The sequence below is a fragment of the Tiliqua scincoides genome, chromosome 3 (assembly GCF_035046505.1).
Source record: "Tiliqua scincoides isolate rTilSci1 chromosome 3, rTilSci1.hap2, whole genome shotgun sequence".
Classification (NCBI taxonomy): domain Eukaryota; kingdom Metazoa; phylum Chordata; class Lepidosauria; order Squamata; family Scincidae; genus Tiliqua; species Tiliqua scincoides.
In genome coordinates, this window is record NC_089823.1 from 139,130,904 (window position 1) to 139,253,907 (window position 123,004).

A 123,004-nucleotide genomic window follows, 5' to 3' on the forward strand; every position below is an offset into this window, starting at 1 on the left:
GTGGAGGTGACTATTGGGGGCCTAGGGATTCTGTGAATTGAATTGGGTGACCTTCTGCTGAGGCTTTGTAGTTCTGGTCTGAAGGGGTTTGAATGCCCATGTTTGAATTGTACTAGTATATGTTGATGCTTATGGAGAAGAACTGAGCTGCATTTCCCCTACAGTTTTAATCCACTTTCAATGCACTTCTATTCCCCCAGAATGCTTTCAGGTAATAGAGGTGCATTGAAAATGGACTTACGGGCACAATCCTAACCAACTTTCCAGCACCAAGGTAAGTGCAATGCAGCTCTGAGATAAGGGAACAAACATTGCCTTACCTTGAGGAGGACTCTGTGACTGCCCTCCAACTGCAGGATGCAGCACATGCCCCAGTGGCACAGCTATGCCAGTGCTGGAAAGTTGGTTAGGATTGCACCCTAAAACTTTAGTGGAGACATAGCCCTGGATAGGCTGAGATACCCACATTTATTTTGTACTTTAAGTTTGTTTTGCCATGACCCAGGCTCGCTGGAAGATTTTGCCCCCCCCACCCCCTTCTCCTCAGGCCTGGTGATAGAACCCCTGGTCAGTCACTGCTTCTGAGCCACCACTGCATAAAGGGACTCAGGTTCTAGACAAGCATAGCTTCCCTTGTGCTTTCTCACAATAATTTTTGACAGGGTCAGGAGCTCCTTTGGTGCCCAGGAGTCCTGGCAATTTTGACCCATACCAGTCCTTTGCCAATTCCTGCATACTGTAGTGCAGGAAGAAAGCTATTGTGCAGGCAGATCAACAATGTGCATCCTCAAACACCAGTGAGCAAAAATTGTTGTAAAATCCTCGAACCATTCTTTTTGTTAGTTCTTTTCTGGAAACAAACACTTTGCCAACTTCACAACAAACCAGGAGAGTGTTTCTGAAGCTCAGCAGTAGGCGTCTAAAGCTTTCAACATACAGCTAAGTGAACACCAACAAAGTATAATCCAAGCCCTGACTGAAATTGACAGGGACAGGTTGGTCTGCGCAAAATAATCGCTTTAAATAGCTGCAGCCAATCCTCAAAGTCATTTCTTTGCCCCGTCTTGAGTGGGAGGACGGCTTCCAGCAGCCTAGCCACCAGGCACGCTTCCTGTAGCTTGTTCACTTCCCTTCCTGGAAGTTTTGGAAAGGCAAGTTTTGCCCGTGGCCTGGGAATCTCACCGTTTCAGTAACAACCAAGGAATTTGCTATGAATCTTGTTGCACAATTTCTCTACTCCAGGGCTTTAAAGAACCGAACTCCCAGAGAGCGCTTCAGAGAAGAGGAAGAATACGATCCTTTCTGGCCAAGGTTGGAGAATGTTGCCATGTGACGTAGACCTAGAGTGTTCGTTTCTCCCCCTTAGGAACTATGGACCGCCCTAGGGCTCTACCCGGGCCCAGACCTTTGGCTATCACTTCCCCTGGATCCTTCCTGCCTCCTTACGGTGCAGTAGTTGGAATTTTGCTTCACCTCTTTGTTTATTTCGTTGCTGTGTTTTATAGGTAATCATCATCATCATCATGTGTTCTATCTTTTCTGCAGTAATGACAGTGAGCATGTTTATTTTCAGGGAGTGGTCAAAATTCATTCCTTCTTGAAATAAATATGCTAATATTCATGGCACTTTCTCAGAAATAAAACCTGTTGTCAAAAGGAAAAAAAAATTCTCTGTTCTAGATTAGATCAGGAATTTGTTGTAAAATGTCTTTAATTTGAGTCTTTTTACATCTCACTTTAAAAGTCTTGCTGGGAACAGACTGAAAATGGTGAATGTATATTAATATTGGTGAACTTAATATTAGAAAATGGCAGACTTCTCATGGTTTGGCTTCCATTTTACATGCATTTCTCTGAAATTATTGTTACAGACACCTTAGTTTGACTGGTGATTATGGACTGTGCTTAAACCTAATTGTATTACAGCAGTGTCCAAAGTCATCAGGGGAGATTAAGGAGCTGTTGTAGAAGCTTCAAGGCATTTCTTTGCCTCTCAGATTTTAAGTTCAAAGGTCAAATCAAGTGGTTAGGCTAATGTATGGATATCTGCGGAAACACAACCTTGAGCCCCAGCCTCCCTAATAGTGTAGATGTAGCTGGCTGCCATGTAATTGAGATGCTCTCATGTAAACCCTTCAAATTGCCTTTATATATTTGTATTGGCAACCTTCAGTCTCGAAAGACTATGGTATCGCGCTCTGAAAGGTGGTTCTGGCACAGCGTCTAGTGTGGCTGAAAAGGCCAATCCGGGAGTGACAATCCCTTCCACACCGGGAGCAAGTGCAGTCTGTCCCTGGTCTGTCTCCCTGGCTATGGGCCTTCCTTCTTTGCCTCTTAGCCTCAGACTGTTGGCAAAGTGTCTCTTCAAACTGGGAAAGGCCATGCTGCACAGCCTGCCTCCAAGCGGGCCGCTCAGAGGCCAGGGTTTCCCACTTGTTGAGGTCCATCCCTAAGGCCTTCAGATCCCTCTTGCAGATGTCCTTGTATCGCAGCTGTGGTCTACCTGTAGGGCGCTTTCCTTGCACGAGTTCTCCATAGAGGAGATCCTTTGGGATCCGGCCATCATCCATTCTCACGACATGACCAAGCCAACGCAGGCGTCTCTGTTTCAGCAGTGAATACATGCTAGGGATTCCAGCACGTTCCAGGACTGTGTTGTTTGGAACTTTGTCCTGCCAGGTGATGCCGAGGATGCGTCGGAGGCAGCGCATGTGGAAAGCGCTCAGTTTCCTCTCCTGTTGTGGGCGAAGAGTCCATGACTCGCTGCAGTACAGAAGTGTACTCAGGACGCAAGCTCTGTAGACCTGGATCTTGGTATGTTCCGTCAGCTTCTTGTTGGACCAGACTCTCTTTGTGAGTCTGGAAAACGTGGTAGCTGCTTTACCGATGCGCCTGTTTAGCTCGGCATCGAGAGAATGAGTGTCGGAGATCGTTGAGCCAAGGTACACAAAGTCATGGACAACCTCCAGTTCATGCTCAGAGATTGTAATGCAGGGAGGTGAGTCCACATCCTGAACCATGACCTGTGTTTTCTTCAGGCTGATTGTCAGTCCAAAATCTTGGCAGGCCTTGCTAAAACGATCCATGAGCTGCTGGAGATCTTTGGCAGAGTGGGTAGTGACAGCTGCATCGTCGGCAAAGAGGAAGTCACGCAGACATTTCAGCTGGACTTTGGATTTTGCTCTCAGTCTGGAGAGGTTGAAGAGCTTTCCGTCTGATCTGGTCCGGAGATAGATGCCTTCTGTTGCAGTTCCAAAGGCCTGCTTCAGCAGGACAGCGAAGAAAATCCCAAACAAGGTTGGTGCAAGAACACAGCCCTGCTTCACTCCGCTTCGGATGTCAAAAGGGTCTGATGTGGAGCCATCGAAGACAACAGTGCCCTTCATGTCCTTGTGGAAGGATCTGATGATGCTGAGGAGCCTGGGTGGACATCCAATCTTGGGGAGAATCTTGAAGAGGCCGTCTCTGCTGACCAGGTCGAAAGCCTTTGTGAGATCTATGAAGGCTATAAAGAGTGGCTGTCGTTGTTCCCTGCATTTCTCCTGCAGTTGTCTAAGGGAGAATACCATATCAGTGGTGGACCTGTTGGCTCGGAATCCACACTGCGATTCTGGATAGACGCTCTCTGCAAGTACCTGGAGCCTCTTTAGTACAACTCGGGCAAACAGCTTTCCTACAACGCTAAGGAGAGAGATGCCGCGGTAGTTGTTGCAGTCACCCCTGTCACCTTTGTTCTTGTACAGCGTGATGATGTTTGCATCCCTCATGTCTTGAGGTACTCCACCTTCTCTCCAGCAGAGACAGAGGATTTCATGCAGCTCAGTGACGATGATCTCTTTGCAGCATTTTAGGACTTCAGCAGGGATGCTGTCTTTTCCAGGTGCCTTGCCAAAGGCAAGGGAGTCCAGGGCCACGTGAAGTTCTTCTAGGGTTGGTTCACTGTCAAGCTCTTCCAGCACAGGCAGGCACTCAATGTTGTTCAGTGCTTCTTCGGTGACTACATTTTCTCTGGAATATAGCTCAGAGTAGTGCTGCACCCAGCGTTCCATCTGCTGCGCCCGATCCTGGATGACCTCGCCTGTGGCAGACTTCAGAGGGGCAATTTTCTTCTGTGTTGGACCTAGGGCCTGCTTGATACCATCATACATCCCCTTGATGTTGCCCGTGTCAGCTGCTATCTGTATCTCGGAACAGAGCTGGAGCCAGTAGTCGTTAGCACATCTCCTGGCAGTCTGTTGGACTTTGCTGCGAGCAGTTCGGAGGACCTGCAGGTTGCGCTCACTGGGACAGACCTTGTATGCTGCTTGAGCTCTCCTCTTTTCCTCAATGACTGGTGTCAACTCCTCAGAGTGGGCTTCAAACCAGTCTGCCGCCTTGTTGGTCTTCTTGCCGAATATGGACAAGGCGGTGTTGTAAACGGTATTCTGCCATGTAATTGAGATGCTCTCATGTAAACCCTTCAAATTGCCTTTATATAATGCCTTATATATAATTAGACTAGAGTAGTGGTTCCCAAACTGTGCGGTACAGTGTCCCAGGGCACCGCAGCACACTGACAGGGACGCCACAGGACCGATTCTTCGTAGCTCACCAGGCCAAGATTGTGCAAGCCAGGAAGAAGAAGCTGCGCTGCACCCCTGTGAGTGTGAAGGGCGTGGTGAGTTTGGGAACCTCTGGACTAGGGCAGGATAGCCAATTGACAGTCTCCAGGTCAGATCCAGCCTGAAGCAATTTTATCTGGCCCCTGTTTGCAGTACTACCAATTTTTAGTTAAGGTATAGTTTAAAAAAATGTTTGCCAAGTTCCACTCACTAAAAGAAGTTGTAATAAATAAGAGTTATTTACACTTTAATGTAACATCTCTCTTTGGGATTTTGCATGCCATACTTCATGATGCCTGAGTATGTGCGACGTAAGTGTGAAGCCATTACAGCTAGATGGCACCTCCATTATTATAGAGCTTGACCTCTTGTGAAGGGGGCAGTTTGTGCATCAAACTGCACTCATGGCCTCTAAACTACTGTCTGGAGAACAGAATGGTCTCCAAGCAGTAGTGCAGCTAGAGGGGGACAAAATGGTAAGAACTGCAAGGGCCACAATCTGCTGTGTTGAGGCACGGTGACCCCAGATTGTAACCCACATGTAAAGGCCACTGGAGCAACTCATAAGCATAGTGAAAAAAAGGCTGCCTGGTGTTTAGAAAGAATCATTTTGCAAGTCTGAAGCACAGAGAATAGTAAAAGCTGCTTGATTTTATTAAAGGCAAAAAGCTGACTGAGGCTGGAACTTTGGGACCTCAAAGGCTGTGTTATACACTTTGGAATTTAGTTTAGATAACAGCATTAGGTGATGGCTGGAGATGTGAGCCTTGGCAGAAGTTAAACACACCTGTGTCCCCCGGAAAAACTCTGTAACTAAACTTTTATGCTGTTAGAGCAAAAGCATACATATGGAGACCAAGTAACTTTTGATACCAAACCAAAGTATGTACCCAAAGTAAAAGGTCACAATAGTTATATAGAATTAAGACATAGAAGTCAAATTGTTTGATTTTAGTGAAACTGTTAAAGGAAGTTTAAAGGTCTTTGCTTCGCAGAGGTTTGCAGAGGGCCCCACAGTGTTTTACTAAAACCAGGAGAAGAAATGCAGAAGAGATAAGATAGGTGGCTCAAGCAAGGCCATCCTAATTAGGATGAATCTGAAGGGGATGTATGCCAAGAAATGGGTCTGAAGTTCTGCCAAAAATGAGGTCTTCACACCTGTGTTTAAGTGTTTTTGTGTTCTCTTTTAATGAGGCTAGTGAGAGGACTTGTCAATTAATTTCTAATTGGAATGATAAATGTGAGTAAGGGTCAGCACTGGATAAAATGATATTATAGCACTCCCTGCTGGTTCTTGAAAACTTTGTAATTCAATATGTTTAGTTGTTTAATTTTACCTTTTATGGGACCTGTAACCTGAAACAAGCCTATCAGGGGTCTCTAAAGTTATCTATAGCATTGTTCCATCTTGTTTAGTACTGTCAACACAGTACTGTCAACACAGACTTACAGTATCTCTCCAAGGTTTTAGACAGGACTTTTTTTCTGCCCTACCTTGAGATGCTGGAACCTCCTGAAGGTAAAGCAGGAGAAGCTTGCCTACTTAGCATCTGCTCTTGAATCCAGATCATTTATTTTGTGTTGCATTTCCCAGTCACCTGTGAGTCCCCCAAGAATTGTGCTGCTTTGTTTTCATGTAAAAAGATAAATAAAACAAGGAAGCCAGCTAGAGATGTTGGATGCTCTCACCCTCTCCACGTCGCTGGAATGGTCCAATGGAAAGGCAGAAGCCGATACGGTTGGTTCCAGCGGCGTCGCAGGAGTTGCCAGAACATGACTGTGTTCAGCCATGAACTGCCTAAGGGACTCCGGCTCCTGATTTTGCCTCGAGGTTGACTCCTGAAGCCTTTTCCAGAACTGGATGTAGCCACAAGGCAGTGGAGGTTTGAGGTCAGAGTTTCCTTCTCTTAGATGAGCTGCCTTCCTAGGCTGACGAGTCCCATCTACCCGGTGGCTGTTTAGTCGCCTCTTACGACAAGTACAGCCAAACTGAGGGCCTATTCTTAGCCCCCAGCCCCCAGCTCTCACCCTGGGTTGCTCTTATCCTGGGAGAGCCAGGGTGGTGTAGTGGTTTGGGATGTGGACTTAGACCTGGAAGATCCAGGTTTGAATCCCACCTCAACCAAGAAGCTTCCTGGGTGACCTTGGGCCAGTCACTTTCTCTTAGCTTCACCTACCTCACAGGGTTGTTGTGAGGACAAAAGGAGGGGAACAGCTGTGTACACTGCCCTGAGCTCCTTGGAGGAAAGGTGGTATAAAAATGTGAAAAATAAAATAAATAAATAAGTGTTATTCTACAGAAGAGCATGTACTGGCACCATCTCATTACTATCTATTTTTGTATGTTTGCACTTTATATTCCTGCTTTTCTCTTTCAAAAAAAACACCTCTTGGTTTTGGAAAGAAAATAACAGGGTCTGTCCTCTCTCTCCCTCTCTCCTACCATTGTTAAAGTAGGTTGGCTGCTCTGCATTCTACCCTGGGAGGGGAAATATTTTAGTTTCCATGATGGGTTTTTATTTAAACTTTTTTGTTACCCTTTAGAACATATCCATATGACTTTTCTGTGTTTTTCCCCCAGCTCTGCAAAGAAGCTATTCACAAAAAAGTAGGTTTTTAAATCACATTGCATGCTTTACTAATCCCACTAAAGCTGAAATGGGAAAATGTAAGCATTCAGCCAAGCCTCATAGTTATATATTTAAGACATCTGCTTGAATTTCAAATGCAAATTTTTAAAATCTGCTGCCATTTCTTTTTTTTTTACAAAAAACAATAAACCCTCATTGTGTGCAGAAAGCACAACTCAGTCCTCATTTCAGCATATGGAATTAATATACGAATGGAAATGATTAAATAAAAGTGACCTGAGCATCTGTGATAAGGCACAGAACTGCATCCAATCTATTTTTCTAATCTACAGGGATGATAAAATATCTTCCATTATTTCAGACCTTAGTTTGAACACGATCACGTGTCTCCGGGTAAGTCCTCAGACAGTCAAGTCACTGGGGCTGTTGCGTAGCTCTTTGGGCTTCTCCAAGGCAGGGACTGTAATCCAGTAGGGACTTTGCACTAGGCAGGAGTACTTGTCTACCTGGTCGTGCCCAGCCACAATAGCCCAATCCTACCTAACTCCCCTAACAAATTGGGATAGTAATATTGTTGGAAATACCTGTTGCAGGCAATGTGAATGTAATGATGTTCCCTTACTGAAATTTATAATTGTTTAGACATGATCCCTTATGGGAATAGCAGTTGTTTTAATGCAGTTTCACTTTCTTGTTGTTGTTGTTATTAGTTATGTCCAAGCAGGAGCCAGGAGAAGCCTTGCTCTGGTTATAATAAAATTTCCAAATCCTTTTATATTTATGAATTTATTGCAGGAATCCTGGCATGCGGGGAGTGCACGGCTTTAACTCTTTATTCTTGTTAGGGTCGTGATCAGGATTGTGCCCCTGCACACAGTGGCTGCTATTTGCCCCAGGAGAAAATCTCCCATTTAAGCAACTGCTTGAATTGTTCTTATTGAATTCGGTGGGGCTCAAAAGTGCTCAGATGGACTGTGTCCCTAACTTTTAGAGTGACTGTTGCACAGATTCAATTCTAAAGTGTTGCAAAATGCCCTGGGTTGTTAAATAAAATGAGAAGAAGCCATAGCACCATGTACACCTCCGTGGAAGTAACCTATTGACCTTAGTGGGACTGCTGAGTAAGCATAGTAGTTTGAGGAGTAGTGCTTACGAAGCCTAATCTGCTACTGGAATTACTTTATACAGACATCTGCTATTGTGGTTATTTTCTGCAGTGACAGAATGCTTCATTTAGGTCATAATTTGGTCTTTGGAACTGGTGAAACTAAAGTCCAACTAGATGTGAGCCTAACAGTGCAGTGTCATGGAAGATTGATTAATTTTATTTTAACAACAAGAGAGGGGTTGTGAACAATGGCAAAATAATGGGGAGGAATGGGGGGGCTTTAGTACTTTGACTCAGCTGTGGTTTTGAATCCAATAGCAACTACCACCACCCCATGCTATTTTTTTGTAGGGGGAAAAAAAAACTGTTGGCTTGCAACCAAAAGTTTTCCCACCAAAAAATACACATGGGCTTATAGTCAGGATCAAAACTGCAGTAAGGGCAAAGTACTACAGGCCAGGGGATTTAGCGTGCAACTATACTACAACCTTGTTTGATCCTAATTCCCTCTTTCTAGAAACCTTGGGAGCTGTGATATTTGAAGGTGGGCAGGGGAAGGATTCACCTCCTGCACACTGCTTCTTTGCTATATGACATGCTATGACAGGGCCCTGACTTGCCCTGAAAAGTCAAAGAGCAGTTTGGCTTTGAAGTTATAAGTCTGAGACACAACAACATGTTCTGCTTCAGGTCTAGCCTCCAAACATGAGCTTTCTGGCGCTTCCGTCTCAATGGAAGCCAAGCAACCTAATCCATACGCCTTCTATGAAACTGATAGAGCTTCTCTTGGTAGTGCTTTCTGAATGTGCTGCTCACTGCAATGGTTAGCCTCTCCACCCCTACGCCACCACGTGCACTGTTTTGCTTTGCTATACTGCACTGATTCCTTCATCTGATCCTGAGCTCAACTGCCTTTTGCAACCAAAACGGCTGTAGCTTCCTCACTGCATGTGTGCATTGTGTGTTGTGACATGCCATTGAGCACACATACGAAGAACCCAAGTGAACTAAGAGCATGGGGTGTGCGTCCCTCTCAAAGCTCAGGTGCTGTGTTCACTCAGTTGGTGTTTCACAACACAGTTCCTTCTGTCTCATTCTTTTCTCCTTAGGATTGAAAGTAACGTGCGAAAAACAGATGTCCCATCATACTGCGAGCGTCATTGCTGTAAGGATGGGCCAATAAGAAATGGCCATATTGGGCAGCGACCACTGCCCATCAATCCCGAGAGACTGAAAGACTTTGGAGAAGAAGACTATCTAAATGGAGGAGTGAATATATGGGAAATGAAGATAATTAGCCACAACGAAGAACTGCTAAGAGACTCTGCCATCCGCCCAGATAGGCTTATCCAACCGGCCTTCAATAAATTTATTAGATTTGAAGATATCAGTGCAGCAGCTTTCAAAATCCAATGTGGAGTCCAGAAAACACCCTGTATGGTATGATATTTTTTTTTGCAGTACTCAAAGCCACTCTGGGCTGTCTATTTGTTTCTCCCAGTTCAAGGTGCTGGTATTGACCTTTAAAGCCCTTCATGGTCTGGGTCCAGGTTATCTGAGGGACCAGCTTCTCCTGTACATTCTGACCCACCTGCTTTGGTCATCTGAGGGGGGTCTCCAGCAAGTGCCGCCTCTGTCCCAAGTTAGAGAGATGGCAGCATGGGGGCATCCCTTCTCTGCAGTAGTGCCACAGCTATGGAATTTCCTTTGTGGGGAATTAAAACTACCATCTCCCTCGTGGCTTTTCAGCAAGGGCTCAAAACATGTCTGGCATTTGGGTAATGGGTTGTTGTCTGCCCTCTGTAATAGTGCTGTGGCTTTGTTGCTTCTTTCTGGATCAAATAGTTTGTCCCCCCCCCCCCCACCACACAGTGGCTCTACTCTGTGCATTCCAGTGGTGGTGGTTGTGTGTGTGTGTGTTTTTTTAATGACTTACTGTTCTTATACATTGTACATTTATTTTGGAACTTTGTAAGCTGCCTTGGGCATTTGCTTAGGCATGGGAAAGGTTGGCTATACATTTTTATAATACTACTAATAATAATGTGAGGAAACTGCTGGTTTTAGTGGCGAAAAGTTTCCCCTTGCCTTGGGGCAAGCCTCTGGCTGCCTGAAACTTGCGCTGTATACAGTGCAGGCACACTAGCCTGTCTGTTCCAGCGCAAGTTAGAATTGTGCTGAAAATGCTGTGGTAGTTATTATTTACACTGAGGTAGGAAAACCTCAGTCTTCTTCAAATCAGAGCCCAACTGCAGCCTGTAAGGCAAAGGAATTACCTTCCCCTTACCTGCTGTTGTTGTAGTGTTGCAACTCATTCATAGATTTATGGATTGGGCAAAGTCTGTTTTTTTTTTTTAAGTACAGACAGAATTGTGTGTTAAAATTAATGAAAGCTTATTCCATTTTAGTACAAGATTAGGGTTGCCACCCTCCAGGAATCCATGTCAATCTCCAGGCCATTCCTGCAACAAACACAGATTTTAACAAGACCTCTCTGACTTGCTAGAATCTCAAAACACATAGACGAACAAGCCTTGCTGAGAGAGAATCAGCATGGCTTCTGTAAGGGTAAGTCTTGCCTCACGAACCTTATAGAATTCTTTGACAGGGTCAACAGGCATGTAGATGCGGGAGACCCTTCAGAAGGCGTTCGACACAGTCCCTCACCAAAGGCTACTGAAAAAACTCCACAGTCAGGGAATTAGAGGGCAGGTCCCCTCCTGGACTGAGAACTGATTGAAGACCAGGAAACAGAGAGTGGGTGTCAATGGGCAATTTTCACAATGGAGAGAGGTGAAATGCAGTGTACCCCAAGGATCTGTCCTGGGACCGGTGCTTTTCAACCACTTCATAAATGACCTGGAGACAGGGGTGAGCAGTGAGGTGGCAAAGTTTGCAGATGACACCAAACTTTTCCAAGTGGTGAAGACCAGAAGTGACTGTGAGGAGCTGCAGAAGGATCTCTCTAAACTGACAGAATGGGCAGCAAAATGGCAGATGTGTTTCAGTGTCAGTAAGTGTAAAGTCATGCACATTGGGGCAAAAAATCAAAACTTCACATATAGGCTGATGGGTTCTGAGCTGTCTGTGACAGATCAGGAGAGAGATCTTGGGGTGGTGGTGGACAGGTCGATGAAAGTGTCGACCCAATGTGCGGCGGCAGTGAAGAAGGTCAATTCTATGCTTGGGATCATTAGGAAAGGTATTGAGAACAAAATGGCTAATATTATAATGCCGTTGTACAAATCGATGGTAAGGCCACACCTGGAGTATTGTGTCCAGTTCTGGTTGCCACATCTCTAAAAAGATATAGTGGAAATGGAAAAGGTGCAAAAGAGAGCGACTGAGATGATTGCTGGGCTGGGGCACCTTCCTTATGAGGAAAGGCTACGGCGTTTGGGCCTCTTCAGCCTAGAAAAGAGGCGCCTGAGGGGGGACATGATTGAGACATATGAAATTATGCAGGGGATGGACAGAGTGGATAGAGAGATGCTCTTTATACTCTCACATAACACCAGAACAAGGGGACATCCACTAAAATTGAGTGTTGGGAGGGTTAGGACAGACAAAAGAAAATATTTCTTTACTCAGCGTGTGGTCAGCCTGTGGAACTCCTTGCCGCAGGATGTGGTGATGGCGTCTGACCTGGACACCTTTAAAAGGGGATTGGACAAATTTCTGGAGGAAAAATCCATTGCGGGTTACAAGTCATGATGCGTATGTGCAACCTCCTGATTTTAGAAATGGGCTATGTCAGAATGCCAGATGCAAGGGAGGGCACCAGGATGAGGTCTCTTGTTATCAGGCGTGCTCCCTGGGGCATTTGGTGGGCCGCTGTGAGATACAGGAAGCTGGACTAGATGGGCCTGTGGCCTGATCCAGTGGGGCTGTTCTTATGTTCTTATGACTTACTGACATTATGACACAATGTAGTGGGGGGGGGGCGGGAGGATCTCCAGAACCAGACAAGGAAATGGAGGTCTGTGATCAGATTTCCTGACCTTTAAAATGTTCGTAAAAAGCTGCTGCTGGAGGTTCAATCTGGATCAGGACCATGGTACAGGGAGAAGAGGGTTTGCTTAGGCACACCACTTCACTGTGAAAATTGCTCCCTCTCAGCTGCTATTTGTCCCCTTAGGAAAAGATTACACACATTAACACTGGAGGAAATGTATGGGTGAGGATTGCTATTCTCTTCTCCAGGAACTTGCGTCCTAAGTTTTACAGCTGAGTATCAGTGATTCCCTGGCAATGGTGTGCTTGCATAATCTTGCTGGATCAGCCACAAGAGCCTTTAGTTTTTCCACTGCAACAACTCCATCTGGAAGAGTCTTAAATTACACATGATATGAAAACCGACCCATCGAAGCAGACCAATAGCAGTCATTTTACATCCAAAAATCTGTCACAGGGGAGTACAGTCTGTCCTGGGTCGGTGACATATGGCAAGGAAAGATGAATATTTTTCTTCTGCACTATTGAAAAATCACCTGCCAAGGGCCCAATCCAGAGCCCTGTGTGCTGGCTTACTACTGGCATGCACTGTTGCAAACATGCCATAAGGCACATTTGCGAACCTTACTGTGGGTCCAGTGCTGGAGCTGGCCCAGCGTGAGCCTGTGCTGGGCCAGTTCCGGTGCTGGGTCCGCATTCTGCCGCCCAGTGGTTGCCTGGACATCTGGGTGGTGAAGAGCTGAGTGGGGGCATGGGGGGAGGTGGGGGGAGGGCAGGGAGGAGGCGTGGTGGGGGAGGGAGCAGGGCAGGAGTGGGCACCTCAGCTGTGCCTGATCCAGAGCCCCATGTTGAGCCAGAACTCGATTGCACTTGATTGCAGGCACAGAGTTGAGTAGCCCCATTGCAGGGCTACTTCCCTTACGCAGGGGAAGGGGATGAATGTCCCCTTCCCCTGAGTAGCCGCTGGTGGCTGCCCAGTGCACTTAGGATGCTGTGGCAGCTGTTTTGATGCTGCAGTGGCAGCCCAGCACACTGGGCAGCTCAGGATCAGGCTGCCTGCCTCCTCAAGCAGCTGTTTGCAGGAAACAGACACTTCTGGGGGTGTCACTTTGGGGAGTGAAGGTGATTTCCACCTTGAAAACAGCACTGGGGAAAAGTACATATTAATATAGAATGAAGCCCAGGGTTAACCCTCAGCAGCAATTCTTTTTTTATAACGTAAAAGAGTTCCTTCCAGACCACTTGCTTGTTTTTGGTCTTCTGAGAGGGCACTTATGGATGTGCTGCCATTGAGAGGGAGATAGCAGCCAGAAATAGGGCCTTCTTAGTAGTGGTGCCCTATGAAATTCTATGGAATTTCGTTAGAAGCCTTCCGGTAAGGCACTAAAGACCTTCCTATTTCAAAAAGCCTTTAGAATTCAGTAGTGTTTTTAAAGGGTACATTCACTGGTTGCAAACTGAGGCTTGTTGATTTATTTTTTATCATTAATATTTTTACGACCAATGGTTTTTATTGCTGCTGTTTGCTGCTGGTTGGCTATTAATATGATGTTTAATGTACTTTTTAATGTATATGTATTTTTATTGTGTTGTGAGCTGCCTTGGGTGCCTCTTGGTCAGAAAGGTGGGGTATAATCAAGTAAATAAATACAGATCCCTCCACACCTGCAGATTTCACATCCGCAGTTTCACTTATCCACAGTTCTCCACCTCCTGGCACTCCAGAATGCTAGAGAAGGAGCTGAGAAGAGTCAGCCGGAATGCTAGAGGAGGAGCAACTGCTTCCTGTTAGCGTTCTCTTAGAGTACAATCCTAACTTACTCAGAAGTAAGTTCTATGTTGTTCAATGGGGCTTACTCTCAGGAAAGTGTGGGTAGGATTGCAGCCTCCGTCTCCTTTTCTTCTCTAGCATTCGGTAACAAGCTGCAAAGGAAGAGACATGTGTGCTTTGTGCCACAGTAAGTATAGAATTCCCTTTATCTGCAGTTTTGGTATCTGCAAAGGGGCAGGAGCATATTCCCCACAAATGCCATGTCCATCCCCCCATATACAATTTATACAATAATATAATGTTTAATCCAAATGCAAATTGCAACTGAGCAATGTGCCCATAGAACATTTTCTGTGACTGGAGGTGGGATTCCTGGATTGTTTTCACAGGTTAATCTGTTAGGCAGTTGAATGGCTGTGGCTTTTGGATGAAACATTTCACATACTGTGTATGCGCCTCCAGAAATGATCCTAGGGCTCATCCTGTGGATGTACTGTTATGTTGGAACTTGCCTGTTCTAGGTTTCCAGCTAAACCTGTCTATACACATTTTTAATATTCCTTTTTCAATCTGTTTCATGTTGGCTGTAATGCAAGTTGTCCTGTCCTCCCATGGAGTTTGAATAATGTCCCAAGTGTTGGTTCTCAGTGTTAGAAAGCAGCAGTGAAAGTAATCATGGCTGTGAAAACACAGGCAACATCAGATTTTAGTTCTGGTCGCTGAATTCAGCTTTCTTAGAATTTCAGTTTGAAAAAAAGAGCAGGTTTCTTACCCCCACAGCTTCAAAAATAGGCTTTAAAATATATGGGCAGTACTTGACATTCTGGAAGCCAGAGGAGGATTCAGTGGAACGTCTAGCAGACTTCAATGCCCTATAAAGCTGAATGATCCCTGCATGACTAGCAGAAGCAAAATATATTGTGCAACAAAGTCAGCAACCTTAACTGAAGGTGGCCTACATGCCATGAGTTTTACTTGTACTCAATTATTTGAGACTTTTATCTAGGATTACCAGCTCTTGAAATTTAAAAAAAAAAAAAGTATGGGTAAGGTCTCTGCCTGGAATTTAGTGGGTCTGGAACGGAGTGCAAGCTCATGGCTGAAGCCACAAAAATGGTGTCTTTCTAAGGTCTGAGGCTATGTGCTCATAAACTATCTGCCACACCCATGATGTCAGAACCCCACATATCCACAAAAGTCAGACAACAACTGTGCCATCTTTAGAAAGTAAGAAACAAGATACATGCAGAGCAGAAAGTGAACAAAACCGCAAGCTACAGATGAGGTCATACAGTGTGTTACGCAATCAAGGAATTAGACATGTAGGAAGCACAAGCATACAACACTGTCTCTCATTCGGTTCATACACACAGTGTCTCACGCACAGGGCAACCAGATTCAAGGAGACTCAGAACCACACTCCTGTCTCTCACACACCAAACCTGAACAGGCCTGCGTTGCACTTTTGAGCTCCTCCACTGCCATGCCACTCTTCTGATATCTTCCTAGTGCAGGCCAGTGTGAGGCAAGCAAGCAAAACAGCAACAGGCAGCAGAGATGAGCTCCAGTGAGCAGACCAATCAGTGTGTATCTAGCCATTCTCCTTTCCTTCACCATTATGCCATCACCACTTGTCAATGTTGTGGGAGTAGATGAGAATATTGCAGCCCCACTACACTAGCTAACCAAGGTTTACAGACCAATGAATGCTTTTCACTGGTTTTGGAAGCATGCCATATTGTACACTTAGGGCGCAATCCTAACCAACTTTCAAGCATTGGCATAGCTGTGCCAGTGGGGCATGTGCTGCATTCTGCAGCTGGGGGGCAGTCATGGAGGCCTCCTCAAGGTAAGGCAACGTTTGTTCCCTTATCTAGGAGCTGCATTGCCCTTAAGTCAGTGCTGGAAAGTTGGGTTAGGACTGCGGTCTTAGCCAACTTGCAGTTGAAAATGATGGGCTGTATAGAGTGAGCATAAGGCTTTGCACAGCATGTGGGGAGAAATGGCCTGCTGTGAGATGCAGGAAGCTGGACTAGATGTGTTCTTGGCCTGATCCAACAGGGTAGTTCTTAGGTAAATAGCTACTTGTTCAAAGTCTCTCACTTGGTCACTTGAGTACGAATGATGAGTAGGTGATCAGGGCGGAAAGCTATAGCGAATTGGTAGCATTTCAGCAAATTTCTGATTCAGACAGTGACATAAACGCCTGACATAAATGTATGTGTAGGCTTGCAGGGCTGAACAGAACGAGTTACACGTGTTGCATTCTTTCCAGTATTCTAGGCTTTCGAAGCAATATGGAATGGACCTGTATCTCAAGAAAGAGTTCCTTCAGTACACAGGCTCTGTTAAGGAGCGAGGCGTGCTGTATCTTCTGCTGTCTTTACCACAGGTAGGAAAATCTGTGAAGCAAAACTTGTGCATCAGAGTGAAGTGGCTGTTGCCACATTTTGTTTATGACACTTGTATCTTGGCCTCTTTCCAAGGAGCTGTGACATTTAAACTTACCTCTGTAGGGTTAGTCTGAGAGAGGGTTTTTGTTTCCAGTATTTTGTCACCTTTCCATAAAGGTACCCAAGGTGAGGGTGAACTTCACCAAGGCCACTTAAGAAACTTGCTAGCAGGGTGGCAGTTTGAACCAGGGTTTCCATATCTAAGACATAGGTCCTAGCATATTCCGTAAAAGCCCTTCAGTTCCCTGGCATACTGGGGCCCAGCCTCCTGTTTATAGTGGGCCTGCTCCTGTGCTTTTAATGACAGACTGATTTACAGAAATTAAGCTGGTGAAGTTTTTCTTGGCATGGAGAAAAGAGTTTGGAGAAACTTCACCTGCCACATTGCTGTGAGTCAGGTTATTGGTAAGGGTGTAGAAGCAGTAAAAAAAAAAAGGTAGCAACCCTTCTCTCATTGTCAATTCCTCCTTTTTCTTGCTTCTCCCTTTTCTGATGGCCTAGGATAAAATCTGCAATAAGTTCATGAAGAGGCTGCTGCTGACCCACAGTTTCTTTAAGTGGGATCTTTTAATAGTACTGACCCGTTTGAATATATTCAAACTGGATTCTAGGGACTTAGATATAGTAATGGGAACCTGTATGCAGATGAAGAACTCTTCAATTTGCTTCAGTTCATCAGGGCATTACCTGTTTTATAGAGTACATGGTTACATAGTACACTCATGATGGTTTGTATGCAAAAATGAATGACCAGCCTCCTGTTGAGTTCTTAGTGATTCTGCATTCTGCTGTATAAATTGTACATTTATGAAGTCCTGAGCGTGTGTACAGTTATGACACATTATATTTCTAGTATGTTGGGATTACAGTATTGTCTATGGATTCTTGCAGGTATGAAGGGTTGTATAAGATTCTAACGAAGTATGAATAGATCACTTTTAATTTTTTTGTTTGTTTCACTCTAAGTATCCCTCTTCTCTCTTCTTGCTTCTTCTGGTCCATCTCAGCTGTATTGTCCTCTAATGGGATCAACATCTGGCCATCTTTAGAGCAAACCTGGCTGCTCAGGATTAGGAACTGATCCCCAGTTGTCAACCCAGAGACAAGATGTATGTGTGGAAGGAGTGTTAGCTGAAGTCATGGATGCACTAGTAATCTTTAGGGGTTGGCCTGACCCACCACACATTTCCATGTGGTCTTCCAGGAAAACTAATTGCTGACCAACATTATGTGTTTTAATCATTCCTGTTCTGCAGGATCAACAAAGAAAAGGTGTGATTGTGACCTCTGACAGTAACTTTTCCATGGCAGTAGCATATCATGCCTCGGAGCACCGAATTCCTGTGTTTGTTATCATGTCTACTAACATCTTGCCAGCCAGAGTTAAAATGTGCCGCGACTATGGTGCCATGGTCATTTCCTATGGCTCTACACCCAGAGATTCTCAGCTACATGCCAGGAGGCTGGCGCAAGAAAATGGCTACCTGTATCTTGAAGAGTAAGTGGATGCTTTACAGTTCATAGCTACAACCACCAAGTTTGAATCAGGTCCACCAATTTCACATGAGATTTGGTTTCCTTATGTTTGAGCCACAGCAGTGTGTCTGCATCAGAATTGCTCCAAAGTGGTCCATTTCTGAGTTTTTCCCTCAGTTTGGCTTTTTGACCCAGAGGGTTACATCCAAAGGCTTCCTTGTCTGATGTCAGGAGTGTTCCCCCAGAGTAAGAAGTCTTTCATTGGGAGGATTGAAGGAAAAAAACACTTGAATGCAACACATTTGGTATATTCAAAACAATGCTCCAGCTGATTTTTTTTCTTTTTCCCATATTTCTTGCTCTTATTAATCAATTTTTGCCTGGCCAACAGATGTACACATTTTGTCCCTGTTGCGTATATGCAACGTTGAGCAGAAATGGCTTAAGTTGAAGGAGTTAACTGAAAACATACACACTTAAACAAATCCTAGTATGGGACTCACAGGACAGTTGTCATTATAGCATCGTCTTTAGCCACTTTATCAATGTCCCATAGGAATGATAAGGAAAAATATAACACAAATTCATGCCCATATTATATACCTTTGGCCATTTTCTGAATTGGCTTGGCAATTATCATTGGTAACACAAGATGCTTACTTAGGCCCAAATCCTAACCAAATTTCCAGCACTGGAAATAGCAGTGCCAATGGGACATGTGCTTTATCCAGCAGTTGGGGGGCACTCACAGAGGCCTCCTCAATGTAAGGGAATGTTGGTTCCCTTACCTTGGAGCTGCATTGCCCTTATGTTGGTGCTGGAAAGTGGGTTAGGATTACGCCCTTAGGCCCATATTGTGTGCCAAACTAGGTGGAATAGTTATGAGTAGATCCATTTGACATTTTTCCCCCAAGCTTTTTACAATCACTTCACCATAAAGATCCAGTTCAGAAACTCAACTTGAGCCCTGCCATATGTAGTGGTGGGAGAATATTTGTTAAAACAAGTAACTTGATTGAACTATATTGTCCTCACCTAGTACTTAGCCATGAAAAACCTGTACAAATTTAGTGAAGCAGTACTTTTTTTTTGTATGGTCATTTTATAAGGAAACCTTGTCACTGTGTCCCTGGTGATTCTCACAAACTTCTTTTTTTTCTATCTGCTTTTTAAAAATTACCAGGAAATGGTTGCAGCATAAGGAGTGTGCACTTGCACAAAAGTAAGGAGAGACAGACGTACCTCATCTCAGACATGGGAGGTGCTCAGGCTGGCCTCACCAATGCTGCTGGCCGAACAGCAGGTGATACGAAAAGGCTAATAAGGTTCTACTTGATCCAACAGTGTGTTGGACTCAAACTTGAACAAAGGCCAAGCTGCTTTCAGACTGTTCATGTCTGTTCAGCCACTTGCTTGCTTTGTATCCAGACTGCCAGCCTTGACATCATCCCTCTACTCAGCAGAGACTAGCAGTACATATGTATTTCATAATGAAAGGAAAAATGAACTGAACAGGGTTCACCCAGATAATTTTTCCTTCATTATAAAACAAATGCACACTATTCCAAAGGAAGTATCTTTAAAGGATTCTGAAAGTCTTCTTTTTGGAACCCCACTCATCCAGTTCATAACTCCTTCAGGAGGGAACCTTACCTTACTGAGGGGACCTCCTCAGTGAAGCTGCCTTTTGGAGGGTGCTATGTTGAATACTCATATTGCTCAAGGACACAGCATCATCCCAGAGCAATGGTTGGCAACCTTCAGTCTCGAAAGACTATGGTATAAGCCTACAGCACCCAGTATTCCCAGGTGGTCTCCCATCCAGGTACTAACCAGGCCTGACCCTGCTTAGCTTCCGAGATCAGACAAGATCAGGCACGTGCAGGGTAACAGTTGCTCCAGAGCAATATGGGTTTCTAAAGGTAGCCACCATAACAAAATGATAGCCACCAGTGGGCTCTCTCTCTCTCTCTCTCTCTCTTTTCAATGGCTGCTTTTATAATCCCACACTTTTCCAGGAAAGTGCTATGTCCCAGGATAGTATGAGTACAACATGGTGCCTGATACAAAGAGACTGTTCCAAGGAGCCATCCCTACCAGGGGTGCCATCAAAATGCATGTAAAAGAAAGTGGTGAAGCAAGTGAGAACTCAATCCTATTCAATTTTCCAGTACTGGTGCAGCTGTACCAATGGGGTATGCACTGCATCTTGTGGTGGGGCAGCAGTCACAGAGGCTACCTTAAGGTATGGGAACACTTGTTCCCTAACCTTTGGGCTGCATTGTGGCTGCACCGGTGTTGGAAAATTGCATAGGATTGGGCTGTGAATGGGGTTCTGGAATGAAAATAAAAGCTGTGAATGGATCCCGGACCACTTGTTAGTAAAACTGAATGTATAGCAAGCAAAGTCCAAGCAAAGTTTTCAAAACAAAGTTGTCATCCACCCCCCCCCCCCACTAGAGACCAAAAAGAGATTGAACCATGTTTTTTTCTGTTGACATATCATCAACCTGACAGCAGGAAATAATGGAAGCTGTTTTTGGTGATGCATGAATTCTTTGGTCCATTATTTTCATGCATAAATGGGAAAAAAAACAATTGTTTCTTTGATTCCCTCTGTGGAAAATATAACACACATATTGGCCATAATGAGGGTCACAGTGTCTATTGAAATGCCTTGGGATGAGAATAGTTTTTTCCTTCTTGCCAACCCTAAAAGTAAAAGTAAAGTGAAGTATCTCGGATCTTAGCTTGGTTTATCCATTTGATGGAGTAAATGGAATACACATTGTTGAAATGCCTTTTCTTTTAGCTTCAGGATTTCATTGTCTTGTAGGATAATAAACCAAAGAGAAATGGCTTTTATAAATTGCTCTCTTCAGTTTTTCCAGCTTTGATATTGCTAGCCTAATTTTAAATCTTGTTTCTTATGTTTACTCATAATCTGTTCACTAAAATAGCTTTATGATTTCAGATTTAGGCCACCTTAAATCCTCTTCCTGGCCTTCAGGGAGGTCCTCCAAGTTAGTGGTTAAGGTATTAGATTTTGGCTCTGGATCATGGAAAGACTTACACAGTCTTAGTCTGTTCTGCATTTGTACAACAGGCTCAATCAAAGCTATAATTTCCTGGAAGTTCCTTGCCATCCTTGAACGCTGAGCTGACTTATCCCTAAAAATAATGGAATAAGTGGTAGTTTCAGAACTCAGTTGTTTCTGCTGCTCACATGGCATTTTGAGTGAGAGCAGAAAGCAGGAGAAGAGCCAAGAGCAATAGCAAAAGCTCCCTGCTGAGCCACAGCTGATGTTTCTGCTGGCCATACACACATACAGTGAACTTAGGACCCAAGCCTAACCAACTTTCCAGGGGCCCTCAGTCAAAGGTTAGAATAGCCTCCAAACAATGTAGACAGCTTTTGGGGAGGTAAAAAAAAAAGAAGCATAGCTGTATTTCACCTTCTTAAAATCATCTGTATGTGTGCCCTGCCTTCAAAACAGAGGAGGATTGTGTTCTTTAAAAATGGAATTTGTAATGGCCAAACTAGATGAGACTTTGAGCACATCATGGTCTAGTGCAGGGGTGTCAAACTCATTTCATTCAGCGGGCCGAATAGTATTTATGATGCTTACTGAGGGCCGGAAGTGATGTCATTTGGCAAGAAATGATGTCATTAAATAGGTCATAACCAGAAATAAGCACTTTTTTCTCACTTAGGAACACATTAGCTGCAAATGATGGAAGAGAAGATACACAAATCTTGATCATATTTCAAGATATAGCAGAGCCCAATTATCATGCGAGCCACCATTTCAGCAGTAACACCTCAGCACTGCTCAGCAGCTGAGAGCCTGAGGGCCAGATAAAAAGCTTCCGCGGGCCACATCCGGCCCCCGGGGCCTTATGTTTGACACCCCTGGTCTAGTTAGATGCTTGATTTTGCACTAAAGTAGCCGCTGCATGGAGTACTGATCCAAATAAAGAATATGGTGTGGAAGGGAGGATGTTGAACCTTTTGCTTCTTTGCCGTTTTCCTGTTGAAAGTTGCCCACTTGGAATAACCATTTCACCCTGAAAGTGCTGTTGCAATAAATACAGATAGCTGCTTTGGGAAATATTTTCCATAAGGAACTTGGCACAAAAGCAGGAGGTTGAATACCCCGTCTCCATGTCATGTTCTCAGTCTGGATTGGGGTCCCACACAGCTGCTATTTTAGTGCAAAAGCAAGCACCTAACTCAGAGATTATATTGGCCTGTCATCTTTAAAGAGCAACAAGACATTTTGTTAGATGTAGGGAAGGAAAATGAGATGTATGACATTGACATGATGGCAGAACTGCTCCTCAATAAAGCCTATTACCTGATCAATAGCAGTAGTACAGTGTTGTGCAGGGCACTCAGTGCCATGTAATCTCCTGTAGCTTTTGCATATAGCTTTTGTTTGAATTTTGCAAGCAAAATGTTTAAAATGCAAATATCTATCCAGAAAATATGTAAATATAGAATTTGCAACAGCTTTAACAACACTCTTGTGAAAGGGAATGTTTAATTATTTGAAAGTAGCTGATAGTCGAGTATTGATCTTTTCTTCCTACTTGCTTTTACAGAATAGACAGTGATGTCTACCTCTCAGGCTTGGGGACCATGGGACTGGAAATCTATGAACAGGTGCCAAAACTAGATGCCGTAATTTTCCCAGCAGGGACCCACTGTGGGTTGCTAGCAGGCTCAGCTGCTGTGCTGAAACATCTGAATCCCCATATATCTGTGATTGTAAGCATCTATACAACTTGGGACCATGTTTGTATGTGTTTTGGAAGCTGTAGTTAGGGTTTTTTTTTTCTTTCCATCAGAATGAAATGAATACCTTGCACAAGATAGGTAAATAGAAAGGCATTGGACTTTCACAGTCTCTAGTGTGGCTTCCAGGTTAATTACACCAACAGCCCATTCCTATGGCATGTTGCACTTTGTGACAGCCATAAATGACCTTATGCTGCCAGAATGCTACTTCTGGCAGCATAAGACCCTCTTAAGATTGGGCTGTAACTTTGCTGTATCACACCCCATGTTTATGAGAAAGAGTGTAGAGTTTTAAATGATTTGGTGATAGTGCGTGTTGGCTATGGGTAGTCAGGATGAGATCTGGGGCAGTCATCCAATGTGGGAGAGAAAAGCCAATGGAAGGGTTCCCTCCCAATAAAAATTGCACATGTGTAGGGGGGAGCTGCATTAGAGATTGAATCTGTGGCATAAGAAAGAGTATTAAAGCCCCTGCTGTGGTTTTATTCCCTTTTGCAACCTGCCCCCTACTGTTGCACTATTTACAAAACAACCCACCCAAAATAGAGGGCCACATTATGCATTCCATGTGACACCAAATTTGGCCCTAAAATGGATTTGCAAAAAGATTAGAGGAATAGATGGCTGTTGATGTCTCTTAGCTGTGATAGCTAAATGGAACTTCCATATTCAGAGGTAGTATATCACTGCCCTAGGCTGGCACAAATCCTTTGCACCAACCCAGGAGGTTTGCAAACATGCTGTAAAGCATGTTTGCGCTTCCCTTGGAGTAAGTCATGTGGGCGCATGGAGGCCAGATCCAGCATCTGCAGTGGCAGCAGGTGCGTTTGCATGGGGGTCTGGGTGGGGTGTGGGGAGGGCGGGAAGGAGGCTGGGAGGAGGTGTTTTGGTGGGGGGAGGGTGGGCAGTTTGCAGGCCTGTGGGCAAGTGGGTGGCGAGTGGGAAGTGGGGCCAGGATCTGGCAGTTATGCCAGATCCTGACCCCGTTCCTGGGTTCCAGTGCAAAGCAGCTTCAGGCTGCTTCGTTCTGCTCGGATCTGCGCCACCTCTTCAGGTGACACAGATCCGAGTAGACCCATTGGGGCCTCTGCAGCTCTCACTGGGGTAAGGGAAATTTTTTCCCCTTGCCCCAGGCCAAGTCTCAACCAGCCCCAAACTTGCGCTGGATACAGCACAGGCCCGCCGGCATGCCTGTTCCAGCACAAGTTAGGATTGCACTGAAAGTTGCTAGAGAACAAGCAATAAGAGGAAGCTGTGGCCTTCATGCCTTGTTTGTGGATACTCCAGAAGCATCTAGCTGGCCAGCAGGTGTTGGAATAGGTGGACCTTTGATCTGACCCAGCTGTGTTCCTCTTACTTATTTTTTTTAAATTCTTTCTCAGGGTGTGGAATCTGAGAGTTTCCCTGTATTGCAACAGTCACTAAAGGTTGGCCACCCTGTTGACAGGCAGATCCGCAGCAACCGTCATTTTTACAGAGGTAAGAGGCTTGAACTGCTTGCACACATGACACCTACTTTGAGGAAGAATAAAGAGTATGTCACTACGGCCACAATCCAACTTTTCAGTGCCGACATAAGGGCAATGCAACTCCAAAGTAAGGGAATAAACATTGCCTTACCTTGAGGAGGCCTCCATGACTGCCCCCCAACTGCAGGATGCAGCACATGCCCCACTGGCACAGCTATCCTCTTGTCCTAGGGCCCTCCTACTTCCCCTTGCCAGCTAACATCTCAGGTCCCTGCCTCCTGTCCTGCTTCTTCCACCCCTCTTTCCTTAGGCCTTTCTCTAGGGTCTGAGCAAGTCAGTCAATGACAGGCAGGGCTCAACTCTTTGACAATAGTTTAACCAATCACTGCCAGACACTTCACTGTCACTACAAAAATTATTTACTGTGTTACACTATACACTTTGCAAAATGGCAAAGTGTCGCATTCTTATCTTTCTATTTACAACTAGTGGGAAAAACAAATTACAGGTTGTGCCTCATTATCAGCTGGGATTCTGTTCCAGAACCCTCAGTGGATAAAAAAATCAGTGGATACCAAATCAGTGGAAAAATAGGTTTAAAGATCCACTTCCAGGTTTCTTGCTTCTCCATTACCACTCCAGAATGCATTACCACATTCAGACACTAGATGGGGTGAATAATGGAATCTAATGGAATGAAGTAATTATTTAGCAGTGCAAAGGTAGGAAATGGGATTTGGGTGATTTCTTTCCTTGTTACAAGCCATTTAAAGGTGGACCCCAGTATTATTGGTGAGTCAAATCAGTGGATACTGAGGTCCCACCTGCACTACATATTTCTGACTTTTGTATATATCTCTTTATAGATGTGAGTGGACCTTGTTTTGGCACCAATTCTTTGCAGTTGACTGGGAAATTTGTTGATAAGGTTGTAACAGTGAGGTAGGTATGAATCATTCCAGGAGAAGAATGTTCCTGTGTAGTCACTCCAAGTCACTTCTAAAACTAATTCAATTTGCTTTTATAACTTTAGTGCAACTTTAGTGCAACAAGTTTAAAGTGCAAAGTACACATGTGGTTCATCAATTACGAATAGCATACACCTCGCCTAAAGACAGAAACACTGAGGTAATGAGGAAGAACTCACTAAGGAGTCACTTTGGGGGCTATGATCATGTGGAACAATAATTCCAGAAGGGACCTGGAATATCCCCAGACAGGGCTGCCCCCTCCGGTTCCCCTTTGGTTCTGGCATATAGGGGGCAAGTTTCCTCACTGTAAATTTGGAAATAAAGCTCCAATTCGTTCCTGTCTCTTCAATGTTTATATTGGAAACCCTGGCCTTTTCAACACGTGTGAGCCATTTACTAATGATGTACTTTGACGATGTGTATTTTGTCCTTTTAACCGGAGTACTTTTTGTACCTGAGTTTTAAAAGTGAAGTGAGAATAAGTGCTTGCTATAGTGACTGTAAGTCCTTTTGCAACACTTTCGATCCTCACAGATCAGACTTATGGGGAACTTCCATGCATGCTGGTCCTTGCCAGTCAACATGAATGGCTTTCTGTTGTATGCCTTGGAGCTTCTTGAAAGAGAAAAAAATATATACTTTTTCTGGAATATGTTTTCATATGCTTCCAACTGAGGTTCAGAAGTATACCCTTGGGGTGTGCTTTTCTCACATATACCTTGAAAAAGCTGTAATAGCTAGGATCAAGCTTCATTGCACAGCAGCTGATCTGAACTGACATGCTGAGTATGGGGTGCAGAGGGGTGAAGCTTGGAGATTAATAGAGAGATGAAATGGTGGTGGAATTTATATAAATATCTCCCCAATGTGCCTGAATGTAACTGGAGATTTCTCCAGTATAAATGTGGAAGTCTTCATAAATGATGAATGGTGAAAATGCACTGCCTATCAGCATGTTTTTACTACAGTGCTGGAGTAACTTAGCATAGTTAAGCAGAATGCTAAAGGAATTTTATTTTTTCACATTTTTGCACCACCATTCCTCCAAGGAACTCAGGGTGGTGTATACAGTTCCTCCCCTCCTTTTGTTCTCACAGCAACTCTGTGAGGTAGCTTAGGCTGAGAGTGATGGACCAGTGAGTGACCTTGGACCACTCAAGAGCCTTGTGGCTGAATGGTGATTTAAACTTAGATCTTCCAAGTCTAAGTTCAACACCTGAACTGCTACGCCATCCAAATACTCTTAAGGGCCCAATCCTATCCAACTTTCCAGCCCCAATGCAGCCACGAAGTAAAGGAACAAACAGCCCTGAGGAAGAGGGACAGACAATTTGTTACTACAGACAGTTGCCCTAGAAACAGAGCCACAGAACCAGAAGAGTTTTTCAGTGATTTTCAACTACTGTGCTCCAAATTCCCGCACACCTCCAGACTATTTGTGGCACACCAATGTGCTGCAGCACAGCAGTTGAAAATCACTGCTCTGAGGAGCTCAAGGTAGCATACATGAGTCTTCCCACTGCAACATTATCCTCACAACAATCCTGTGAGATAGGTTAGGCTGAAAGGTGAAAGGTCGCCCAGTGAACTCTATGACTGAACAGGGGTCTGAACCTGAGTCCCCCTGCTCCTAGTCTGACAAGTGCTACATCACACTGGCTACCAAATCCAATTGAGAAATCAAGTAACTGTGCACATATGTATGCACCAGCCATCTGTCTGATACTATTCCTTTCCCCTTTCAGAGAAGAAGACATTCTCATTGCCATGCTGAGGATGCTGGAATACGAGCGTGCCACCGTTGATGCAGAAGGGGCCATTGGACTTGCAGCTGTGGTTGCTGGAAAGTTCCCTGAGTTAAAGGGCAAAAGGTACAGAAGAACCATGAAGCAGCTAGCAAAGGAAAAACAGAGCTGTGCTTCTTAAGACACAAAAAAGGACTATTATTCTCTCTCATTGTGTCCCAGACTATCCAGTGTTTTTGGATGGCAGGCATCCAGAACAGAAAGAGTTGTTTGCTTCCAAGCTCAGAAGCAAAGCCAATAGTTCCATGTTTTTTTCTTCTCTTGGAGTCAATAGGGCTATTCTGGCGAAAGGCAAGGGCTGATTTTGCCAGGTGCATTTCGGTTTCAGTAAAATCAAGTGCATGATGCTACATTTAAAGCATCTAGGCTGATGTCATTGGGGCTGGCTCTGCGTAGTCAAGTACGCTGTGTGCAGAAATGATTGTTTCTGCTTGGGCCAAGCACAGATGAGACCCAGATGAAGATTCAGTTCAGATCAACTTTTCAAGCTTCTTTGGAACACTGGCGTCGCTAGGGAAGTGCAGGCCGCACCGGGTGACGCGCCGGGGGGGTGACACGCCCTGGGGGGAGGATGTGCTAAAATCATGGCATTCAGAGCTAGCCCATTATGCCATATACCATTGGATGCGGAATGTCCAGCAGAGTGCAATGCAAAAAACATAATAGAAATAGCTCCTTTCGTTCAAATGTTATGGCCAAAAAACCAGAAAGAATGCAGTCCCCAAAAACACAAAAGGGAGAAGGATGTCCCTCCCTCCCTCCCAGCTGCAGTCTATTGAGCCCTATGGAAAGCGAAGCAGCCTCACGGTCGTGTTTACTCATTAGTAGGCAGACGTGCCTTGGCTGGTGGTGAGGCCAGAAAAGGGGAATGTGAGGACACCAGAAGGGTCCTGGTGTGCAACAAATGCTCCAGAAGGCAGCCTCCCCCCCCCCCACTAAAAAGGACAAAAAAGAGGCCAGACTGGTAAGGGGAAGTTTTCTATTTTGCACTTGTGGGTCTTTGTGTTGATATGCCTGAAATAGAAGAACTTTAAACTGGGCACTGGGGAGGGCTGAAGATCTCATTGATTCTTTTTTTTTTGGGGGGGGGGGTTATTGCAGGCAGGCTACAGAGTAAGCTCCATTGACCACTATGGGACTTACTTCCAAGTAGACATGCATAGGATTGGGCTCACAGGCTGCAATCCTACCCACACTTTCCTGAGAGTAAGCCCCATTGACCACAATAGGACTTACTTCAGAGTAGATTCACTTGGTGGAATAGGACTGGCTCCCCCTTATTTAATTATTTCTTTTATTTTAATTTAATTATTTATAATTATTTATTTTAATTTGCTTTCATGTTGGCAACCTTCAGTCTCGAAAGACTATGGTATCGTGCTCTGAAAGGTGGTTCTGGAACAGCGTCTAGTGTGGCTGAAAAGGCCGATTCAGGAGTGACAGTCCCTTCCACACTGGAAGCAAGTGCAGTCTGTCCCTGGTCTGTCTCCCTGGCTATGGGCCTTCCTTCTTTGCCTCTTTGCCTCAGTCTGTTGGCCAAGTGTCTCTTCAAACTGGAAGAGGCCATGCTGCACAGCCTGCCTCCAAGCGGGCCGCTCAGAGGCCAGGGTTTCCCACTTGTTGAGGTCCACTCCTAAGGCCTTCAGATCCCTCACTTCTGGCCATGACATCACTTCCAATGGGTCCTGGACAGATTGTCATTTTAAAAAGTGGGACCTGGTGCTAAATGTTTGAGAACTGCTGCAATAAGGTGTTAGTAAGTTGACACGGGGGTGTGTGTGTGTGTGTGTATGTGACTCTACAAGTTTTCAAAATCACTAAAATCAGAGTTTGGAGAAATAAGACCATCATGTTATATATCAATCAATGTGTAATTTCATGCAGAATGCAATGAAACAAACCACACTGAAATATCTGTGTTCTAACAAAAGGTACAGCCAAAAAACCAGGGGGGCGGGGTGATGGTACATCACCACGCCCACCACCTGGGGCGTTGCCCTGCCCACTACATGGGGTGACGTGCAGGCCGCACCAGGTGACACACCAGGTGACACGAATCCTAGTGACGCCACTGCTTTGGAAGGACATTTGTGCACTCTTGGGAGCCCACCTATGTCTTATAAGCCCATATAATAATAATAACTTAGCAATATTGGTGCATCCACACATGGCTCAATCCTATCCTGAGCCAGCCTGCACAGTGCAGGGCCACTGATGGAGTGTATACTGCATCCTGTGGGTTGGCTAGGGACCAGGCCAGCCAAGAAAGGTAAAGAAAATTTTTACTTACCTCCTCAGCTACTGCCTGGTCTACTATGGGACTCCTTAAAACTATGTCAGCTCTTTTGCTGGCATAGCCTTCAGGGGGCTGTTCAGGCTAAGATAGGGGCTTGAGATATGGTGGGCTCCACTGCTGCCAGTCTCTGTTCCTTTCCCAGCCTGATTCCCACCCTGATCAACCCCCACTGCCAGCAAAACCTGCAGACTGCTGTCAGCATCTTTCTGGGCCTTGCACCAGCAGCAACACTCCACAAAGTGGCAGAGACTGCCACAACGGCATACCAAGAGATAGAATTGGGCCAATAATTTTCTTTTTCCAGGAGTTGCATTTTTCAGTTTCTGAAGAATGAGTCAGGGGCTCATTCTCTTGCTCATCCTCCACTGTGATACAGGCTATTATTCCCCCCCCCCCCCCCCGCCATAATATCCTTCAGGTCAGATAAACAGTGCAGTTTCTATTTAAAAGGATCAGTGGACACGTGTCTGACATAAAACATGGTAATATTTAGAAACCATAGGGAGAACATTTTAAACTCTCAGGACAATTGACTGCTGACATTTTACAACAAAGGAGTGGCCAAGGGAGACTGCAGGGAGAAACTGTTGACCTTGAATTTATCCGGCAATTTAAAAGGTAGACCACAGCTGTGATACAAGGACATCTGCAAGAGGGATCTGAAGGCCTTAGGAGTGGACCTCAACAAGTGGGAAACTGTGGCCTCTGAGCGGCCCGCTTGGAGGCAGGCTGTGCAGCATGGCCTCTTCCAGTTCGAAGAGACACTTGGCCAACAGGCTGAGGCGAAGAGGCAAAGAAGAAAGGCCCATAGCCAGGGAGACACACCAGGGACACACTATGCTTGCTCCCAGTGTGGAAGGGATTGTCACTCCCGAATTGGCCTTTTCAGCCACACTAGACGATGTTCCAAAACCACCTTTCAGAGCGCGATACCATAGTCTCTTGAGACTGAAGGTTGCCAACAACAACAACAAATTGGCTTGAGTAAAGGTGAAGATTTATTGCCTCAGTGTATTGTTAAATAGTTTAGCCAGAGGTACTGTATTATCACCTGTTATTGCTAAGGTGAATTATCGCTGCACTTTGCTTATGCATTTCACTTCACATAAGAAAAGTCACCCCCCTGCATTTCTCATGTCCCGTGGCCATTTGGCACCTCCTGTTCAAAGTCTGACCCCCTACTCAAAGGACAACCATTGTCCCCGAGTTCATAGTTAATTCAGCAAGAACAGCTGGAATGACTGCACAATTATGACTGTACTTTACATAAAAATAGTCACTGACCATCTTTCTTCCATCTCAGAGTCCCTTGATTTCATCTTTAATAACCTTTTTTTGCTCTAACTTTTGCTACTTTTGTTCATCAGTGCCCTGTTTTTAGAAATAATGGAAAGCATTGCACCCTTATGAGGGTGTCCTAGATTGTAGCCTGTTTACCTTGTAGTGCCATCTACACGCCCTGTACCTCTGAAAAGTTATTTCCCTTCATTTGCATAGCTTCATCCTGAGATTGATTTCCAAGAGATGGAAACCAGAAACTGGCTTAGACATATAGATTGACAGACAGGAGAGCAAATGACAACTGGATTGTACAGTATGTATCCAGTAAAACTTAAGAAAAACCCGGCTGGTTCAGGCCAAAAGCCCATTTAGTCTAGCCTCCTGTTTCTCACAGTGGCCCCACTAGATGCCTAAGGGAGCACACAACAGGAGACCTGCAACCTGGTGCCCTCCATCACAAACAAAACAGCTGAGTGAATGGCAAAAAGACAAACCATCTAGTATATCTTAATAGTTTCTGAGGTAGATGTATTATGCAGGTATAAAACATGCTTGCTGAGGAATGTCATCCTGCACAGGCAAAAAAATAAGGCATTTTATTCATTTTTCCTCCTTTCAGAGTGGCTGTTGCTGTCTGCAGTGGTAATCTGGAACTGCCCCTGATGAGGCAGTGCATAGATCGTGCCCTCACCCTTGACAACAGAGTCTGCAAATTCTCCACCCATATTTCTGATTGTCCAGGAGATATATCAAAACTATTGGAAATCTTGGCTCGAGAAGAAGCAAGGTAACCTAGAATGATAATCACATGTAGCTGGAAGAGGGCAGTGCCCAGATGGCAGCCTGTTGGACTACCTGTTAGATTTCAAACAGCTGGGAAGTGTCACGTCCAAAAATGCAAGAATGGGCTTGATATTGGCTGTATTCTTCTGTTACCTTTCCTGCAAAACTCACAGTGACTTACAAAAGTAGTGAATTAACTAAAACAATGAACTAATATGATTTGCTTTTTAAAAAATCATAAAATCAAGCACTATAAAAGATTGAAAGCCAACTTAATTGATAAAAGCAGTAGAAACCATGTTAATTTTAAACCAGCTATTTGCAAAAGGTCAAAAGACAGACAAGCTGGCTCTTCAAGTTATGGATATCCAAGTTACAGTTGGCTGAAATGGCACTTTTGCGTAGGCATTATATGTCCTTTGGTGGTGCCATCTCTAAAAATTAAGGGAGTGACCTGCAGCACTAGGGTCATGGTGCAGACTTTCCCTATATGTAATGAGCACTTGATTTTCTCCTTTCCATCTGACTGGCAGATGTTGGCTTAAAGCGGGCTTATGCCAAAAGTAAGCCATTACTGTTAAGCAGACAGTGTGCAGTTGTGACAAGACCTGTTGTGATTTCATATTGAACCTCTTTGTTCCAGGGTACTGGACATCAAACAAGAACACATGTACATGACTTCTGATCTGTTCACCAGTGAGGTAAGGAAAAGCCTGCAATTTTGTTTTCGGTACAACCACTTCCATCCAAATGTAGCTGTTGCAACTGCACTTAAACATAGGAACTGGCAGGTTTTTAAAAAATTTATACTGAACAAAAATAAAGCATTAAAAAATAAAATAAAAAATAAAGAAACTGGCAGTTGCTCTCCAAGAACTGTGGCTGGGTTTTTTTAAGTGGAGTTGCCTGGGATTGAAGATCCAATTCTTATGAAAGAGGGAATGGCTGATAACAGTAGAAAATTGAATCGGATGCAATTAATGCGTAGTAGCAGCTGCTAAACTGATGCTAAAAAAACACCAGAAAATTGAGTCATCCAGTGCAATTAATGGGCAGTAGATTCAAGATGAACAGAAGAAAGAACTTCTTCACACAGCACATAATTAATTAAATTACTGTTGCAAGACCTGCAAGGGGTGACTCCACAAGGGGTGGAGGTTTTCCTGTCTGGCAGCTGAGAAATGCCCTAAGGGCAAATGATGTGATAATGATGTGATAATGATGTGATAATGCATGCCTACTAAGCCTGTAGGGCATTTATCATGGTGCTGCCTGCGACACTGACCACTCCCTGGTGTGCAGCAGAGTGAAACTGCAAACAAAGCGACTGTATCACACGAAAAAGGAAGGAAGACCTCGCATTGATACCAGCAAGACCCGGGATCAGAGAAAAGTGGAGGAATTTGCACAAGCGCTTGAGGAATCTCTTCCAGGCCCGGCCGACGCAAACGCATCCAACAGATGGGAACATTTCAAGAATACCGTTTACAACACCGCCTTGTCCATATTCGGCAAGAAGACCAACAAGGCGGCAACTGGTTTGAAGCCCACTCTGAGGAGTTGACACCAGTCATTGAGGAAAAGAGGAGAGCTCAAGCAGCATACAAGGTCTGTCCCAGTGAGCGCAACCTGCAGGTCCTCCGAACTGCTCGCAGCAAAGTCCAACAGACTGCCAGGAGATGTGCTAACGACTACTGGCTCCAGCTCTGTTCCGAGATACAGATAGCAGCTGACACGGGCAACATCAAGGGGATGTATGATGGTATCAAGCAGGCCCTAGGTCCAACACAGAAGAAAATTGCCCCTCTGAAGTCTGCCACAGGCGAGGTCATCCAGGATCGGGCGCAGCAGATGGAACGCTGGGTGCAGCACTACTCTGAGCTATATTCCAGAGAAAATGTAGTCACCGAAGAAGCACTGAACAACATTGAGTGCCTGCCTGTGCTGGAAGAGCTTGACAGTGAACCAACCCTAGAAGAACTTCACGTGGCCCTGGACTCCCTTGCCTTTGGCAAGGCACCTGGAAAAGACAGCATCCCTGCTGAAGTCCTAAAATGCTGCAAAGAGATCATCGTCACTGAGCTGCATGAAATCCTCTGTCTCTGCTGGAGAGAAGGTGGAGTACCTCAAGACATGAGGGATGCAAACATCATCACGCTGTACAAGAACAAAGGTGACAGGGGTGACTGCAACAACTACCGCGGCATCTCTCTCCTTAGCGTTGTAGGAAAGCTGTTTGCCCGAGTTGTACTAAAGAGGCTCCAGGTACTTGCAGAGAGCGTCTATCCAGAATCGCAGTGTGGATTCCGAGCCAACAGGTCCACCACTGATACGGTATTCTCCCTTAGACAACTGCAGGAGAAATGCAGGGAACAACGACAGCCACTCTTTATAGCCTTCATAGATCTCACAAAGGCTTTCGACCTGGTCAGCAGAGACGGCCTCTTCAAGATTCTCCCCAAGATTGGATGTCCACCCAGGCTCCTCAGCATCATCAGATCCTTCCACAAGGACATGAAGGGCACTGTTGTCTTCGATGGCTCCACATCAGACCCTTTTGACATCCGAAGCGGAGTGAAGCAGGGCTGTGTTCTTGCACCAACCTTGTTTGGGATTTTCTTCGCTGTCCTGCTGAAGCAGGCCTTTGGAACTGCAACAGAAGGCATCTATCTCCGGACCAGATCAGACGGAAAGCTCTTCAACCTCTCCAGACTGAGAGCAAAATCCAAAGTCCAGCTGAAATGTCTGCGTGACTTCCTCTTTGCCGACGATGCAGCTGTCACTACCCACTCTGCCAAAGATCTCCAGCAGCTCATGGATCGTTTTAGCAAGGCCTGCCAAGATTTTGGACTGACAATCAGCCTGAAGAAAACACAGGTCATGGTTCAGGATGTGGACTCACCTCCCTGCATTACAATCTCTGAGCATGAACTGGAGGTTGTCCATGACTTTGTGTACCTTGGCTCAACGATCTCCGACACTCATTCTCTCGATGCCGAGCTAAACAGGCGCATCGGTAAAGCAGCTACCACGTTTTCCAGACTCACAAAGAGAGTCTGGTCCAACAAGAAGCTGACGGAACATACCAAGATCCAGGTCTACAGAGCTTGCGTCCTGAGTACACTTCTGTACTGCAGCGAGTCATGGACTCTTCGCCCACAACAGGAGAGGAAACTGAGCGCTTTCCACATGCGCTGCCTCCGACGCATCCTCGGCATCACCTGGCAGGACAAAGTTCCAAACAACACAGTCCTGGAACGTGCTGGAATCCCTAGCATGTATTCACTGCTGAAACAGAGACGCCTGCGTTGGCTTGGTCATGTCGTGAGAATGGATGATGGCCGGATCCCAAAGGATCTCCTCTATGGAGAACTCGTGCAAGGAAAGCGCCCTACAGGTAGACCACAGCTGCGATACAAGGACATCTGCAAGAGGGATCTGAAGGCCTTAGGGATGGACCTCAACAAGTGGGAAACCCTGGCCTCTGAGCGGCCCGCTTGGAGGCAGGCTGTGCAGCATGGCCTTTCCCAGTTTGAAGAGACACTTTGCCAACAGTCTGAGGCTAAGAGGCAAAGAAGGAAGGCCCATAGCCAGGGAGACAGACCAGGGATAGACTGCACTTGCTCCCGGTGTGGAAGGGATTGTCACTCCCGGATTGGCCTTTTCAGCCACACTAGACGCTGTGCCAGAACCACCTTTCAGAGCGCGATACCATAGTCTTTCGAGACTGAAGGTTGCCAATACAATACTAAGCCTGTTGATAGGGGGGTTTTCTGGTGATATTTTGGTGCATTTTGGGGGTGATATTTTTTTCAAAAACGTATTGATTAAAATAGCAAATTGTGGTGTTATGTGTTTTTATTCCAAAGTCATATTTTAATAAATTATATTTATAAATTATAATTGCTTTTTAAATAAACTAGGTAGGTGATATAGTGTAAGCAGATGCAGCCACAGTATTATTTCTAACTAGAGAAGTAATCTGTTTTAATTTCTGGAAAATCCCTTAAGCACCAACAAGGCAGTGTTTTGTGTTTTTATGCATTTTTAACAAACACAAACCCCCCTCCCCCAAACCATCCCAACCTACTGATTTGAAGTGATTTCAATTGAATTGATCCTGCAGTAGCAGCAAAATGCTAGCAGGGGCTGGTAATCTCAAAATCACCTATGGAACCCCCTATGGAATGGGGAGGGGGAAACAGGCACTTTACAGCCTTTGGGATTGGGTTGGGAGGGAAGAAGAAAGAGGGGCAGAAGTGGGAGTGGAAGAGGACTTAAAACCTGGACTGTGTGGAGTAGCTGATGAGTTGGATTGGAAGGGAATTCAAGTATTGGAGGAAGGGGAACCTAGACACGGGCATGTGTGTGTTGCAGCACAGACCCTTGTTCCTGCCCACCACTCATTCCCCTCAAGTGTACAGGGGCCAGTAGCAGGTGGAACCAGAAAGTTATCAGAGGCCTTGAAGCGCATGCTTTTTATGTTTATATATTTAATATTTTATAGCACCCTTCCTCCAATGAACTCAGGGTGGTGTACATGGTTCCTTCTCACCTTTTGACCTCACAGCAACCCTGTGAGGTAGGTTAGGCTGAGTGATAGTGACTGGCCCAAGGTCACCCAGAAAGCTTCATGCCTAAGCAGGGATTTGAACCTGGAACTTCCAGGTTTAAGTCCAACTCTCAAATCAATACCATCCTGGCTGTCTCACCAACCTGGCTCTCTAGTTGCCATAACCTTAATAAATGTTCTTAATCTCGCGTATGAATGAAGTAATGACTAAAATACAAGTATGTGGTGGATTTTTGTACACATAAGAAAGGGGAGACAAGGAGGGAATAATTCTAGCAACTGATTAGCTGCCAAAGTTGATCTGCTGCTACCCCCACAATTCCACCTTGACCCCCTTGGTAATTAGGAAGCTAGCTCTCCACCTCTTTTGCCATGAGCATCACTTGTCACTGTCTGTGACCACTGCAGGTTCTACACTGGCTAGGCTAGGAATGAAACCTCCCCACTACCAACATTCTCCCTACCAGGCCAGCCCTGGCCAGTCTAGAAGGAAGCAGGACCTTTTTGCCAAGGACTCTGGAAGAAGCTGTGGCAGCAATGGAATGGTAGCAACTGCAGGTAGCACCCTTCCCCAGTGTCACTACTGGAAACCTTGGCAGCAATGCTGAAGAAGGAAGTACATCCTCCTCCCTCACCCTCAACTTGAAGGAGGAGGAGAGCATACAAGATGGGGTTGGGCCAGTGGCTGGACCAGTGGATGAAGGGTTCAGGGTATCCCATACCTGTTTGCTGCCTCTTCCAGCCCACCACTTAAATGGCTGTTGTAGCTGGACTAATTATTGGGCAACCCCTGACCTAACTCAGAAGTGAATCTCATTTAAAGGAGCAGGGATGTGCCAATCCACCACAGTCTCAAGTCTCTAGCCCCACTCCCTGCCCCCTTTGACTCGATTTGTGAATGAGTCTTAATGGGCAACCATGGGAACTCATCCAGAGCATTTTTGGAACTGTGACTTGAGTCAGAGTCTTTTCAGCAAACATGTCAGGCACGGCTGCACTGCAAAAATGGAGCTGTTGCCAGGTTTTGTGTCTGTCTGTCTGTTGGAGTTCTCATTTTAATCCTCCTTTCCTTCTCAGATGGGCAAGGAAGCCCACCCCTCCTGTTTAGGCTTCCCCCACTTTCTTCTCATTTCTCCTTCTGTCCCAGCCTCATGCAGCCCCGAAAATGAAACTTAAGCCTCCCTCCCTCCACCCCCACCCTCGCCTCCTGGAGCCAACCTACCCTCCTCACTCTTGCATACATACGCTGGTTTGAATGAGGCCTCTGGGATCACCTTTGGTCCTTTGGTGCACCACAGAAGCTGCAAAAAAGAATGTAACCAAGCACACGCACATACACCAAGCAGAATGGCAGGCTGAAAGACTTGAGTTTTCAAGTCTGTGACTCCACTTGTTCCCAGGAAAAATACCCGAGTCTCAAGTCACTTCCAGTTCCAAAACATACATAACTTGAGTCCAAACAAGTCCTGGAAAGCACGTGTTTGGCAATACAAGTTTGAGTCTTCCGAGTCAAGTCACCAATCACAGTATAGGAGTTACTCCTTAGTAAATGTGCACAGAATTGCATCCTTAATCATCCATGGACAAGAATATTTGGCACCAGTGGATAATTTGCTGGATATCTGCAATTTCATACATTTCTTGTTCTTTTGTGTTTGTTTTTTGTGCTTAATGCGGCACCCTGCAGTTCCAGGCAGAGCCAGATGGACCCAGAGAGCCATCTTATCTATTCCTGTAGACCTTGGAGAGCTTCTAATAGTTCTAGTTTGCCAATGCATCTTATCCAGCATCACTGTAAACACTCCATTTTGTTCCTGGTTTTGTGTAATCTGGCAGACAAGGACAGAGTTGTTGTTTTTAAGAAGTGAAATTAGTTTTGCCTCCAAGTTCTGATTTTAAAAAAGCTTTTCTGTAAATTAGTTGTCCATATGCTTTAGGGTGCAATCCTAATCCAGCACTGACATAAGGGCAATGCAGCTCCTAGGTATGGGAACAAACATTCCCTTACTTTGAGGAGGCCTCGTTGAGTGACACCCAACTGCAGGATGCAGCACATGTTCATGCCAGTGCTGGAAAGCACTGACATAAGGGGTTAGGATTGCACCCTTCGTGATATTGAATCTAATTCTATAATTCTATTCTATATTTACTCAACAGTAAGTCCTAGTAGGTTTAATAGGGCTTACTCCAGTGTAATTAGGCTTAGGGCACAATCCTAACCAGGTCTACTCAGAAGTAAGTCCTATGTTGTTCAGTGGGGCTTTTTCTCAGAAAAGTGTGGTTAGGATTGCAGCCTTAGGGTTGCAGTCCTAAACATATGAAACTGCCTTATACTGTGTTAGACCATTGACACACCTCTAGCACTGTCTACTCTGAATGGCTAGTGGATCTCAAAGCTTCAACCAGAAAGCTTTTGAAGTTCTGCTACCTAATATCCTTTTAACTGAAAGGGCTACGAGGCAAACCTTTGATAACATTGCTGCAATATCATAATGGAATTGAATTTTAGTAGCCCCATCATGGGGTATGTGTGCATGCGTGTTAGAAGTGTGTTTAGGAGCAGATGTATGTGTATGTTTGGAGTGTTGTAGTGTTGGGAGATAGACTTGGCTACTGGATTATTTAGTTTTGAAAGAGAACTAGACACATTTCTGGTGAATAGGTTTGTCAGTGGAGCCTCCAGAGACAATATAACTCAATGGGAGGATAACAAACTGTAGGAGGCCATTATGTCCTGCTTTTGAGGCTTTCTGGAAACCATTTGACTCACCAAACTATAATGCCCAGGATGGTTTGGGGGAAGTAATAACTATTAAAGTGATACAAAAAGTCCATTCTGAAGGCATATGAGGCAGCAACATTGCTGAAGCTAAGCAGATATTGACCTGGATAGGAGACAGCTTCAGAAACCCATGGATACCACCTTGAGAGCCATCACAGAAGAAAGGTAGGGAAATTATAGAAATCCACAAAATCAGGTACATGGATTAAATAGATATGTGCAGAAATTCCTGCCTATACAGCATTTAATTCACCCAGTTCAACTAAGTGCAGCTTCACAGACTGCAGAGCAGTTATCATAGTTACGGTGATGTATTTCTATGAATGTTTCCTGCCGTGAACAAGAATTGTGAAGGGCAGTTACGCATTTCAAAACATGCCTTTGAGACGAGTTTGGGAGCTGTGGCTGTGTGGGGGCCCTTGAAGCAAGTCTCTAAATGTTTAGAACGGTGTTACATTTTCCAAAGTTTCTCTGGAAAACACTGCTGTAACTATGGCAAAGAGAATTGCTGTACAACGAGTGACGGTTTGAACCGAAAAGATTCCACCTACCCAAGCACTTCTCTGGCTCCAGGCCCTTATGCAGTTATTTACATGAATGAAGGGTGAGCATTTGGGCGGGGGGGGGGGGGGGGCTTGGTGGTTTATGTTGGCTTCAAGTCTTGCTTTCTCACCAAATTCAAAAGCTCACTGTGGTTTGAACATTAAACATCCACCTCTGGAGTGCTATGTTTTCTGGTTCATGTGGGTGGGTGCTGCAGCACTGACAGGGTGATTTTGGTTCCCCCCCCCCCCTAGCATTTATTCAGGAGGCATTAAGCTGTTTGGCCAGTTCTGGACAATTTCAGTAATTCCCACAGGTCCAATTTCATTTTGTTGGCAAATTGCCATACAAGAATATTTATAGCTGAAGTTCCCAACTGATTCCAGATTTTTGGAGCTTTTATAGCTGGGAGAGATGCATATAATGCATTAAAACATACCTTTGGACATTTGCTTGGCTTGTTAGAGAACAGATGATCTTTACAGAAAAGTCCTGTGTTTCAAGAATAATGGCTATTGACCTCCCAGCTGTCATACACTTATTTTTTAACAATGGATCATTCTGTTGGAAAAAAAAATGCACAATTGAATAATACAGATTATTGAAAGCAAAAATGCTTTCAATAAACTATAACTTGGGCTTTATATGTACATATTACACAATTAAAATTCTGCTTTCAGGTAATCTAACTTCTTCACTAAGAAAAGCTGAAGAGTTTTGCGTTAATTATGTCAATTGAGCAGCTAAGCATAATTTCTCACATTTTGCTTAACATTCTACAATTCTAACTTTTTTGCATAATTAATAGCTAGAGATGGGTTTTTGGTGATAACAAAATAAAAGCACATAACACTGCTTTTTGCATTTCTCATTATTGTAAAACAAAAAACAAAAAAAACCCAAATCTGCAAAATCTGAAAAAAAACCCATTCTCTAACACAGTAATTTTCAATTTTTTTCATCTCATGGCACACTGACAAGGTGCTAAAATTGTCAAGGCAGACTATCAGTTTTTTGAAAATTGACAAGACACACTATGCTGTTGGTAGAGGCCTTACATCCCCTAATGGCCCTACTAATAAATGACCCTCCCCCAAACTCCCGTGGCACACCTGCAGACCATTCGCGGCACACCAGTGTGCCACAGCACAGTGGTTGAAAATTGCTGTTCTAACACCTCTACGTACAAGTGGCTGCATCTGCTGACTTTATACCACCTATATCACCTACCTAGTACACTTTTAAAGTGATTATAATTTATGATTATAATGTCTAAATATGTGCCCTTGGAATAAAAACACATAACGCCACTTTCTGCACTTCTAACTTTGGAAAACACTGAAATCATGGGAAAAAACTATTTTCATCCACCTCTATTAATAGCCCAGTCCTATGGGCCTGGTGTGCCACCAAAACACACATTCAGGGGGCACAGCCTGCTTTATGGCAGTTGCAGAACTATGCTTTTTGGTTTTGTTGCAAGCCTTTCATCCCTTCCATATTTCTAACATCTGTCAGACACTTTCTCTACGACTTTGACGTTCTCAGGAAGGTGAATTCTGCATCTAATTCCACATTCTGTGCATTTTACACAGTTGTAAAATACAGCTAGCCCTGATAACAGTTCCTTATCTTACAAGGCAACTGTCTGTGAGCTTTCTTCCTTCTTGAATGAGCATCATTTTCACCCCTCTTTCCTCAGTCTGGCCTTCACCTGTCGTTCCCTCAAGTTTTGTCAACCACTTCTACATCTGTCTTCCTTTCCTAAGCTAGTTGCCCCTCTTTGCACTCAGTTTTCCAGCTGTCATTCTTCCATACTGGCCAGCCCCCTGTGTCTCTAGCCCACCAAACTCACACAGCTACTGTTCCTCAGTATTGTATGCTACTGCTTCCCAGCCAAACAAACTTTTCCTTCACAAATATAATAATATAATATAATAATAATATACAGTATTTATATAACGCCTTTCTTGGTCTTTATTCAAGACTTTATTCAAGGCGGTTTACATAGGCAGGCTTATTAAATCCACGCAGGGATTTTTACAAATTGAAAGAAGGTTCTTTCTTTCAAGAACCACTACATTCAAGGTGTTACACTCTGATCTGGTTTAACATTCTGGCCTCCATCCTCCCACGCTCCGAGCAGATGGAACAGCTCAGCTGCAGCTTGCCAGCTGCTTCAAGGTCGCACGGTGCCGGTGGCCTCGAACTGGCGACCTTGTGGATGTTAATCTTCAGGCAAATGGAGGCTCTACCCTCTAGACCAGACCTCCTGCCCTGCAGACAAAAACTGCACTTTGTTGCTATATGCCCAACAACATCCTCTTGTGGATTTGTGAACATACAGTGACATCACAATAGCTCATCCAGTGTCTATGTGGAACTCAAACAGAAGCAACAAGCTTGCAACAGTTTTCATTGTATTATATATTTTGGACTCCAAACAGCCAGTTTCTTCCACTCAGTGGGTCTCCCTTACCAAGCAGTATGTAGTAGCTGTGCCAAAGTACACTCAATCTAAACCGGGAATAGGTTAAAAGAATTTGCAAACTCAGTCAAGCTGTCATGCCTGTGAAATGAAGATTTTCTTCTCATCTAGAAACGATTGTATCCACTTTCCACTTATAATTTACTTGATTGTCTAATTTTCAGCTACAGATAATGATAGCTGAAGGAGTTATGATATACTTGGTCTAATAAAAAATGGATGCATTGCAAATATTAAATTATAATACTTCCCTATAGGTATGCTGTGTTACATTTAGGGAGGGGAAGAATGTGAATACAGTTTAAGGATTAAATCTTATGGAATGAAATGTTCCAATGCTGATTTTTTTAGATGAAGGTACTGTAGTGAGATCTGAGTGCAGGCAGCCTGTGCACTCAATCCTACATTTTCAATGCATCCTCCAAAACACAAGGATCCATTCCTGCAGCAAAAACATTTTGCATTCAAATTTTCATACAAATTGGTGAGAAGCTGCAGGAGAGGATTGGTCCACTAGTGGCTGGTGGCTCAAAGGTCCTGTGCTTTTCCGTACTGCTGTCCTAGGGGGGTTGATCATGGGGGAGATAATCTTCCATGGAAGTGGTCTGCTTTCCCCTCCCTCTCATGATTTGGTTCTGACTGCATCTCCTGCAATGTCGGTGTAGCACTTGGCAAAGAGGAGAAAATGGAAAGATGTACTTGCTCAAGGTTATCTGAACCATCATTGTATATAGGGGGAGAAAGGTGGGGCATTCTTTCAGTCCCTAGCACTTGCCCTTCTCTACCACTTACTAGATACTGTTCAACTAAAGGAAGAATTGCACATCACTTGGGATGTTTCCCAAACATTGCTTGCTAGTTAACAAAAAGGGGGTTGGGTATCCAAGGGGCATTTGCAGGGGAGGAAGGGTCCCTGCTTTCCAATACTCTCCTTCCATTGCTCCCTCCACACCTTTTGCTCTCCCTAGCAAGCTAGTCTCAGAGCTGGCTAGAGGAGAAAATGTTGAAAAAATGGCCAGGAAGTGGAGCTTTGGGGGTAGTTGCACCCCAAGTCTGTCGTAATATCCAGTTCTGCTCACTTATTTGAATTATGCATGTGAGCTATGTACATCAAGATGGGTAGCACTGTCTTGACTGCCTTGAAAGCGGATCTGTAACACTGAATAATACAAATTAGTAATTAAACTCTCAGGCAGCAGAGAACACATGGGCTCCATGTGAATGGCTGCCTTTTGCCAAATGGCTGGACAGGGAGCTCGGCTCTAAATGCCCTGCATGAGATGTTGTTCAACTCTTTATAAGCAAACTTGCCAACTCTGCAGATCTCTTAATTTGCACTCCTGCTGCTTACCTTGACATTCCTTAGTGCAGGGGTAAAACAACTTTACACATGCATGCACACACGCCACAAACACATTCCAAAGTTTCAATCAACCAGCCTAGCTTTTGAATTTAAAAATAACTTCAGTGCAAGCAAAATATTTTGTCTCCTGCTGTATTAGTTTAATGTTGAGGCAGAGTTCACCAATAATAAAGAATAGAGTGTTTCTGAGCATGTGCAGAATGGTTTTCCCTCATCATCAAGGAATCAGATATTGTGCCTCAATATCATGGAGCATCATGGAACAACTCTCAGTTCAGACAGTGTATTTTCCAAGCAGTCTTGTGCCCTAGCACCTCTGTTTTTATGAATGCAGCCCTGGCCGGTTGTCGGAAATAGAAGTGGACCATCCACCAGGATCCCAAGGTCATCAGTGAGCCATGATAACAGATTTGTAACAATCCCATCAGCCACTGTACAACTTCTGTGGTATCATGATGAACCATGGCTGAGCTACCTATTTGGAATCCAAAAAGATGGGCAACAACAGCACAAACTGAAAGAAAATCCCAATTGACATTTGTGGTCATGATGATGGAATCTACAGATGAGTTGATTCAGATGCCCACGTGACAAATGTATGCCATGAGGGCTTCCTTCCTGCTTGATGGGCCCTGCATATTTGTGGTTGATCAGTTTTAGCAACCGACATAGGGTAGGTGCTGTTTGTAACTGGTCTTTCTCCAAGAAAGTTGGAGGAAGGGGGAAAAAGAGTCTGAGAAACAAGAATGTTAATGGAGGTAGTTGGAGGTTTTTTGAAGAATAGGCAAGTTGTGGTATTTTTAGGGACAACCGTTGCCATCTTAGGGCTCCTTCATTTACTGGATGGTTGACATTTGGGGAGGGGGGAGAGGGATTTTATTATTCCCTTCAGAGATTCTTTTGAGTATGAATAGTAGACCAGACTGAGCCCTAACAATTTTATTGTTACCTAAGACTTTGTGGATTGCCACCTTTGAAATATTGCCATCAATCTAAATGACTTTTTAATATTTTTTTCCAGGTCACATGTATTGCAGAGACCAGAGACAAAATGCACTGTGTTCAGCTTAAAAATGCCCTCTTAGAACGCTACCCAATGATGACATGGATGGAACGGTGATTGGCACAGCTGATTGGAAAGCATCAAGATCCTTTTTTAAAAAAACAAGACCAAAAGTTATAAGAGAGCTAAAACCTATGGTATCGATAGGTTTTTAATCTTGCAACATTGAACCATAAGAAAGTAGCTGTAGTGTTGATCTCCTTATCAAGAACAGAGAAAACACTTGTCTTTTATAATGAAAATTTTAAAAAGGATGTCTATAGATTAGCTTTTCAATTTTACTCCATCCACAATGTAAGCTTTGCATGGTGTATTTTCTGCATGACCCCCCCATTGCCTTCAAGATGATGATATTGAGGGGCTATTGAAGTCTTACAGCCAGTAAATCCTAGGCATAGACCTCTTCAGTTCCTCAAAACCATGCTATCTTCTTCTGCATGCCCAGAACTATCATAAGTAACTGGTACTCTTTCTGAAGACGTTTTAGCTTGTTCCCTGTCAACCAAGCCAAAAGTATTATCCCAGCCTTGCAAACAAGTCCTGAGCAATTACTAGCCCATATGCATTTTTTACTTCACACCTGACCCAATTTAGGGCCCAATCCTATCAACTTTGCAGCACTGATGCAGCCGCAATGCAGTTCCCTTACTTTGAGGATGCCTTCATGACTGACTCTCCACCACAGGATGTAGCTTATGCTCTGTTAGCACTGAAGTGCTGAAAATTGGATAGGACTGGACCCTCAGTCATTTGTGGCTCATTGAAATGTTTAAAAGGAACTTCTCCCTCAGAGGTCGTGCTTATTTTTTACCATCAAGTTCCGACTTAATAGTTTGTGTCCAGGGAATGCTGCAGTAGATCTCTGTCTTGCTATGTGGAAAAAATTTCCAGAGGTGTCACTGTGTTAATTTATTGTAGCAAAAAAAGTAAAGTGCCTCTGGTACCTGAAAAACTAATGAATTATTGCAGCGCATGCTTTTGTGAACTAGAGCCTTGATGGAGTGGGTGAGTGCAGGGCAACTTACTTTATCTTTTTTTTTACATTTTAAAACATTTATATCACACCTTTCTCACTACAGACAATTAAGAATCAAGTAAGGCAAAAACAGTTAATAAAATATAATTTCAAAATTATAATCAAAATTATAATTTCAAAATATAATAATCAAAGTTATACTATGGAAAGGCAGTACAAATTAAATCACAATCCACAACTGAAAGCGCACAATTGCCAGCCAGATCACCATATCTTAAAATGAAAAAGTGTGGTTTTTACACAATTGGCAAGTTTCACTTAAAAAAAAAATTAGCGGTTCAGGTGCCACAAGACCTCATGTACAAAAAGTATAACTCACAGCGCAATCCTATGCTTCCTCACTGATGTAGCCGCACCAAAAAGGCTTGCACTGCATCATTGGGGGGGGGGTCCAGTCCTACAGATCTCCTCTGGATAAACCTCCAAGACACAGCTGGGTCTATTCAGAACTATTCTCTAAATAGATCCCAATCTATTATTTGCCTAATCCTGATCTTCACAACTCATTTCTGTATCACTTATAATAATTAACAATGTTCCTCACTTACCTGCCTCACAACCTGAGTTGGTGGGTCAGTATTATTTCCATTTCACAGATAGAAAACTGAGGGTAAGAGTGAGAGACTTGCTCAAGGTCACCGGTTGAATCTATGGTTGATGTGAAATTCCAATTCATGGACCAGAGGTGGTCATGTAATCCCACTGTTTAAACATACTTTTTACAACTGTATTTCAATAAATAAAATGTCTTTTGGATAGAGCATTCAGTGATGAGAGAGTTTCACTCACCATAGATCTCATTCTTTCTTCTTTGCCATTGCACCTGTGTTTCAAAAGTTTTATGAAGCCTAACCCTCTTCCTTTATCTATGGGTAAAAAAGGAACAAAGCATTATGTAAGCTAAAACAAACAGAACAGAACCTCGTCTACAGTTATTATCTATACATGTTTTAATTAAAACCAGTCCACGGTTATGCATAATTATTCCCATTACCTTCAGTGGAATTTGAGTGGTCTGGACTGAAGTCTGAGGATAATATTGTGCAGTTTTCTTTGAGCTGCTTTGTGTGATGCTTTCCAGTCGCAGAACTGGATTTCATCACAGATTGGTGCCTGACTTCACTCTTGAAAAAGTGTGTTAGATTTTTCTTGAAAAGTCCAATGAACTCTGGCTTCCTGCTCTGGAATCTGTTGCTTTTGAACCAATAATTTATTTATTTATTTAGTTTATGGCATATGATACATGGACTTATATACCAATGATTATATATGAGCCAAGAAGAATTGAGCAGATATTCTGTGTGTGTGTGTGTGTGTGTGTGTGTGTGTGTGTGTGTGGCTCTGACATTGTGGGCCTTGCCATACTAACACCATTGCGTAAGATTGCTCTGTGCATGTGTAGCACAACAAAACGCTGGAACTACAGTGGTTTCCAGTAAGTCTGCACTAGTCTGTTCCTTTATGTCTTACCTGTAGCAATATTCAGAAGCACCTCTAGTGTTTTGGTTGCAGAATGGGCAGGGCTTTAATGCAAACCACTGTCTTTGCCACTGATGTAGGGCTAACCAGTTTGGAGAACCTGTTTCTCTGTTTGAAATTTAATTTAACCCCATCATATTTTTTTAAAGGTGCCAACCTGGTATTTTTGTGGCACTCCACAATGCCTTTCAAGACCTTTGGCCCCTGTTTTATTCCCTCCCCCATCTCTCACATGTACCTCTTGACTCCAGCAGCCACCCTGCTGTTGGAGCTGGTGAGATGTCCTTGCCAGGCTCTTCTATACTTCATGGTACCAATATTTTTTTCCTCCATCTCTTGCTTCTTCTTTGTAGATGTAGCACATCTTCTGGGAAATAACATGTTCTTTCCTACTGCGACAGCAATAAAAATGTTGCCATCTTTGAAGTGCTACTCTATAAAGTGACCTGTTGGCAAGACCACTTTTTCAGTCCTCCATCACTCAGGCTTGAGAAGCTTAGTAATAGAGCAGCTCAGTAATAAAGCAGATGTTTTGCTTCCAGAAAGGCCGGTTGGGGAAAACAGCTTGTTGATGGGACATACCCTATGCCTAATCCTGGGCATGTACCCTGTGCTGTACCCCTGTGCCTGCTCACTGCCTCCCCCAACTGACCACCTGCCTGGAGGCTGGCCACATGCTCGAGCACAAGAGGAGCATAGGGAGGGTTTACCTTCTTCTCATGAGGCACTGTCACCTCCACTAATGACCAGCAAGGAGCATGCTGGGAGTGCTCCAGAGGGAGTGCCCTCTGCCAACCTCTATAGCAGGGGTGTCAAACATAAGGCCCAGGGGCCGGATGTGGCCCCCGGAAACTTTTTATCCGGCCCTCGGATTCTCAGCTGCGGAGCAGTGTTGAGGTGTTACCACTGAAACAGCAGCCCACATGAAAATTGGGCTTTCCCATATCTTGAAATATGATCAAGATTTGCCTATTTTCTCTTCTGTCATTTGCAGTTCATGAACTTCTATGTGAGAGTAAGGTGCTGATTTCTGGCCATCAGCTGCTTAATGATGTCACTTTCTGCTTAAAGACATCACTTTCGGCCCTCAACAGGCACCCTGAATGCTAACTTCGGCCCTCTGTACGAAACGAGTTTGACACCCCTGCTCTAGAGTCGAACAGCAAAGATGGCAGACCATTGTTGGAAGGAAGCTCTTCTCATGTTCCTTTTACATTTTGAGTGTGTAAGGATGGGTTGTCAGGCAGGTGAATGGACTGCCCCCTGATATGACTATGTGGGAGTGCGTGGTGTCTGTGCACATCTGCAATATGGTAGCAAGGTAGCAGATCAGGGGCAAGAGAATTGGAAGGTGGGTTCAGGCAGCAGTTCAGCATGCCCCATCCCCAGGTTCAATCCCTGCTATTTCCAGTTAAGGAATCTTTGCAGCAAGTGTTGGGCAAGTTCTTACCAGAGTCCATGGAGAGCCACTGCAGGTCAGAGTAGACAGTATTAGATTAGAAGGACCAAAATGCATTTGTGGGATTCAAGATTGAGCTTCATTTCATGATTCTTATCAAAATTGCAAACCCTACTTTCTCTGACTGTATCTCACCATACCGCATACAGTATATTTAGGGCAATAAGAAGTATAAATGGAGGCACTTCTCCAGGAAGAGAGGAAGTAGGGCTTAAGCAAACGCAATTAAGAAGTATCACATTGCGATTAAGAGGGCTCACATGAACCTGCTTGCCCTCAAAGATGCTCATTAATACGGCTCAACGTGATATAGTGAGATAACACCTTTGCAGAAAAGTTTAACTGGAAAGAACAAAGAGCCCATTTTTGGAGGCTCTCCAATTGGATATAAGAACATAACATAAGAACATAAGAACAGCCCCACTGGATCAGGCCATAGGCCCATCTAGTCCAGCTTCCTGTATCTCACAGCGGCCCACCAAATGCCCCAGGGAGCACACCAGATAACAAGAGACCTCATCCTGGTGCTCTCCCCTACATCTGGCATTCTGACTTAACCCATTCCTAAAATCAGGAGGTTGCGCATACACATCATGGCTTGTACCCCATAATGGATTTTTCCTCCAGAAACTCGTCCAATCCCCTTTTAAAGGCGTCTAGGCTAGACGCCAGCACCACATCCTGTGGCAAGGAGTTCCACAGACCGACCACGCGCTGAGTAAAGAAATATTTTCTTTTGTCTGTCCTAACCCGCCCAACACTCAATTTTAGTAGATGTCCCCTGGTTCTGGTATTATGTGAGAGTGTAAAGAGCATCTCCCTATCCACTCTGTCCATCCCCTGCATAATTTTGTATGTCTCAATCATGTCCCCCCTCAAGCGTCTCTTCTCTAGGCTGAAGAGGCCCAAACGCCGTAGCCTTTCCTCATAAGGAAGGTGCCCCAGCCCCGTAATCATCTTAGTCGCTCTCTTTTGCACCTTTTCCATTTCCACTATGTCTTTTTTGAGATGCGGCGACCAGAACTGGACACAATACTCCAGGTGTGGCCTTACCATAGATTTGTACAACGGCATTATAATACTAACCGTTTTGTTCTCAATACCCTTCCTAATGATCCCAAGCATAGAATTGGCCTTCTTCACTGCCACCGCACATTGGGTCGACACTTTCATCGACCTGTCCACCACCACCCCAAGATCTCTCTCCTGATCTGTCACAGACAGCTCAGAACCCATCAGCCTATATCTAAAGTTTTGATTTTTTGCCCCAATGTGCATGACTTTACACTTACTGACATTGAAGCGCATCTGCCATTTTGCTGCCCATTCTGCCAGTCTGGAGAGATCCTTCTGGAGCTCCTCACAATCACTTCTGGTCTTTACCACTCGGAAAAGTTTGGTGTCGTCTGCAAACTTAGCCACTTCACTGCTCAACCCTGTCTCCAGGTCATTTATGAAGAGGTTGAAAAGCACTGGTCCCAGGACAGATCCTTGGGGCACACCGCTTTTCACCTCTCTCCATTGTGAAAATTGCCCATTGACACCCACTCTCTGCTTCCTGGCCTCCAACCAGTTCTCAATCCAGGAGAGGACCTGTCCTCTAATTCCCTGACTGTGGAGTTTTTTCAGTAGCCTTTGGTGAGGGACCGTGTCAAACGCCTTCTGAAAGTCCAGATATATAATGTCCACGGGTTCTCCCGCATCCACATGCCTGTTGACCTTTTCAAAGAATTCTATAAGGTTCGTGAGGCAAGACTTACCCTTACAGAAGCCATGCTGACTCTCCCTCAGCAAGGCCTGTTCGTCTATGTGTTTTGAGATCCTATCTTTGATGAGGCATTCCACCATCTTACCCGGTATAGATGTTAGGCTGACCGGCCTATAGTTTCCCGGGTCCCCCCTCTTTCCCTTTTTAAAAATAGGCGTGACATTTGCTATCCTCCAATCTTCTGGTACCGTGGCCGTTTTGAGGGACAAGTTGCATACCTTAGTCAAGAGACCTGCAACTTCATTCTTCAATTCCTTAATAACCCTTGGGTGTATGCCATCAGGGCCCGGTGACTTATTGATCTTTAATTTATCAATGAGGTCTGAAACATCTTCTCTTTTAACCTCTATCTGACTTAACTCCTCGGTCTCCTCGGTCAGGATATACATTTGGATCAGGTGCAAGGATATTTCAGCGGGAGTGGCTTCAGCTGAGATTACCCCATTGATTAAAGTTGAGCAAGCTCATTCTGATGGAAGGTTCTAGTCCTGCATTTGGGTGCTCACCATAATAACTTAAATAAAACAACCCCCCACTACACATAAGTTGTTCAAGACTCAGATTCAAGGCTCAAATATGATTTGAATGGAATCCCATTGGCTTTAATAGAAGGCTCAGATTTTCCAAAGTGTATCTGACTTGGCATGGAGCAATTGCATTGTGAAATTTATTGCCACACTCTTGAAGCCTGCCTTTTCTCATTCCTTTCCTGAGGTAACCAAGATGGCAATGCCCACATGATAGTGCTGGTCTCCATGATAATGCTTGTTTTGCCCTGAGGTTAAAAATTAATCAATTTCTCTGTGAAAACAAGTCTTCCTTAAACAAAGTGTTGCAGTTTGAGAGGAGTTTTGATTCAGGACCTTGCCACACTTCTCAGTAGTACATATTTGGCTTATATGTTTGACAAGCAGTTGTAAGCTTTGCTTAATTGTTGGGACTGCAAATGAAGGGTATACCTTGATTGGAGAGTGACTGCAATCAGGGAAGAAAGAAAAAGTGGTAGATGACCTAAAACTCAAGTGGTCACATACAAATTAAGAAACAAAAGCTCTTTTAGGCTTCCTCCAGTATTTCCTGAGAGATGAACCCCTCTCCATAAAAGAGAATCTACATTGAGGTTCTCTTAATGTGCAAATGTAGATTTTATTGATTCACAAGCCTATGCTTGTTTACTCAATAGCAAGCCCCATTTAATCATTGCAGCTGACTCCCAGGTAAGTGTATTTAGGATTGCAGAGTAAGGGCCATCCTATCCAATTTTCCAGTGCTGGTGCAGTTGTGCAAGTGGGGTGTGTGTTGCATCTTGTAGTGGAGGGGTAGTCACTGGGGCCTCCTCAAGGTATGGGAACATGTATTCCCTTACTGCATTATGCTTACACCGGAGCAGGAAAGTTGGATAGGACTGGGCCCTAAGTGCTTTAAATTTCAGATGATAAATAAGGAAACATCCTTTAAGTCTACTTATATCATTTGATTTCTAGAAATCAAATGCTGTCCTGAGGTGAAATAAAAATGACAAAAAAGATAAATAAAAAATAAAACCCAGTCATCAGTAAAAGCCATGTCTAATATAAGATGTCAGGTGGGACTCAATCAAGTCAGGAACAGATGTGTTCTTAGGGAACATTTCATGGCAGATGATGGGGGGGCGAGGAATCTGCTTGGGCAAATCATTCCATGTTGCACAAGCACTGAAAAGGCCCCATCTTGATTCCTGCCAGCTGATTTTGCAGCAGTGGTGGGGCGACTGGAGGTCCTGAGAGGTTGGCCTTTGAGCTAGGGTAGGTTTGTATTAGACTCCACCACCACAAAATTGCAGGCTATGGGTTTATAGTCTTTCTTTGGACAATGGTTTGAAGGTTGGTCTTCATCCATGTTCTGCTTCAGTGCAATTCAATGAAGAGACACAGAATAAGGTCTTAAAATAATTGCACTTTATTTTCAAAAAAAAGTGATAAATGGCAATTTTGGGGAACTGGGGGCGTGCCCTCTGGCCATACACACCTTCATGCTGTCACGCTTGCTGGCGAAACCTACACATTTGGCTTCTGTAAGTAAGGGACCAGTACAAAGACAGCTGTACACACATAGGGTTCCTTCATTAGCTGACTGGCCAGGATTGCAACTGGTATGGAGGAGGCCTATCACACATGCCCAATGTGCTACTGTTGAGGAGTGTGGCCAGGAAGGCTGTCAACATTAGAAGTATGGCTGGGAGCATGTTCCGTCTCCTCCCCATGCATTCACTGCACACCCCAATGGCTGTAATGCTTGTTCACTCTAATAATATATCTATGCAAACCCTCAAATACTTTGAAGCTATATTAGTAAAACAAAGTAGTGTACATCTAATTAATCTGATGCAGCAGAGTGTGTGTGTGTATACCAAGAGCCTTGCCTTATGGAGCTTTTATTAATTTGTGTTTTATTTCTAAACAACCACTGGTGGAAGAAAATGGCTTTTGTTACCACATAGGTATGCCTTTTATTTAGGTAACAATCAGTAAACCTTTAATTAAGATCCTGGCATCAAACCACGAAAGGGATGTTAACCATAATTTTTCCTTAGTAAAATCCTTTTGTCTGTTAGGCATACAAATATGAACATATGGAAGAAAGAACAATCAGGATAAAAAAAAAAGGAAACTTTATAAAATGGTCCACAGAGGAGATGAACTGCAATCTCATGTGCACTGCTGCTTCTCATAGGAACAGAATCAAAATATGTCCATATATTTATAGCTGGGGTTAGTTCCTAGTGGTTTCAGCAGGGATGAAAAAAACAAACCCAGGCACCCCTTGGGACAAAGACTTGAAACTGGCACACTGGTCACTGAAGAAAACAGCTCATTTTCACCCCTCCCATGTTTGGTGATGTACAGATGCATGTGTGTTTGTTTTTAAAGGCACCACAGATACTTTGATACAGTTTGATACAGATAAAAGGACAACATTTTAAGAATTTGTCAGCTGTTGCATGGAAGGTGGGTTCATGACATCACAGCCAATAGTCATAGGAGGATTTTCCCCATTCATTCTCCAGGATGCTGCAAACTTGCACAATTGTTAAATGTTATTTTTTAAAGAAGTTGCCTCAGCTGGGAAATACCCAGTAGGTATACATAGCTGCATCATTGTTTCAGACAGCAAGTCTTGCAGCGGTATGATAAGAGAGCATGCAATGCAAGTTCTTTTTGGCTTGGCTTGGCTATTTTTGAGGCAAGGAAGGTTACAATCCTATCCACACTTACCTGGGAGTAAGCCCCATTGACTATGATGGGGCTTACTTCTGAGTAGACATGCATAGGATTGGACTCTCAGTGTTTTCCCCTCAGTGACTGAGGGGAGGTCTCATTATGACAAGTTTGAGACACTTTGGGAATGAGCCATTTAGTGCTATGGTTATCAGGGGGACCTGTAGCAAAATGTGGCATCTCTTTCAGTTGTACTGCCCAGTGCACCCAATTACTTTCCCCGCTCCCCCACCCCACGCTGTGGTTTTAGCTGACACCTCAACATTCCATGGCGGTGGTGGTGAAAGGGGGCACGGAGCTAACTTGGTTCACATCAGGATGCTTTTTTCTTCTCACATTTTTAAATTTTTCTGCTATCCTAAGTTCCTTGAACTTAAGGAACAAGTCTTAAAGACTTGCAAAGCTAGCACTCCCTCTACTGACTCTTTTGTTCCAAGGCTCTCAACAAGGCGACTTGCTTTTAAAGGAAGTGTCAGAATTAATGTCCTTCAGATCTACGGGCCTAGGTTTACACCTTGCTGCATAGGAGTTTGCAGGGCTTGTTCCTTGCTGATGTACAGTATGTTCAAAGGGAATGTTCAAAGGGAATACTGTGTAATCAAACTATAAGAGGGAATCAGCATAAGTCCTGTAACCAACCACAGAAGACCTGTAAACTTACTTATAGTGCTTTACTGCATTTTTCTTTGGCAAGCCTGCAACTTTGTAAGCAGCATTCCATTTAACAGAACCAACTGGAAACTTTCTGGATGTTATTCATTAAAAAGATGTCTACAGCACCCTCCCCTGCTGTAATTGGGTGCTGCCTAGCTAATGCATTCAGTGACTGTGTTGCTCCTGTGCTAATCCACAATACGATTCTTTCCATAGCCATTTCTTTCCTCTTACTCTTACCTTTGGCTTAATACCAGACTGGGATCCAAAGAGGCCCAGGCAAAGGGAAGTGTCCTGGCACATGATCAAATACCATTCTAGAAGAGCTCCCACCTTTCTGGAATGATGATTTGGCAGGAGGTCCACTGCTGGAAGGGGGAAGCTGAAAAGTGGTCTTGGATTGTGACCTTAATGATCCCATGTTTGTACATGATTAATGTACATGATTGTGCAAGGGGCGAGCCAACCTCAGTGGCAGGCTCCTTTGATGTATCTGGTCATGTGCAAGTTGGAGGGGGGGGTAAATATAACCCATGCTAGGAAGCTGCACTATTTCCCTCTTGAACACATTCTCCTAATTAACAGTCCCATCTTCATTCTTCCCATACCTGCCGTCTTATGCTGAATTTTAGATTGTAAACCTGGTTTTATGTTTATTACTTGGTAAAGCACCATACAGGCTGATGGCTCTCTAGAAACTAGAAAAAAAGGTAATTAAGGAAGAGCACCAGTAAGGGCAACACAATCCTTGTGCCCCAGATTTTATGTGCTTCAAATTCACCTTGCCTTGTGGCATGTTCAGGCTCCCTCTTGCTCGCCTTTCTTTATGTGAGGCTAACCTGAGGGAAGGGACCGTGTCTTTATTTTCAGCATCTAGCTTGCAGGGTGCTCTAAGAAACAAAAACAAAACTGCATACAGACCTACTTCTTGTGGTCCACTTGCACTGAGACAGAGACTACACCATAAGCTCCTACACACGATGTGTTTGTTCTAAATCAGAGCCATTGGTCAGATTTCCATCTGGGCAGGAAACTCTTTTCAATTGTATGTACCCACACATGAAAGGTCAAGAGCATTATTTCTGACTTTCCTAATGTACTTCTAGCATGCGACAATACATTTCCAGTGACTAACTCACCGTATGTGGTAACATTGGGAAAGGTGTAACATCAACGCTAGCTTATAAAAGTTGCATTTCCTATCCTGTTGAGCAAGTGCCTCAAGTCCTTCTGCTCCTTTTGCTCCACAAACTGCCAATCCCACATACAAACACACACTCATGCCCCAAGGCTGTGTCCTTGGTAACCTGAAAGTGCATTTCCTCACCATGCTTCATGAAATGTTGCTAATTCAAAGGGCATTGGGGGGGGGGGGAAGAGAGGCCAATGCTATGGCATGCACAAGCAGTGATTGGCAGACCAACTCTTTTACCATACCAAGGTGAAAAATTTTAAAAGAATTTGTGGTAGTAGAAATCTAGGTCACCTTAGGAATCCCTAAAAGAACACCACACTTTATACAGCCATTTAATAATTAGTGCACCAGCCTTCCTGCCCCCAAAACTATTTTTAAAAGATTACTTTCATTCAATGAGAGATTCATTCATACCTGGCAATGAGAGGTCCCAGAAAGCATTACAATAATCATGCAGCCTAGTTTTCAATATCATTTTTATTAGAACCCCACTGGATAGAAAGCCCAACACCTACTGTTTGCTTTACAGCATTAACAATACAGCACAGAGAGAAGCAAACGTTATCTTTAAATAGCTAGGGAATACAAGAGCAAATGAGTTGCGCTGATGAGATGGGTATAAAGGGGAAAGAACCAGACAAAATGCATTGCTTTCACAAGTTAAGACAAAATGGTTCAAATAAGATGCTGAGGTATGTTGTGTTTCTAAGAGCAGCCTGAAAATAAATCCAAATGCCTCTCATGAGAGGCAAACAGTTTTCAGTAATGCCACATATAGTATGATGGTAGAATGATACAGAGATACAACTATCCTACCTTTCTTAAAGTTAAAGTATCAGATTATTCAAAGATTTCATGTTATGCAAGACCAAGTCATGGTGACTGGGGACAACTGTGCAGAATATAAGTTGCATCTGATCATCCACAGATTTGGCTCAACATGGGTCCCTCAAGCCCCGCAGAGCTCTGATCAGGACAACCTATCCTATCTGGACAGCATTCTGAGGGCTGGGGAGGCCGTGCGCGGCCTCCGTGACCCTCAGAATGACTTCTAAGGCCTCAGAAGTAATTCTGAGGGTCACAGAGGCCGTGCACGGTATCCCCAGTCCTCAAAATGCCCTCTGCTCCAGTCTTGTTCAGAGGGTTAAAGGTGCCAAACCTGCGGATTTCAGTATCCATGGGGGGTCCGGAAACAGATCCAGTGTGGATACCAAGGCACCACTTGTAGTAGCAATGAGAGGGAGAGAGAACTGCTGACAAAGTACTATTATTACTTTCTACAGGTTCAGCAAATCTGCTAGATCTAAACCTTCACCATAGACTATCACTGGAAATTCTGAAGGGATGAAGACAGCCTAGTGAAAGCTTTATCAGAGAAAAAGCAGGGAATGTCTCCAACTCCATCGTTTTACATATGGCTTGATGTAACTTTGGAAGAGATCTCCCCCCCCCATCTTCCCAACAGAGTTTAGGGTACATAATTTGAGATTTCATCTGCCTACAATGCATGCTGGAACTTTCCTGTTAGACTTTGTTGACATTGTATTTGCCAATAGGTCTTCATAGCTTAGCCTTTGAACTGCAAGAAAAGACCTGGCTGTTCTGAAGATTTGTCAGTCGTGTGTACAAGGTTATCATTTTACAATGACAAACTAAAGTGATCTGCAACATACATAGGCTTGGGTTGTTCCCACGGAATGTTCAAACTAGAAGGGCAGAATCTGCTGATGGACCCAGAACTATTATAAATCAAGGCTGGAAAAAATATTGAGACAGACGGCAAGATATTAAGGAATCAATCCTAGCCACTCTTACTTTGGAGAAAGTCTTACTGAACACAGTAAAACTTACTTTTGAGTAAAGCTGGAAAGGATTGGGCTATAAGATGTATTTCACAGTTAAAAGAAAGAGAACCCCAGATGATGCTGGAAGCCTAGAAGACTAGACTCTTTAAACAAAAACTAAACACAGGTGGAACAGGACTAATCAAGCACAAACAGGCTGATTAATCTGCAATCCTTAACCAGCAATGGAGGGGGGCTTGCTATTGGGCCTGTTCAATGTTAGAATTTACATACATACAAATCTATTAGATTATATCCACCATGTGGAAGTAAACCAAGCCAGGGGGACAGGTGTAAGTTGGCCTCCGGAACAGTCTCACTGCTTCACAACATTTATCATTCCAAGTAGCTCAGTTTATGAATGGGGCTAGTCATTCAAACCATTAGAAGTGAGGGGTATGGCTCCTGCTATACCCAAAAAGCAACTTCAAATTACTCATTCCATTACTGAACCCATTTTAAGTTCCCAGAGTGAACTTTTGTGCTCTTTTATGCTTCACCTCAGTAAACACACCCTATGCCATTGTCTTTATAGGCAGCTACATTTCTTCTCAACTACTCAGAACAGGATTTGTTACCCTGCTTTATCCCCCACCCTCAATGTTCAAGAAGAATTTCATAAGCTAATTGCCTCTTTTCCTCTTAGTTGCAATACTAGCCATCTCTTTTCCAATTAAGAAAGAATGTTACACAATTTGAGATATGTAAATATTTAGGAATTCATCCACCCTCAGGCTGGAAACAAGAAGAAGCTGGGCTAAGCTTTTTCTTCTGGTTGAATCCTTTATCTTCTCTTTTGTGGGTCATACGCCAACAGGAGGCCAAAGGAACCAAACCCAAAGAAAATGGTTTGGATAAACCACTTAAGCTTAGTTACAGTGTCGGTGATGCCTTTGACCCTGCAATGAGAAAAACCAAGCAATTAAATCAGAAATTTTGGTCTTATAATGCAAGTTTAGGTTTAAATACATGTATGGTGCCTTGAACTCTGGGAGAAAGGGAAGGATTTGAAATAAATAAGGCTTTAAGCCACACCTCCTCTGTCTGTGTATACATACACCCAGGCCTATCCACATCTATGGAATTCTTGACTTTTAAAGACTGCTGTGTTAATTTGGTTGACTCGTTTTTTTAATAGATAAGGTGAATAGATGCCAGCTGTCAAGAATGCACACACTAATTTTCATTATGTACATTGTTCAATCAGCATTTATGACCAACAAATAATCATGCTGGATATTGTAAGTGTTAAACTGATAGTGAATAGACAAATCTCTAAGAAAAGAATATGCATACAGACCAAAAAGGTATTAATAACTTGATGATCTCCGTATGTACTGTATGCCCCATGTTTCAGCCAAAACTAGCTACCAAAGCAGCTTACAATTCAAATCCATCAAAAGACACAATAAAAATTGTATGTCATGGAAAGGAGTATCGATGCTTGCAGTTCACCATTCCGTGTGTGTGTTTCCTTGCACTTTGTGTAGTTCTTCCCATAGTGTGCTTGGCTAGATTAATGCATTTTTAACTAAACACTCAATCTTCCAAAAAAGAGCCAAACACTCAATCTTCCAAAAAAGAGCAGAGTGATGCATAACTCTGTTTTTTCTACATGAAAAGAAGTGTCTTCTACATGAAAGACACTTCACTAAATAAAGCAGCATCCGTAGCAGCCTGGAGGACTACTGAGCAGCTAGTGCCAAGTTACTGGGGATTATAGGGATGGGATGTTTTATATTTTAGTTCACCACTCTCCTACCCAATGTTCTGGTGACTGCTAGCTTGCTCAGCTAAATGGTGTGCCTAAGAGCTCCTTTCCCAGAAGTGCATCTCAATGATAGTAGAAACCAGGTAGCACAGATGACTTTCCTCAGAAGAGAGGAATACGGATTCTCCAAGTCATGCTTTGGACTCCAAGGACAAGTTATCTACATTTTAGCTGTAGATGTGTTTGGAGTATATGTTGCCTATACCAATTTTTTAGAATGGCAAGTCCAGTGACAGATTCCAAGTCATTGGAGGACAATGACAATTACTTAATTTAGTCCTAGTTCTCACGCAGCAGATGAGAAACTTCTGTATCACTTCAGATTACAGGATGGCACATTCCCCATGTAGAAACAGAAAACATTCCTACGTACAGAATGCCAGCATGTCAGCCTAGGCACAGGTTTGCCACCTTGCCTGCTATCTGTAAACATTAGCAAGTGGGACAGGGTAATAGGAAGACAAAAAAAATTAGCTCACTCGAATAACTTGAAACTGATGAATGCTTCAGCCACATGGATCAGCCAACACCCAACATACCTGCAAAGGAAGAAAAACACTAGTTTCACTTGGGCTCAGTCAGACAATTTTAGTTTAGGTTCAGCCTAGAATATTCTCGTGCTGGAGGGATAAAAACCAGACAACTTGATTCCAACCTGCGACAATGTCTACAATTGTGAAGCACAAGCCCCCAGGAGCTTCTTTTGTACAAGCTCCACTGGGGGAAAAAAAAACAAAACCAAAACAGAATGGGGCCATTGAAATGAACCCAATATGCTTGTGTGGTTCCTGTTTACTTCACATACATGCACCTCAACCCAAAGGCATCCCTGCCGAGAACAGCACCTGATCTGCACTTACCTGCTGCAACTCAGCATTCTTGAAGTTTGGGGGTCACTACATCACCCCCAACCTTCCAGGCTTTCACACTGGTTGAAATGCAAAAGTCCATCTTTGGCCCACCTCCCTTCAGCAGGTTGCTTCGGCCCCATCCACTTTGTGCAAAAAACCATCAGCAGCGAGAACGCGAGGCTGCTTGACCACCCCCCCCCCAAATTGCCAAACGGGGGCTTCTTAGGAAGTGTTCCGTCATACCCTCCAGGACACTGCCAGGGGGTAGCCAACCCCTCTTTGTGACACCACTGCCTCTACTGTTCATTAAGCAGGAAAAAAATCACTCTGAATAAGGAAATATCAATGGCTTCTAAATTCAACTTACCCTATTTTTAAAAGAGTGTTGTGGTTGTCGATCATGTATTTCATAAAGGTGCCAAATGGTCCCAGGTAGGTATGGGGAAATGAATGAGGTGCGAAGACTGCCCACTGAGAGAGAGAAAGAGAGATTTCATTAGACATCACTACATAATTCATTTTTCAAGTATAGTTACTCCACCACCAACTATAGAAGCAAGTTTAGGGAACACAAAACAAAATAGCTTTTGTTTCTGGATTTCTCATATTCAGAAACTATCAGGGCAATCCTATGCATGCTTAATTAGAAGTCCCTCAGTGTTCAATGCATGCTTATTATTAAGTAAGCATGCACAGGTCTGTACCCTGTATGTGTATCAACAGAGAAGGCAAGGAGGGAAGGTTGTGATCTACCCAATGTGCCACCATTCTGGTAAATGACATCAATTCTAGTCATATTCAAGAAGTAGAATGCAGAATAAGGTAAAACTCAGATATTATTAGCTACTGGAAATCCTGAATTCTCATCACAGTCAAACAGCATTCAAAGAGCATTTGTAGACCTCACAACTGGAAAATACAAAGACATATTGGCAGTTTATATTAAATCTAGGAAAATGTGATTGTTCCAGTAGTTAGTGACTAGGAACATCACTCAAGACAGATTCTAGTCTTTCTTGCTAGTCACCAAATTCTCATCCCCCTCCTCAAATGCACCCACTGAGTCCAGCTTCCCAAGCTCTCTCTTGCTACTCAGGAACAAAAAATTAGAACAAAACCACAATACAATTCTGCAGATTAAGGCATGTACCACTTAGGTGCATTTTTGTAATCATTGCAGCTGCAACCTATATACACTTTCTTATATATACACTATACGCTAAGTGTAATATACAACCTACATACACTTTCTTATATATACACACTATATAAGTCCCATTAAAGAATTGAAGAGAAGCTTTTGCACCTCTACAGAACAGATTTTATATTTTTATTCACTTTTTGTTGCTGAGAGATTTCTAAAGTTTTGTAGGTGTGTGATAGTTTTACTTGGGATTTATGTTATCTGGTCTTGATAAGACATTTCATGGCTTTAAATGAAAAGGAGGGTATAAGCTTAGAAAACAAATGAAGCTTTGTCCCATAGAACTCAGTGGAAGCTATTTAGAATCAAGCCTACATTTAAACGTATATCTTCATCTTAGGATTTGCATCTTTGGCTCACAAGAACATGGAGCAATTTTAGGTACAGACTTCTCTTTATCTGTGAATTTGCTTATCTGTAAGGGGCAAAATTGCTACCTACCTGTTATCCATGCCTCTGTTCTTGTTAGCTGCTATGCAGAGACCTTCTGGAGGCTGCAGGGAACTTGAGAATGGTGCCTGGGACCAGCATGGATTCCTTTAAACTGGCCAGCAGAAGCTTCTGCCAGTCATTTTAAAGGGGTCTGTGCTGGTTGTGGGTGCCATTCTGAAAGTCCCTACAGCATTCAGAGGTATTTTGGCATTTCTTGTTGCACTTGGCTGACTTCCTAAAGGTCTCTGGTAGATTCTTCTGATGGCAGGAAAGGTACTTCTTCCCTTCCAGGGTATCCCTTGAACCTAACCCAATTGATCCTATAGGATCAAAGGTTCATTATCTGTGAATTTGCTATCTGCTATGGTTTCCAGGAACCTAACCTAGCAGATAATGAGAACTGACTGCAGCAGTTTTTGTTGGTGCACAAGGGGAGATTCTTATGAATGCAATACCTTCTCTCTGTCCAGTCTTCCTTTCAAATAAGTAACACACAAAATAGCACCTCAATTCTTTAGCTCTTTCCTCATTTGCAAAAACTCCCCAAATCCTGTAGGAGTCCATTCCCAGATATGCTGCCACCTCCAACTGGCAGAGAGCGTGACCTTGTTCTTCAGGAAAAAGTATGTTCCCAACCCTGTGGAACGTTATTTCTCAACCCTGCTATGTGAGATACTGTAATTGGCATATGCTGTGAAATCAAATGTTTACAATCGGACTATTAGCTGCAACGCCCCCCTATTAAACTTGAATAATCGCTCATTCATCACTGCATCTGCTTTGCAAATGAAACACAACTTCTTCAGTAGCACAGGTGGAACCTTCCATTGTTTCCTCCACTGTCAGCATTCAGGAATGTATGTGTTGTTGGCATCCTTCAGTCTCGGAAGACTGTGGTGTCACGCTCTGAATGGTGGTTCTGGAACAGAGTGTCCTCTCCAGTGCACGAAGCCTGGGTAAAGTAGGTATGGAGGATAGGCTGTTACCCATGCAGCAAATCCCCCCTCTCCATGTCGCTGAAATGGTCCAATGGAAAGGCAGAGGCCAATACGGTTGGTTCCAGTGGCGTCGCAGGAGTTGCCAGAACGTGACTGTGTTCAGCCATGAACTGCCTCAGGGACTCTGGCTCCGGATTTTGCCTCAAGGTTGACTCCTGAAGCCTTTTCCATAACTGGATGTAGCCACAAGGCAGTGGAGGTTTGGGATCAGAGTTTTCCTTCTCTCAGATGAGCTGCCTTCCCAGGCTGACGAGTCCCATCTACCCGGTGGCTATTTAGTCGCCTCTTACGACAAGTACAGCCAAACTGAGGGCCTATTCTTATCCCCAGCCCCCAGGAATTCAGGAATGTAAATGCCTCAGGATCAACAAGGATCTGTTGTTGTCACTTTGTGAAGTGCCAAGCACAATGATGTGCAGTCTAAATAACAGCAATTATTTCTTCAGGACACCCAGTGGATCCCATATATGGTGATATTTCAGTCCAAGCTGCCCTCTTGAGCACTTTAGCCACTGGATCAAAATGGTTCCTGTGGTGCCATATATGGACACAGGCCCCACCTACTGAGCACAACAGACATACAATGTTCATCCATCTTAGCCAAGCTTCAACCTGCATTTCTAGATGTGCTCTACTGCTTGTGTCACAAGCGCACATAGGGGAAAATGAATTGTGTGTGCAGGGACCAACTGCTTGTGGCACAACTCAATGGCACACCATGAGAGGCATTTGTTCCACAAAAGGAAGGCAAGTTTAAAGGTGGGTCAATAGACATTGTGGAGATAGTAATAAAATAACTGGGAAAGGACCTCAAAAATGCAAAGCAATGAACTCAACAGTCATTCACACAACTGAGCCCTAAATGTTAGAGGTTTCTAGACAGAAGTGAAGAGAGAATCCTTATAAATAAAGGTGCAAGTGATGGGGTGAAAGGAGGAGAACCAGAAGAAAATCAGAAGGTTACCCAGAGGAAATAAGGATTGAAGAATCAGCAGTAACAGGACAGAAGGGAAAGAAGAGAAAGACCAAAGGAAAGAAAATGGAGAAGCAGGTAAACACCAAGATTCCAGGCACATTGCAAGACTGTGGCCAAGTCCTGGCTGCCTGTAGCCCTGGTTCAAGCTTCAGAAAAGGAGCGAGCTCCTCAGTTGGTCATGAAAGTACTTCACCTTCTCACAGTGTGAGGGCAAGTCTCTCCCACTAGACAAACTCTCTTGATTGGCACTGTAGGTGCTCAAATAAATGCCCCTTCGAACACAACCCAGAAGTTTGAGCAGTTGGTGTGACGGTTCAGTGAGTGCATCTGAAAGGAAGGTCTGGGGCTGATCTCTAGCTTTCTGCTTAACCAAAGAGTCCTAGACTGCAATCCTAACCAACTTTCCAGCACTGACATAAGAGCAATGCAACTCCAAGGCAAGGGAACAAACATTGCCTTACCTTGAGGAGGCCTCCAACATTGCCTTACCTTGAGGAGGCCTCCATGACTGTCCCCCCCCCCCAACTGCAGGATGCAGCACATGACCCAGTGGCACAGCTATGCCAGTGCTGGAAAGTTGGTTAAGATTGCGCCCCTAGGCTCCCACACATTTGACACTCACACCAAAGGAAAAAAGACAGCATACCAAGTATGCTGTCATGAGATCATAGTAGTGAACACAAGACACAGTAGATGGGGAGGGCTGTGGGCCAATGATCAGGTTGCGAAACGTCTTTCCTTATCTGCTGAGAGAAGCTGGTTATGTGGCGCCAGAGTGCCAGGATCTCATGGTTTCAGGGCAGGGAGAAAGGCAGAAAAGGGTTCAAAAAGTGAACTCAGGAGGATTAAGCCATAATTTTGACAAAGGAAGAAAACAGGTCAAGGGAGCCAAGACTGCTTTCCCAGGGATTCTCAACAGGCAACTCCACAAGTGCTGGAGCTGCAGTTTGTGGTGGCACTTAAGAAAAGGGGGTACAATGGCTGGAAAATGAAGAAACTGGTCTCCTGCCTATTCTGGGTACCAACTGCCATGACAGTTCTTCGGCAGCAGAGGGAATGGTGGTGCTTGATACAGCACCAGTGGTCTCCCTGAACAATTCACAAGCAGCAGACAAACAATGTCATGACTGAAAAACATGCTCATCCATGATTAATCATTATTATTCATGCCATGGTATCATCACCGCACGATCTGAGTAAGCAGATGAATGATTTTTGCTTATAATTGTATTTCGCGCCAAAGGATAAGGCAATATGGAGAGAATGGTATGGTGACCGCAGAGAGGAATGAACAGTTATACAACTAAGAAGAACCAAAGCTTCGCAGAAAAAAGTGTACTTTAGCAGACATGACCTGAAGAGCAATGGCTACAAAACAATTTTATTAAATGGGTTATAATTGGGGTATTTGACAGAAAATAGACAGGGAGGGGGCATTGAAAGTAATGCCTGATTTGAGGAGGGGGTGAATAGGCAGAGTGCCATCATCAACTTGGGATTCTTCCAAAATTTCAAGCATCTATGCCACAACCCAGTAACCCCCTCCCTATGCCAACACCAGGGAGAAGTGGAAAATTATGTTTCAGGGTCATGATGTTAAAAGGTTATAAAAGAATCAAACATCATTGCATCCGAGAAGAATCATGTGACCGCTACTTGCCTCGTTTATCTCCTTCATCTAAGGGCACAATCCTAACAACTTTCAAGCACTGGCATAGCTGTGCCAGTGGGGCATGTGCTACATCCTGCAGTTGGGGGGCAATCATGGAGGCCTCCTCAAGGTAAGGCAATGTTTGTTCCCTTACCTCAGAGTTGCATTGCCCTTATGTCAGTGCTGGAAAGTTGGTTAGGATTGTGGTCTACTAATTGCCCTGGCAAGATAACTGCGTATACATGCAAGCATGAACACTGAGCTGCAAGAGTGATTATTCCTGGAGTGTATAGTGTTCAATGCGACATCTATGACTTTCTTCTTATTTAGAAGTAAAGCGCTTGAGCATGCATTTAAGTCTGACACTTCATATTCTCCTAAGTTTCCACTACTTAGATCTGTGGTCTGATCACCCACAACTCTATAAAGATGAGTCTGTAAGCCTCGAGACTGGGAGGCTGGACTGAAAGGTGAACATTTTTGAATGGCATCTGTAGAACACCACACTGGACAATGGACATAATTAAGATCTCAGTCAAAGTCTGTGAAGTAAGACTGACAGATTGAGATGCATCAACTGATCCATAGGAATCTTAGGATAAAGCATCAAAATGTAACTAGGAGAATTTGTCATTAAGCCCTCCCCCAAAATCACCACTTTTCTTTTAATAGAAACAAGACAACATGGAGGACTCCAAGACCCAGTCTTTTATAACCCAAATCCCCAAAGGGAAACAGAGATTATAGTAGCATGAACCCATCAAAAACCTTTCTACTGTGTCATGATGGCCCTTGATGGCACCTCTGCTGTTCAGAGGGTGCGGTGGAAGGTTCACAGATTGCTCAGATGCCTGCTCCTTAATTATCATACAACTCTTGTTTACAGTAAAGTTGAAGGTACCTCTTGTGTGTCATTAAGAACTTTGTTTACTCCCACAGTCAGGAAGCCCCCTGGATGCAGCTTGTTTTACAGGTTTCAATCTCCTGGCCAAGCAAGGTGTGGCTGGCCATGGATTTTCCCAAAAAGAAAGGCCCTCTAAACCAGCTAGCAAGGGGGGGAGGGGGAGATTTGCTTTGAAGAACCAGTTTGGCCTTTTTCCTAAGGTCAGTGGGATGTGATGCTTCCTCACCATCAATCCAAGCAAAATTCTAGGAGACTGGCCTGGGTCATGCTCATCTGTAATGCACCAGGCATCACATATACGTATATATGTGCCAAGCAATAATTCAAGGAAAAATATGCCAGGCAACATCTGTTTTTAGCAACAATTAGTATCCAGCAAGCTAGCTGAAGGCCTCTCCTGCCCAGTCAGAAAATTTCCTACCCTAGCCAGAACAAGAAAATTGCAAGTGTCACATAACATGCTACCAAGCATACCTCACTAGCTACAGTGTAAAATGGCAGGCTATGTATGTGCAAGGCAGCATTTGTGTATACAAACAAGTATACACAAATGTTATTGCTGTTATTCAGAAGTTCCACTGTGTTCAAATGGGCTTACTCTCAAGATTAGGATTCTTTTAACTGATTTAACGTTTAACTGATTCAAAGATACACCTCCTAGGGTCAGGGGAGATGGAAGCCTTAAGACAGTAGTTTTCAATCACTGTGCCGTGGCACACTGGTGTGCCGCAAATGGTCTGCAGGGGGAGTTTGGGGGTGTGCTGTGGGAGTTTGGGGGAAGGTCATCTATTAGTAGGGCCATTGGGGGATGTGAGCCCCCTGCTGACAGTACAGTGGGCCTTGTCAAAACAATGATGGTGTACCTTGACCATTTTAGTACCTTGTCAGTGTGCCATGAGATGAACAGGGCTGAAAATCACTGCCTTAAGTTGTCAACTGCAGCCATTTATGGAGCACACAAGCCAGCCAAAGTTCAGGACTTCCTATACTTCATTCATTTGAGTAGGACAGTGTGGCACAAGCCAAGATCTCACTCACTGAAGCCAATGGCCTTCAAAGGAATGGAATGTTGGTGGGATTCTACTCAAGCAGCGTCATGGGGTGTTTTACTTTTAAGCCCCCCCCCCCCCGTAAAGCAGCGGTGGTGGCTTACCAGAAACAAGTACCTGTCCCTAGTGGACCAGGAACCACTGACACCTGCTTGCTGCGTCCCACCCCCATTCAACCACCTCTCCAGGGAGCCCGGCTCCCTCCCCTCTTGCTACTCACTGTGTAGAACGCCAAACCAGTCGCGATCGCCACCATCCAGTGCAGTTTGGTGCGTCGGAAATACTTGCTGGGGTCCTCGGAGCCAGCAGTAGCCACAGTAGCAGGCATATTGGCAAGGAGGCGTTCGCTTGAAAGCACCTGAGAGTCAAACACGAGCGTCCGCTACGACTGTGACCACAGCTTCACCCAGCAGGTACAAAACCCTTTCCATCATTATGGCTCCACCCCCTCCCTTCTGACCTGCCCCACCACGAGGCGTTCCAGGGGCACCAACTCAGCAGGAAGACGTTGCTTCATCACTAGCCGGGCGCGGATTGGGCGCGCAGGGGAGGGGCGTGGTCACAGTCATTGTGACGTCACAATGGTCTGGCTGCATCAGACTCAGGAATCTACGCCCCGGGCAGGGGCAGATTCCTGAGTGGTGGGAGAAATTGTTGCTGGAGCGTCTTACGAGCGCCCCATTAGGGTTCCGCGGCTGCAATACTAAAGGATCTTGCGTAGCACGTTCAAAACGAGCGGATCCCTTTCAGCAGAAAACTTCTTTCCGTTGACTACACGGCGTGTCATCAGGGACAAGGGTTGTGTTTTTTTTTAGTCGCCAAGAGTTAATTAACATCACACTGCTAGGTAGTGATTAGCACTAATTGGGAACTGTCACCATGCTTATTTTGCATCGTTTAAAACGTATTACAAAACCAGTCTGCTGGCATGCCTTTTTGGGGGGACGGGACGTGACGCTGTTGGTTTTGTCTTGCAATTAATGTTCTCTTTATGCCTCTATATGTTCACGTGTGCATTCTGTATGTCCACCAATGCAACTCGTTGTGCATCTAAAGAAGGTTACTTGGGACTAAGCCCCATTGACTATAATGAGACTTCTGAGCAAACATGCATAGGGGTGGGCTGGAAGTAGTCCATGAAAGCTTGTGGTACAATCTATTTGTCTCAAAAAGGTCACCAAAACTCTTTTAGGGTGCAGTCCTAACCCGTTATGTCAGTGCTTTCCAGCACCAACATAAGGACAATACAGCTCAGAGGTAAGGGAACAAACATTCCCTTACTAAGTGGGTGAGTGACACTCAGATGCAGGATGCAGCACGTGTCCTGTTGGGACATGCAGCACATGTTTTATTGGGACTGCTTTGCCAGTGCTGGAAAGCACTGGCATAAGCAGTTAGGATTGCGCCCTTAATCTATATGCACTTATAATGCACTTGAGTCTGGTCCAACAAGAAGCTGACGGAACATACCAAGATCCAGGTCTACAGAGCTTGCGTCCTGAGTACACTTCTGTACTGCAGCGAGTCATAGACTCTTCGCTCACAACAGGAGAGGAAACTGAGCGCTTTCCACATGCGCTGCCTCCGACGCATCCTCGGCATCACCTGGCAGGACAAAGTTCCAAACAACACAGTCCTGGAACGTGCTGGAATCCCTAGCATGTATTCACTGCTGAAACAGAGACGCCTGCGTTGGCTTGGTCATGTCGTGAGAATGGATGATGGCCGGATCCCAAAGGATCTCCTCTATGGAGAACTCGTGCAAGGAAAGCGCCCTACAGGTAGACCACAGCTGCGATACAAGGACATCTGCAAGAGGGATCTGAAGGCCTTAGGGATGGACCTCAACAAGTGGGAAACCCTGGCCTCTGAGCGGCCCGCTTGGAGGCAGGCTGTGCAGCATGGCCTTTCCCAGTTTGAAGAGACACTTTGCCAACAGTCTGAGGCTAAGAGGCAAAGAAGGAAGGCCCATAGCCAGGGAGACAGACCAGGGACAGACTGCACTTGCTCCCGGTGTGGAAGGGATTGTCACTCCCGGATTGGCCTTTTCAGCCACACTAGACGCTGTGCCAGAACCACCTTTCAGAGCGCGATACCATAGTCTTTCGAGACTGAAGGTTGCCAATACGGTATAATGCACTGGATCCCTGAGTCACAGGCATCCAACTTATGGACATTCCAGGTTATGGACAACCACATCACTGCTTTTGTGCAGGTGCAACCCATTGTTCCCTTTAAGATGTGTGCCTATATGTTACTATTAAAGACATGTAGCAATAATATATCATAAATTTAAATTAGAATTGAAAAACAGTGACATCCACAATAATTGAAATGAATTCAGTTATTCAATTGAAGTGAATGAGGGCCCACTGCTAACCAATTTTCCAGTGCCAGTGCAGTGGTGCCAATGGGGCATGCACTGCATCTTGTGGTGTGGCAGCAGTCACAGAGGCCTCCTTAAGGTAGGGGAACATTTGTTCCCTTACTCTGGGGCTGCATTGCAGTTGCACTGGTGCTGAAAAATTGGATAGGATTGGGCCCTGAGTCTCTTCAATGAAATGAAGAGACACCACCTCTTGCTTTACCAAAATAATTTTGAAATGGACATCAGCTCCCCAAATATACTCTTAATTTATCCCTCTTTTCATACCCCAGTTTTTAATCTCTTTTCCTGCCAATTATACAAGCCATGTCTGGATTAACAGTGTGCTTTGATCTTTGAATGCTCTTTAAAATCAGTATTTATTTTGTTAAGACTATGTATATGTCACTTTTCAACCAAAAAGTGCTTTACATAGGTTTACATAAATAAATGGGATAGCATATGAGCCCTGATAATCCAGTCCCTGTCCCTTTTGGGTAAGGAATCTCCCATGGGTAAATATTCAAGAACATTAACATTAACATTAACAGTATTTATATACCGCTTTCCAACTAAAAGTTCACAAAGCGGTTTACAGAGAAAAATCAAATAACTAAATGGCTCCCTGTCCCAAAAGGGCTCACAATCTAAAAAAGAATAAGGTAATATGTCCAGTAATCCTATCCTTTTGCCTGCATAGTATGCAGCTGTGCCCAAACCGGCTGCACTGTATGCTATGGTGGTGGTGGGGTGATCTGGAGGCTTGGGAGGGGAAAGGGAAAATAATTTCTCTTCTGTAAGCTCCTCTGCCACCAATGGGTCTCCTTGGACCTGCACAAGCTCTTTAGCTGGTGCAAGTGCAAGGAGACAATGGGGACATGTTGGCTTGCTCCAGAGGAGATAGCATCCAGTACAAGTAATCTGTACTGGGTGCTGCTCCTCCCTCCTCTAACATGCCCCTTGCCCTCCCCTGTTCCGTTCTGATCTGCCTACCCCCCTGTCCCATTCCATCTACCCCACCAACTTATCAGCGTCAGAGGGGCTCCTCTTTGCCACCGCCGCACATAGGGTCCTCCCTGCCATCTACAGCAGCAGCAACCTCAAAGTACATGGCTCCCCATGTGTCTGGAAGACATTTTACGAACTGTAAAGCATGTTCCACTGCTGGAACACATGGTTAGGATTGGGTTGTAAAATACACAAAATGAGCAATTAATACAAAGTGTATGTCAGTCATTTGCAGTGCAATTCTAGGCATGTATATTTAGAAATAAGTCCCAGTGACTATAAAGGGACTTACTCTCAGGTAAGCGCATATATCAATACCTTCAGTAGTATATGGGATGCATTTCTGGCAAGTTGAATTCTGTGCAAAAACAGTACTATGGGACACTGGCAATCCTGTCCCTGTGCCACCTGGAGCCAGGACCACAGGGTGCCGCCGCCCCCCCCACCAAGTGCCACCCCTACCTTCCAGAAAACCTTTAAACCCCAATTCCAGTTTTTGGGTGAAAACCAAGTCTTTAAGGCCTTCCGGACACCTCAGAGGGCTGGGGAGGCCATGCATGGCTCTCTGAAGGTCCCTAGATAGGGTGGGTGGGTGGTGGCATCAGAGAAGAGAGGAAGGTGACGCCTTAGGGCATTTGCCCCCTTGCCTCCCCTAGGAACACCACTGCTATGGGATGCAAGTAATACTGATTGTCCCAGAATGCACTGCTCCTAATGGATAGAATGATTTTCAACCACATTAGGACAAAGAGTACTGTAAGGAATGACTGACAGGAAGTTGCATTAACAGAAATGTGACTGTGTGGGATTGCAACCTTGATTTCACTTTCCTAATTGCTGAGACATCTCAATAAAATGTGGACAATTTTATATTGTATTAGTTTCAAACTTACATCAGGTGTTGTCTGGTCTTGTCAGGTTAAATGTACATCATCCGGGAAGTTGACATCCAGAATCTCGGTTGAAAAGGGTGTGAAGCAGGGGTGCATTTTGGCACCTTTCCTTTTTACTCTTTTTTTAAGTGATATGTCCTCCTTCCTTCTTCAAGCTGATGGGCACTGTCCCAAGCTAGGCTCAACCTATATTCCCATTTTATTATATGTGGACGATGCTGTGTTGATTTCTCAAAGAACAAATTGGCCTCAAAAGACTGTTAAAAAGAAGTTCTGCCTATCTTTCAAAAAATAAATTGGAGTTAAAATACTCAGAAAACTATGATATTAGTGTTCTCAAAATCCTGGAACCCGTTTACCTGGAATATAAATGGTGATAAAATCAAACAGGTCAAGAGCTTTAAATATCTAGGGGTACACTTCCAACACAATTTATCTTGGTTTCAACAGGAAGGGTAATTGCTTCATTCCTGCTGCAGTTAAGCTCTTCAATGCCAAGTCAGTTGTGCAATTACTATATGGCATTCCAATTTGGATGAGGGCAGCAAACCATGAGCTGGAGCGAGTCCAGGCAAAATTTCTTAGGGCAATTCTGGGGTTACCTAGGTGTGACCTTTATGCCACCACATGTTTGGAAACAGGAGAAAAGCTCTTGTCAACCAGAGCCTGGCTTTTGTCCATCCGATACTGGTTGCACATTCATTACAATTCACCTCCAGGCAGGTGTGCTATATTTGATGCTAGGAGAGCTCGTTCTTCATGGTCCAACTATATAAGGAAGAAAATTGAGACAATAGGGATCTCACTAGACCATCTGAACATGTGCTCATATTCTGAGGCCTATCAGAGCATCACAGTCAGACTGTTGGATATTGAATTTCAAAATCTTAGTGAGCAAGCAACAAAGGTTTGCTCGCCCTTATATTATTCCATCCCATACCAGTTTGGGAAAATGGCAATTTATCTTTTTTCACTGACAGACCCCAGAGAACATCGTGCCATAACCCTGGCAAGGTTCAACATTATTCCCTCAAGGGTGACAGCTGGGAGATATAGTAAGATTCCCTATCAAGACCATCTTTGCCCTTATAACATGGCATTGATCGAATCTCTTCCACATATATTTTTCTACTGTCCTCGGCATAATAGTGCCCGTTCCACCTATCTAATGCCCATCCTGGTTTATAGAGTGGGTCTTCCAGATATGGTAAAAATTAAGCTATTATTAAATGATTGCTCACCCTCAGAGTTGAAAATGGTTTGAAAATTCTTGATGGCGGTGATAAGCCATAATGACTGAATGATGTCTTCAGTCCCATAACTGAGAGGGTGGTAGTTTATTTGTAGCTGATGGTGGCAAGTAGACCCATGAGAGGCTATCCAGTATATTCTATATGTTAGGCCAGTATATTCTACATGGGACAAATATACCTGATTTATTTAGAAGTTATGTATCCTTATATATCATAGGCTTATACTCACTACTGTTGTTTTCTTTGTTGTGTGGTTGTGTTTTTTATGTATGCCAATAAAGGTCTTATCTATCAAGTATTGTCTGCTTGACTGTATTTAGCTCTGTTAATTAAGGTGAATAATTTCATCAAATGTCTTATTGCAGGTCTCTCTGATCTCAAGAGATTTTGTGCTAGCACCTGTTAGAAGTTCAGAGTGATTTGGAACTGAGCGAGGTAGCTTTGAAATCTCTTGGAATAGTATGTCTTCTGATGGAGTCTTCAAAATTGCACGAGCATCTGGCCTCAACGTTCTTGTTCATAGATTCCATACTTGCAAACAGTCCCATTTTCCTAAGATAGTAAAGAATACTTGCAATCCTTTAAGCCTAGCTAGAATTTCGTCTTTTTCTATAATATCCCCCAGGCTGTATATGCCAAGTCACATCTGTATTTCCAAATGAACTCTCAGTTTAATGGACCTTGGTTTAAGATACTTCAGAAACAAGAGATGTTTTCTGCTTCTTTAAAACCTAGTTACAGGAAGTCTTTGCTTACTGTTGTGGATAGGTTCATGGAAACTGCAACTTTAAGTGAAACAATGTATAATGCATCCACAAGCGCTCCCCCCCCCATAGATCTCATGTGGACTCCCTGCATGGTCTGCATGGCTTGGGAGGGCTCTCTCTTGTTCCTGGGCCTCAGGACTTGTTGGTGGGCTCTGTTTGCTGCCTCCTGTCATCTCTCGGGCACGCATGTGGCTGGTGACTGTGTCCCTGGTTGCCTCGTCAATACCAAAGAAAGCTGTGACTCATGTACAACTCACTGATTTCTACAGGACTTAAAACATAACTATCATCATCTGGACTGGGACCCACGTGAACATTGATTACAAGCAAGTATGTTTATTCAGAGGTAGGTCTTGGAGAGCTCAGTAATAATCATTGCCATACTTCTCATAGAAGAATGATGTTAAGCTTCTGCCTGCCCCCCAGGCAAGTTCGTGGCTGGATATAAACATTGAAATAAATGTGAGGTTCGCCCCCCACCATCAATGTTAAAATGAACCGACATTGAAGGAAACAATGTTAAGTGAGCACTTTCTGTATAAATATTTCATGCATGAGCATCTCTAGTGACATCAGATTTAATGGACGTGGCATTGACAGAAACTCCTTCCCTCTATTAGGGTGTTAAATCAAGGGTTCACTGTAATTACCTTTATTAATAACCCAGTATAACAATAACCCAGTATTAACAATTGGGCAACTCAAGTTGTCATGGGATATCTTTATAAGTAACTGCCTGCTTTGATTCTTTGCCACTTCTGATGATAGAGATATGACATGGAGCTTCTTCCAAAAACTTGATGTCACCCTGAATAAACCTTTAAGTGCTAACAATGGTTACTCTAAGCATATCCAGTTTGGTAGATTGGAATGTTCTCATTTTGTCAACATCAAGACAGATTATCTATGATAATCTCATAAACGAGACAGCCCCATTACATTTCTCATTGTAACAGCTGTAACTTGTAACTGCGACAGCAGTAACTTGGTGTATGCAAGGTATAAAGACGTTAAAAACTGTCTAAATATTTTATTCAAGTTTTTAGCCATTGAGGGTGGGGGTATAATAGGCATGCCCCAACAGGATCTGCCACCTGATGCCTCCACTGACCTACCACTGCCTGGGTCCACACACCCCCCCCCCCCCAGAAACTGCAGGAAGAAGAATCAAACTGCTACCAACCCACTTTGTTCCTTCCTGCACAATCCTTTCCAACAAAACAGGAAGTGTGGGTTGTGCTGGGAGCTCCTAGCATGTCCTGCACTTTCTGTTTGATTTAAAGGGATTGCAAGGAAGAAGCAAGGTGGGTGGAGAGAGAGAAGTAGATTGGTGCTGCTTAGATAACTTTTTCTGGCACAGGCAACAGCAATCTGATTCCCTACCTACTAACCTCACTCCTTCTTGTGATCCCTTTAAGTTAAATTATAGCCTGCCGCAGATGAAGCTGCATCAACCCACTTCCGTACCCACTGGCCTGAATCCCTGAATGCTGTCCGACAGCTCGAGGTGGTTATTTTAATGAAAGGTTAAACAAAGATGGAAAAAGATGACTACCCTGTCTCCTACCTGTATGTAATTCAAAGAATGTTGGACAAAACCAATTAGTGATCACACGAGATGCTGATTCTTCATAAGGAATGCTGATCTAATTAAGACAATTGTTTGGCAGTCTGAATGACAATCTCTTATTTTCCATTCTCACAGAAATATCAAAGTAACATAGGAGAAATATGGCCCGGGGGTGTCATACCCATTACTTGATCTGAATAGATAAAATGCCTGTTCGATATCTGAATTATACTGTATTTAGGATCTTTTGACTGTATTTTTTAATATTGTATATGTTTTTAAAACTTTGTAACATAAAAACATTTTTAAAAATTTAGTGTGCTAATTATTTCAAGAGTATATGGAAGGTAAAACTATTGTAGATAGTTGTCTATTCACTGATCTCACAGATAAGTTGTGGGCACGTTTGGAGCCAAAAATCATGAAATTTGCTAAGATCCATGGGTAAGTCTGGGAGAGGTTATTCCAGCAGGGCTGTGCCACTGGAAGTTGCTTGTAGCAGGCAACAACAATGCAGATTGACAGATGTGCCTCCTCAGAAATGCTCTGCCCTCTCTGTGGGAGGGAGGTGTACTGGTTCTGAAGAAGTGGAATGAGGTGTGACAACCTTTTGCATTGCTTACTTCCTGGTTTTCTCCTGCCCTTCCTTCCTCCATCCCAGTACTCCTTGCTGAGAGTGGACACATAGGTTTGACTGTACCCTTTGGCTACCCCCTCATCCACGCTCAGCTCGGTTCATGCTGTCTCTGGATGCCCACCTGCCTCTTTTCCCAGCACGAGTTCAGAATCCCTTGGGAACATTCCATTCCATTCCTCCCTTCAGTCTACCAGGGTGATGTTCTTGCAGCATGTTTGATGCTGATGCTGCTGCCAGCAGCGTCCACCTCCTGGGTCAACCTTCCACCATCCAGCACGATATTCTTAGGAAAAGCAGCAAAGCCTGCAGAGATATTCCCTGATTAGTGCCACAGCAGCAGCTAAATAAGAGTCCAAGATCCCACGTCACTCTCCGGAGCAGAGAACAGGCTCCCACTCAGAGGCAGGTTGGCCTTCATTGACCCATGGATAAGTCAACTGGGGTTCTTAAGGTAAATATCAAGACTAAAATTTCTCAACTAATAGATGACTCTCTACTGTATTAAAAGCCTTTCCAGCATTTAATGGTAGCATGCTTAATGGAGGAAAATATTTTTATACTGTTGCAGTCAACTCTAATAACATCCTTTCTTGTCCGGACTTAGATCTGTTTTTAACAAAGCTCAACAAAGCTGGTCTTTAGGGAAAGGATGAGGTAACAGTTATTCATGTCTGATAGTCAGGACCTTCCCAAACATGCTTTTGAGGGTATGCACATGCACTGTTTAAATCTCTTCTTTATCCCATTTGTTTCAGCTGACAAGAAAAGATCTACAGCAGTGTTTCCCAAACTGTGGGTCAGTTTGGGTCATGAACCAACTTGTGGTGGCTTATGAAACCGTGGCAAGAGGCAATCTTCATACCCCCATATTAAAACATCACATTTTCCAATTTTCTCTTGTAATTAGAATGCTGTAGATGATATGTGAACCCAGTTTCAGTCTCTTACCTCACCTGGAAGTCCCTAACTGTACATCTTGCTCTCCAGTTCAGTCTTCTGGGTACCCTAGAATGACTGTAAAGGTTTGGGGGAACAGTTCTTGAACTCCATCTCTAGGGAGGGTCTAGCAAATGTTTAAATACATATACGATATGTAACATGTCTAACAACCTTGGGAGCACAGGACCCCAATTATTATTAATTAATAATTAATAAAAATATTTCTAGATCTCTTTTTTGGGGTCTAGTGCATGGGTCTCCAAACCATGGCCCAGGGGCCAGATGTGGCCCACGACAAGCCTCTATTTGGGTGCGGCAAGCCTCTGTACCCCTGCAAGCCTCTGGCCTGCTCAACCGAATGTGAGCAGAGCTATGCTCCAGTTGTGTCTGGACGATGTTCTGAGGGCCGGGGAGGACATGCACCTCCCCTCAGAATGCCTTCTAAAGGCCTAAAAACACCACTTTCTGGTTTTCCTGAAAAACCAGAAGTGATTTTTTGGGCCATCTGAAGGCCTTAGGCTTTCTAATGTGTTTATTTAATTTTATATTTTAAATGTATTTATTTTTCCGGCCCTTGACACCATGCCAGATATTTTATGTGGCCCTCTGGCCTAAAAGTTTTGAAATCTCTGGTCTAGTGGGTCACAGCAGATTGTCATTTTAAAAAGTGGGTCCTGTGCTAAAAGATTTGAGAAGCACTGGTCTTTAGCATTGATTCCCAATCTTTAGAAGCCTGCAGACCACTGAAGCATACATTGAAATTGTCGTGGATCACATGCAATCCCCGCCACGCACAAAAATACAATTAAGTTTGGTAACCCATGGGGGAGTGCTTGGCGAGATACTGGAAATGTCAACTGCGGGGAGTCCATTCTCTGCCCTATCTTGAGGCTCATGGGGAAGCATCTCAAAGAGTGAGTGCTTCTCCACAGACTACCAGAAAGGGTGGAGAATGGACCCTCCCACAGCTGGCACTTCAGCAAGTGCTGGACCACCAGAGAGCATGGAGAATGGACTACCTACTGCCACATCCAATACTTCAGTGGTCCGTGGGGGAGTGCTAACTTGGCAAGGCACTGGAAGTGATCAAAGGTGACATCTTTTTTTCCCCTGAAACCTCACGGACCACTTCTCAGGGTCTCATGGACCACCTGTGGTTGGGAACCACAAGTTGGGACCACAGGTTGGAAACCACTGGTCTATAGAAATGTTAGAGCCCAATCCTATTCTCCCCCTCCCCACGCTGCTGCACCAAAAAGGCGCATACTGTAACCAGCAGGGTATTGGACCAGGAGGCTTCAGAGGGGAAAGGGGATTTACCCCTCTGAAAGCTTCCCATTCCTCCCACTCTTACAGAGGTTCTCCTCACAAGTCTGATGAGAGAAAGGGGGTGGGGAGCCTGCCAAAAGGGAGGATAGGATCCAGTACATGCCATAGCTGCTGGATCCACCCCCTCCCTGCATTCACTGTGCCTTACCTGCTCTGGTGGGAGCAATAAGGTTCAGAGTCATCTGGGTAGTGCTGCTGCACTCCCAAAATGACCATTTTGCAAATGGAACTCTGTTCCGCTGTCACAAAGCACTACTGCTGGCAACCCAGTCCTGCATAGGGTTGGGCTGTTATTGTATCATTGGGGTTATTGACGCTCCCCCCTCCCCTGGCAAGACTATAAACATGTAGCATCTACAGGCAGAAATTCAAAAATTGTAGCTTCCCCTAGCATAGCAATGTAGGGAAAGAAGGAGATAGCATCACTTGTTAAAGTCCTAGCTGCTTTGCCAATATTAATTGCATGAGAACCTTGCAGAGAAAACAATATTAGTCACCAAAGTCTGTGGGTAGGAGAGAGCCACCCATTCTGTTGAGGAACAGGGAAGACATCTCAGGAAATGCTTGCCTGAGGTAGGAACACTATGTATCCACTGCTAATCAAATTAAAGTCATGATTCTATTATGTAATCATGAGTTCTCATCAAGTAGCTTCACGATATGTCTCCAAGATTTAGGCACTATTTGCTAGTCACTGCTTTCTGATGAAAAATCATCATTGATATTTTTATTCCTGATTTTCGCACAGACAGATCTGTGTTATCAACTGGTTGTTTTATCCAGACATTGTGTCCTTCCCAAGGACCCGGAATACCTGACTTTTATCGTATTTTGATGTTATCTGGATCCTTTTCAATCTGGTTTCAGGCCAGGCTTTGGGATGAAACCGTCTTGGTCACCTTGGTGAATGACTTATGCTGGGGACTGGCTAGAGGGAGTACGTCCCTGTTGGTCCTGCTGGACCTCTCGGCAGCTTTGGATACCATTGACCATGGTGTCCTTCAGGGCCAATTGGTGAGTTTTGCGGTGGTTCCGCACCTATTTGGAGGATAGGTCCCAGATGGTGCACCCTTGAGGTGCAGGGTGCCATAGGGTTCAATACTGTCCCCCATGCTATTTAACATCTACATGAAACCACTGGGAGGTCATCCGGGGATTTGGATATGCAGATGACACCCAGCTCTATCTCTCCTTTCCTCCAGAGTCCAGGGTGGCAGTTGGGGTCTTGGAGCACTGTCTGGACTTGGTGGGGATTTGGATGAGGGCTAACAAGCTGAAATTAAATCCAGAAAAGACAGAGGTTCTTCTGGTTTGAAAAACCTCAATGCAGGTGCTGGAGTACTGGCCTGCACTGATTGGGATTGCACTCCCCCTGAAGGAGCAGGTCCACAGTTTGGAGGTTCGCCTGGACTCACAGCTGCTCCTGAATTTCCAGATGGTGGCTGTGGCCAGGGAGGCCTTTGCTCAGTTGAGGCTTGTGCGCCAGCTGCGGCTGTACTTGGATTGTGCAGATCTGGCCATGGTGATCCATGCCACAGATTATTGTAACGCGCTCTTGAAACTTTCTGGCGAGGCCTGAAGACATTTCTTTTTAGACAAGCCTTCTGAGTTATTGGCCTTTTAAACATATTTTTAATCATCTGGTTTATAAGCTTAGGGCTTTCATAGAATTGCTGTGGTTGTCCTTTTTATTCTTTTAATATTGGAGTGCTGTTTTAAAGATATTTTGGGAAGTGTTTTTAACTAGTTTTAATTGTGTGTATGTGTGTGTATGTTTTTGTATTCTTTTATTTATGATATAAGCTGCCTTGGGTCCCTTTGGGGTGGAAGGCGGAATATAAATGCAGTTAAATAAATAAATAAATATTGTCACAAAATGTAAGCTGTTCCCAGTAAAGCTGCTTTACTGTAAAGGTGAAAACTTTACTTTTCAGAGCGCGATACCATAGTCTTTCGAGACTGAAGGTCGCCAACATGAGATGCCAACATGAGATGCCAACATGAGACTGAAGGTTGCCAACTGTTCCCAGTAAAGCTGCTTTACTGTAAAGGTGAAAACTTTACTTTTCAGAGCACGATACCATAGTCTTTCGAGACTGAAGGTTGCCAACATGGTTGATGGTAATTTCTATGGCCCCTATGCTATTAAGGGGCTCTTCAAGATGTTTTGGAATTGCACAGAGGGCACCAGTCGCCACTGGGATTACTTTGGACTTCTGCCACAATCTTTCAATTTCAATTTGTATTTTGTTATTTTTTCCAGTTCTTTTTCTTCTACTCTATGTCACTTGGTATTACTATGGGCGCAATCCTATCCTGTGCTGGAACAGGCAAGGCAAGAGGCGTGCACTGTATACAGCATGGGGTAGGGGCCCAAAGTGGCTCAGCCAGAGGTAAGGGGAAACTTTCCCCCTTAGCTCCAGGTAAGGCACCCTGGCCCCTATGGGTCTCCTCAGACTTGCACCACCTCCTGAGGTGGCACAAGTCCGAGGAGAGTGGAGCAGCTTCAAGCTGCTCCAAACTCCCCAGCAATGGGTGTTGGAAACCAGCGTAACTGCCAGGTCCCAGTACGCCTCCTGCTCCCACCGACCCACCCCTGGGACCACCCATCACCCTCCCCCCACCTCCTCCCCACCCACCCCAGAGCCTTGCATCAGCCCAGCTAGGCTGATGCAATGCTCAGTGCCTCCGTCGGTGCGGAGGCTTGTGTCAGCCCTTGGGCCAGCCTTGTGACTCCTGAGGAGGCGCAAACATGCCTTAGGACATGCTTGCGACTCTCCTGGGCCAGCACAAGGGACTTGTGTTGGCTCAAGGGCACCTCTGGATTATACCCTTTATTGGTTATTTTGGTTTTCTCAGCTACGGTTATATCTGATATTTTGTGTATTAAATGTTTATCTGTTTGTAATCAGAAATCCCATAATATTTTTGCACTGTCATTCTTTACAACTTTTTTTTTCAATTTGGTGGCCCCACCATTTTTGGGGCTGTAGGAAGCTTGTATTTTTTACAGTTCCAGTGTATAATTGTTGCTACCTTGTTCGTAGTCCATTTGGGACACATTTAGCCTGGCTTCTCAGCAGAGACCTGTCTAGTATGGGTGGCCATGTCCAGCTTCTGCCTCACTGAAGCACACAAGCCCCATTACCACTACAAGGTAGTGTCCCATGAGATGATGTTGATTAAGAATAAGAAAACTTATATACTGTTTTTCAATAAGAGTCGTTCACAGAGCAGTTTACATAGTAAAATAAATCAATAAATGGTCAAAGAGATACCACCAACCTCTGGAAAATTATACTGCTGTGAAAAGGGACAGTTTCTCTCCCCTTGTTTAATATATGAAGACAGCACTTTAAAAGGTGCCTCTTTACCCATTTAGCAGGGTTGTACATTTTTCCCATGCTGTTGAGGATATTGAGATGGATTAAGGCTTTAAAAAAATGTGCTCAGATTCCTCCCTTGCTACTGTTGTCTCTCCCTTTCCTCTCTTCCTCCCTTCCATCCCTTGTCTTTCCAAGTGTTGAAATTTAATTGTGATCTTTTGAGGTGAGGTGGCAGGAAATGTGTCTTCCTGCTTCCATGTGAGCTAATATAACATGTTGCATTTACAAGGAACTCTGTGGGTGGCTACCACCCAGCCAGGATATAATCTCATGCTCTGTGGACACAATCTAAGACACAGGCCATTGAAATCAACTTAGTTGGGAACCATAGATTTTAGTTCAATGACTGTACAGGGATAGTGCTACATACATATACCCTTGTTGTAAGGATTCCATCAAGAGAAGGTCTGCAAAGCCCTTTTCACACTCAGAAAGCGCTATACAAATATAGTAGTATGGCAATTTATCAAACAAGTGGATGAAGGGATTCCATTAATGCTGAAAGTTGGTTAAATTGAAACACCCCTTCCCTGATTTGTTCATTAAACTTCCACCTTAGACAACTCCTTCAATACTACTGATCCCCTCTCCCCTAGCACAAGAATCTCCCCCTAAAATGAGAATCTGTCAGGAACCACTGGAAGTGATGTCGTGACTGGAAGTGACATCATCAAGCAGGAAAGTTTTTAACAATCCTAGGCTGCAATCCTGCCCACACTTATCCAGGAGTAAGTCCCATTGACTATCATTGTTAAAAGAATATACATAGTAGCTTGTTAAAAGTACAGGTCTGTAACATTGCAAGAAATACCATGGTAGCATCAAATCTAATATATTAAAAATAAAATATTGCAATGATTGGGGACCCACCTGAAATGGAGAAACACTGCCCTAGAGCATCATGGTGGAGCGTGTAGTGGCAGCTGCAAGGAAGCTCTCTAAAGGTGCAATCCTAACCCCTTATGTCAGTGCTTTCCAGCACTGGCATAGTGGTGCCAATGGGACATATGCTTCATCCTGCAGTTGGGCGTCACTCACTGAGGCCTCCTCAAAGTAAGGGAATGTTTGTTCCCTTACCTCAGAGCTGCATTGCCCTTAATTTTTTTAATTTTTATTTTTCAAAAACAACTATAAACAAATACACATAACACGTAACACATAACACAAAAAACATAACACACTTCACTACACAAAAAAACAAAGGGTGCAGGAAATCATATATCATTATCATATATCACTAAAACTAATAAATCATTACATATCTTGATCAATTCCTCTTCTAAATTTACCTCTTAATATCATTTTTCATTCATCATACATGTATCATATCATATCAAAGGTAATATTATTATTATTATTATTATTATTATTATTATTATTATTATTAACAGTATTTATATACCGCTTTTCAACTAAAAGTTCACAAAGCGGTTTACAGAGAAAAATCAAATAACTAAATGGTTCCCTGTCCCAAAAGGGCTCACAATCTAAAAAGATGCAAATGAATACCAGCAGATAGCCACTAGAACAGACAGTGCTGGGGTGAGGTGGGTCAGTTACTCTCCCCCCTGCTAAAAAAAGGAGCACCCACTTGAAAAAGTGCCTCTTACCCAATTAGCAGGGGTAATATATATATAATACAATCATCTAAATGCCCTATCATATATTTCTAAAACGTCATTTTCAACCAAGAATAAAAGGATTTATTCCCTTGCTCAATTTATGTCGGTTTTTGTTGTTAATCTGTTACTTTAGGAACATAAAATATGATATGGCCAAATATGCCAATTTGGCTTGGCATAAAATTATCACAACTAGCATATTAAAAATATAGTGTATAACAATAATGATGTTCCAGAAGAATATATTGCTCTTGCAAGAGCTTGATCAATTTTTTCCTTATCTTCAGGTGTCATCTTGTCTTAATAGATAGAATTTTCTTTTTCCTGGTTCTTTTAGCTGAGCAGCCAAATAGAATGACAGAGACTTATACTGTTCTTAGTCCATCTTTATTGCTCCAGCAGATATACCATAAAGGACAGAAACAAGACCGTCAGGACATAGGACCAGCCCCCAAAATAACCTCCCCTTTGCACACAAATTTATAGTAATGTGTAAACAAGTCTAATGAAACCCTCTGATACAAGCTTTGGCTCTCATCCTGGGACTTTTCACAATTCTCAGATCAGGAGTTCACTTCGCCCTGAATGTCTTGATATGTTTCCGATATCTGTTCTTCCAACCAAGAGTCCCTGGCCCCCAGCCAGGGGGCCTGTAGGCAGGCTTTAAGCTAGAGCTGCAAGCCTCTGCCTGCAGCCATGACACTAGGCCCTCAGATGTCAATTTGCAGAGTAATATTCATTTCTGACTGCTTAGGATAACTCACTGAATATATGATTTAATAAAAGATTATAAAACAGGTAAACCACTAAAATCTCCCACAGTCTACAAGTGAAGTGATTGAATAATTTTTGGATGCAGCTGTCTTCAGTATCTGTTTACTTGAAGATGCTGCTGATGGGACAACACTTTGTGTTGCTGCTGTTACAAATGGAGTAGAAAGAGGACTTCTTGAACAAGAACGCTGAGAAAAACTATGTTCATTTTCATCACTGTGGTCCACTTAGATCCATGAAGGATTTTTTAAATATCTACAGGACACTTGTTACATACAAGAACGTGTTTTGTCATCCTGGTAGCATTTGGAAATGCATATTTTGCAAATCACATTTTTCTTCTCAGAAGAACTTGTAATGTGAAAATGCCTCCATATGCTAGATGTTGGTCTCACCATTTTCCTGAGAGGAGTAGGAAAGAAAAATAATTTAATGGCTAGTTTGCAAGAAGACACTAATCTATGGTTGTGGGTAGGGGAAGTAAAGAACCAGATTAGTAGTAATTAAATCATTATTTACACAAAGGTTATAAAGATAAAATAATGCCGCTAAATGATTCGGTTTTCTGGAATCAGATAAATGTAAACTCTTACCTTTTTAAATTAAGTATATAATTTCAGGTCCTTTTTGTTGCTCTGCATTTTCTTCCAATGCTTTGAGGCCTAGTGAAGAGGATAGAACAGAACCAAACATACCCACCCACATGCGAAAACAAAACTGAAACCTTTTTCTTTTCTTGTGACAATAGCAGCACCTCCTAAAGGAAGAAATGGATCTTGTTCTTGCATTGGAGAGTTCAGTTTGTAACTTGCTTGTCCTCAGTGCACAGAAATTAGAAAAATCTGATACCATACATATTTTTTAGACATGATTTGGAAAATATTTGAACACCTTGACAAAATATTTTATTCATCATGTTAAAATAAAACATTCCATAATCAATTTTTTTTCTTTTTTCAATTTTTTGGAAAAAAAAAAAGTCTTCAGGAAAAAAACCTGTATTTTTCTGAATTTTTCCAGTTTTTTCCAGGCCTTCGCATCTCTACTCCTCACACAATTCTACACTTGTGTCTAAAGGCCCCCAAAAGGTGACATCAGCTCTGGACAGAATAAAGAGCAGCTTTAATTGAAGCCTGCCTGTGCAAGCCCTAGTGACATCACTGCTCTACACTATCCCTTTTGGAAAAAAGTATTCCCAGCTTGGGAAAAACATAGGCAGGAAAAAGAGAAGGGAAAATCTGACATGGCGCAAAACTGTAGCCCTATCCAAGGCAATCAATGCAGTCAAAGCCCCCACATGTTCTGAACACTGAATAACTTTAGCAGGAAGTGAGCATAATGCAAATATCCAAAGCAGGCAACCTGTGGCTAACATGCACTAGGGGGCAGTGTTTCCTAAGAACGTTTTGCATCGCATTGGAAAACCAGAAGAAAACCTGCATCTTTTTCTAAAGAACAAGGCGGAGACATAAGTTTAATGACAGGCATCTGTAGTTCCACTGTGAAGTGGAGTCTCCCCTTTGAATCTTAAAAATACAGTACTACCATTTTGCCATTTACTTTTAGTACCAATGTCTACTTTTTGCATACAGACTATTTATAGGAAAGTCTCTACATTAGAAGCCATCACTGTCCCTAAACAAACTGTGATCCTAAGAGGATTCTTGTTATAAACGAGAGTCACCAGTCTGGATCTGTTTGCATTATTTATTTATTTTCACATTTTTGTACCACCCTTCCCTCTAAGGATCAAAGGGTAGTGTACATAGTTCCTCTCCTCCTTTTGTCATCACAACAATCCTGTGAGGTAGGTTAGACTGAGAGATAGTGACTGGTCAAAGGTCACCCGAAAAGCTTTGTGGCTTAACAGGATTTGAACCTTGATCTTCCAAGTCTAACTTTACAAAGCTACACCATCCTGGCTCATTATACATGCAACCCAGAATGATGCTGTCCTGGGTCTTCTTATCTCTGCACTACAAAAATACCCCCAAACCCTCACCATTATCAAACCCAGAAGTGTAAGACCTCTGCTTTTATTTACTGAGATAGCACGAATGGAGGTGCACTTCTAGGTCTGATGACAACACACAAAGAGCAGGGCAAGGGGAATATCTACTTCTCTAGTAAGTGGGAAGTAGTTCATTACAGCTTGTGTCAGTGGCAGGTTGAAGGGAGGCAGTGGTGGCAGTAGTAATCTCAGTGTGAAAGGCAGCCCAAATCCATTGCCCCCTCAAACCCCTCCCAATCTCTCACACACCCTTGCAAGTTGCCACTGATACTGGAGGGTTGGAGGGTTGGAGGACCTACTCGAACAACACAAAATGTGACACAGGACTACAGCAGAAAGGCATTTGCAGAATTGGGATGCATGCATGCACAGAAGTGCATGCACTTGTGCACAGGAACTTCTGGATCACAGCAAAAGTGATACACAAGAGAAAAAACCCAATATGTGCTGATGGCAATTAAACTGGAGATGACATTCCCAAAAAGCTATCTTTGGGGCCATTGTGGAAAGCACACTTAAGACTCTGACACAGGGCAGAACTAGATAGAAAATCTGAGGGTTAGTGTAGTTAAGCAGCAATCACATAGGAGGGCTCATATTTGAGCCTTGACCCTGTAGGAAGCCACAATGCTGGGACAGATGTTTGCCTTTGTGTTGTTTTCCCAATTAAAGTCATGCTTTCCTATGAATCAGGGCAGGGTGAGGAGATGCAATGGAGGACAGAGTGCCTCTACGTTTAGCTATTGTATAGAAGAGGGAATTTTGGCAGGTGCTGCTTTTCAAACCCTTCCATGTTGAGTTACACCTACCAACATTCTCTCTTCTCTACAAAGGTTAAAGGTTTAGGCACTCTGGGCCCAATCCTATCCAACTTTCCAGTGCCAGTGCAACTGCAACGCAGGCCAGAGGTAAGGGTACAAGTATTCCCATATCTTGAGGAGGCCTCTGTGACTAACCCCCCAACACAGGACGCAGTGCATGCCCCACTGGCATGGCTGCACCAGCACTGGAAAACTGATAGGATTGGGCCCTCTGTCCTCTACTGCATCTGCTTATTTGGGATCAGGGAAACTACAAAGTACCACAGTCCTGAACATGAACATCTTTAACTTGGAGTAAGCTCTGTTTAACTCAATGGGGATTATTTTTGAGTAGACATTTATAGTCTTGTACTGCTCTTTAACTGCTGTGGGGTATGATTATAAAACACTCCTGGAAAGGGTCTAGCAGAACTGCTGGTCCAGGGTCTGTATTAAGACATGTCTTTCAAAAGTCAGGTTTTAGTTGGCTGGGAAGCAGGGACATGTTTCAACTTGCCTGAAAGTGCCAGGAAGATCACCCCCTTTCTTGTCAACTTTTGGATCTCTTAAGCTAGTGCTGACTTTTAGCTAGTGCTGACTTTAGTCCTAAGGACCTGTTAAATGTCTGTGAATGTTAAATGTCTACAGGAAACCTCTCATTTTCTAATTGTGCAAGCTATTGAAAAAAGTTAACAAAAGCAACCATATCACCTGTCTGTTGAGGCAGTGCTTTTTAGAAACCTGCCCTCTTTTCTAGGAGCTGAGAATAATCTTGCAACACAAAGGTTTTCTTTCAATAGTCTGGCACCATTGCATTTCTGACAATTCCAGGAGCACAGACAAAAAGTGAGATAACTACTGTATTGTCTTTGACCAAGGCAAAGGTCATTATTTCCTTTTTTTTTTTTTTTTGCAAAAGTTGGTATACCTTTTGAAAGGGTATTTATTTTCTTCAAAAGATCAGTTTTACATATTACAGCTGCAGTTCAGCCCTCACTGAATTCAAATACCTTGGCTGTTTTATAGCAGCAGACATTTCTTGTCCATCCTTTGTTGGGTAGGATAGATAGTTCAATATTGGGGGGGGGGCAGCACTACACATTTGGTCCCTGTTGCGTATATGCAACATTGGGCAGAAATTGCTTAAAGTGAAATATGGTTAATGGCACTTTGCTTTTTTAGGACAAGTGAAGCAGATACATCTGTAGGTCCCAGTAGCTTTCTCCTGTGCCAGTAATTGGGGTCATTTTTATAAAATGTTCTATCAGTGTATTTAACTTCAACATAACTAGAAAAAGTATAGTTTACCAAATTTAGTTTATTTTATATATTCCCCCACTCCTTCCCATCACTGTTGCGGGCACCCGAGGTGGTTTACATAAAATCAATTAAAAAGTAATAGAACAGCAAAAAGTCAGAAGCAGAAACACAAAAGCCATAAAAGCATCAGCGGTAGATAAAAATATAAAATATAGGAACATAAAAATGTAGCAGCATAGAATAAAAAGCAACAATAAATGATAAAATTAAAAAACCATCAAAGGTGGCAATAAAAGTAGACATAGCATTAAAACCAAATACATGGTACAAAAAGCCCCTACATAACACAGGTAGGTTTTTGTAGGGTACAAAAACCCTACGTAAACACTAATCAAAATAAAAATAAAAAGCCCCCATTGGAATGCTCCATTCAATTCAAATTGCTGGTGATGTAAATCTCATCATGTGGACTTCAAATATGTCTGGTGTGACGATCCTATTATAAACATTTGGGAGGAATTCCGATATATTACAAAAATTGGAGTATATCAGCTATCTTGGTCCAAGAACGTCGTTGATGGTAGATTTAATGGCAGTTTTAATTGTTGAATCAGCATGGTTTGCTTCAAAATTAGATTGATGGCCTATGTCAGAAAAAGAGAGTATGGCTTTAAAAAGTATATTTTTCATTCAATGTTGGCAGCAATCCTATACACATTTAATTGGGAGTAGGTTCAGTTAAACTCAGTGGGACGTATTTCTGAGTAGACATGCACAGGATCAGTAGGATAGGATCATAAGCCCTGCTTGCCCATGAGAGCAATTCCCAACATTGCCATGGTGGCCTAAAGGCAGGCCTGTGTTGCTGCCCTCAGGCCCAGAAGCTGGTCCTGAAAGGCCAGGATGTTGTCCATCTGGGCCAGCATGCCCTGCCGCTCCAGGGTCTCCATGGCAGCTTGGACCCAGAAAGTCTGGTGGGCAGCCCAGGCATGCCCCTCCAGAAGGATGAGGTGGTCTAGTACACCCTCGTGCGGTCTCAGGGCCATCTGGACCTCCCCTCTCAGTCTCCACACCCTACACATCCTAGCCAACATGCAGGGGCTCAGCACCAAACCCCTACAGCCAGTCTCAAGCTGTCTCCAGCAGCCAACAGCCCCAGGGATGCCAGCCAGGTGGACAGGCGACCAGCCTCACTGGGATGCCAGACAGACAGGCAGCCAGACCTGGGATGCCTGTGGGCCCCAAGCCCCCATGGCTGCTTCCATGTGTGGTGGCAGACCCAGAAGGTCAGCTGTCCCTCCTGCTCCCAGAATTGGAGCATTTGTGTGTACAGGGCAGTGTATAAGGTGCTGAGCTGCCCATGGGTAGCATGGTGGGCCCACTCCTTGTGGAAGGCTGCCTTGATGGCCTTCCACCAGTACCTAAGCTGACCTAGGCATACATAGTGGTATGCCAGCATATTTTAAGAATAGAATTTGGTGTCTAGATTCTAGCAGTAATTCCAGACCCAGGTGTACTACCTCATTTGCTATTTGTGAGAAGTAGACCCAAGAGACATTGGCTCATGTAAGACCACTAAATAAGAATCTAACCGATGAGACTGAAAGAAGAGTTTTCCAACTCATGCTACATTAAACTTCCTGGGTGACCTTGGGCCAGTCACCATCTCTCAGCCTCACCTACCTCACAGGGTTGTTGTGAAGAAAAAAAGAGGGGAGGAACTGTTTATACCACCCAGAGCACCTTGGAGAAAGGATGGTTTAAAAATGTGAAAAATGAATAAATGTTTGAAGCACAGAGGCATTTTGCACTGAAGCGGTAGATGGGAGTATGCCTTGCTTTCACATCTTTTTAAGCAAAGTCTGTGCCTAGCACTTAAAGCATTCTGTTGCTCATGAGACATAAATATGAATGGGATTTGGGGAAAAAAACTATTAATTCTGTCCTTTCAAATAATTATTAAACAATAATATGGACATGGTGATTCAGCTAAATATGAAGACCTAACGATTTACATGTTAAAGATTTAATTCAGCACTTGCTTTACTCTTCCATTGAAATCAACAGGGCTCCAATATTCATTTTTATTTATTTACAAGATTTCTACCCCACTTTCTCTCCCTGCTGGGCACATTAAGTGGCTCATTACATTTTGTTAAATTGGTATTGACTTTATAGAATGGAGGAAAGTAGTAATTTTTTTTCTGATGGTGATTTAAAATGGTAATAACTACAGTTCTGTGAATTCCCAGTGTTTTTCCACCTTTGTATTACCTTTAACGCATGTACATTTGGTTCCTGTACCCATATCTTTATTCAATTAAAAAAAAATTGTAAAATGAGTTCTGAGTGCACAAAGTGCTTCACAGGTATTATCTTTAATATGCAGGTGGACCCCTTTTACCTTGTGCTCAGAATCCCTGGGTCTGACTCACTGCAGGATCTGCACCTACCCCCCACCACCTGACCTCCTGGACATGACTGGAAGCACCTTCCAGGAGAATTTCTGAGAACATCCAAGGTCTAGGGAGGCCATGCGCCAGAAAGGCACTTCTGGATTTTGTGTAAGGATGCTCTGGGCTTCAGAACAACTCCAGACATCACCAGAAGTCATTTCAGGTCATGACTGGAGGTTGTCTGTGTCCCAGACCTGTGGATTCAATTATCCGTGGGTTTTTGGTATCCACAGGGGGTCCAGAAACAGATTCCCCACGGATACCAAGAGCCAACTGTAATCTTTACAACAACCCTCTGTGCTAAGTAAATATTATCCCCATACTGCAGCTGAGGAGACTGAGAGGCTTGCCTAAGGCCATCTAGTGATTTCAGGCAGAAGAGATATGAATTGGGCAAGTCCTGACTTGTAGCTTTGTCTCTTAGCCATTACATCATACCACCTCTCAAAGTGCGTAACTGTAGAGATAGCATAACCCCCTGCATGAGACTGCAGGCGTAATTACACTTTATCTGTGTTTGTGACAAATCCTTGACCTCAAGTTACCTGTTTTTATAGTGGGTTGGAGTAAAGTGAGACTTCCAGGAATTCCCCCTCCCCCTTTGCTTGTTGGAGGTTTGGTAAACAACAGCATGAACCACATGAACCAGTAGGGCATCAGTTGAAGAGATGTAGCATGCTGCAAGATGGCAGCTTGGAGAGGCAGAGCCTGTCACAAAAGAGTGGCTTGCACAGTAATTTCCACATTTCAGTTGCATTCCATGTGGGACGGACTGCAAGTTTTTTGTCCTGAGGGCTACACTGGGAATTGTACAGTGGCCATAATGCATACTTGATTATATTTTACTGAGCTGGAATCAATGTTATATTTTGCATTTATTATATTTTGAGTATACAACATTTACTGACCCCTTTTCTTTTGTTTTTGTAGCATTTATTTTTGAATTGGAGTTCTGGAGAAGAAAATAGGAAATTTTTCTTTTTTGCATGTGTGCATGCACCCACTCCCTCATCTTTCTGGTGAGTTCTTGAAAACCTACAGTGCTCCCAGGCAGGAAGCAGGCATGCTCATGTCCATTAAATATATAAAAGTATAATGGACACAAATCAAATAGTTTGATTATTCCAAATTGTTCCATAAAATATTGATCAAAACTCAAAGGTACACACATACACACACACACAATTTATTAGAAAATTATATAATCATCCAACAGAACAAAGTATCTACAGATATGACATTTTTCCTTGATTTTTTTTTTTCTAGGAAAAGTATTGTTGGGATCAGTGGTAAACGTTGAAATGCCCTACCTCAAATTGTAACACCACCATATTGTATACCAGTAGTGAACTCGGTGGTCTTGTGTCTATTAGTGACATGAGACCACCCACAAACAAAGCAGAGCTTTCTGCATACATGGAGGACTCCCCAACTATGCAGAAAAATATTAATTTATAAATTTAAAAGGAAAAGGAACATGGAAATGAAGAACCAAACATGTTTTTGTCCTTCCAGGAGTCACTACATGCTGAGCATCATTTAGGAACAAAACAGAGTGGAGAATTTACCTACTCGTGACTTTGAGACAGTGGTTCCGAAATTGTGGGTTGGGACCCATCAGTGGGGTCTCAACCCAGTTTTGGTGGGTCATCAGTCTCAGGTCATCAGAGAAGGCCTTTTTACAAGTGCCGCCGCCTAGGGAGGTACATGGGGCAGCTGCAAGAAATAGGGCCTTCTCAGTAGTGGCACCAACGCTATGGAACTCCCTTCCCCTTGACTTAAGAATGGCTCCCTCTCTTGAGACCTTTCGGCAAGGCCTGAAGACCCTTCTGTTTAAACAGGCCTTCTGAGTTCTTGGCCTTTTAACATCTTTTTAACATCTTTTAATATTTTTTACAGGCCTGATTGCTGCTGCTCTATGCTCTTTTTACCTATTTTTTTTTACTCTGACTGCTGTTTTTAGTATGTGTTAATATGTTTTTATTTGTTTTTAAATTGTTTTTAATATGTTGTAAGCCACCTTGAGTCCCTTCGGGGAGAAAGGCGGGGTAAAAATAAAGTTATTATCATTATTATTATTGGTGGGTCACAAAACTGGCAAACTGATAGCTGACAAGAAAAATGTATTGAGCCCTATGGAAACAGAAGTGGAGCAGCACATGCATGTTTATGCACAAGGAGGCAAACTTGACTTGGTCCACTGTTTTGCAATCCTGCCTACTCCCTTCTAATGCCCACTTTTTGGCTAATTGACCCTTTCTTCAAAGAACAGCAGCTGCTGTGTGCCAAGGAAATAACTAGAACTGATAGAAATATCAGTTTGAGCAGTTAACAGTAATTTATTGCTCCAAACACACTCCCTGCAATTCCCCTTGATGCTTTTCTGCCCCAAAACTCCACTTAACTTAGTGGGTAAAGGTCCAAAGCCTCCAGTCCAAGTCCAATCCAATCTCCCAAGGCACAGTCCAATCTTCCCAATCTAATCTTCTGCAGCAGAGACCCTCCTCTGTGTCCTCTCCAGCAGAGTCCTGGCAGTCCCCTTCTTCTGTAGGTCCTGGTCTATCTGTGTTCCATAGGTCTAGGGTCCTGTGGGTCAGGGTCCAGGTGGGTGTTCTGGGGCTGCCTTTTATTCCTGCAGCCCCTTGTTAAATCCAAATGCAACTCAGCTGTGAGCTACCTCATTAGCTCATTCAAAGTCCCATCAAGGTCAAATGAAGCTCAGGTGTCCATCCAGGTCTCCATTGGCCTTGATTGATTTACAGCTGTGGAGCCAGCCCTGCCCTTCCCAGAGCTGTCAACCAGCTGTCAAAACATGGGAATCACTGTCAACACCATATCACCCACCTGATGATCTTCTGATCTTCCATTACATCCACTTTGAAGGGCAGGCTAAGGGGAATGCAATGCCACCAGAATGGTCCCGTTCTAACAACACAGGCCCCAGCAAACTCTGGGAAGGAAGTCATCCCCCCCTCCAAGCTAGCAAGGAAAGTGTATTGAGCCCTATGGAAAGCAAAACTGAGCCATCTGGCCATGTTTACTCATGAATAGTCAGGCATGCCTTGGCTCTTATCAAAGGCCAGTCAGAAGGAAACGCTAGGCCACCAGATTGGTCCCAACCCAGTGAAGAACCCAGTGAGAACTCAAGTAATGCTCCAGAAGGTGGTCCCCCCCCCCCATAGTAAAAAGGATAAAAACAGATACTTGAGCAACTGGTAAAGTGAAAGTTTTGTTTGTTTCTCACAAAGCTAGGTAGGTCCCAACAGAGTGTCATTTTACAAAGTGGGTCCCTGTGCTATAAAGGGGCCACTGCTTTAGGAACTACTGCTCTGCTCAAAACAATAAAGGGAACACTTAAACAACACAATGTCACTCCAAGTCAATCACACTTCTGTGAAATCAAACTGTCCACCTAGGAAGCCACACCGATTGACAATCAAATTCACATGCTGTTGCACAAATGGAGTAGACAACAGGTGGAAATCATAGGCAAGTAACAAGACACCCCCAATAAAGGAGTGGTTCTGCAAGTGGTGACCACAGACCACTTCGCAGTCCCTATGCTTTCTGGCTGATGTTTGAGTGACCTTTGAATGCTGGCAGTGCTGTCACTCTAGTGGTAGCACGAGGCGGAGTCTGCAACCCACACAAGTGGCTCAGGTAGTGCAGCTCATCCAGGATGGCACATCAATGCGAGCTGTGGCAAGAAGGTTTGCTGTGTCTGTCAGTGTGGTGTCCAGAGCATGGAGGCGCTACCAGGAGACAGGCCAGTACACCAGGAGACATGGAGGAGGCTGTAGGAGGGCAACAACCCAGCATCAGGACCGCTACCTCCGCCTTCATGCCAGGAGGAACAGGAGGAGCACTGCCAGAGCCCTGCAAAATGACCTCCAGCAGGCCACAAATGTGCATGTGTCTGCTCAAACGGTCAGAAACAGACTCCATGAGGGTGGTATGAGGGCCCAACGTCCACAGGTGGGGGTTGTGCTGACAACCTGACACCGTGCAGGACGTTTGACATTTGCCAGAGAACACCAAGATTGGCAATCTCGCCACTGGTGCCCTGTGCTCTTCACAGATGAAAGCAGGTTCACATTGAGCACATGTGACAGACGTGACAGAGTCTGGAGACGCCAGGGAGAATGTTCTGCTGCCTGCAACATTCTCCAGCATGACCAGTTTGGCAGTGGGTCAGTAATGGTGTGGGGTGGCATTTCTTTGGGGGCCTGCACAGCCCTCCATGTGCTCGCCAGAGGTAGCCTGACTGCCATTAGGTACCGAGATGAGATCCTCAGACCCCTTGTGAGACCATACGCTGGCGCGCTTGGCCCTGGGTTCCTCCTAATGCAAGACAATGCTAGACCTCATGTGGCTGGAGTGTGTTAGCAGTTCCTGCAAGATGAAGGCATTGATGCTATGGCCCGCCCATTCCCCAGACCTGAATCCAATTGAGCACATCTGGGACATCATGTCTCGCTCTATCCACCAGCGCCACATTGCACCACAGACTGTCCAGGAGTTGGCAGATGCTTTAGTCCAGGTCTGGGAGGCGATCCCTCAGGAGACTATCCGCCACCTCATCAGGAGCATGCCCAGGCGTTGTAGGGAGGTCATACAGGCACATGGAGGCCACACACACTACTGAGCCTCATTTTGACTTGCTTTATGGACATTACATCGAAGCTGGATCAGCCTGTAGTGTGTTTTTCCACTTCAATTTTGAGTATGACACCAAACCCAGACCTCCATGGGTTAATAAATGTGATTTCCATTGATGATTGTTGTGTGATTTTGTTGTCAGCACATTCAACTATGTCAGGAACAAAGCATTTAATAGGAATATTTTGTTCATTCAGATCTCGGATGTGTTGTTTAAGTGTTCCCTTTATTGTTTTGAGCAGCTTATTTTGGAGTGAGTGTTGGGCTGGGGGATCCTTGTCATAAGGTATGCATCCCCAATCCTAATTGCCTCCCCCCACCCCAATCCAACTCTTTCATACAGGGCAGGGCTTCATGTTCACCTAGACTGAAGTTCACACCTAATTGAGCTTATCTAGGCCTGGAGCCCAAGAGACTAGCCTATTTGCATTAGTATGTTCACCCAGAGCTAGCATGTGAAGCAGCACTAGAGCCCTGGAGATTCAGGATGGGGGTGGAATGCGGTGCCTGGAAGAACAAGAACAAGATTCAAGCAGCCTATTTTTCACTAAGAACCAAACCTGCTCCCTAAGGCTCTGGAGTTGGATGACACAGAAGTGATTGGGTACATGACACATCAGTTTAAAAACAATTACATAATGTTATTTAGTTCATATATCTTAGGGCACAATCCTAACCCCTTATGTCAGTGCTTTCCAGCACTGGCATAGCGGTGCCAATAGGACATGTGTTGCATCCTGCAGTTGGGTGTCATTCACGGAGGCCTCCTCAAAGTAAGGGAATGGTTATTCCCTTACCTCAGAGCTGCATTGCCCTGGAATGCCCTGGAATTGCCCTGGAATTGCATTGGAAAGCACTGACATAAGGGGTTAGGATTGCACCCTTAATGTATTAATGTACTGTCTGGATGCTTGGTTGAGGATGCTGCGGACACGAAAGGAGAGGCATCCAGGACGGAGACTGAGCAGTGACTGTGTTACTGTTCTGGGTGGACGCTGTGCCCGAGCTGCCTGGTGATGGGCCTAGTCAGACTGTGGCAAAGACCACAAACTGTCAGGATAGACAATGAGGGTTGGCGGTGAGGACTGCCCCATACAATTTACTTTAATGTAAGCACATTAGATTACTGACAAACCTGTTGGCACCAGCTAACTGGAAGCCGTGGGGAAAAGTCCTGCACTGGACCTCCTATGGCGTCCCCCTGTCTGCCCTGGATGGCTCATTGGACCTTACTACTCTAAGCCACTGATACCGAGGGTTCAGGTTGCCCTGGTGGGCCCTTGGCCAGTATCTACTCTGACTGGCCCTGGCACCACTCTGACTGCTTGCACTGATGTATGATCCTCCTCCCCCCATGTCCCCATGTCCCATGGTTACAGTAGACATAGGATTGCTCCATTAGGTTCTCCCCCCCCCCCAGGAAAAAGTTGACCATACTGTAGTGATACTGTATTTCCCTAAAGAATGTTAAAGAGATCACACATATATTTTGTTGAACTGACTTGTGTTGGTAGGAAGTGTGTTGCTAAGAAGAATTAAAGCCAGTGGTGCACCTGGAGGGGCCACCTCAAAGTAAGGGAATGTTTGTTTCCTTACCCAAGAGCATTGCCCTTATGCTGCCTGACTGGACTAAACAAAAGCTCTGAATGCTAATTTAATGTTATCAGTGCAGATTCCATGAGTCATTCTTCCCAGAAGGCTGCTAATGTAAAGAAACAGGAGAAGAAAAACAATACCACAACAATTTGTCTATCCCTGCATTACTCCTCACAATAATGTCACAATATAGAGAAATTCTATTACCTTACTTTTCAAATGAGGAGTTCGTTCATAGTTAAGTTGTACTTGCCTATTGATAGGCACAAACCCCCCCTCCCCAAAAAAACTAATTAGCTAGATCTTACACATCACAAAAGGCTAAGCAATAGTAGCTTGCTCAAGGTCACATCTTTCCTTCAGAACTGGGTATCACGGTTTGGACTTGGAGAAGATTGAGACTGCAATCCTATGCACACTTTCCTGGGAGTAGGCCCCATTGAACACAATGAGACTTTTTTCTGAGACCTGGATAAAATTGGGCTATTTGTTGCTGCAAAAACATCACGAAAGAGCCTTGCAGCTCTAAAGGCACTTTATTTCAGCTTAGGCTTACTTAGAATAGTCCATCTCATCAGATGTAGAATGCATTAATGTGGCAAAACCATGCTAGTATTTTATTAAAAATACCACTGACTTTCACCGTGTTTACAACTCTCTCAATACAACAGAAAACCAGCTTACCACATTTTATCTGGCAAGTTTGGAACTGAGCTACAGAACAGAAGCCCTCTGAAATTGACCTGAATTACCAGGTGGTGTACAAAACAGCCCTGTGAGGTGGGCCACATTGTGAGGACAACTGGATCAAGGCCACTGACCTTCATGCCTCTCCAGGAATCTGAACTTCAGTTTTCCATATCCCAGCCAACAATTCCATTGTACCATTCAAACAAATCAAACAAAAAAGCTACACCAAATTTTTCAAAGGCTCTCTGTACCAATTAAGCCATTTCTACCCAACGTTGCATATACGCAACAGGGATCAAATGTGTATACCTGCGGGCTGGGCAGAAATGGTTTAACAATACTTAGCATTTTATTGGGCATTTAAAATATTTCATATACATTCTCTTAATCATCTTGTTAAGTGGGCCAATACTATCTCCATATTATAGATGGGGACTGAGATTAACAGCACAATCCTATGCCTGTCTGCAGTCTCATTTATTTCAATAGGACTTATTCCCTGATAAATGTGTCTAGGATTGCAGCCTGAAAGAATAGTGACTTCCTGAAGGTCACTCAGCAAATTGCTGGCTGAATCCATATTTGAACCACTGACCTATACAGTTCTTTGCATGCTGCTCTTCTGCATTGCATTATGTCTCAGAAACAAACAATATTCATCAATGGCACACTCTGGGCTAAAGTGTGCTTTTAGCTTACCCTATCAAGATGCCTGTTGTTAAAGGCAGAGGAGGAACCTGAACTGGTACAGACACTCTATTTCCAAGCACACTGCATGGTTTCTAAGATGCGTACATGCCATACATTTGTTTGGACCTGGACTGAGGACATCCTTTCAATGCAGCTTTGACATCTCTGTTGTCATAGAGATGGCTGTTTTCTCTCAGTATTGGTGGAAATGAGAGAGGAAGCTCTCCTTTCCCCCCAATGCTCCTCCCTCCCCCTGAACCTCTCCTTTCCCCACAATCTCCCTTTTTGCCCCTCCACTCCTGCATCATCCCCTGTGGGCTGGCGATAAGAACAGGCCCTCAGTTTGGCTGTACTTGGGAACAATTATGTACATACTATTAACAGAGGTGTTTGTAAAACCTTTTTTTTTTTTTTTGCAGATAAAGGAGGAAGAGTGCAGAAAGTGGTGTTATGTGTTTTCATTCCAAGGGTTTATTTTTATAAATCATAATTATGAACTATAATAGTTTAAAGTGATTATACTAGGTAGGTGATATAGATGGTATATTATTCGCAGTTAACCTGGATTTCCTTGCAAGTATGCTTGCAACCTCAAGTGTACAAAATACCTTCTGATCGTTACCTTGTTTGTCCTTGAACACTCCTTGAAGTGCGGCACAGAATTGCTGGGGTCCCTGGGCATGGCCTTGCACCTCGCCCTTCCCCCACCCATGAGGGTGCCTTGGTCTGTACTGCCACTACTGAGGAGTCAGCCTTGTTTAGACCAGCCCTCTGATGGTTTGGGCAACACGCCACTGGGCTGATCTCTGATGTTATCCTGTGACCTATTGCTCCCACTGGAAGGCCAGTGGAAAGTTTGTCATTTGCTAGAAGGATTGGGCCCTAAAACGTATTGACCTCAAATGGGACTTACTTCCAAGTAAACATACCTAAGTTTGTGCTGTTAGTGGGAGAAACAGAGTAAAGCCAAATCAGTGCAATTTTGCCTTCAATGTGAAGAAAAGCTGTTTTGACTTGTTCTGTGACTAATTAAGTTAAATTAATTCAGTTAGAGAGGCAGAGGCTTGCAAACAAACACTCCTGTACCAGGGTGACCAGATGTCATAACTACAAAAGAAGACAAGGCACCCCAAAATGTAGGACACCCAAGAAAAATGAGGTGCATGACAAAATAAAAGCTGAACACACTCATATATGGATTTCATGTGGTTAATTTAAACACTATATTATATTAAATTTAAAACTATATTACATATCATTTATTAGTTACAAGAAGGCTATGCTCTGCCTGCATGGGCTTGATCACAAGAAAAAATTCTTTTTAAGTTCTTTTCCAGGACAGGAAGCTAAAAAACAGGACATGTCCCGGAAAAAGAGAGCATCTGGTCACCCTGTCCTATCCCCTCCTATCCTTATCTGTTCTTCAAACCTGAAAAGACTGTCACAGAAGGCTGCAATCATGGTGGGACCAGTGGGTGTGCTGCCTCACTTAGGATGGGAGTGGGAGAGGAGAACTGGTTTTTAGTTTTGTGATATGACCATCTCCATATGAAGAATTATGAACAGGGTCAGTTGTACTTAACATTTGTGGCAATGTACCTTCTCCCAAAAGCGAAGTAGTGATCCAACCTAAGTAGTGATACTATCTAAGAAATTTGCCTGGCCCTGGGACATATATTAATGCATTCATTTTCAACCACTGTGCCATGGGTGGTCTGCTGGTGTGCTGCGGGAGTTTGGGAGAACATCATTTGTTAGCAGAGCCACTGGGAGATGCAAGCCCCTGCTGTCATGTGGGGTGCCTTGTCAATTGTCAAAAAACTCATGGTGCGCCTTGACAATTTTAGTGCCTTGCCAGTGTACCATGAACATAAGAACAGCCCCACTGGATCAGGCCATAGGCCCATCTAGTCCAGCTTCCTGTATCTCACAGCGGCCCACCAAATGCCCCAGGGAGCACACCAGATAACAAGAGACCTACATCCTGGTGCCCTCCCTTGCATCTGACATAGCCCATTTCTAAAATCAGGAGGTTGCACATACACATCATGGCTTGTAACCCATAATGGATTTTTCTTCCAGAAACTTGTCCAATCCCCTTTTAAAGGCATCCAGGCCAGATGCCGTCACCACATCCTGTGGCAAGGAGTTCCACAGACCAACCACACACTGAGTAAAGAAATATTTTATTTGTCCTAACCCTCCCAACACTCAATTTTAGTGGATGTCCCCTGGTTCTGGTGTTATGTGAGAGTGTAAAGAGCATCTCTCTATCCACTTTATCCTTCCCATGCATAATTTTGTATGTCTCAATCATGTCCCCCCTCAGGCGTCTCTTTTCTAGGCTGAAGAGGCCCAAAGGCTGTAGCCTTTCCTCATAAGGAAGGTGCGCCAGCCCAGTAATCATTTTAGTAGCTCTCTTTTCCATTTCCACTATGTCCTTTTTGAGATGTGGCGACCAGAACTGGATCCAATACTCCAGGTGTGGCCATACCATAGATTTGTACAATGGCATTATAATATTAGCTGTTTGCACAGCACATTGGGTCGACACTTTCATCATCACTTTCATTGACCTGTCCACCACCACCCCAAGATCTCTCTCCTGATCTGTCACAGACAACAAAGGTTGAAAAATGCTGCATTAACATTTAGACTAATCGGCTATCTCTAGGCCATTGTCTTTCCCAAGGTCTACCCAAGATATAGCTTTTAACTCTTATCACTAGAGCTGTGTTTTTCCTGGTGATTATGAAATAAAAACATGGTGAGCTTCAGAGTTGCGTGTTGTTATAGCTCTGCCCCCTCTGCCTCTGCTACTGAGGGACACCATGCTGCTGGGGGGGGGCTCACATCCCCCAATGGCACTACTAATAAATGACCCTCCCCAAGAACTAGGAGAGGGGGATAAAGGGGGTAATTTGTACCCCAGCCCAGGGTCAAAAAGAAGGCCCTGGAGCCAAAAAAGGGGTCCCAGAAATTTCCTGAGAGCTTACATTTCCCTGTCTACTCAGAATTGTGGCCTGCACAGGGTGCTAGGGACACTACCACAAGCAGCTACTACAGCTACTGGCAAGCAGTATATGTTGGGCCACCTTAACACAGTGGGCCGCTGTGAGATACAGGAAGCTGGACTAGATGGGCCTATGGCCTGATCCAGTGGGGCTGTTCTTATGTTCTTATGTTCTTATGTTCAGTGTCAAATCTGGGAGGAAACTGGCCTGCTACAGTAGCTCTTTGGTTTGTGGATCTGCTTACCACAAAGGAGTGTATAGGAGCTCAGGGACACAGCTGCAAGACTACAGCTGCTGCAGAAGCAAGTTTTGGTGCACGGGGGACACTTTCCATTCGAGTGTTTGTCTAAATATGATGATGCTAATTTTCTGCATAATTTTCTTAAATATAGATTTAAGATTTTAGAGAGACTTAGGATTTGGTGTTTGGTTTTCTGTATTACTGTATCTAGCTGCCACATAGCCAGGTAGACCTGGGGTTCAAAGACTTTTCCAGCTGTCTCCACCCTCCACCCTCCCAGTTTTGTCTCTCTGCCTCCATTCTGCTTGCCTGTCACCACCTTTCCCTGCTCTGTTTTACCCCTCCCCCCTTTGCAAAGGGGCCCAAAAGAAACTTTGTACCCCTGATAAAATTCCTCTCAGAGGCCCTGACCCTCCTCCAAACTCCCATGGAACACCTGTGGACCATTCACGGCACATCAATATGCTGTGGAACACTGGTGGAAAATCGGTGCCCTGACACCTCTGCATGCATATGTCTGCATCTGCTGGCACTATATCACCTACCTAATCAATTTAAAAACAATTATAATTTATAAAAATGCAACCTTGGAATAAAAAACACCACTTTCTGCAGTTCTAATTTTAGAAAACACATAAATCCATTGAAAAAAATAAAACCATTTCTATCCACCTCTACCTATCACATTAAGGCTCTACAGAAATTTATTTGGGAGTAAGTCTTACTTAACAGTGAGATTTACTTTTGAGTAATCATACAGAGGTTTGCACTCTAATGTAAATTTTATATTCATTTGGGATATTTTACACCAGTATTTCTCAACCAGTGGTATTTGGCATGGGGTGAAGTGATATGTTCAGGACACCCAGAGCCCCAGTGGCGAGGCCAGCAATGGAATGTGACAGCAGTAGTAGGAGCCTTGGTTCAGCAGGCAGAGCTCCAGCATGTGCTTTTGTGCACTTGAAAAAGCCCTCCCAGCTGCCCTGAGCCTCCTTCACGTCACATCAACCCTCCAATCCAAAAGTAAATGGCAATGATAAAATTGCCAGTTACTTCTGGTGGTACTTCCAATAGATGGAAGGTACAGCCAATAATGGTACAGTGGGGGAGAAATGTTGAAAAATACTGTTTTACTTCTTTTTAAAAAAATTATTTGTTTTAATTTACTTACAGAACACTCCAACTGTTTGGGATGAAATGTGCTCTTTCTTTAGACAAAATATCATAAATTTCAAAATAGTAATGTGTAGGAGAATAAAACTCTCAGATGAAAAAAATTAAAGTTTCTTTGTTATTGGTAGTGCATACCTGAGAATGGCTGGGTGCATATGTCATAGTCAGTTCTTGGACTTCAATATCTATACCAAGCAGTATTGTCTCAGTTATGGCTAGTAAGATTGCTTAGCTGGCCAAAATGCAACCAGCCTGGTGTGATATCAGGGAGGACCGCCTTGATTTTCTTTCAAGAAATAAAATGTATAGCCTCCCGTGTTAGCACCCTCCAAGAGTCAGTTAACTCCCTCCCAGAATTGTTTTGTAAACATTTTGTTGACCCCCAGCCACCGCAACAGCAGACACATGGGAGGCATAAAAGCTTCACTCCTAAACCTGAGAGGCATAAAAGGCAAAAAAGCTTAACTCCCAAGCCTAAGAGTGGGGGAAGAGAAAGGGAGAACATGGAGAAGACAGAGAATCCAACTGTATCTCGGCATCTTCTAGTGAAACAGGTGACCCTTGAACTCAAAAAGAATGTGTATAATGTTGGTAAATGGCTAAATAAATTTAAAATTGTGGATTCGCTGGCTAGATTACTTAGATCGGAACCCAGATGGATTGATTTAAAATATTACCAGAGATTGGCTGCCCCTCCACATAGAACAAAATTGAGGCTGGAATTTGCAAGCCCGACCATCCCCCTGATGCTTTTCAGAATGCGGGGTTTTTTGAACTCCTATGAAATAAGAGCAATGAGAGTTTTCACAGATATAAGCCGGCCACCAATGCTGCCTTCTAAACGCTTATCTGCAGCTCCTCCAGCTGTTATCATTCCAAGGTCAAGGTTTGAGAGGCTTGGCATGGAGCCTACGACTACTGCTGCTAATGACCCGCTGGAGAGCTATGTAGTTAACTCTCAAAATACTTTGAAAAATCTGCCCTGGACTTGTGCTGCTAATGATTCACAGAGGAGCAGTGCTAAAAATCCACAAGATATTTTGGAAAACCCTCTGAATACAGCCATAAATGAATTGGAAGAGATGACAGCCTCCCTCGAGGAATCCTTGGCAAGGCTAACGCCTAGAACGCCTAGGGTACTTCCCACAGTGGCAGTAGAGGCTATGGTCCATTCAAGTCAGGTTTGCGATGTGGAGGACATGGATACAGCTCCCCCCTCTGAGACAGAATTGGCAGAGCTGGATGACTCTCAGGACTTGGTACTTCTACTGGCCTCTACACAAAAAGGTGGAGGAGAAACAGCTGAACAAACATCCCCTCCTGCTGAACTCTTTGGGGAGCCAATAAATACTGCTGGTAAGGCACCCAGCATAGAACAACCAACAGCTTATTTACAATCATCTGGCGTTAGCGCTGCTCTCCAGAAATCCAGCGTGGTCAATGGAAGCAATATGAGACTGGAAACTATACGCACCCAAGACAATACTGGGGAAGAAGACCTAGATTTTAGAGAACTTTTGTTCCAACTGGAGGCTGAGGAGGGATCTCTTTCCTCAGAGGTTTTGGAGGCCTTTAAAAATTTGTCTGCTGGAGAGCAAGCCAAAGTTATTGATAATTTGGATAAGATTAGAGTCCAACTTAAAGACTCTTATGGCTGGACAGATGACTATGACCATGACCTCAACTGCTATTGGAACAAGGACTGCTCAGTCGAACTCTAACATTCCCCACCGACCATCTGCTGTTCAACCGTCTAAAACACAGAAGCTTATTTCTTTGGGACGTGGAGAGGAAGACATTCAAGCTCTCCCATCAGATTGACTTACATCTGCAACACCTGATCTCACATCAAGGACATATTTAAAACTTCTCTCTTGGAATATTGCGGGATGGCGTAGCAAGGTTAATGATGAGACTTTCCAGAGATATTTATGTGATTTTCACGTAATCCTTTTGCAGGAAACCTGGTCTCAAATTCCTTTACACCTTCAAGGTTTTAATTCCTACAACATTCCAGCTTATAGAATAAGCTCCAAGGGGCGTTTGCAAGCGGGGATGACAATTTTTGTCTCTTCCCAGCTAAATTCAGAACTGGTGGTCACCAAGACAACTAGCAAATTATGTCATGCAGTCAAGCTTATTCTTAACAATCTCCAGTTAATAATTGTAAATGTTTATCTTCCTCCTGGCTTGAACAACCAATTATTATCCCAGAATTGGAGCACCTTCTCTAAAATTGTCAAGGAGTTAGACATGAAATTTCCTTCATGCCATTGTCTTATCGGTGGGGATTTCAACGCCAGGGTTGGAAATTCAGAGCCGTTCCTCAGTACTGCCGCAAACTTAGATCCTGATTCATCTCTCCTTGATTTATTTTCTTTAGAAAGATTTTCCAAAGATAATAAAACGAATGCAGCTGGCCTCTATTTGGCCAGATTCTGTGTCAATTTCAATACAATTTGGTTAAATGGCCTTGTAGATTTCCCCAATTCAGGTGAATTCACTTACGCTTCAGCCATTGGTTCCAGTGTTATAGATTATTTCTTGGTTCCACTTCACCTCAAGGTCAATGTTATTGATTTTTTGGTTGATGATCTAGGAATGAGTGACCATTTTCCTTTAATACTCAAGCTAGATTTAGGTTCTTTCCAGTACTCCACCCCTGATGTAGAGCTTGAAAATGAATATGAAATTAGGCCTAAAATCATGTGGAATACTACAATTAATCAGAAAATGAGCGAGCTGCTCTACACGGAGCCGTACAAGAGCTATAGAATCCAACTTTTAAATGAGTCAGATCCGATAGAACTAATTAAGATATATGAGTTAATAATCTCTAGGGTTTCATCTACTTTAGTCTCCTACACTAGTATACCCTCTGCTAAAGGTGGTACAGGGGAGGGATCCCAAACAATATCCCCTTGGTTTGATAGGGATTGTATGGATCTCAAAAATCAGATTAGATCCGTTTACCAGCAATACAGCTATTCAGGGGATATTCAAATTCCTGATACATATTTTATTCTAAAGAAGCAGCTGAAACAACTGATCCAAGAAAAGCGACATAATTATGCTTCCCGCTTGTGGTATAAACTACTAGCCGCCATAGAACATAAAAATTCTAAGCAATTTTGGGGTATAATCACCAATTCTGCTCAGAAAACTGCACCTCACTCTCAGATGGTCATCTCCCCACACAAGTGGTGCCGCTTTTTCTCCACCTTGTATTGCCAAGAGGTTGAAAGTGGCTTAGCATCTTTTACTTTAAATCCTTCAGCAACCACCCCATGGCCTCCTGTATCCACTGAAGAAATTATAGAGCTAGTCTCTCAAAGTAAACAAGGGAAAGCTCCTGGGCCAGATTTGGTATTGTCAGAGATCCTGAAAGTGGGCCCCAAATGGTGGGCCCCTATTCTATCCTCATTATTCACAGTGGTGGACCAAACAGGTATAATACCAGCTGAATGGACAAATGCTACTATAGTGCCTATTTACAAAAAAGGCGCCCATCGTGATCCCTCCAATTTTAGACCTATAAGCCTTTTATCAGTTTGCATAAACTTTATGCAAAACATCTTTTAAACAAGCTGCTATCCTGGATGGAAGATCTGGGCCTTCCAGGGTGGGATCAGATAGGATTTCGAAAAGGATCATCACCAATTGATCACTGTGCTGTTTTAGCTCATCTGATTGACAAGTACACAAGGCTAAAAAATCAAAAATTATATGTTGCTTTTCTGAATCTTAAAGGAGCCTTTGACTCCGTTAATAGATCGCTGCTATGGGACAAACTAGTTAAACTCAATATAGACCCTAGACTTCTAACTCTTATTCAAAAACTTTATACAGGCACCACCTGCCAAATTAAATTTACATCTTCGGGGAAATTGACCCCCAAAATTCAGGTCGAAAGGGGAGTGAAACAGGGGTGCATTTTAGCACCCACCCTTTTAAATCTTTTTCTACACGATTTTACCCCCTTTTTGCTTCAGATAGATGGACATTTTTCCAAACTAGGTTCAATGCATATTCCAGCATTGCTTTATGCAGATGATGCAGTGCTAGTATCCTGTACACCTATTGGACTTAAGCGACTTTTAAATAGAACTTCTGACTATCTGAAATGTAACAAACTTGAACTGAACTCTCAGAAAACCAAAGTTATGGTCTTTTCAAAATCATGGAGCCCAGGTACTTGGTCTATTGGAGGGGAGAAACTGGAACAGGTCAAAAGCTTTAAATACCTTGGAATTCACTTCCACTACAATCTTTGCTGGGGTACTCATCAAAAATTGGTTGCCAACTTGGCCCATGTCACTTTGCCACCAATCGATTCTTTTTTAGTCAGGGCAATCGTTATATACCAGCTGCTCTCAAGGTATTTAATGCCAAGGTATTGGCACAGCTCCTGTATGGGTGCCCTATCTGGATTAGCTCTATAAATCACACCCTTGAGAGTATCCAAGCTAAATTTTTGAGGGCTATCCTGGGTTTACCTAAATCTGTACCATACTCTGCATTATGTTTGGAGACTGGACAATCGCTCTTAGTATCAAGAGCATGGCTTTTAACCATATGCTATTGGCTCCAATTACATTATAACGTGAAACCAGGCAGTCTCCTATCCAGAATGCTATCTGAGTCTGGTTCTTCTAAATGGTATAGCCAAATTAAATCAAAAATTGAATCAATTGGTTTTTCATTGGATTTTTTAAGTTTCTATCCATTCCCTGGAGTTTATCAAAGGGTAAAGCAAAGAATGCTAGACATTGAGGCACAAAACCTCTTTGAACTTGCTTCTAGAATTTGCTCCCCTCTTAATTTCTCTATCCTGCTAAAGTATGGGCAAATGGCTCCTTACCTGAGTATTCTGATCAACCCTTCTGAACGTCATGTAATCTCTTTGGCAAGATTCAATGTGTTTCATCCAAGGTCACAGAAGGCAGATATAGGCAAATACCATATAAAGAACGCCTCTGCCCTTGGAATTTGAGAAATGTTGAATCAATCATACACATTCTTTTTTATTGTCCTTGGCACACTAGATCCTGCCACACTTACATGACTTCACTTCTCGGCAAAATGAATGGACTTTTGGATGAGGCAAAACTGAAGTGTCTCCTAAATGACTGCTCACCAGATGTGCTAGAGGGAATTTCTAAATTTTTACTTTTGGTGATTTCTAAGCCTTCTTAATGTAATTTGTCAAAAATGTTGATATTTTAGGTTGAACTGTAAATGTTTTATTAGTAATTTAGTATCTTAACTCCGTTTTTGATAAACGGGATTAGGACTAATTATGTTTGCTTTTATGATTTCTCTATCTATGCCTAATAAAGGTTCATTCATTCATTCATTCATTCATTCAAACTCTCAGATGAAAAAAATTAAAGTTTCTTTGTTATTGGTAGTGCATACCTGAGAATGGCTGGGTGCATATGTCATAGTCAGTTCTTGGACTTCAATATCTATACCAAGCAGTATTGTCTCAGTTATGGCTAGTAAGATTGCTTAGCTGGCCAAAATGCAACCAGCCTGGTTGGCTCTTGTGCATTTAACCTGCAGGAATTAGTAGGTGAAGTCTTTGGAGCAACTGAGAACATTATCACCAGCTAATTGTTAAGATTAAACACTAGCAAGTAATTAGGTTCTGAATGACAAGGCAGAGGAGTCTCTGATCTGGAAAAAGAGGGCAGTGGAAAAAGCCCCTTTAACCATTTGCCTCTACCAAGTCCATATTGGGGCCCCCTACAGCTGTTTCCCCCCCCCCCCTCTGGAAGGGACACTTATATTGGTGCCAATGGTAATTTCCTTCCCAAGGCAAATGCTAGCTGCTGTGGTGACAGCAAAGGGTTAAAGCCCTCTCCCCATCATGATCTTACTCTAGATCAGGTCACTGTATTTTTGACATCAAAAAGAAACACATAGGAATGCCTCTGGGACACAATCTTTGTCTAGTCTAATTTAGAATCTTTGATCAGAGGCGGTTTGTGGCATCCTGTGCTTTTAAAACAACAAATTTCAAACCAGACTGAACTGATTCATTCTGTCTAATGGAACATTCCAAAAACCAGGAAGAGGGGTACGCAGGTGAACCCTCTTCTCATGTGATCGCCCTGAAAAGGGGGGGGGAGAGAAACAGCTCTCATGTCCAGATTCAGATCCAACACATCTTGGTTCACCTATAAGCACACTTGCTGAAGGAGACAAAAGCCAGAAGCTCACAGTGGCTCAGTCTATGCATTTATATAGTGGAGGGAGGTGCCCCCAGAATTTTGGCATCCCAGACAGCTGTTTAGTGTGCCTCTCTGGTCAGGGTACTTTGCTGCTCTTTGAATTTGAGGGAGGGCCCTGTCAGAGAAGACATAAAACATTTCAATTTAGCATGTATAAGATTTGTGCTATAAGTTTTAAAGGATGCACAAATCTTAAGAGTGTCTACTCATAAGCAAGTCCCATGGTGTCCAAAGGGGCTTACTCCCAGGAACATGGACACAGGATTGCCACCTTATGCCCAGGTTGCCAGATGTCTATCCAAGGTAGACATCTGGCAACCTAGGTGTAAACCCTTCCTTTAGACATGCCCTAACAGAATCAGAAGAGAAAACTCATCTACCTCCAAACTACTATGGACTTATGGTCAAGAACTAGCCTACAGTACTGAGGAGGATTAACATATATACCCATATTTACCCATACCCACTGACTATACACTGGGTGGTTCTGCTCATACATAGTCCCAACAATCAAAATACTCACAAACTTGAATGGAAATCATAGCTCCCCAATTAGATAAAAGCTCTCACACTAGAATACCAATTCGAGATTTGTGACTAAACAGAGGTGCCCGCCCTCAGTTGGACAGAAAATGCATTTATTTAATTCTCACAGTAGTATTCTCTGTCCACCTCCTTCCTCCAAGAATCCTGGGGTAGTGTAAATGATTCTGAGTCAAGTGAGTAATTTAATGCACAGATAACAGAGGCACTTATCCCTCAGGGCTGCAGCACAAATTTATTTGGGTTGTTCACTCTTTCACAAAGCATTTCCCCTAACAATGAGGCAATTAATTAGGTAGGTTTGTGAGTATTCAAGGTGGGATAGCTGAGAGCTGATTTTCCTAAATGTGTAGCTAGAGGAATATATCAACATTACAAAGCATGAATCCATTTGTCTTGCAAAATCCAAGACAAATGGAAGACAAAAACCATTTGTCTTCCCCTTCTGGAGGAAGGCAGACAGGAGCCTAGGGGCATCCGGTTCTGGACTCCTCATCATTATGGGATGGCGATGGGGAGGTTAGAGAACAACAAGACTAAGGCAGAGTCTTGGAGACTAAGGATAAAAAATTGGGAAAGGTAGCGTGATGGGATGTGATAGACAGTGACAGAGGATGCGGGGACAGGAGCGAATAAGCAGCCCATTCTGGGGCATTCCATGTACAAATGCTTTTATGCAAATGCCCGAAGTCTCCGAGCAAAGATGGGAGAACTGGAATGTCTGGTGACAAGGGAAAACTTTGACATAGTGGGCATGGTGGAATGCGGAGAATCAGTGGGATACAGGGGCGTGTTGGAGGTGGGGTGACCGTTTATGTTAAGGAAGGGATAGAATCCAGCAAAGTAGAGATTGAAGGTGGGTCCGACTCCTTGTCCAGGGGATTGGACAAGTTTCTGGAGGAAAAATCCATTATGGGGTACAAGCCATGATGTGTATGTGCAACCTCCTGATTTTAGAAATGAGCTATGTCAGAATGCCAGATGCAAGGGAGGGCACCAGGATGAGGTCTCTTGTTATCTATCTGGTGTGCTCCCTGGGGCATTTGGTGGGCCACTGTGAGATATAGGAAGCTGGACTAGATGGGCCTATGTCCTGATCCAGTGGGGCTGTTCTTATGTTCTTAAACAATATATTCTTCCAAGGCTTAGCAGGTAAGTGAGGGCCCAGTCCTATCCAACTTTTAGTACCAGTGCAGCCACAGAGCAGCCCCAAGGTAAGGGAACAAATGTTCCCATACCTTGAGGAGGCCTCTATGTCTGCCTCCCCACCACAGGATGAAGTGCATACCCCACTGGCACTGAAAAATTGAATAGGATTGGGCCCGAAGTGTCTTGTTTGTATCACAGAAGGACCAACACTGGCATTAACAGAGATACAGTAATATATACTAATTACTTGGTCAGCATTAAAAATGAATGGAAATACAGTAGTCAGGATTAATCATTGCTGCACATCTGAAATTGATCAGGATGGCAAGAAACCTCTTCCAATGTTTGTATCATAAAAGAAACAATTCTTGTGCATATCCTGTGCTCTAGGGCTGCTATCCTAGAAGGAAGATTCATTGAACATAGTTGGACATTTCTGAACATGCACAGGATCATGCCTGTAAGTGACTTTGGCATCCTTTACATTTAAAGGATGTTAGTAAAAGCCAGCCCTTATTAATGGATTTGTTGTGGGATTTCAGAAATGAAATGAAGCAACAGGTCAGAAAATTATCTGAACAAATGAAGCAAATAAACTCCTCCCTGACAAGCATCCAGGAACAGATTACAAATGACAGACAAGAAAAAAGAATGGATCAAATGTCGGATGAAACTAAAGAAGTGGAGATTTTTGAAATGAGACAGGAGATGGAAAAAGCAACTGTTATTATCAGAATTAAGAATTTTAAGGAAGAACAAAGAGGGAACTTTCAGAGAGCACGTCTTTCAAGACGAGGAAGATTTTTGGATTAAATCCAAAAAGAATAGAATGAAGAAAAAGAAAGAAGAAAAGAGAGGGATTAAGAAATTTAAGAGAGAAGAAAAAGAAGACATGGAAGGAGCAGTGGGAGGAGCAAGAAGGAAAACACCAATAAGACAGAGAACAATGAAAGTACTAAGACAGAAAATGAAAATGGCTGAACAACAAGTAGATCTTTTTTTTTTCTTTTTGCAGATATTAATGGACCGAATTTTTTTTAGAAGTGAAGAGTATTCCATTAATTATATCAAATCAAAGTAGATGTAAATGAAAACAAACTTGGAACACAAATGTTGCAAAAATTAAAGTGGTATTAAGATAACTAAAAGGGTTATTTTTTAAAAGAGAAATTATAAAAAATATTTTATAGATGATATTTAATTTCAGAGAAAATAGTAAAAATGTACCCTGGGTCATCAAACAAATGTTGGATAAGTAAAGAATTGAGGGAACTTTTTATTATATGTGGTGGATATGCGAAAAAGCAAAGAAATATTGGAAAATGATATATAAACTGTTACAAGAGATATTGAAGTGTGTATTACCATTCAAACTGGAAACATTCCTCTTAAATGTGACATCAGAAATTCAGAATCAGATAAGAAATATTTTATTTTAAATATTAGTTTAGTGGCAAGAAGAGTGTATAAGTAAAATTTGAAGCCTTTTTATGATTGGATAGATAATTTTAGATAAAGAATATTGATTGTTTAGTAAAATTATTAATCATTAGATTAACAAATATGATAATTTTTGTATTGATGAATAATTTTGTTTTTAGACATTATTAAATTTTATTTTGGGGGGGGCGAATGTTGTAATCGATGGCCAATACCCTCATGTGTAACCTGTGTAGTCCCAGCCCTAACCTATTTTCCTTACCTGTATCTGTAATAAATAAATAAACTCCAAAAAGAAAAAAAGAAAAAAAAGGAAATTATTTTATATTTCAAGGTTTTTTTTTTTAAAAAAGAGAGGCTTTGGCTACTCTTTGCAGTCAAGATCTAATTATGTGTCTTTAACTAATGAGGTGTCAGTAACACTGTGGGGTCTTTCTTCAAGTTGGAGCCCAATCCTAGGCAGTTCTCCTCAGAAGTAAGTCCCATCAGAGTTGATGGGGTTTACTCCCAGGAAAGTGTAGAGAGGATTGGGCTGTCAGTCTGCCTTTTTTTTTCTACTGCCAAAAATCAAATCTTGCCACTAAACTAAACTAGGGGGAAAACCCACCAAGAGACTTGTAGTGCCTTAAAGATAGACGCATTTATTTCAGTCTCTTTGTGGACTGTAGCCTTGCTCCTCCAGGATTTCACGCATCTAATGAGTTTGACTGGAGTAAGAAGTAGGGCCCATTACTGTAAATGGAGCTTACTCGCAGGAAAGTGCACAGGATTGCAGCCACGATGGGCGCTGTCCTATGTTGCCTCTTGCGAAGACTCCAGGCGATCCCTTTGCCATTTGGGCCAGAGGAAAAAGCCTCCTGCAACTGACCTAGTACGGCTCCCCCGTCTGGGGGGGGGAGAGCCCCTTGGCCAGGGGGATCCTGGCCAAAGACTGGGGGGAAAGGCCAGGCACAGGCGAAGAGCAGGGTCGTTCTCCTGCCTGGCCCTTCTCCCGACAACGTCCCATTCTGGTCAGTGGGTCCTACTCCCAGGAAAGTGTGTCTAGGGTTGCAGCTCAACCCGATCTCGGAGAGCCTCGTTCTGGAGTTCGATGAGGCACCCCCGGAAAGGTCTTGCAGCCCCGGTTTCGTGCGGCGTCCCGGGAAGGATCGGGCTGCGCGGAGGCAGGGGCGGCGGGGAAGGGCCAGCCGCGCTCTGTCCCGCGTGGGAGGCTCCTGCGGACGGCTCTCCGGCCTTGATCTAGAATGGGGTCTCCTCCCCTCCACTCCGGACCGGCCAAGGCGAGCAAAGCCTCGGAAGGGCCCGATCCTGCGCGACCTGGCAGCGCTGCTGCAGCCGTGACAGGGGCAAGCGCCTCGTCCTGCTGCAGGCAGGCAGCCTCCTCGGGAGAAGGGGTGTTCCCTCCCCTCAGGGCTGCACGGACGTGGGAAAGTTGGGCAGGATCGGGCCCTTATAAAGCTTTGCTCTGTATTTATTTATTGACACACACAGACATACAAACATATAACATACATTTAAGAGTGCTAAATACTATATACCATTACTAATTAATCATACTATATCTCCTAATCTACTTACTCATCTACTTCTACCTCTTATTATTTTATCCATTTATTTATATAATATACGATAAGTTTTCCCTAATGCCCTATACGATATTTTCTAAATATTCCCTAAATATTTCTAAATTTTCTAAATAAATAAATAGTCAAGCGTAAACTGACTTCAATTGCTCATTAAGATTAAAACAAAAATAATCTAGTTACCAAAATATGACAACATATAAAACAATTCTTCCATCTACTTCTAGCTCTTCTACTCATTTATATATTTCTTATATCATATATAATAAATTTTTCTTAATTCCCTATAATATATTTTCTAAATATTCACTTTCTATCACCTCAACTAATTCAATTACTCATTAGTATTAAATAAAAATAATCTCATTTCCAAACTATAATAGGACTAACAACCTCTTACAATGTATTCTTTACCATTCTCCAATCTAATAACACTTTTTTCTTTGACTTAGTAGCCACATATAAAACAATTCTTCCACTTGTTTACATTTCCAGCTATTTTTTAAATACATTCTAATTCATATTTATCAATTTCATATGTATTTTTTTTTCCAAATAAATTTGGACCATTGTTATTAACTAAGTATATCCTCCAATTTTCTTTAACCATCAGGTTAACCCTCAGGGTTCTTTTTCTTTCTTACTTTCTATTTTTTTCTCCTGTAATATCTTTAATAGTTTATCTCTATAACAGAATCTAATAGATCCACACTTTCTTGTATCGGGTGTGTTCATTCTTCCAGTTAACTGGGATGTATTTTCTCCTTCTTGTTCCAGCAGATTTTGTATTTTGTGCACCCATGTGACCCTGTCCATCTTATCTGTCTTGATCTGCAGCAGTGGCTCGGGATCATTTTCAAGGCCTGTCTGGCAACTGCAGGCCTTCTCAGGAGAAGGGATGTTTCCTCCTGGAGGGGCTGCATGGGCGTGGGAAAGTTGGGCAACAACAACAACAGTATTTATAGGGCAGGATCGGGCCCTAAGTGCCCTCGCTGGAACTTCATTCGCCTTCTTGGGCGGCTCCTCGTTCAAAAGCCTGATGGAAAAACACGTGCTTTTTTTTTTTTTAGTTCAGGTTCCCCGGAATTGTTCCGATTCCAGGTTCTGTTGTGGCTCTTCCTCCACATTTTGAGTTGCTTTGAGATGAAGCCGTTCTTTCTACCTTGACCTGGGAGTAAGCCCTATTGACTATAATGGGGCTTCCTTCTGAATAGACATGCATAAGGATGGTGCTCTAAGCCGCCTTGGTGGGGGGGGGGATCCTTCTCCCTAGCTGCCCACTTGGGTGGCGCTGCTCTTTTGCAGCCCGTTGGGCGACCACGAGGGCTTAAAACCGGCTTTTGCTTGACATGGTTGGGACCCGGCTGCTCCCCTAGGCTCTTCCACCCATCAGGGACGAGCATGGAGGCTGCTGAGGATCTGGGGACCCGTGGCTGTTGGTCATGACTCCCTGTCATGTTCCTGAAGGCTGGAAGTGACATCATTAAACAGGAAGTGGCCAGAAATATTAACTATATTAACATTAATTATATTAATCGTATCATTAATTAAATGCAGATCTTAAAAATATATTATTAATACACAGCAATATACATGCTTTATAAATGATCAGCTGCTGATCACTGTTGGAGACAGGATGCTGGAGCAGGTAGATTTTGTCTGGTCCAGGAGGACTCATTTTTTAAAACTTTGTAAGCATACCAATAGAACTGTTTTATCAAATGAACTTTGTGAACCAACATTACACCCACCCACCCCTTTGGACCCCAATCCAACTAGTCGTTTCTCCCATTCTCCTTGGATAGGATTGAATCCTTTATTAATTTAATGTAATCAAATTTTTCCAGCAGCTGGTGGGGAAAACAAAAATAGACCATGAAAATATATCAGAGCTGATAAGGGTTTGGTTAGGAGGCTGATTGGTCTCCTATATGAGGAGATGCACAGCTCAAGCCTATGCATGTCTACTCAGAAGTAAGTCCCATTCGAGTCAATGGGGCTTACTCCCAGGAAAGTGTGGATAGGATTGGGCTGGCAAGCACTTCATCAATGGCTGATATAGCAAGATTCATCACTTTAAAATGATGAATCTTCAGTCAAACAACAAGTTTAACAAATCACTGTAAAAACTGTTCCCTTTTTCTGCTCGTGGCCAAGTAAAGTGTGTGCTTGCCTCTCTCTTCCCCCCCCCCCTTTGCCAACTGCATGGAAACATGAGCCGTTGTGACTGGTAAAACAGGAAGCGTTTTATTTGAGGAGGGGGAGGAAAGCGGGAAGGTTTGGAGATTGAAATCGGGGAGTGGAAGAGGGAGGGGGTTGAAAAGAGAGATTTCACTTTGATGACTCTCTAGGAAGCAAACTACTCTCTAGGAAGCCTCGCCTCACACTTTGAATAACACTGGAGGGAGGAAAGAGTCTACTCTTACATCATTTGCCTTAGTCACTTGTCTGTTCCTAGGTTTCTCTCCTAGCAGTGTCTTGCGCAAGAGCCGACTTCCTTTCCTTTGTATTTCAGCCTTCTATAGCATTGCGCTCTATACCTATATATCAAACTTTTGAACAATGAACATTTTATTTTGGGGGGATGGGAGATTGCTCAAATCATTCCTGGGATTCTGCAACGTGGTTATGTGACGCCAATTGGCTTAACTCACAAGCAAGTGCATTGAACTTGAGCAGTTGAAAAAATGCTCACCTCAGCTGAAGGCAAAACTGTGCAAGAATCAAACTGCCTAATCCCCTCAATCTGAAATAAATGGGACACTTAACAGTGCAATCCTATACATGTCTCCTTGGATGTCATTCCCATTGAGTTCAATGTGATGTGCAATGTGATGTACACATTGAGTTCAATTGATGGGCAAATTTGCATAGGAGGGATATCTATATAGCTAGAACTATGACTTTGGAACAGATTCATTTTATCTCCCCTCTACAACATGTAGTGCTGCCTTGTTTAGCATCTAGTAGGACTGTCTCTTATTGGAACTTGCCCAATATGTCTTGCTTTTGTTGGTTAGGATTGGGCTATTTCTACCCATCAACTCAAAACTAAATCTCCATTAATCTTGCTGAGCTGTAACTTCTGAGAGCCCAATCCTATGCCTGCCTACTCAGAAGTCAATCTGACATTATAGTCAACAGAGCTTAATCCCAGGAAAGTGCAGATAGGATTGCACCCTAACCATGCACACTGGTAACAATTGTTAAGTTACACGGAATTTGGTGCAACTTCTGCGTAAATGCAGTTTTGATTAGAAGGGGGTTTCAGAGGTGGTAGATCAGTGAGTTTTCAAACCTTTTCATCTCATGGCACACTGGCAAAGCATTAAAATGATTAAGGCACACCATTGGTGTTTTGCAATTGATCAGGAATTGAAAAGTTTACCCATATCTACAGGATTACACATTTGGTCTCTGTTGTGTATATGCAACTTTGCGCAGAAATGGTTTAAAAAATACAGGACTCATTAACTGACTTGTGTTTCTCTCCTTTGTTCTGGTTAGGTTTGGTTTCAAAACAGAAGGGCCAGGGAACCAAAAACACTGATGGGCTCCCCAGATGTGTGGCAAAGCCCAAGAGGCAGCGCTTGCAACCTCTGTCCTCAAGACCTGCCAGGAGAGGTGCAGAGCAGTGCAACACCTCCAGCTAAGACTCTGGACAATGCTGCATCAAGTCTTCCTGCATCAAGCCAGCACTGTTCTATGCAGAACTGGGAGTCTGCAAGAACTGGGAGTATCAGCAAGCTGGTAGCTGCCACTCTCAGAGCAGCCCCTTTGGAAGGGGATTCCCTACCCCACAGATGGACTTTCTCTTGGATGCTGTTTCTAGAGACATGTCATCTGGTTGGGAAGGTGCATGGGGCAACCAATTTATTTCAACATGAGCTTTCATGGACTACGGTCCACTTTATCAGGTCCACAGTATTATGTAGGACTGAAGACTAACCAGAAGAAGGTTCAGTTTCCTTGGATCAACAGCTACAACAAAATGAGTGTGCAGATCTGGGGTCTCAGGAAGTGTTAGCTGCCTTCAAGAGCACCCCAAAATGATTTCCTTGTATTTGTCAGCTGCCACCAATTTGGAGGGAACACTAGAAAACCTCAGAAGACCCCCACATAGAAAAGGATAGAAAGAGAAGAAACAAGGTTCAAAAAGAAAAGTAGCAACAGCGTGTATGTATGTTTCTTGCAGCCAGTCCTAACCAACTTTCCAGTGCCAATGCAGCCACAATGTAGCCCTGAGATATGTGAACAAATATTCCTTACCTTGAGACCACTCCCCCCCCCCCAATGCAGCACACACTCTGTTGAAATGGCTGCATCAGCACTGGCAAATTAGTTATGATTGGACTATTAGCCATGGTGAGATCCACCTAGCCTGGGGGCCCATTCCTTCTTTGCTACTTAACAATCCCCACAACGGTGGGGGACCTGTCTGTGATATGATGCACGCTGGAGTCTTGTGACCAAGCTTATGCAGATGGAGCTTGTCTTCTGCATAATGACTCCCCAAACTGTCTCGGGTTATCAGATATGGCTTCAGGCTGAGTCCTTGAGGTTTTAGGCTTTTATCCTTTTGTCCCCTGGCTTCAGGTTCTTGAAACCACAGGTATTTAAACCCTACAGAAAACTCAGCTTCAATGAGAAGACATCAACACCATCAAGCCTCTCAGACCTGTAACTGCTACAAAATCCTTGTAGGCGGGCACGTGTTGATCTAAATCCCTCCCTGCTTACTAACTGTTGATCTGTTGCAGGTTGATGAGCTCCCTCCCTCCTCACAGCCCCTCTCTGAATGGCTCTCATCCTCTTCTACCAAATCTTCCATCAAAAAATTAGTATACGGTATATTCAAAGTGTATCTATTCAGACGGTTTGATACCATCTCTCTCCTCCCACCCCCATTACTTCAATACACACATGGTAGAAAAATGACATGGCTTATGCAACCTCCCTAGAAAGAATTTTAAAGAAACAACAACAACAACAACAACAACAACAACAACAACAACAACAACAACAACAATAATAATAATAATAATAATAATAATAATAATAATAATATGGAGTATCACCATTACTATTTGAAGTTGATGTGAGAAGTTGAGTTGGTTTAATGTTGTCTTCAGATGTCATGCTTGTATCACAGAAGGACCATCACTGGTGTTAATATGTACTGGTCAGCCATGAAAAAAAGAATGGATATACAGTAGTCAGGATTTATCTTGGCTCCACATCTGAAATGGTAAAGGATAGAAAGAACACCTCTTCTCATTTATCTGTATCTCGAAGGAACCGCTCTTGCATGCATCCTGTGCTCTAGGGCTGGTATCCTAGAAGGAAGATCCATTGAGCTTAGACATTTCTAAACATGCATAAGATCAGGTCTGTAATATCCTTTGGCTGTTCCTTGCAGACAAGATCTAATCATGGCTGCAATCCTAGTCACACTTTCCTGAGAGTAAGCTGCATTTAACACGACAGGACTTACTTCTAAGTAGGCATGCCTATTATTGTGCCCTGTGTGTCTTTAGCAAATTAGGTGACAGCAATACAGGGTCTTTTTTTTTTTCCGCTACCAAAAATCAAAACTTGCCAGCAAACGAAATTGAAATGAGGAGGAAAAAAGCCCACCCAGAGTTTTGTAGCACCTCAAAAGCAATCCCATTTATTGCAACATCCGATTTTGTGGACTGCAGCCCACTTCGTCCAGGATTTCACTTCATGAATATAACTCCAGTGCGGGGTTGTTGGGTCTGAAAAAATGCATTCTTTGACAGCACAGTTCTATTCATTCATTCATTTATGTTGAATGTTGGGGGGCAGGGCTGAACTGCTCTAGCCTTGGTGCTGGAGAGCTGGAGAGCTTGGTGCTGGAGAGCTGCTAACACCGAGGTGAGCGCCCAGCCTTCTGCAGGCCATGGGACCAATCCAGTGCCTTGGAGGGGCTGCCAGCAGGGGGAGGGGCAGGAGTGGGGGCTATAAAGAGCTGCGCCCCTTCACTGAGCATCCAGACCCTGCTCGCAGCAGCTCCCGGCCCAGCGAGCGCGGATCTCCCCCCTGCTGGTCATGGCTTCCCGGAGCAGCGGTGAGAACGGACTTCTTGGCGCATCCAGCGGGTCCGGCTGGGCTGGGGAAGGGGCAGCGCTGGGCACGCTCGCCCCGGTTCCTCCGAGGCTCCCGCAGGCCTTCGGGTCTCTGCCCCCGTTGAAGGGGATGGAGCCCGAGCCCAGACTCCCTTACTCGGGAGTAAGTCCCGTTTTGGTCCGCGGGTCTTACTCCCAGGAGAGTGTGGACGGGGCTGCAGCCCGACCCGGCCTCCTCCTCGGCGCGGCGTCCGGGAAGGATCGGGCTGCGCGGAGGGAAGGGGCGAGCCGGGCTCTGCCCCTCCGCTCCGGACCGGCCCAGTCGCCCCCGCCCGGAGAAGCCTCTGCACAGACCTTTGCTGACCCCCGAGCAAAGCCTCCCAAGGGCCCGATCCTGCGCAACCTGGCAGCGCTGCAGGGGCAAGGCAGGCAGTCATGGGGGCCTCCTCGGGAGAAGGGAAGCTCCCTCTCCTCAGGGCTGCATGTTGGGCGGGATCGGGCCCTAAGTTGCCTCGCCAGAACTTGACTCGGTCTTTCCGAGGACGGTGTGGACCCCTCGGTCAAAAAAAAAGTCTGGTGGAAAACACGTGCTTTGAGTTTAATTCGGCTTCCCTGCGATGGTTCCGGTCCGAGGTTCTGTTGGATTCGGTTCAGTTGTGGCTCTGCGTTCCCATTTGGATCCGCTTTGAGATTCGCAGCGCAATCCTCTCCACATTTACCCGGGAGTAAGCCCAATCGGCTATAATGGGGCTTCCTTCTGACTAGATATGCATATGGTGGGGCTCTAAGTCCCTTGGGGGGACCCCTCTCCCTGCTGGAAAATAAGCCGCTCACTTGCGTGGAGCTGCTCCTTTGCACCCCGCAGGGCGATCCTAAACCTGAGGGTTTATAAAGCCGCTTTTAGCTTTCCAAGGGTGATGGGGGGGTCCCTCCTTGGGGCTGCTCCCCACCCACCCCGCCCTGAGGCTCTCCAGGGGGCCCATCAAGGGGGCTCTGGCGACGGGGGGTCCCTAAGCGCTCCGTGTCTCTCCTGCAGAGGGGACCCGTCCCAAGCGAGACGGAGGAGAGCGGCGGAAGAGGACTATCTACTCCAAGGAGCAGCTGGAGATTCTGAAGAGGACCTTCCAGCACCACCCCTACCCCAGTTTCCGGATGAGGGAGAGGCTGGCCCAACTCACAGACATCCCTGAGCCCCGCATACATGTAAGTGTGGAGTTGGAAGAACTACAGGTAGTATTGGGCGGGAGGGGGGGGGGAGGCTGTGAGTGGCTCACACCTTGGAGAAAAGTGCTGCTCTTGTCCACTCCATAACAAGGTGTTGCTACCGGAAACAAGAGGCCAACCTCTGGGGTGAAGATAGGACTCTTGAGTATTCTGCATTGAAATCTGGCAAGTTAAACAATACAGGGCTCAAGAACTGACTTGTGTTTTTCTCCTTTGTTCTGGTCAGGTTTGGTTTCAAAACAGAAGGGCCAGGGAACCAAAGGCAGACTCAGCAGATGCCTGTAGGAGAGTGAACACACCTGTTCTTCAGCCAAGGGAGATGCAAAGCACCCCAGTGTCGCCATCTCAAACTCTGTTGAGCTGCAGTGTCTTGGACAATTCAAGGCAGTACTGGGACTCAAGGCAATATCAAGAGGGTTGCCAGTATTTAAACAGCACAGGGCCAGTCCCTGTTCCACAGACAGACTTTGGCTGGGATGCTGTCCCTGCAGGCATGGCATCAGGCTGGGAAGGTGCTGGGAATCTTCCCATGGGGCAGCAAGCAAGCCAGCCACCCACATTTTTAAGGACTGCTCAACCTGAAATGAACTCTGTGGCCCCAGAACAGTCAGCCTCATGGACTCCTGGAAACCTGCAGCAGGGAGAGCCTGCCTGCAGGCAGAACTCACCCTTTCACCACCACACCTCACACCACTACCCTGTGTCACCACAGACTCCTTATGGACATAGGCCATGAGCTGGGACTTGGCTTCTCAGTTTTGGCCTTTTGAAAAAGTGGCTTTTATTGTTCTTTTTATGTGTTAAGTGCTCTGTTGTAAACTGTTTTTTTTTATTTACTTTTATTTTTTTATTTTTATTTAAAAATATTTTTATTTACTTTTTATTTTTTATTTACTTTTTTACTTCTTACTTGGGTGTTCTTACTTGGGTGGGATATAAATGCTGTAAATAAAATCATTGTTTTATATGTGTACGTATATTGCAGTTTGTGCTTTCATACATTGTAATGACCTATGGTTATATAATAAATTCCTAAATTTCAATTTCAAATTTCAATGCTGTAAATAAAATCATTTTTCTACTTTTCATGGACTCTCATGATAAAGGGACATAAAAAAAATCACCAGAGAGGGAACAGAACATTTTGTGGGGAGGTTGAACTTTAGCAGAAACCCTCACTGAAGGTAGTCTATCTAGAAAAACCTCTGAGCCATAAGGCTCAGTCATAAACCAGCTCCCCACAGCGGGATGGGCATTTGTGCTAACATGCACATATAAAGCACATTTTGAGCGCACAGAGGCCAGTGCTACTAGCGGAGAGGCCTGCACCAGCAGTCCTCCACTGGCATTTGAGCAGTGCCTGCTAATCTGGGTAAGGCCAATGCTGTGGAATGGGGCATGAGAGTTGGAAGGAGGTGTTTGTGGTCAGTGGAGGATGGCTGGAGACAGCAAAGGTGGTCTTTCCTGCACCCTAACCCTTGTCCTGGGCCTGAGAGCCCCACAAGAGGTACTCAAATAGAAAGGCAAGTTTGTGTCAATTTGGGGAGGGCAGAAGTGGAGCTTTTCAGGGTGGGGGGAGGATGGATGATGGGTAGACTGGGCCCAGGAGGGGAGTGGATGGATGATGGGTGGACTGGGCCCAGGAAGGGAGTGGGATTGGCACGTAGGCTAGATCCTAAGCGCCCCCATCCCAAGCAGCCCAGTGTTGCACTGGGCTGCTCAGATCTGCGCCAGCAATTTCAATGGATTCCTCAGATGGGAGAGAGAGTGCTTGCAACCTCTGTCCTCAAGACCTTGCACAAGAGGTGAAGAGCAGAGAAGCACCTCCAACTAAACCTCTGGACAATGCTGCATCAAGCCATCCTGGAAGAAAATGGAGTTGGTGCAATTCCGTTTGCTGTCCTGAGGGGGCAGGATGCTGTTCAGAAGGGGTCAAGCTGTGGCCTAGTGACTCTGACCTTTCTACCTGTTCTCTCTGTGATCCTTGTGGGGTGTGGCCCTAACCCTTTATCCTTCCCTTCTCCTCTGACCACCAACCTGTTAAGATGCACACACCAGGGCTCTGATGCCCAGGCCATCTTAAGCACAAGGCATGCAGGGTGAGGCAGCTCCAGGGCCTTGCTGTCTCCAAGTGTTAGCTGAACTTCTGATCCTAATTGGATGCTGTAAATATACACTCAATGGAACTGTAAGTAAATAACTTCTTTTTGCAACTTTAACAAGCCATTGCATCTTTGTCTTTTTTATTGATTAGCAGTCAGCTGGGTGAGGGAGGTTCCCTGGGGTGATACCCAAAGGGGGGTCCGCTGCTTAAGCTACTCTGCTTCCCCCCAAAAAAACTATTTTTAATTTCCTCCAACAGGACTCCCTCCTGTTCTATGCACTACTATAAAGTGCTTGCTTCTATGCACTACTGGGGGTCTTATCAGCAAGACAGTAGCTGCCACTATCAGACCAGCCCCTTTGGAACAGGACTCCCTACCCCACAGGACTTTGGCTTGGATGCTGTCCCTTAGAGACATGTCATCTGGCTGGGAATGTGCTGGGAATCTTCCCATGGGGCAGCAACCAAGCCACATTTTCCATCAATGCTCAGCCTGACATGAACTGTTTGACCCCAGAACAGCTGCTGTCATGGACTCTTTTAAACCCACAGCTGGGAGAGCAGGTCCACACTCCAGGTTTCCAGTACCCAGTTTCACACCAGAATCCTTAGGGAATGCCATATACCATTTACATAACCAAGCCTCAGTCAATAAAGAAAATGACAATGTGCAATACTGATTGGCTTGCATAGAAAATGGAGTTTAAAAATGCTGGGGAAAAAAGGCATTTTTCTACTTTTCATGGACTGCCCACATTAAATGGAAATACTGGTGTTTCTATTAGAGGACATAAATGTTGTCA

General features: G+C 43.9%; 2 protein-coding genes and 1 pseudogene across 4 annotated transcripts; 1 reads left to right on the forward strand and 2 right to left on the reverse strand.

Moving 5' to 3' along the window:
• The first annotated feature begins 1,210 nt into the window (after positions 1 to 1,210).
• On the forward strand, positions 1,211 to 45,267 carry LOC136645569 (L-threonine ammonia-lyase-like). 3 transcript variants are annotated; one of them, XM_066621869.1, is made up of 12 exons: positions 1,211 to 1,311; positions 7,183 to 7,209; positions 9,410 to 9,740; positions 16,301 to 16,417; positions 17,735 to 17,976; positions 22,560 to 22,725; positions 24,138 to 24,234; positions 25,091 to 25,166; positions 26,941 to 27,066; positions 31,197 to 31,364; positions 32,004 to 32,061; positions 44,131 to 45,267. In XM_066621869.1, exons 1-12 carry the CDS (start codon positions 1,211 to 1,213, stop codon positions 44,227 to 44,229), a joined length of 1,608 nt encoding a protein of 535 aa, XP_066477966.1. In that variant the 3' UTR covers positions 44,230 to 45,267. The 3 variants fall into 3 exon arrangements, with proteins under 3 accessions (XP_066477966.1, XP_066477965.1, XP_066477967.1); XM_066621868.1 differs by lacking the exon at positions 1,211 to 1,311 and adding an exon at positions 1,347 to 1,505; XM_066621870.1 differs by lacking the exons at positions 1,211 to 1,311; positions 7,183 to 7,209 and adding an exon at positions 9,043 to 9,123.
• LOC136646553 (5S ribosomal RNA) lies at positions 19,739 to 19,858 on the reverse strand (annotated as a pseudogene).
• Positions 45,268 to 56,550: 11,283 nt separating the features above from the next.
• Positions 56,551 to 67,136, reverse strand: TMEM254 (transmembrane protein 254). The gene is made up of 4 exons (XM_066621924.1): positions 66,921 to 67,136; positions 59,854 to 59,957; positions 59,115 to 59,174; positions 56,551 to 57,763 (listed from the first exon to the last, which is right to left on the reverse strand). Exons 1-4 carry the CDS (start codon positions 67,026 to 67,028, stop codon positions 57,649 to 57,651), a joined length of 387 nt encoding a protein of 128 aa, XP_066478021.1. The 5' UTR covers positions 67,029 to 67,136; the 3' UTR covers positions 56,551 to 57,648.
• Between the last annotated feature and the right edge of the window lie 55,868 nt (positions 67,137 to 123,004).

Excerpts from the sequence above, each read along its gene's own strand:
- LOC136645569 (XM_066621868.1), top strand. The coding sequence starts at position 1,372 with ATGGACCGCCCTAGGGCTCTACCCGGGCCCAGACCTTTGGCTATCACT. Across the intron at positions 7,210-9,409 it reads AAGAAGCTATTCACAAAAAA|GATTGAAAGTAACGTGCGAA; the intron begins GTAGGTTTTTAA and ends TTTTCTCCTTAG. Across the intron at positions 16,418-17,734 it reads TTCTGCTGTCTTTACCACAG|GATCAACAAAGAAAAGGTGT; the intron begins GTAGGAAAATCT and ends CCTGTTCTGCAG.
- TMEM254 (XM_066621924.1), bottom strand. The coding sequence starts at position 67,028 with ATGCCTGCTACTGTGGCTACTGCTGGCTCCGAGGACCCCAGCAAGTAT. Across the intron at positions 59,958-66,920 it reads CTGGTTTGGCGTTCTACACA|TGGGCAGTCTTCGCACCTCA; the intron begins GTGAGTAGCAAG and ends TCTCTCTCTCAG. Across the intron at positions 57,764-59,114 it reads ATCAGTTTCAAGTTATTCGA|GGTCAAAGGCATCACCGACA; the intron begins GTGAGCTAATTT and ends TTCTCATTGCAG.